Genomic DNA, 144,179 nt, shown 5'->3' on the forward strand with positions numbered 1-144,179 from the left:
TTGTTCAGGCTGCTTAACAGGTCAAGGCTGCTGGGTTGCGGCAGCAAGCTCTGACCTTTGTTTGACCAACCAGACAGACAGTGCTAAAATACAGAAGAAGAACCAGTTACTCAACAAAGTCAAACACTGAGGTTTTGAGAGTACAGTGTGGAGTATTAAACAGCATTTAGCAATTAAATATGTATACATGTATAATCAGCTTGCACCGCCATGTTTCTACTGTATCACAGAATGGACAAACTAGCAACGGCTTTCAGCGTGTTTGTATTTAATGAACGTCTGTCTGAAATGCATTGATTGGAAGACAAAGAAGAAGTAGGAAGCACTTGACAAATGGAGGATCATTTATCATGAATCATGGTAGCTTCTTGTCCTCAGAGGCCACCATGCTACACCAACAGGTTAGGTGAGCAAGGGAGCATTTCAATCTAGAACCGGACCACTAGATATCGCTAAATATTCCCATTTCTACACACTGTACCTTTAATGTGAGTAGTAAAGATCAAAGAGTGAAAAACAACAATTTAATAATCATGAATTGTCTCAGTGTAATGGCTTACTCACCGATGGCAACCCTAAGCTGTCAGAAGGGTCAAAACTGCATCGGCGATGAGCTTTGTGTTTGTAAGGAGGCAAGAGGGTGGAGCGAGGGATGCTGACCCTTCAAAACAAAACAAAAAATAAAAAGGAGAGAGACTTCATGAAACAGTTTACATGCTTCTTCAAATGCTGGGATTGGAAATAAACAACTGATTATTGATTTTATGAATTGACATGACAAAAGCAAAATTCCCCCTAACTGTGACTCCTGGTTCTCACTGAAATACTCCATAACAACAGAAATATATCTGTTTTCTTACACTTTTTAATCTGCTATTATGAGTTCTGAGTAACACACTATTACTGTAGACAGCAGTATTTATCAGCAACATTCACAGACAAAAGTGGAAAGCCACAAACAAGACCACTTTGAACAAGGAAAAATAGCTCAGCACAAAACACACACCTTCTGTGCTGATCAAACTGACAGAATACATCAAATTAAAAACGTCTAAAAATATCTGAGGCTAGTCTATGGCTCGGTTGGCCTTTGGTATCTGTGGTTGTGAGAGGAACTCAAAGTGCACATCATTATTACCTAACGAGAGCTGGTTCTGCACCAGTGTGAGGGTGGGATGACTTGTGCTTTTTACACACTGGGCAGCACTCTTCAGTGTGAAGTGGGACAGGGAACAACCTGCTGTTTATCCTGTAAGAGAACGTACCTGAACATAAAGTGAGAGACAACGTGTGAGAATTACTTCAGCTATGAGGAAAAGAAAAAATTACAGAAGCCTGTTAGAATAAACAATCCCTCTTACACTGATGAGTATCTGTGATAGCCTCTGGGTCATCTCTGTCTGTTAGCAGTGGCAGGACTGGATAGTTCTCCTTAGGAAATCTATGTGAATAAAATACCTTTCATCAATCACCGGTAAATGACACACACATTCAGTCACTAGTGCAATTAAGTGTGAAGCTCTCACTCTGCTTGTGTGCTGGTGATACACTCTTCTTTATTGAGTGATCGGAATGTGCGCAGATCATTGAAGAACTCGTCAGAGCGCTCGATCAAAGAGTCCTCAGTATCCAGGACTCCTTTGAGGAAGCAAACATCGCCTGTTAGAGTTCCATGAGATGATCATGTTTAGAAAAAAGAAACAATAAGACAGAGAGCAACACGGCATACCTGCAATCCAGTCGTACCCCAGTAAGGGCTGCAGACGATGTCTCCCTGAGTCTGACATCTCTTCACTTTCATCACACTGAAAAGAGACTCGACTCTGCTCCTCCCTCTAAAAAAGCATGAGGTGCATCATATTAGTGACCAGCTTTTTTCCTGCAAGTTTACTGCAAAAAACATCTTCACTGTATTGTTGATTCCAAGCTTATATGCAGAGAAAAGAGGAATTCAAGTGATATTATTATGCAGTTGCATTTATTTTATTCATCTTGCAACACACTTTCTAGGAATTAAACTAAAAAAACACTACTGTAAGGGCAAATTTCCTCAAAAGGCACATGACATAAAAAGTGAAGTCACAGGGTGAAATCTGTGATTAGCTTGAGTCCTGAAATACAGTTGAGACAAATCAAGACAAATGTGCTTGTTATGTTTGTGCAGCTTAAATCACATTTTTTAGATACCTCTCCTGATATATAAGCACTTATTTTATCAGGCTTACAAAGTGTTTTACAAAAACAAAATGAGTAACATTTACAAAATAAAATTCTCAAAAAATAATTTATTTGATGAATTGGACATCAAATTTCCATAAATGCTTCTAACCAAATACATTAATGTTATACATTTTAATTACAGCCCTTTAGCCCCCTCTGGGGTCCGCTTTGAGAAACTGTGGGTACAATCATCTGCAGTTACACACACACACAGCAGGACTCCTGATCTCTTATAAAGGATGATCAGTTCAGTCCTCATTTCGTTTACCATGCAGTTCATTTGAAGCTGTATTGGTAGCAGTGAATGTGTTTTTTTGATGTTGTAAACAGAAAGGGATGTCCATATATGGCATAATGTGGATCAGAAATGACAATGTGTTTGATTTCTCATTTGTATTGTGGTCTTGTTGAATTGTGCCCAAAGTAGAATTTCTACATAAATTACTGTTTGTAAATGGTAAATGGACTTCTATTGCGCGTTTCTAGATTTTCTGACCACTCAACGCGCTTTTACACTATGCAACGACTAGAGCTTTTGGTGGTGCGATTATTGTGAGAGAAATAATCACAGTTTCCCGATTATCCTGATTATTATGTGTTCAAATTGGGGGGGCAGAATATGAATATGGAGTTGCTCTGTAAAACTATTTATAACTTTATAACTAAAACAATCAGTGTATGAAATAAACTTCAGTATGAAGTCTTTGTCAGCAGACACAAACAGTGACAGCTGACTCGTATCATCCATTCCTCCACAGGTTGAGCGTGCACTCAGAGATCAGCGTTTTGTTTTTTCATTTTCAGACACGGGTGTTGTAGGGACGGCCTCACCTGTAGAGAATAAAAGAGACGCACTCCACAGAATGTTAATTTTGTCCCTTTTTCTTCTCTGGCAGTTTTGGCAGCGCCTTTTCTGCTGCACTGGACAGATTATGATAAAATGCCACCAACACGTCGTTGTAACGTTGCAGTTAAAAAAAAACATTGTTCTTCATGAAAGCACAATTGACTCTGACGGGACGTGGGGCGTTACAGAAATGGGCGGAGGACGCTACCTTGCACTTTTAAATGATGGAGAAACTCTGCACAGGTGTCACTCATATATAGTTTACAAGTTGCGCCGGTCCCTTTTCCGACAGAGACATTAGAAAAACTCGGGGTACAGAATCCTTCACAATTAGATTAACCGTGACACTTTTAAGCCTGGTTAATAATGAAACTGGTTAATCCTGACATCCCTACTTGCCACATTCACCCATTCACTCACTGATGGCAGAGGCTGCTGTATACTAAGGACCATCAGTATTAGCTAATCTCATTTGTACATATTCACACAACAGCGGGAGGAATTTGGGGTTCAGAGCCACCCCATTTGTCTTAAACAGTTCTCAGTTCAACTTTTTTCTAGTTGATACAAAGTATTCTTTTCTATGTCTAATTAGTGTCCCTGTTTAATAAACTGCTACCCCTGTTTATTCTTTCAGAGGTTCAAACTTTAGGATACCCACCCCTCTTCTTTCTTAGCATCCCACAGAGCCACATTGTAGTTTTGTATAGACATGTATGTACACAATGACACCAAATTATCCCCTTTTTCTCACTGGGTGTATTACTCCCTTAAATTCCAGGTATACAATTGGAGTGATAAACAATTTTAGAACCAGATCCTGTGAGTTTACAGCTTCAATAAGTTATTCCTTTGACTCGAATAGTTTGGACTGTTATGAATGTGAGATAACAAAGTCATGTGGTGCTGATGTTTAACTCCTAAATAAAATCAGAGACAAACTTGTTTCATCTGTTTTTTGCTCTTACCTGTTCCTTGCTTTGACTCGCTAGACAGGACTTGGGTCTACTTGGCCTTGAATCCTGCAGCCTGTTGTGGACTTTAGTAAGTCTGTCACTTTCTTTGAAATGGTCTGATGGTGTTGTATGGTTAGTGGTCCCTCCAGTTAAGGATGGGGTTGAAATGTTGTGCTGTCCCTCACATTCATCTGATGGTGACATAGAAAAAGATTTGTCTATCAATAGTTACAAAAGTTTTTACACCACATGCAGTGAAAATGTGTTGAGCAGCTCAAAACAACTAAAAATATATATATGTGTAACATGAGAAAACCTCAAAATGTGTAACTGGTCAGAAAGTGTATTTCAAAACTTTTTCCAGCACTCTTGGCTGCATCTGCAATCTTAAACTTCCCCACGCCATTTAATCTCTATGACAAATGCACTACCAGTCAAACGTTTGGACACACCTTCTCATTCAATGTTTTTTATTTATTTTAATTATTTTCAACATTGTAGATTAATACTGAAGAAATCAAAACTATGAAATAATCTGGTTTTGCTATAAAATGGATTACAACCATAGACTGTGATTACAACAGTAGTCAAATAGGGCTATCCATTGTGTACTAACCCTACCTTTGAACAACACAACTGATGGTCTCAAACACATTAAGAAGGCAAGTAATTCTACAAATGAACTCTTGACATGGCTCAAGTTAATTAGAAACCATTCCAGGAGACCACTTAATGAAGCAGACTGAGAGAATACCAAGAGTGTGCAAAGCTGTCATGAAGGAAAAAGGGGGCTACTTTACAGAATCTGAAACATAAAACCAATTCTGATTTGTTTCATACGGCAGCGTATTAGGGCCATTATGAAAAAAAGAGTAAATTTTCGAGTTTATAAAGTCGCAAATCTATGAGGAATCAAACTCAAAATTTTCGAGTTTTTAAAGAAACGCCAGCAGAGAAAATAAGTCATATTTTTGTAAATAATGAATCCACGGAGTCCAAAATATCAGCTGACAGCAGGTTGTGACTCTACAAAACATCAGACACTAACTTTATGGGTGGATGCATAGTTCGGCAATACTGATTTGTCTGCCGAAATATGCATCCACCTGGTATTCAGCCATAGAGACAGAGTTTTAAACTGTACATTGCCATGGCCAGCTCTACCATGATCGGTGCGCGTTCCCGCGAGGTGCATGCAATTCTCGGCGTGCAGGCGTTTCTCGGCCTCTATGTTCTCGGCACAACACCTGCAATGTCTTTTCAAAGTCCTGATGCTTATAATAATGTGACGACTGTGGGCTAGAATCAGATGTATCTCGTTATTGCTGAGTCCAAGTAGGAAGTACAATTTAACGAGGCTGTCAAGTAGGTCCATGATGCAGTGAAATGGCCAAAGGGCTGCTTGAGTTTGATCTCAATCACAGATTTATGTCTTTAAAAACTCGATTTTTTTTTAGAATTTTCTCGAAAATCTACGACTTTATAATCTCAGAATTTTTGAGTTTTTTCTCGAAAATTTACGACTTTAAAAACTCGAAAATTTCGAGTTTGATTTTTCACAAGTTTTTTTTCTCTAAAATGTACTCTTTTTTTATAGTGGCCCTAATACGCCGTCGTAGTTTCACACTTTTTTGTGAATTAAATAATTCCATATGTTCTTTCATAGTTTTGATGTCTTTGTTATTAATCTAAAGTGTTACAAATAATTAAAATAAATACAAACCCTCGAATGAAAAGGTGTTTCCAAACTTTTGACTGGTAATGTATGTAATACTCTTCCTGAGATGTAGTTAAAGGCTCTGGAAGGGCATTTGGTGAGTAAAAACATAATAATGATCAAATTATTTATTATACAATTTGAGTGCAGAGAATATAAAAGGGCGTGAAGGACCGCACTTTACGTCGTCTACTACCAAACTTAGCTAACTAGAAGACGTATCTCGTGTATTTGGCTGTATGTTGAGTACTGAGTTCCTTACCCGCAAACCTCACAGTGGGTTTGGCGAGGGCAGCCCTAGTAGTTCCGCGGTCTCCCCAGAACACGGTCAGGACCACTGCGGGGTCTCTCGTCCCCTCAGCCTCGCCCTCTCTCCCCCTCTTGCGGCTGTGACTGTAGCCACTCAGTCGCTCCAGTTCCTCTCTCTGCTGCTTCAACTGGCTGAATAAATCTTTGTTGAGCTCCCTCAAAGCGTCCAGTCGGTCTAAAGATGACATTTCAATAATTTATTTTACATTCCGAAAAACAGAGACGAAAGAAAGAGGCGGAAGTGTTTGATTGTTTTGCGATTCAAACAGGATTCAAACCAGACTCCACCAGCTCCATAACAACGCGTTGACAACAATGATTTGATTGGCTGTGAGGAAGCTACCCGTCATGCCTTGCGACCGTCTGAGATTTTTCTTAAAGGAACAGGCACACGTTTGATTTAAGCTGCACGACGTGAACAGCAGAGGTCGCTATTTACCTAATTAGTTGCTTTGTAAGTAAGGCAAGGTCAGTGCAGATAGTGATACTGAGTTTGGGAATGAGTACCCAACATATCCTTAATATATATTTGGTTAGGTCCTTTATTTTTTAATCTTTTGATGATAGATATTTCCATTATAATTCTCACATGTTGTAAATATACATCTGCATTCAAACAACAGTATCAGGTACATATTGTGAAACCAGCCAAAATGTTTTTCTTAATTTTTTCCTAATGTTGGCTGCAATTGCTAAAAGTAAAATTTCATAAACATACCTATTATTCTTGGAGACAGAATCTGTAATTCCTCTACACTCTCCAATTAGTAACACAAGTGACAACTGACATAAGTCAAGCCTACTTTTCATTGCTCTGGACAGCCCTCTCAGTGGCGGAGCCAGGCAGTTTTGACTTGGGTGGCCAAACTGGGACACTGACTGTTGAAGGTTTGGCCAGGCGTGGAAAACATTAGGGGCTTACCCCAAACCTAAGAGGATTACCTCCAATAATCACATCTACTTTAACTTCTAAAAATATTACATTTTTGTGTATTCCTAACGTTAAAATTAAAAATGTAACTCGACAGAGTGTCAACATTTAAATCTGCTGAGCTCTTTAAGGAATCAAAATGAAGATAATTGTCTAAAGTCAAAGCATCAACAAAATCAATATTCAAATGCAAAGAAACTACTGTCTCTGCAGCTTGTTGAAACACAACAACACAATAGCTGATATTCAATATAAGTAATGCCTCTGACATGGCAAATAGCCAAACATGTTTAAGAATTTCAGGGTGGCCACAGGGGTGGCCAATCAGTTTTCAGAGGTGGCCCTGGCCACCCCCTGGCTCCACGACTGAGCCCTCTTATGGGACTGTGATCAATTGAGCAGAATACTGTACTTTCACTGTCTGCATCTGAGTGTCTTGTTTAGTTTTGTTCTTTTGTTTACTGTTTTTTGACTATCTGTATTATCTCAATTGACTCCCAGAAATGTAATTTATGTTGTTATAATTCATTCTTATTTAAGTACTTACTTATTAATTCTTCCAAAATGTCTTATAAACTGCAATGAATCAGGCACTCTTGTTAAAGGAACTAGGGACCAGACCTGAACAGGGTGGGTTGGGGAGGGTGGTGGGTGGTGGATGGGTCGGGGGCTGTCTTTTTGTATCAATGTACCGTATTTTTCTACATTAATTTTGATTCTGCACTCTGTTAAAAACAAAACCCAATAAAAAGATTGTTAAAAAAAAAAACCATACTTATTATGATCAACTGTCCTGTTAGTTAGTTAGTTATGTCATGCTGTATTATTACCGATTTGTTCCAGTACGAAAAGGGTTAAAATATGTATCCCTGTAAAGGTAGACAAAATGGAATTGATTTCAAAATGTTTCTGTTTTTCAGATGATCTTATTTTGGGATTAAAATGTGTATCTGCAGAGCAAACTTCAGCTTTTAAAGAAATGTAGTGGGGTAAAAAGAAGGCTTGCAGTAGAAGTAGGATCAAGTATCCAAAAATTGCTCTTATGTTAAGTTGTGATTGGTCCAACTTTACTCAGATATTTGATATCTTTCCCCCTAATGACAAACTAAATCTCAACCTGATGTTATCTATTAATTGACTGAGGCAAAGCAGTTTTCTTCTTTAAATAGTTCAAGGAAATAAAACCGAGAACAGGGCAGTGTGTGGAAGAAACAGCCAACCTTCAAAGCTTTGTTTTGGCTTACTCAGTAGAACCAGCCCCAGAGACGAGACAAATTCCAATAAAACTATTTTTGTACTAAGAAGAAATGAACTTAAGGCCAAGTCTGTCAAAGAGTAACCTCCTCCACAACGACAGCTGCAAGAGGTGAAAGGAAAAATAATGGACCTGGGAGAAACATGAAAGAAGGAACAGATGGTTTATAAAAACAACCTTTATGATATATACTAACAATTAAAACTCTTTCATTCTATGAAGTTACATCTAAATCATGCGAGCAGTAGCTTTGAAATCTATTGGGACAAAGGGGATGGTTTTGAAAACTTGTGAACTCAACTGAAATCAACTCTAGGATCTGGCATCTTCCATATCAGGACGAAAGGAAAGTTAGAAATAATTGAAAATTGACAACAAATCTGACAATTTTCATATGATGAGGTCTGAATTAATAAAAATCACCATCACTAACTACAACCTCAGACATAAACAGTCGGTCAAACTAACACAGATATTGTCGCTCTTGGGCAGAAACCTTGTATCTCCATACTTGATCATTTTGCGTTAATCAGTGCTGTTGCTCTCATTTTATGCCTGTCAGAAAGCTCTCAATCATTTAACAGATGATTAAAAGAGCTTGAATTTGAATCTCTTGCGGTGTTAAGTTATGTGAAAAACATAGGTTTTTTTTTTTTTACTTCGTGGAAAGTCATGGTTTTGGAGATTATCAAACATTTCACAAAAAAATTCCATTATAAGCTTTGGAAGTGTAACAGGTGATCAAGCTGCTCTATTGGGTTGTATTAGTTTATGCAAAATTGCCACTGATGTGTGTATCACATCTCAAATTAGATATTTTTAACAGATATAAAAGAAGTTCAGTGTTTTAGGCCATGTCTGCTGTGGATGTGTAAGCAGAAAATAGGCTGTTTGACTGCAGGCCATCTTTCAGTTGGAGGACACTGATGTTTGTAAGACAAATATTCACTCACCTTTTAGCTCTTGTCTGGTTTCCACCTACTCTTGAAGGAATAACTGACTCTGTAGCTGCCAGATGCTCCACTATGTTTACTATCTTACACGAGCTGTTTAGTTTTGTTGTGTGCTGCCTGGAAGTTGATGCACCGGGGTTTATTCCAGAGATTTCGCTCTCAGTGAAAACAGTTACCGCTCCTGAAAAAGAGTTCAAGGAGAGGCCCAAACGGTGAACACAGTCTGCAGAGCTCAAGTGAACAACAAAGTCAGGCATTATTTTTTGTGCGACCTTCACTTTGAGCATAATTCAGCTTGAACATTACACACCACTGCTAAAATATTGGTAGCTATAGCTGTGAAACGCAAGTAATGTACCAATGGCTGAAAATGAAAACCCCCATACATCCCTTACTGAAATAGATGACTATTTCTGTAATGCAAATTGGCTTCAACATGCATTCTTACAACCGTTTATACACACTCCTTAATGTTTGGGTTTGTTTCTCAAGGGAAAAATCATGTGATATCTCCATCTAAACATTTATATTAGATTATAGTAAAACCTATGAGGCATAAACCTGGATCTGTCAACATCTCGATGCTAACATCAGATCATGTTAGGTGTCGTAGCTTTTTATCTGATTTCCTGTGTCAAACATCTTGCTTTTTGACTGATATTTGAAACACTTGTTTTTTTTTCATCCCTTGGCTTCTAAAGGACAGCCCCCTTCTTTGTAGCTTGATGACATGAGTTTATTTACACTAAACCTGTCCATCCGTGGTGGCTGTAATGACAGTATTGCAGGTGGTGCAGGGTCACAGGCGTAATCATGTGCCTGATCCCCCGTGGAGCGAATGGTGTGGAACTGCGTGGGCGAGCTGCTGTTCAGTATTCCAGTCATGGCTCGTTTGCATCGAGAGCCGTCCAGGCCAGTCCAGTATGATTAGTTGACCACAGTGGTGTGGAGTTGCACCCCATTATCATTAAACGGTGCCAGTCATGAAGTCATACACTCCTCCCTGTCTCTCTAATTACACCCCCACTGCTGGGCGCACAGCAATTACGGCCGGCCGCCAGAAGGCTTCATCGTTCATTAGGCACAGATAACGGACACATCGACAACAACAACAGAGGAAGAGCAGAATTATTCATATTTCGGCCAAACAAGAACATTTCCCCTTAGAACATTTATTTTTATGTCATTACCTGGAGTAAACCAAAGGTGTTTTTAAGAGTATGGTGGTAACAGCAACAGGAAATGAATCACAAAAGCAAGAGATACATTATGATATGTCTTCATATGTTGAGAAAGCAGGTGTCTTGTTTTAGTATAAAACAGTTTCATGTCTTCTTTAATAACCTTATATTGCATATTTTTGCATGTGAATTAGAAAAGTATGACATTTTAAACATACATTGTGACAAGCTTGGTTTGTTGTACAGGTAAGGACCTATGACTGACCTTTAACACTGCACCCTGACTAAACAACCGATTGATAGTTTTGATCCATAGCGTATTCAGTCACTGTTTTGATGAGCACACTGGTTTAATTTATAAGACAAGACAATTAATTGTCATAGCAGAGCTATTAGTTGGGCTATTGCTTTTATTTACATAAAGCTTGCCAGCTGCCAGATTTAATCAGCAGAATCCATCTGAATAAACATTGTTATATAAAGTTAAAAGCCCTCTGAGATTCATTGTATATGTGGTTCAAAAAGTAAAAGCTGACATGACGTTCAAAAGCCTGTTCATGTTCAGACATTATCACTTATCTGGAGGTTGTCAGAGGAAACTAGAGGTTTTGGTTATACAAACCACACTGTGTGAGGCCTTTGTCAAAAGAAAAGTTGCTCTTACGACATGGTCTGCTGCTCGTGGCAAGCCCTGCTTTTTTATCTGATCTGAAAGGTTTCTCTTGACTCCCTTGCTGCAGAGCGGACATCGTCATGGTGGGAATAAGAGGAGGCAAAGAAAATAACCTCGAGCCAAGACATACACTCACACCCTGTTTACTTTGTGTGCACATGAGGGAGCTTGAGGTTTCGTGGAAAGAATTTGTCCTTTTTTCAACAAGGTCTCCCAACAAGCTTTTTCTGTTTTCCTGGAAACAGGTATCTCCAAATAATCACTTGTTATATATGAGACGGTGAGATGAGGTAATATCAGACAGTGAAAGAGCAGCTGAGGAGCGTGTTGGAGTTGGTGGGGGTCTGACAGAGGAGGGTGACTAACAGGATGGCGAGGGAGGTGGTTTTTGCTGATAAAGAAAGGAAAGGGGTCGATTGTCCCCAGAGCCCTGGCTCTGATAGTGCTGGATGCCATTAAGATAAGGAGGATTAGACCTGCCACACGGCTGTCCGAGCAACTACAACCTGAGGGACAGGTGGAGGGGGGGCTCACCACATCCAAGAGCGTTTGCTGTCACTTCACCTTTCAGAGACCAAAGGGACTGACTCATGTGAGATTGATGATTTAATCAGATATTGTTTGGATTAAAAGCAATCAAAGCAGCATTTCTACCACATGGGCAGTTCTGTCACAAGCTCTGTAAGCAGAGAAAACTCTAACATTTCAGGTGGAGGTGGATGTTCATAATAATAATAATAATAATAATAATAATAATAATAATAATAACTAGTTCAAGTGGCATTTCAACAATGCAATAGTAGTTCATCACAAGTAAAAACCCAATGATCAAATTTGTATTTATTACTGGAGGAAAAGCGTATAAACTTAGAAAAATGTACTCGAAGCAGAATTTAAAGTAAAAAAAAAAGTAAAATTGAAATAAAGGATAAAGAAATAAAATAACTAATTGCAGAAAAATGATACCTCTGAGGGTTACATTCATATCTCAAACATTCATATTTGTAATAAAGATGATTCATGTGTAAGTATTGTACAAATAACAAAACATATTAAAATGCAACATGTGACATTTTATTCTGAAAGGAACCTGGTGACAAAAGTGAGTTTGGTAGATTAAAGAAATACAGACAGTATTAACCATGGAAGTAGTCTCTTTAATATTACTCACTGGCTTCTGAAGAGATGTTTTAGAGCCAAACAATGTTTGAAACCGGACTCAACCTAGCTTTCAATCAACCTAAAAAAGGCAGAGCATAGGAGACGAGGCAGGCTTTCAGCCTCCTAGCAAACAGCTACATCATCCCTAACTATGCAAATCTATGCATAACTCTTACTCTTTATATTATCTTAATGGACGGGTAGGCATTTTAACATGGGGCCATATGGGGATTCATCAGCTTCTGCAGCAAGCCTCCAGAAGACACTCAGGAACGGCAGGGTTTTTGAACTTCTGCTCCGTTTTCCCACAGAAAGAGGTGGCTCGGAAAAAAATTTAATAAACAAAACTTTATTTATGTAGCACCTTTTGAACAATAACGATTACAAGTAGATTAAATAGTTAAGGGGCGTTGGTTTAGCTCAGTTGCTGGAGCAGGTGCCCCATGTACAGAGGCTGTAGTCATCCTCGACAGCTCACTTTCTTTCAACTCTTACATCAATAGCATAACCCGGTCTGCATATTTCCATCTCCGCAACATCAACCGTCTCCACTCCTCTCTCACCCCTCACACCACTGCTATCCTGGTCCACAGTCTTGTCACCTCCCGTATCGATTATTGTAATTCACTCCTCTTCGGTGTCCCTCACAAATCCCTCCATAAACTTCAACTGGTCCAAAACTCTGCAGCCCGCATCATCCCCCTCCTTTCACCACATCACCCCTTTCCTCCAGCAACTCCACTGGCTACCGGTCAAACTCAGAATCTATTTCAAAATCCTCCTTTACACATTCAAGGTATTCACAACCTTTCCCCCCCGTATCTGTCTGATCTCCTCCACATTGTCACCCCCTCTCGCTCCCTCAGGTCTTCCTACTCTCTCCACCTCTTTGTGCCCCCTGCCCGTCTCAGCACCATGGGTAGCAGAGCTTTCAGTCGCTCTGCTCCCCAACTCTGGAACTCACTCCCACCAGACATCCGAAACTCTGATTCACTACCCCTCTTCAAATCAAAACTCAAAACCCATCTGTTTATAACTGCATTCCCTGTTTAATTTCCACTGCTTCATTTTTAACTTGGTGTTACTTTGCTTGTTGTTATTATTTATTTTATTGTGTTGTTTTATTTATTGTGTTTTAATCTGTCTGTAAAGCGACCTTGAGTGCTTTGAAAGGCGCTTCTGAATAAAATGTATTGTTATTGTTATTATTGTAGTCCTCGATCCACAGGTCATAGGATTCATTCCTGGTCCCAACAGGATTTGTTGCATGTCATCCCCCTCCCACTTCCCACATCTTCTGTCTCTCTCAATCTGTCCTTTCTAATAAAGTCAAGAAGTCCAAAAAAGAATCGTCAAAAAGATGAAATAGTTAGAGCAGCTACCAAAAAAAACACCAGTTAAGAAGAATCAGGTAGCAAAATCAGTCCTGAGAGGAGATTTAAGAAACGACAAAAAGTTTGTCATAGCCTCACAGTCTCCTGTCTTGTGCACAGCTGAAGGGCCCAGACAGCAGAGGTGTGGTCAAGTCAAGACTTCGACTCCATTAGAAGGGTCTGCAGGAAGATCTCTAGCATTGATCAGGATCAAAGGAGGTCAGCGGATTACAGGTATAGACTAGAGCCTGAAAACACAAGGCTTAAAGAAAGGAGCAGTGTAATCAATGCTAAAGCTCACAGGTAACCAAGCCGCAACAATTAGTTCCTAAAGGAAAGTGTTCAAAGCCTGGCAGGAGTGTTCTGGAAAAAGTTTCAGCATCTGTGTGCCTGCTGATACCAAAGAGAAAGTGTTATGCAATAGTTGAGTCTGGAGGAGATAAAAGCATGGATGACCTTTTAAAACATGCAGAAAAGAGCAGTACCAGGCTTTAAAGGACCTACCTCATTGATGCTATTTCTAAACATGTTTCCCCTCAAGCTAATCGAGCATTACCCAGTATGAAATCTAAAGTACGTCAAATTTGTGTCTAAATCCAGCACTAAAGTAGATGATCTTCAATAAATTCCACACTTGTTTTTTTATGGGAACTGTTCCCATGGAGGATGAGATGGATTTTTGTTTATTGCAGTTTGTTTTTAAAACATTTTATTGAGCTTTTTTGAAATGCCAGGTACAAAACTGATTGCTTTGATACACATCTTTATCAGTTTGGCAAGATAATTAAAGCAAATACACAAAATCTATTCCAATAGATGATATCAGAGGATGCTGCATCAACATTATGCTTGTTATATTGTTTCAAAAGGCATATTTAAAGGGGTAAGAACAACACAAGTGCATCCAACAAAAATATGCAGAAAAACAGACTCTAACGCACACATTTTCTGCCTTTTGTGTCTCCTTCAAAGACCTCTTTTTCCACTTATTTTACAGAGAATTATGCTCAGCCATGCGCTGGTTTTGCTTCAGTAAGAGTGGGAAGAGAAGCTCTGTTTAAAATCCCTCCAGCGACCCCAGAAGCGGTCACCTGTATTCAACCTTTACACCTGGAAAGAGTGATCTAATGGACGCTGATTTACAAGACAAGGACGAACACCATGAGGATTGCTTCAGGCTCGGTTCCTGTGAGTTAGTCAGCAGTGGGACCTCATATTGTGGCTTTAATGTCACTGCTGTGCTTAATGACCTGTGTGCTGCTCTGAGGCCTATTAAACACATGCAGTAAATCAGCAGAGGGAGAACATACCAGTTAATCACAGGCTTTGTTTCAGGCGGAGGGGAGACAATGAATCTTGCTGAACGCCACCGAGCTGACGGAAAGTGTGTTAGGACAACTTGCACCGTCACGTAAGACAGCGTTTAACAACAATCAATGCCACTATTTCATCCCGGCTCTGCTGCAGGCTTATATAACCACGACTGTTGCATTGTTAGTGTTTGCAAAGAGTGACAAATGTAAGATAGTATCACCTCGTCACAAAAGTCACAATAAATAGCTTCTTGCTCAAAAGCATTGCAATTAAAAACGGAAATATTCTGCTCTGGTTAAGCTGACTGCTGGTTTAATCCGACAGCATTTCACATGCTTCATAATTAAAACGGAGAGGGGATTGTAAAGCAGTGATTAGGACTTTTGGCAAGCTGCAAGTTAGACAAGAATGATTTCAGGAATAACCTGAAAAAGAAGAAATGACAAACTATGGATTGAATACAGATTAATTAATCCAGCAGGAAATAAGAGCATGATGTTGTACTGTCTTCTGTTGAAACCAAAGAAAACAACACATTATGCAACCACTCATTTGATAACATTTTCTTATGAGAGCCTTTTCTTTCCTTATGAAATACATAAACCATCACCCTGCAAAAAAAACCCCAACCTTCTCTCCTCTTTCTGTTTTCTCTGAGAGTTTCCAAGCGTACATCTCATCTTCTGACACAGGCTTTTAGCAATGTTGAGCAGCCAACTCCATCAAATACGTACAGTAGCATTCATCATCAAAAGCCTAATTAAAAAGCTTTCAAGCTTGTTTTTCAGATCAAGTAATCACAGGGACATAACCGTATTTGTTTACAGCCTGTGCTAGAGCAAGAATACACTGCCTTACAGCGAAACACATCAGAAATAATCAAATTTGAGGTCCCCTGCTTAAAATATAATTACTTGCAAAAATCTGAGACATCTGCAATTGAGTCTATAACATGCAGTATTCAGACGGCAAGGAAGTAAAGATGTGATGAGCTCAAACAGCTTGCTTAACATTATGTAATGGTCATGGCAAATGAAAAAAGCTACCCATTAGCTGACGATGCTGCGACAGTGAGCAGAAAGGAAAATGACAAGAAAATCTACGAAAGGCAACGATCAACCGAAAGCAAGGAACACTGTAAAAGCTGTGATGTCCGTTTTCTTGGTAAGAAAGCTTAAATGATCAGAAATACATTAGTCGGAAGAGATGCCCCTCTGCAAAAGATAAAGCAGCTTTTTGTCATGAAAGCAGAAGCATACATTTTACTTTCCTTTTGATTTCATGGCTCTTAGCAGCATTCAGTCACATGCACAAATGTATGAGTCTCCTGTTTGTAGAGAACCTACCTCCACTATGCTCGCATGATGATGTCATAGTTCAGACCAAGAGAAGAAACACTTTTATCCCCGATTACATCTTGTCTCTTTTTGGCCTTTTCTGATATCTGAGAGTAAGATGCTGTACTTTCCTTCTCCAGGAAAAACCTACAACAGTCCCTGAAGTCAGCGAACACTTGGGCCTTACTGTTGAAATAAGACTCCAAATCATAAAGAATGAAGGGTAAGATGGGCACTGATTTCTGATTAATGTTGTTATTGATTGTTAATGTTAATTAATGTTGATCTGAAAAAAAGGGCTCATATGATGGTTGTCTTTGGTTGAAGGTTAAAATCTTAACATTGTATGTGATATTAAAACATTTGTATCGTCCTAATTTTGAATCTGTCCAGCTAGCTATTAGGCACGCCATCATCTTCTCCCATTTAATGTTTTACAGGCTGGTCACAAGCAAGCATGACAACTCTGAAATTAATGGAGACCTTTGGCTGACACTCAAAAAATAATCATCAATAGCTAGATAGCTGTCACGATCGCAAAATTGAAAGACATTAAAAAACAACAACTTGTGATGCAGAAGACAGGGCCGCAGCTCTTAGAAGTTCAACTATCAAAGGACTCAGTTGAGTCACAGGATGTACCAAGTCTGGACAAACTGTCTCCTTGGCTAGAAAGACAATCTACTGAAACAGGCGACTGAGGCAAGAGAAAACACAGATTACCCTTAACAAGAAGTTGAGTTATGGCTTAAATTTGACCAAAGTCACAAAGCATGACTAGTCTCGCTAGCACAACTGTCTTTAAACCGTTAAGATGTATAGTATTAATGTGTTGTATTCTTTTGCGTTCTTGTTTAAGTGCTGTATATTGGACATAAACAGTTAACAGGAAGAAAATTAGCAAATGACAGTGTTATGATTTCACTTAGCTGACACTTTTGTCTAAAGCTATATCCACCTCAGAGTAACGATAGTACGAGAAAGCAAGTAGAAGGAAGGAATCAACTAGACTTATAGTTTTTTTAAATTTCATCATCATCATCATCATCATCATCATCATCATCATCATCATCATCATTATCAATATCATCAATATTATCATCAGCATTATCATCATCGTCTTAGCAAATATCTTCATGATCAACAACAACATCATCATCCTAATCAATGTCATCATAATCATGATCATCACCTTCATCTTCATCATCATCAGTATTGTCATTATCATCAACATCATCATTATCATTTTCATCATTATCATTTTCATCATTATCAGCATCATCGTCTTCTTCATCAACATTGTCATCATCATCAATATCATCATTATCATCCTAATCAATAACATCATCATGATCATCACCTTCATCATCAATATCACCATCATAATTATCTTCATCATTATAATTTTCATCATCACCTTCATCATCATTACTATCATCATCATCATAAACAATATCATCATCATCACTTTAATCATGATCATCGTTATCATCATAATCATCATCATCACTATCATCACCATCATCATCAATATCATCTTAATAACAATAAATGTCATCATTATCATTATCATAACCAATATCATCATCATCACTATCATTATCATCGTTATCATCATTATAATCATCATCATCATCATCATCATCATCATCATCATCATCATCATTATCATCATCAATATCATCAAAACAATAAATATCATCACTATCTTTAATATCATTATCGTCAGTTTCATCATCAAAATGTCATCATCATTATCATCATCATCATCATCATTATAATCAAAACAATAAATATCATCACTATCATTAATATCATCATCATCATCATCATCATCATCATCATCATCAATATCATCATAATAACAATAAATGTCATCATCATCATCATCATCATCATCATCATCATCATCATCATCATCATCATCAATATCATCAAAATAACAATAAATGTCATCATCATCATCATCATCATCATCATCATTATCATCATCAATATCATCATAATAACAATAAATGTCATCATCATCATCATCATCATCATCATCATCATCATCATCATCATCATCATCATCATCATAATAACAATAAATGTCATCATTATCATCATCATCATCAATATTATCATAATAACAATAAACGTCATCATCATCATCATCATCATCATCATCATCATCATCATCATAATAACAATAAATGTCATCATCATCATCATCATCATCATCATCAATATCATCATAATAACAATAAATGTCATCATTATCATCATCATCATCAATATCATCATAATAACAATAAATGTCATCATCATCATCATCATCATCATCATCATCATAATAACAATAAATGTCATCATCATAATAACAATAAATGTCATCATTATCATCATCATCATCAATATCATCATAATAACAATAAATGTCATCATTATCATCATCATCATCATCATCAATATTATCATAATAACAATAAATTCATCATCATAACCAATATCATCATCATCATAACCAATATCATCATCATCATTAATATCATTGTCATCACTTTCATCATCAATATTGTCATCATCATTATCACCATCATCATAACTTATATCACCACCTTCATCATCAATTTCATCATCTTCATCATCATACTCATCATCATCAGTACTATCATCATTATCATCATCATCATCATCATCATCATCATCATCATCATTTTCATCATCATCAGTGTTATCAGTATTATCATCACCACTTTCACTATCACTATCATCATCATTGTCAGCCACATCATCATCATAATCATTAACAACAATTATATCAACATCACTATTATTAGTGTCTTTATTATCTTATCTCACTAAACAAATTAATTAACCGGCACATTAACATTGTTGCTCAAAGCTGTATGGTCAGTGACTTAAGAATTTTTAACTTGGTGTGTAACTAACTGTACTTGATTCAGATGCCCCTAAGTGTCATTCAAAAGCAAAGAAGACTAACTGAGGCAAATTAATCTTGAAGTAATTTTTGTGCCAATCATGGCTGCCACTGGGCCATTTTTCTGCGGGGGGATTTACAGTAAGCAAGCTTGTGGTACCTAAGTTTTTGAATGAGTCAAAAGGAAGCAAGAAGATTTGTTATAATACTAATACATATGTATGTAGAGGATAAATCATCCAAGGCATAAGATATAATAATGTCCTCTACATATTATGTAGAGGGCTTTGTCCAGAGGGGCTGCAAAAATAGACACAAAAGAGAGATCTTCAGAATCGGATATGTACTGCTCATGGTGAGAGGATTATAAATTCAATCATGAAGTACTGTAAGATTAGAAAACTGCTTTAATTGTAAGTGATAACATTTTTATTGGTGTAGGCCTTAATCTCTCTTGTCTCAGCAGGTTGACTGCTCCTGTAGTGTGAGGCTTGAACTGAAAAGACGATTTGTCCAAACTTGATACGTCTGAAAAACACAACACAGTGTCCTTTAGTTGCTCAAGTTGTTGTCCTGCTGCTAATAAAGATTTGTTTTTTAAATATATTACTTTTTCAGTGATGGAGACAGCCATTTCGCTTTAGTGTCTATCTGTGAAGGGACTCAATTAGTTTCAGAGCTGTCATGCTTGCTTGTGACCAGTCTCTAAAGAACTCAGTGTGAAAAGATGATAGCACACATAAAGAGGTTGGCTCCCTGTTTTTTGTAATGTGTTATACACCTCAAAATCAGCTGGTTGACTAATTCTTGCACAGCTTGTATCCATGAGTCAGAACATTCTCCCAGAATATCAGTCTTAAGAACTACAATAAATCTTAATATCTGTGACCCTTAATGCCAAATTCAATTTTCAGATATCATAGAAATAAATGATATCACACCAATATATATATCTGGTGATATCACCAGATGCTTACCACACTTGGTATTTGAGAGGAACCTTCGCCTCTGCTAAATAAAATCTATGAATAAATGATTAACTCAGTAGCAAACCTCGACCCCCTGCTGTGATGCACTCTGTCATTCATGTTGTTGATAAATGACAGCAGGCTTCCTCACTCAGAAACATCTCTGCCAGATTCCCCTTCGTTAAGTTTAAATGATGTCACACAGAGGATCTTTAATGTGTCAGTAAATCTTACATACATTATCAATTCTGGGTTTGATCTGCAGTTTTTGTTTAACATCAACTTATCTCTGAGCAACAACGCCACCTGAGGAGCAGGGCGTCTGCGAGTAGCAGCCAAACACACTGTGGCCCCACTTCCTCTTTATTAGTAGCTAATTAGTGTGGTTAATCAGGCTGATAATGAGCCTGGGCGCCATGCCATTTCAATCTGACACCAGGCCAGGGTTCAGATCCACAGCGGGTGAGCACACTGTGGGCACCTGAGATCTCCCTGAAGGTGAGTCCTCCAGGTCACAGGAGCGGAGAGGGAAGACAGCTGTAATGTGTGGGGATAAATCTTGTACCTTTGTGGCTGCAATGATGATAAGAACAGCTTAAAGAGGTTCAGAAACTCTGTTATCAGTCTGCAGAGAAGTTTGAAAACATGTTTGCTTTTATCACTGCAAGCTTTCCTGATTTTTCTACCCTTTTCACCTCGATGAAAAGAGATGAATGCTCATTGCAACACATCCCTTTGACCCCTTCAGCCACATATCATAACCCAAATCACCGCCTCATAACACAAACTACCCTGACATTTTTTCTTATCACACTGCTGTAATCGAAAACAATCCAGTGCTATCACCTCCCATCTGCCTCCCCTCTTCTCTCCTCTCCCCCCTCCCTCCATCTCTCTCTCTCCCTCTCTCTCTCTCTCTCTTGCTGCCTCACTCATTCCCCGAGCAGCACAGCGAGCTGGATAAACGTCTCCTTCAGCCCCGCAGCACACAGACTCATTTCTCCTCACACCAGCTCTGAGTGGATGCTCAGCAGGGGTGTGTGAGATATTAGCGCGCTGTGGGAGGGGGGGAACTCCTCAGGGACTTCTACCATCCACATACAGAACGAAGGTAAGCCTGTGGATTTCTTTCAGATAAGATGCCTGTTTGCTGCAAAGTACCAAAGTGAAGTTGAAACTGCAGCCTTTGGGTATCACACGTGTCAGATTGTCAGGAGGCCCAGGATAGATTTGTAAAAGTGCTTCATGATGATATTTGCTAAAATGTTGAGCTGTTTGGACATTTTTGCTGGTGGATATTGAATGCTCATGTCAACAGCAAGTGCGCAGATTGTTGTCCGCATGACCTGCGTGTGTTTAATCCTTGTTTGTGTGCAAGTTTAGAGAAGAACAGTACCGGTTAGTGTGCACAGCATGTAATCCTAATGTGCTTAAATTAAGAAGACCTCAAAATATTCAGCACAGATTAGTCTCACTTACAGAAAAGGTGTTTTTTGTTTGACACATTGACCTGTTCGATTGTTTAAACTTTGTTTCATACATCATTTGAAATGCACTCTCACACATTTGTCCTGTTTAAACAAAAAATGGTTGAAAAATATTTTTTTTTAAATATGATTAAAAGTCATTCCATAGCCGAGCATTCATAATCTAACACCAAATCCAACCAGGATAAGTGGCTTTATGGCATTACATGTGAAAAATAAAGATTCAACTTCCATCCTTTCTTTGTTTTACATGTCAGCTCGAGTTTAGCTGAAGTTGGGCATGAAAAAAAGCTTTAAGCATGTCCCCCATTTCTCCTGAAAATTAGGACTTGAAGGTTTAAGGGCTGATTCCTGCTGGTAGACAGAAGTCATATTAAAAAGTGCCTTTGCTTAATGTACTTGCAGTTGAATTTGTTTAGTTTTTTGGGGAGATGCATCTTAGCTGCTGTGACGACTGTCTCTGTAAGCTCTTGTTGTTTGTATTTATAATTATAGTAATGTTTTAATGCAGCCAGATTTCTATCTGTGTAAGTATCATCTGCAGGGGCCTGCTGAGCCGCACTGAGATGCTGTTAGAAAGAAGCACATTTTCTCTATCACTGCAGCTTATTATTCTATGGCCTCTTAGTTCATAAAAATGGAAATAGACTTCTGAGGCTGACTGGCACCTCATATTGAGATGTTTCTTTGGACTTTTTTGTCCCTGGAATTCTTTTCTCTAACTGTCTGGTCGATGCTGTCCTGCAGGGAAATCTCCAAACAACGCTAAGCTTCCACTCTAATCAAAAATATCTGCATTTATTCAGTGATTTCTGGCTGGTCATGTGCAAAAAGGCTGTTTTTATTATCAGAAAATTGAATTAGAGCAAATCTAATTGAACTTGTAATGTTCCTGAATTAATGCTACCACAGTTCATGTCCCCTCATCATACATTTCTCACTTGTATTGAAAACAGGACTTAATGTAACTGGAAAGAAGACACATTTAAGATCCATGATTTCTTCATCTGTGGTGATGAATCCCAAATACTTCAAATATTAATTTCACATTTTTGTGGAGTCAGCAAATCTCACTACATTTATCTATTTTGTTTCCTCCATATATAAAAGAGTGAAATATATGCCAAATTTACTGAAAGAGCACCAGATTTTAAACAGAAGTTCAAATTAAAAGTAAATGCTCAAATGTGTTTTGATGATACAGCGACAAAGCTTTTGAAGTTATGGGTTAGTATTATATCCATATTTTTCTTTGTTGTTCACTGCTTGTTTCAAACCAGGCATCAAAACACAATAACATCAATTACTTAAACTCTAGGACCGACTTTTTGTCTATGTAAACATTAAAACTGTCATCATATACGTCCTTCATGCTCTGATTCTTTATGATTTCAGTCAAAGTGATAGGGGTTCACCTCAACCACTGATTTAAATGTGTCTTCAAATATGTTGAAAAGCTTTGTACAGTTTGCTGATATAATGTGATGAAACTTTTAGTGGCGGCAAACCTAACTTATTACTCAGATTATCATATATGTAACATGGGCCTAAAACATTCCAATTATAATAGTATGTTTTTTACTTATGTGTAGCGTATGAAAATGAAAATAATACTAAATTCTAATTTTTTTCCTTGTCCTTAAAACAAGAAATTATAAAACACAACTGCATTGCAACAATCTGCAGACATTTAAAGATGCAAATAAATCTTCCTATTAGATAACTAATCTTGTACTGACACAGCCGACTGCACATTATTGCAGAGTTTTCCATAATGTCAGGCCTGTCGTTAATACAGTTGAATAGGATTTGGCCTCACAGCCAGTTCCTGTGCAGTCTGAAGCTCTAACAAGCCCCTGCCTGCTCCGCACCACTGTAGAGCCAGATATGTACCCATGAGTATTCATCATGCAGGGCTAATGGGGCACAGCAGTGTGAGCCTCTGATTTACAGCGCGGGTCCTGTCAGACCTAATGATAGGGCAATGGGGCTAGTTATGGAGAAACAGGTGCTGCACAATGAATAGATGCAAAGCAATGCTGCTGAAAGCCACGGGTGATTGTCGTTTTGTCCCCTGCACAAATGCTCATTTGCAATATTGTGTTCACACATACATAATTATTGTGCATATAATTGCATAGTTTTCTGGAAGTACGGCTAGAGGCCTGGTGTGTGTGTGCGTGCATGTGTGTGGTTGTGTTGATGGGGTAGATATTTCAACCTACAACAGTCAGTGAGGGTAATTTTAATGGTTCATTTTTAACACCACAGATTGTTCAAGTGTAAATGTCACATCTAATAAACTCTCTGTCCAGGACTTCATTAACAACAGATGGAGCTTAGTGATATTTAATATCATAGATAAACTCATTCACATAACAAAATGTTTTGAAGATTTTCAGGTAATTATAACAGGTGGTTTGAGCCCTGGAGAATCATCATAATTATAGTGAACTAATCATTTTAACAACCAAAGCATCATATGGTGTTAGGACTGGACCATATGGATGGAGAGGAAACATCAGTGGGAGAACGATTGCCGAATTAAGTGTGTGCCAAAAAAAAAGGAAAGACATAGAGCAGTGTAGTAGAACTATTTGATAATGTAACACCAGATACACTGGATTCTTAGATAAATAGATTATGCATGCTTACTTAAAAATGTCAAATAACCTCTACAAAGTGAGCAAAGAAAAATGTTTATTAAGGTCACCCTTCGCTACAGGTTTCCTTACAGTTATTGTATTCTAAAATAAAAGGCCATTGCAACATAAAAAACACTACAACTGGTTTGCAGCCTGAAAAAATAAGGCGCCATATTTCCTGCTTTGAGCAAAGTGTGGACATGGGTAGCTTTTTTTGGGTGCTCTAATCGTAAAGTCTTTGGGACTTAGAGAGAGACAAAAAGCTTAAAATACCCCAAAATCCAAATGGAAAAGTGGGAAATATTATAAAATCAAGCTAAGGAAATACACATGTTTATGATGTAAATATTGGTCTATTGACTGCGTGATGGATCAGTGGGTAGTGCTGTCTCCTAAAGCAAGAGGGTTCTTGGTTTGAATCCCTGGCCAGGCATGAGCATCTCTGAATGGAGTTTGCAAGAAAAAATGGATGATGAATGGATGGATGGATGGACGGATGGACGGATGGATGGATGGATGGATGAATGGATGATCTCTTTAATCATCTCATATGAAAAGTTAGCGTGAAACCTCTACTTAGGGATCTAACCCCACTTTGGTCTCTCTGCTTGCAATTGACTTGATGTTACTTTTTATTAACACAAGCAAAAACATGCTGCTGAATCTCCAAATGTATTCTCTTTTTAAAGTCCTCTCAAATCAAGATCAATAGTGATTACTCAGAAGGAACTAATTTCAAGCTGCTAACTTTAAATCAAGATTTTGAAAAGTGAGAAAGAGTCACCCCAAAGACCAGTTTTGTGGAAGCAGTAGGCTCAAAAACTAAAGTGATGTGCAGGCTATAGAAATGAAAAACTGTGCAGAAACATTGTATATTACTCCAGAAAAGTACAGCATGCAGAGTGACAGACTGTGCTCATGCAACGAGACACACAGTTCCACAACTCCTGTCAGTGAAGTTGTTGTAGGTGTTCAGCAGTTGAAGCTCACTCACTGCAGGTCAGCTGGCAGGGTTTACCGATGGATCAGTGCACAGCCCACACATACACACACATAAATACGCACACTGGTAGCTCCCTGCCTGGACCATCCCACACTCACACGGTGTCTTTCCCACAGATCCAGCAGTCAGGAGGAATATGGGCAAATCCGAAAGCCAAATGGATATCATGGAGAAATCAAGTAAACCTGGCAAGCGTCGTTGGACCGTTGCAGAGATCGGTCTGTCTGTGCTGCTGATGCTGGTCAGCTGTGCCTTGGCTGGGCTGGTGGTCCTCTACACGTCAGTTTTGAAAGGTAATGTCTCTGTCAGGCTCACTGTGGAGAAATCTAGAAACTACAGATGGCAGCAGTAATGACAAGTGTCTCTCTGCTTGGTTTTTGTGTTGGGAAAAGATCCTAACTCTGGAGTAGCTTTCAGACAAGTGTATGCAAAAGTGATGCATAAATGTCATCAGAGATAAATATTTAAAGGTTAATTTTACCTGTAAGAATTAAAAAGATAGAGAGTCTGGCTTATAGACGCATGAGCCTAACCTTTATGTAGGGAGGTGCATCTTCTTAGAGTTCTACTTAAATAATAAATGAGCTATTGTGAACTTGCAAATACAATGCACCACAAAGACAGCGAAATGACCATACTAACTTAGAATTAAGTCCTCTTGAATGTATCATATGTTGTCTAAACTCTTATCTTTCATCCGCTTCAGAACAATATACCAGGACGAGTGTGTCAAAGAGCTCAACAAGTGAAGGTGATTGTTGGTTGATTTAATCCTTTAAACTGAACTCAGGACACTGTGAGGATAAGTGGGTTGGCATGTGTCATATTGGAGGCTGCATTTCTGATAGTCACCCAGTAATACTGTAATTCCCTTTCCTGCCTCATCAGCAGAGCCACACAAAAGTGAGCAGAGTCACTGCTGACATAGACATTGCTTGCCTCTCTCATTCACACAGTCTGTGCCATGGATCAAAGCTTTTTAGAATTGAGTCTATATATCCCCCAAAACATCCCACTTATCTAAGAGTGGGTGTAATTTCTCAAAAAGACTTTCTCATAAGCAGAGGTTCTGTTTTTTAACAGGCCAGCAGTTTCGCGCCAACCCTCCAGATGTGTGCACAACTGCAGACTGTGTCACTGCAGGTGAGGGGGACCGTTTTTTCTTTGTTCTCCTTTCCTTTTGCAAAGTTAACCCCACTTTCATGCAAAAACAAACAAACTGATGCACCTCTTCTTTTTTTCCCCCCTCTCGTCCCTGAAAACCTTGAAGCCGCTCGCCTCCTGCAGAACATGGACAAGTCTGCAAAGCCTTGTGATAACTTCTACCAGTACGCCTGTGGGGGATGGCTGGAGCAACATGTCATCCCGGAGACGAGCTCCCGTCACAGTGTCTTTGACATTCTGAGGGACAAACTGGAGATTGTCCTCAAAGGTCAGCTGGAAGTTCATTGGTCAGTGGGCGGCAGAGTTTGGAGCTGTGCGTGGGGGGTTCATTCAGAAAGGAAATGTTTGTTTGTGTTTTTTGTTGCTGCAGGTGTTCTAGAGACGGAGAAAGAGCAGGACAGGGAAGCCATCAAGAAGGCCAAAGTCCTGTACAGCTCCTGCATGAATGACAGTAAGGATCTCTTTATGTATCATGCATACGTTCACCTGTATCTTTATATTTACACAAAACCTCACCTGGTGATTGTCTTTGTGTGTCTGGGTGGACCTTCGTAATTGGCTGTGACTCACAGCCCCGACTTTCCCCTCCTATTTTTCTTCTTCTATGGTTGTCTCCATTTCTCTTGTCCCCTTTCTGTGTCTTCATCAGATTGAATATTGGTCCACAGTTCAGAGAATCTCAGTGTCACATCATTCATCCTCTTCCAACTTAACGCAGAAGCTTCGGATACATTTACAAAGTTGAAAAATGTCTGTTTTTCCTTTCAGAGCAACGCAATTTGTCAGCACAATAAATGACATGGAGTATTTCTGGATCTTTTTAGGATCTGTTGACCTTCCTTAGTCATATGGAATTCAAATTTCTGTCTATGTCTGACTATTTCCTAACTACACAGACCAAATGAAATCGCCTAGACCTATTTACAGTTTATTTAGACTGTTTGTTATAAGTTATAATAACATCTGATGACATTATTTATTCATTTTATGCTCCGAAAATAGAAAGTGGAAAGAGCTTGTCTTAGTTCTGATGCTGCTGCCTCAAACTCTACAATAAAGACGGAGCAGCCTTCTTCGACTTCCCAAAACACTTTAATTTATGTATGTACTATCTCAGAAATTCAACAATCTTACACAACAAAATGTAAAGACTAACATCCCTGCCTACAATACAATAAAAGCAAGACAATACAAGATTTTAGTTAAATTAATATTGCAGCTGTCGAGCAAAAACCTTGTATCTCCATATTTCATCTAAAATGATTTATTCTAAAATAAAACAGATGAAATCATCAAAGAAAAGGCTTATATACATTCAAGAAAGTAGTGGTTTTGGAAGGTTTCTTCCTGACGGTGTCAATATAAAACTTTTGAATACATTCCAGGGTCTCTTTTGAGGAAATGGATTTAATTGATTTTGTAGACTTTGCAAACTCGACCCATTTGATTGTCAAAGAAATGTGGGAGTGAAAATTGTAAACACAAAAATGCATTCTTATTGTCTTTGTAATGAATGCTTTGTAATCTTTTTATATTGCAACAATGCATTTTATGTCAAATTTTACATTTTACTTTGCACATTGTGCGAAATACATGATGCCATAAGTAAACTCTGTTTTACAACGAAATAAATCACATGGAAGCTCTGGCCCAAAAACATTTTAAGATTTCTCATCCATGTCCACTTGGAAGTTGAGTGTTCATTCCTGTGGTTGAAGTGTTTTTGTGAACCCCTCTCCAAAGTGAAAACAAAAAAAGGAACTATCAATCAAAATGAAGCAGAGGGTCTTACAGAATGAGTAGTAAAGTGACTACAGTGTTGTTGTATTTCATAAGTTGTGGTATTTCCCCTTAAGGTCTCATCGAGCTGCATGACTCCCAGCCCCTCCTGAAGCTCATCGACAGTATCGGAGACTGGCCTGTGGCGTCAGATGACTGGAACACCACATCAGGTAGAAACACCTCTAAACCCCCCTCTGATTAATGTTTACACTGTGCACATGCAACATATCCACGCAAACAATCCTACTCAAATACATGTGCTCACACAGAGCTTGTGAGGTTATATTTGTTGTCAGTTGAAATGCTGAGTATTAGCTTTGTCGGCGGGATTGAGAAGCCGGCTGAGGCTCTTCAGTCAGGTGGGGAGGTTGGGAGCGTGATGAGTGGGCAGAGGAGCAGGGCCTCACTCAGGACTGTGCAGGAGAAGGCTTTAAATAGTCTACTCTGCTCTTCCCAAAGCTCCTGGCTCTTGCCACTTCAATTACATGTAATCATGGATGGTGGCTCAAACTGAATTGACCAAACAGAGCTGCATGTGTGCTCACAGGTTTACACAGAGAGCCATATTTGATGAGCAACAGAGGCAGAGATGGGGCTGTTTTTTGCAGCCTGTCATATTAAAAAGCTCTTTACAGCTCAAGTGTGTTTAAATTAAGGACCAGATTTTTTCCCTCTTGCTGTAGAGGAAGCTTGGAGCCTGGAGGACACACTGGCAGTCCTCACCGGTCGTTTCCACAAGAGGGTTTTGCTGGACATGTATGTGTGGACGGACGACCGTGACTCTCGGCGCCATATAATTTATGTGAGATCACCGTCTACAAGAGCACCAATAAAAATGTGCAGCCATAATGTCCTTTTACAGAAATGAACTGATTTTTGTTCGATATTTTTATCCTTGGAAACAAATCCCATGACAAGACAAAGAGCAATAATGAGCTCATCTTCCCCCTCTGTACTTGTGATAATCCCTTGTTTGTCTGTTGAACAAATTTCAAGCCCAATGGTTTCAATTAAAGATATGAATCTAAAATTAATGATTAAGGCCCGGTAATTTTGTAGTAGTAGCAGTTTTAAGCCAAAATATAAAAGATGAAGAAAAAGTGTGTATATGTTTGGGTTTAATTGCAACAGGAATAATATACATTTGAGGTGCACAAGACTTACTTGACTGTGCATATGGCATAACTGAATATTGACCGCAGGGCCCATGTTCATAATAATAAAGGAACATGTGACTCTGTGCAACTTTAAATGATATGTTTTCAGTATTTTTTCAAGGTCTGTTGCATATCGGTATAAGTTATAGCAAACTGTAGCTACACAAGTAATAAAAGGGTGAAGGATCTATTATTTATTTTCATTGTTTCTTGGGATTTGTTGTCAATAACAAAAATATATCCTGTTCCCAGAATTGTTCCTTAAAATACACTGTTAAAAATCCAAGAAAGGTATGGAAGATTATGGCCACAAACAGCTGATGTTTCCTTCTTGTAATCTCTTTAGATTGACCAGCCAGGCCTTGGAATGCCATCCAGAGACTATTACTTCAACGATGGAAATTACAAAAAGGTGAGATCAGTTCAGTCCAGGTTTCACACTGACCAAAAAATCTTATGGTGCAGCTTATTTTAAACTATAGTTTTTTTAAAAACCTCTCTTTTTGATACCCACCCCTTCATAGTACAATTGAGGTAAATGAGATTTTTTTAGTGGTGTTAATTACAAAAAAAACATTAACTTCTAACTTAGTTTGGAAGTTACTGCTACATCAGAACTACCTACTGCTGAAGAAACTATGAAAACAAGTTATTTAAAAAGAAAGAAAACTTTGAGGCAAGTTTTCTACTGTTAATTTCCTTTCCTTGAGTTTAACTATAATTCCATTTACCTCGATTGTCTTGACACAGCCTTTAATTTGCTTTAGAAACAACTTTTACAGCTTGTGATTGCATCACAGGTTCGAGAGGCCTACCTTCATTTCATGGTTTCTATCGCGAAGATAACCCGAGAGGACAGGAACTTGACTCAGGATGACGACCGTGTGTGGGAGGAAATGATGCAAGTGCTGGAGCTGGAGACAGACATCGCCAACGTGAGTGCCAACCTCAACAGGGAATAAAAGTCTGTGATGAGGGTGAAAGATAATGAATAATGACACGATGAAAAATGAGCACCTCCTCTCTGCTTCCATCAAATGACAAAACTAGGAAGCATTTGGTGTGAACGCAAGAGATCAGCCAAGCTTTTAACCTGTCTTTTTTTTGTGCCTGTCAAGAGCATGACAAATGAGACTTTGCTGACGTAAGGAGAGTGAAATGTTAATATTTATAATACAAAGTATAAGTTTACAGAAAACTTTTCCTTCCTGTTGCTGGATAGGCCACATCACCAGCAGAGGAGCGCCAAGATGTCACCGTCCTCTACAACAAGATGACTTTGGTTGAGCTGCAGAGCACTTTCAGCCTCAATGTAGGTGTTATTCCACTGATTCAAAAACTATTTCACAGTCAGGGAGGAGAAACTACATAAAAAACTTTCCACTTAGGTAAACAAACAAAATTTACCTCAAGCTGTTAAACAGCATCTGACAGCAGAAAGACACCAGCCTGTTAAATTGCATCTAACATTTGCATCTTGGGTCCAAGGGTCCCAGATAGATAAACAACATCAATATATGTATTCACTTTCTTGCAGTCAATTATGTTATACAAATAACAGAAAACGTTTTAATTTCTCTACTGTAAATTTGAAGCTAAACCACATACTTTAGCACATACTGTAGAAAGGCAGAAACAGCTAGCCTAGCTCTGCCTCAAGGTAAAATAACTATTCTAAAAGCACTTTTTCAGTTTTTTTTTAATCCACACAACATGTAGTGATTTTTGTCCAAATAAGAACCCTGAAACATGTCAAGATCACCTGTAGATAATTTTGTTCCATTTTCATCAGGATAGATTTTTTCATTGTTTGCGCGGATTTAAGCTAGTAGCCTGCTGGCTCCTGGTTTGTGGTTAGCTTGCTGTTGGTATACAAAATAACTAACTAACTAACTAACTAACTAACTAACTAACTAACTTTGAATTTCCCTGTTGTGAGACCTATAAAGGAATATCTTGTCTTGTCTAACTAATTAACTAACTAACTAACTAACATGTTAATTTAAGAGCTAAAATTTGCTTGTAGGTACATTTTGATCAGGATAGCCATGACTGTTGTTTTTGTACCTAACAACACCTTGTGTGTTACTGATACATGCTTCATGGTAATGAAAGGTGCTACTTAAGTCAAGTCAAGTCAAGTCAAGTCAAATGTATCTATAAAGCACATTTAAAAACACAGCAGAAGCTGACAAATGTGCTGTACAATACATAAAAAATATCACAATGTGAGACCAAACAAACAATCATTTGAAAAGAGACAAACAAACGACAAGGAAAGCACAGCATTGTAAATGAGAACCTATTCAGGGCTAGAGGACTCAAATGCTAAAGTATAAAAGTGTGCTTTGAGGCGAGTCTTAAAAGAGTCGAAAGAGGGGGCGGTCCTAATTGAGGAGGGGAGGCTGTTCCAAAGATGCGGGGCCTTTACACTAAAAGCACGGTCGCCCTTCAGCTTATATTTTGACCGGGGAACTGCCAGGAGACCCATGTCAGAAGACCTCAGAGGCCTGGAGGTTTTGTAAGGGCTCAGGAGGTCAGTTATATAGGGAGGGGCCAGACCATTCAGAGCTTTAAAAACAAAAAAAGGAAAATCTTAAAATCAATACTTAAACATCTGCTGTACCAACAAGTTAATTATATGTAAGTGTTGCTGAAAAAAAAAACTGTTAAAAATACAGACTAACATTAAAATATCTCCCTTCTTCTGTTTTGCAGGGTTTTAACTGGACACGCTTTCTTCAAGGTGTGCTGTCTGGTGTGTCCATTAAGGTGCAGGTTGATGAGGAGGTGGTAGTTTACAGCTCTCCCTACCTTGAGAAGATGAATGAGGTTCTCTCCAGACACAGCGTCAGGTCAGTCCAAGTGTTTTATCCCAAAAATTACTCCATGAAAATGTTATCTTAAAGGATAGCTTTGACTCAGCTCAACAAATTTAAAACAACTTGTGTTTTTAGAACTATGCAGAACTACCTCACCTGGCAGCTCATCATCGACAGAGTTAACAGCCTGAGCCGCCGTTTCAAAGATGCCAGAGCTCGTTACAGGAAGGTACGATAAGCATGAAGGAACTGAGTAGCTCACATTTAAAGAAGCCTGTTTTAAAAAACTAAATCACTGTGCGCTTCTGTCTGTGTGTGCGTGTGTTATCAGACTCTCTATGGGACCACTGTGGAGGATGCTTGGTGGCGGGAATGTGTCCGATATGTTCAGAGCAGCATGGAGAATGCAGTGGGAGCTCTGTATGTGAGAGAGAGCTTCGCTGGAGAGAGCAAGCAAATGGTGAGTCTTTCTTGGTATGGTAGCCTGCTTGGGCAAATTGTTTCCGTGAGTGGAAAAAAAAAAGCTACAAATTTAGAAATTATGCAAACTTAAAGACAAATACAAAATTCCTAAAGGAAGAGTAACAATAGAAACCTGTTGCAAAACACTTGCCTAAAATACTTGAATAATTTATGGATTTGCAGACAGGCCAAGCGGCGACCTCCGGTCCCAAAATATGAAGCACATGCTGAAGTGTTATAAACTGCAGTTTATTGAGCGTCCACTTGAGGCTGGCTGCAGAAACACCTGAAACCAAATACACATAAATTCAAAAAAGACGATATTTGAAGCAATAATAAACATGTTTACAGCCTGGTTTAAAAAAAATAAAGCTATCTTGAGGTCCCAAATTTTAAACTCTGCTGTATAAAAACTGTAAACACAAAAATACATTCTTATTGTTTTGAAATGAATGCTTTTTGATCTTTTTATATTGCAACAATGCATTTTATGTCAAATTTTACATTTTACTTTGCACATTGTGCGAAATACATGATGCCATAGGTAAACTCTATTTTACAACAAAGTAAATCACATGGAAGCTCTGGCCCCATTATGATGAGAGATTTTATTTACTCTATTGACAGGTCAGTAATCTCATCAGTAAGATCCAGCAGGCGTATGTGGAAACACTGGAGGAGTTAAACTGGATGGATGCTCCCTCAAAGGAGAAGGCTAGAGAGAAGGTAAATCACACAAACAAACTCTGAAAATAGGTGTGTTTTCTCTAGATGTTACACTAATGATTCTGCTTCACTTGTAGGCCATGGCAATCAAGGAGCACATTGGCTATCCGGATCACATCCTGCAGGAGAGCAACCAGAAGCTCGACCAGGAGTATGCTCATGTAAGTAACAACAAGTCTGTTTCCAAGCCAACCAACCGTCTGATGCTCCCATGTCACTGATTTGTCCTGTTTCTACTTTCAGCTTAATTTCAGTGAAGAGCATTATTTTGAGAACATCCTGGAGAATCTGAAGTCAGAGGCACAGAAGAGCCTGAAGAAGCTCAGAGAGCCAGTTGACCCTGACCTGTAAGCACTTGATACACCACACCTATAATTACAAGCTTTCTTCTCTAAATAAACCACTCAGGCGGTCACATTGTTTCAAGTGTGTGAAATAAACATGATTAAGAATCAAAACAGAAACCCGAGATTACATAAAATCATGTACATATGCCCCTGCTTGATAAGATAGGTAACAATCAATCAATCAATCAATCAGACTTTATTTATAAAGCGCTTTTCATACAATGACATTGTAACACAAAGTGCTGTACAAGAAAAACAGCTTAAAATAGAATAAATTAAGATCCCAGCCCCAGCCCCGACCCCGAACCCACCCCATAATCCTAAGGCTAACAACACAATATGCAACAATAGTAATAAAAACACTAAAATAAATAAAATAAAAATAAATAAATAAATAAATAAAAATAAAAATAAAAATTTGCTGAACAAGTGAGCTATCATCCAAATGGTATATGAAAACCTAATACTAGCTTGGTGCTCTTATTATCTTGTTCCTAATGTTTCAGACTGAAGAAGAAACAGTCATAATTTAGTTCCAAAAGAAGATTTAAAGAGGAACGCCATTTTTTGAAATGCTAGATAATGTTCTCTATGGTGTCTTTTTTAAATATAAAGCCTTTACTAATCACTTCTCAGGTGGATCATCGGTGCTGCTGTAGTGAATGCATTCTACTCACCAAACAGAAACCAGATAGGTGAGAGCTTTATGAGAATATATGAGGCCAAACTAGAAATGTTTTCTTTGTTTTATAAATGCTATAATTCCTCCCTTTCCACTATTTCACTGTTTCTGTTTTTGTCTGTCTCAGTGTTTCCTGCAGGAATCCTGCAGCCGCCTTTCTTCAGTAAACAACAGCACCAGGCCCTAAACTTTGGAGGAATAGGAATGGTTATCGGCCATGAGATCACACATGGTTTTGATGATAACGGTAAGACATGAGTGATTCATCATGGAGATGTTGTTTAGCCTGAACTGATACATGCAGTTTATCCTTTTCTGTTATTTTAGAATAACAATTGATCTTGAGTTTGCTTGCACCACCAGCTGTAAGAGGTGACATACATCATGTTGGGTGAACTGTGCGTTGCTTTAACAGATAATGTGTTTTTTTTTGCAGGGCGTAATTTTGACAAGGACGGTAACATGCTAAACTGGTGGAGTAATTACTCTGCAGAGCATTTTAAAGAGCAGTCAAAGTGCATGGTACAACAATACGGCAACTTCAACTGGAAGCTAGCAGGTGGACAAAACGTAAGCAAAACAATGGCATGCATGAACTTACATGTTTGTTTTTCCTCTTGGCTCTAATCCTTGATCCATGACAATGTAAACCATGTATTAGTAACCATATGAATGAGTGTTTTCATGCTGATGTGTGTGTTCATGTTATTGCTCTGAATGCAGGTCAGCGGTATCAGCACTCTGGGGGAGAATATAGCAGATAACGGAGGGGTTCGGCAAGCCTATAAGGTTGGATGGCACCTGCATTTATATTAAATCATATGTTTAAAATGATTACATATGATCTTTAAGCAGCACTGACTCCATCCAAATTCTTATAATAAACTTCTTGCAGATAAGAAACCTGTTTTTAAAATGTGTGTGTATTTGTGTGTTTACAGGCTTACTTAAAGTGGGTGGAGATACAGGGTGAAGAGCCTCGTCTACCTGGTCTAGATATGAATCACAAGCAACTTTTCTTTCTCAACTTTGCCCAAGTAAGTCAAACGAAAAAAGGGGAAAACTTGACTTCCTAACGTCCTATTAAAGTAGAAGTGGTGGTTTCTCAGGAGCCAAATCGCAGGAGGTAGAAAGAGAAAGGGTCAGGGGGTGTGATGCTGAAGCAATCCCAGAACAAATCAGTGTTCAGCAATACACAAAGGGGACAAGATGAGCTGCCAAAGTAAAGTGTGTCGGTGCCAGGGAATTTACAGAATAAGCAGAAAACTGTAAGCCACAAAATTACAGGTCGAAACCCCTGAATTTTGAAGAGCTGGTCTCGCTGAGGTGGTCAAGTTTGGTTGTGGTCAGCTTATCAATCAGTGCATTAGAGAGAACTTTGGAAAGCTTGTAATTTGAAAATGGAGGGTGTGTTCAATGGTCAATACAGTTTGTGTTGTATGATGCATTTGTTTCTATTTGTAAAAAATGCTTTTAAGATCTCCACTCATGTTTTTGTTTTATCTATTACAGGTGTGGTGTGGTGCTTATCGGCCTGAGTATGCCAGCCAGTCGATCAAGACTGACTCACACAGTCCCTTAGAATACAGGTAAGATTATGGCTCACACATAGCAGTGCTTCGCTCTGCATTTGAATGAACTAAACCTTTTATCAGCCTATTAATTCGCTGTTTTCCTTTCATCTTTAGGGTGCTTGGATCTCTCCAGAATTTCGAAGCGTTCTCAGAAGCTTTTCAGTGCCAAGAAGGGACTCTAATGAACCCAGAGCAGAAGTGTCGTGTCTGGTAGACAGTTTTACTCTACGTGTATTTATTTCTTGATAAGGACAATTTGAATTAAAAGAATAAGTTGTTCTTGTGAAACTCCACAGAGACATTATACGTATTACAATATATTTGGATATTGGGTATTATAAATGTAAATGGATGACATCCTGGATCACACCTGTAAGCATGTATAATATAAAAAAGAAACTTGCTTGGGTGTCTTCTCAAGCTTAGAGTGTTGTCTCTGGATGAGTTGGTCACTGTTGTTTTTTTCCCGTCGCCCACATCAGATGAGGGATGGGTACAAAGAAACAGAAACATGACTTTGGCACTAAGTTGATTTAATGTTTTACAAACCTGGTGCACTAGAGAAGAAACAATGGTTGAAAAAAATCAAACTTTGACAAGAGAGTATAGAATCATTGAAAGCTGTCGGTTTTGCTGAGGTAATGCTTCAATAGAATTAGTCACACTCTGAGAGTTTTGCTTGTTCACTGTTACATTTAACAAATTATCTAAAGACTTTAAGACTGTTAAATCTTTGCAGCTTTAAACTGAAATTAACATTCTGCTGAAGCTGCTGCTCTTGTTCTTTTTAAATTTACAGAGTGGATAGATATTTAAATTTACAAAGCTGTTTAATACTTTTTGGAGAATTCCTTTTTTTCTAAGTTCCTTTATCAGGTCCTGCAAATAATCGTTGCTGAAAACTCACTGCAGAGCTGTATATTTATGTCATGACTGTTTGCTGTTTAAAAAAATATTCCAGATGTTTTTACAAATATTGGTGGCCTGCTGCTTTGTAGCCTGTGTTAATAAACCTGTAAGTGATAGAGTGATGTGATAATAATGACAAACTATCACTTTACTGCACCATTGTCAGGTTTAGGTGCAGGTTTTCCAGTCTGTATGGCTGTGTTGTGTGTTTAAAGCTCGCTCCTTCTAATTCATTTTACCTTCTCCAAAGCGTTCAAACTGGACTGAATGTTTGGCCATCCAAACTACTTAAATGTCTAATTTGTAAGTTGGAACTTAACTAAACACACAATACAATCTTCACGATCTTCTTGTATGATGAATGTAGGTTTACATTTAATCTGAACACTGATTGATTTGCGGAGGAACTGTTAGGCAACGCGAATACTCAGTGAGTACAAGACATTAAGCCTCTAGGCATAACCAATTACATGCTAAGGGGTCGGGAGAAGAAACCTCCTCATATAGCATCACACATGGACGAGCAGCAGATGAAGTGGCTTGGCCTCTGATCTCACATTGATCAGTGTGGTGCAAGATGAAAGGATGAAGTGCAGCGAGCTGAAGCGTGGTGACCGCCAATAGCCAAAACCACGAGCCTGCAAGCAGAAAAAGCCTAAGAATGAGGCTTGTCATTACAGAGATGGCCAGGGCCAGGACTGTTATTTTCTACCTTCATTAACAAGTAATGACAGAAGAATCAAAGCAAAAAGGATGGAGGTAGTAGCTGCAGGAGGCCACAGGTTGTGTGATGAATAGAGCTTTTATTTAGCTGAAAAAGAAACGGCCTGTTTTGAATGTTTGCTCATTAATGGTCAAATTTAGGATGCCTTGGTAAACTAAACATGACTTTTTGGCCTCAACAGAGGTGGATGAATTGATTGTGTTTTTGAAGCTTTACTCCTTCAGTCTGTCTCCTAGTCTTCACATATCGGCATACACTGTTGCTTAAAGCACTGTTTTACTAAGAATGTAAGTGTTGATAATAAGCAGCCCTGTTAAATTCAAAGCTTGACATTTTTAGAAGTACACTAATTCATTTTCTGGCAGAGCTGGATGAAATACATTACAGCACGTTTCTGTCACTGAAATGTACACTAGAGCTTGCAGATGGTTCCATTAACTTAGCATGGAGTGAGTGAAGATAAGGTCTAACATTGAAAAACTGGTCTGGCTCCTCTAAACCCAACATGTGTTTCTTTTGTTTATTTTTTACAAAAACAAAAGTGTAAGATGTACTTTTATATCAGGGTTCATAGGCTGAACTAGGGCTGTCAGACCTCCCAGTTTATTTTTGGTTTCCAAGGGGAACAGACCAAACTGCTCCTGTACGCTACATAAATCAGAGAAATAAAATCTGTGATGGAGAGGTAGACTAAGAGGCTTAGTAACTTGTTCCAACACCTTATTTACCTCACTTTTTACTGACTAGATATAGTAGCTGATTCTGGACATTCCACACCAACAGAGAGCATCTTGTTTGTTTCTCAAAAACATATCAACTGGGCCGGCCATCATTTGACTAATCCTTGGCACAAACAAGAAGCCCACAGTTAAAATGTATTATTTGGGTTTTGTTACCTTTAAAAAAAGCAAGGCTAGTTGTTTACCACATTTGCAGCCTTTGTGCTAAGCTAAGCTGACCATATTCTAGCTTCATTTTAAACAGCAGACATTACAGAGAAAACAAACCTCTAGTCTCAGTCCTCCCAAAAAGGGAGCAAGTGTAGTTCTTCAAATGTCAAAGTTTTTTTTTTTGAATAACAAGGTTACATTTATCATGTCTGGTTCAAAGACATGCTGGAGGGAAAATCATAAGCTAGGATGCAACATGGGGCTGTTGTTCAATGGAGAACGGCTCAAGCTTGGACTGTTGTTTATTTGTCGTGTTTATTCTCAATGTTAAAAAAATACATTAAAAGTTGTTGAGTGAACACAAAGGGGAACATTACACAAAGTTTTATTGTAGAAACTTGATGTTTCATACTGCAGTATTTACATATAAAGAATCATAACTAGATAAGAGAGAGAGCTTATATTTCTTGCCTTAGTTATAGCTTCACGATGGGTGAGACTGTGTTGTTTAAGAAATGAAAAAGCCAAGAAACAAACACATTTTTTGTAATATATAGACATGTTTATCTGTATACCCATCAGATTATTTTATTTATCTACATAAATATTTATGATATAACATTGTTGCTTTGCAAGAAACAGATGTTTAAGATGTTTTATTAATGTTCCTGCTGCTATGTAATTATCTAGATGCCATTAAAGTGACTGTCTCTACTGGTAGAAACTCAAGTCTTTCTTTCAATGTGTTTATTCAACATTATAATCCTTGTGTAAGGAACACTATATGGTGAGTAGGTTTTTACAGTGGACAGTTCCTCAGACAGGTATGTTTTACTGATACTATTAGCTAATTTTGGCAATTTTCTTATTTCTTTAATTTGCTAGTGAAGGGAAAATATTAGCCAGCATGCTAAATGCACCATTTTGTTTTAGCTAGCTTGCACTAGCATTGGCTAATGCTATCATTTTCCAGCTGCTGAATCATTTAAATCAGTGAAAATCAAATGCAGCTCTAAACAGCCAAATCCAAACTCACCTCTGAAAGTACAACTTCAGTCACAGTTCAGCCTCAATTTGAAAGGAAAAAGCCAGTTGACTTTATTATTGCAGTGCAGTGATAAAAAGGAAAAAAAAAGGGAAAAGAGCAAAAAAGTCCAATAACCAATGAGTGCTGGCTCCACAGGGTTCACCTTTGAATTCATGAATCACAAGAGGGCTGTTGGTATTTGTTGACACATAGAGAAAATGTAAGATGCTTGATGAAAACGATCACAGATTATCATGGGCACCGCACAGAGGTAGTCCACATGCCAATAACACATGTCAGCATGTCACCAATAATAGACTGTAGCCAAGGACTAGTTTAAAATTTTATTAATATAAGATACATACAAAATAGTTAATTTAATGTTAAGACTGTGAGCAAAATCATAAAAAGCCTGTAAAAAACAATCATTGTGATTTATGGCAATTAAAAGGTAATGGTGGTAGTGGAGTGTCTCCGTTGCTTACAAATTACATAATTAAATAACATAATATATAACCATTATAAAGAGATTTCAAGCAATTAGGAGTTTCAGCAGACATTCATAGGTTCACTTTAATTGAAGTTTCCATTTGAGCCTGATGAGGGGTCTGATAGGCAGCTCTGTCTTCATCGAGTACAGACATCATCATTGCACTGCAAGAGAAAGAACAAAGATTCAACCTGAAGTAAGGACCAAACTATATACATTTATTTTTCTTTACATAGAGCTGGAAGGACAAGCGTCATCTTCAGGTTTGACAGTGTGCTAATACAGACACGCCTGACATTAAAGATAAGCAGCTATGTTAATCGATCCCGCTGTCCACACAGTCCACAGAACAGCTCACGTTTAACTCCACTGTATTCTGGTAATTATACTCATCTCCCACAAATCCATACTGATATCTTAATGTCAACACAAAGTTCACACAGCTTATCATGTTCAATGCATTAAATGAAAACAAATATTTATAACTTTATAAGGCAATTTTTGGAAAAGAGTGTTATATGATTAAATTTTCTGTAAATGAACTGCGCCCCCCCACCCTCCTGTCTATTGTTTATTATTGTATGTTGTAGTTTATGTTGTCTTATGTGATGAGTTTGTCGATTCATGTTGTATAAGTGGTGTACCAGTGTATTGTTATTTTGTTTTGAAAAAGAAATAAAAATATTAACTAAAAAACAAAACAAAAAAACCCCTAAATATTTAAAATCAAGGGGAAACATTTCAAACAGACAAAGCCTCAAACCAATTAATGTATCTGCAGAGGGCAGACCAGGGTGCAAAGTGGGGCACAATAACTGACACAATCAAATGTAACTACCAATAAACAGAGCAGTTAATCTCCTGTGTTGTTAAGAGTCCTAAATCTTGAAAATGGCTCGAATACATCCTTGCAGTGTTTTATAATCAGGAGTTTCTACTGTTTTTCCAGTTTTTATCACAACAGCATCTCTGCTACTGACAGGCAGAAGCTGAACAGACTGGTGAAGAAGGCCAGCTCTGTCCTGGGCTGCCCGCTGGACCCTGTGGACAAGTAAAGGACTATCTTATCTTATCTTATCTTATCTTATCTTAACACAGAAAATTAGATTTTCAGTAAAAATTGTAGAATAAGAAACGTGTTACAATTACTCGAATGTCAAAACTCTCAATAGTCATTTCAATTTCCTCTTATTGAGTTAAAGCAAAACAAGATGATCTCATTTGAAAACTGCTCGTGATCTGCTGGAAAGCATCCATAAAAACATTGAAAACAGATGAAAGTGGATCACAGTTAGCAGGCTCATCAGCTGATCTACTCAGTTGCTTTGACATTGGTCATAGAGCTTAAAAGCCCTCAGTGGACTTATAAAGAAGTCTCTCCATTCTGTCTACTTTTTGGTTCCATTAACCTAATATTTTTTAAAGACATTATATAGACTTTTGATAGGACAAAATTAGCATTCTGGGAACCTCTGTCTGGTCTGAGAGGAATTTTCCTAGAGATATTACTGACACTATTGGACCAAAGTATTCATAAGTTAATGGATAAAATTATTAAAAAACAGACAGTCTTAAATTAAATTAAAGTAAATGTTAAATTTATATTAATAAGCATATCTTACAGCATGTTTTATGCATGTGATAAAGCAACTATTCTGCATGTTTGATGATAAATTATGAATGTTGGTCCAAGGATAAAACAGAATACTCTTTATTGAAAATACATTTCATGACTTGATTATAAATTACTTATTAAAAAGCAGCTAAAAGAATGAGAAAAGAGAGATTTCTTATTGTTTCCCTTTGAACAATATTCTAATTTAAATGCTATTTCTAATGTGAGTGAGTTGAACTTTTTTTTCTGATAGATTTTTCCTTTAGTTTCTTTCATTTTGAATTTGTTTCAACACTGGAGTAAAGCGGTCAATAAAGGCTGGTCTGCAACAAGACCGTACAAAGGTTGTGTGTCATTAAGTTTCAATTTCAATTTCTAGGTTTAAGCCCCCTTCTTAGAAAAAATGTGCTTGTATAGATTTATCCCCACACGTGTTGATGAAGCCACGTTGTAGAGACACATGTTGTTTTTCTGGAAAAACTTCTTCAGTATTTTCTATCTATAGACACAGAAAAAACAAGTAAACACAAACTATCGGCTGTTTGATCAGGGTAACGTTTAACCTCCATCAGCGAATGATCTCACTACACGCCTGAACCTTCTCTGGATGTCTTCCAGCATGTCCCAAAGCTTGTGACTTGTGCTTGTTTTCTGCCACATATCAACCCATCAGAAGAAGAAACAAGGTCTATCCTGTTCTTTGACTGCAGAGATGATGGTCTTCAGACAGATCATGGGAAGGCCCTTTATGTATGATGCAATATGTCTGATATGGTACATTTTGTGGGACGTCAGTGACGGAGCTGCAGGGCAAACACGTTTGAGTACACGTGGCAAAGTGAAGCCCTTTGATGCTGATCACAGGATGAAACCCATGATACTCAGGACTCAAGATGTCACGTCACGACCAATGAGGAATCCCACTAAACCTGATTTATGGTGTTACATAGATGTTACATTTTAAGATGTAGTTTCTATTTTATGACATTGAGGTTTTGACATGCACATCCAAAACCAATAATGGATTCATCTATCTCCGAAGCAATAAGAAACTGTGAGTTTATGTTGCATTCAAACTGCAGTGCTACACAGGAGCAACCCATGCAGCCTTCTTGTTTAGTGCATTTTCCATACATGAGTAGACATTTTTTTTAAATTAAAACATGTTTTGTCATAGAATCATACAAGTGAAGTTTGTACACCATATTCATAACAAGGTCCAGAGCTTTCAAACTTTATCACCAAGACTTCAAAGTTACTCATAGGTGAACAATTTCCTCATTTTTTCATCTTTTTTTATTAGCTAAAGACCATAGACTATATAAATAATGGACGTAGTATCCGTGATGTCACCCATATGTTCCTGAGCGCTGTTTTGAAGCCAATCGACGGCGGCAGCCATATTGGAAATGCGGGACTCAACCAGCCCAAGTGTGACGTAAAGAGGCGGAGTTTGAGCCTCCTACCTAAGAGCTATGTGTTCCCGTCCGGGAGTCAAGTCAGTCATGTCCTTATTTGGGCAAAAACTTGCAACCATAATATCTTCTGAACCATCGCGTTAGAAAAACATTCACCCCCAGTACAGTGTGTGCTGATGAGGAATTAGCTATGTAGAGCCAAGCTGTTCTTTAAAACCAGGCTGTAAACATGTTTATTAATGCTGCAAAGGTCGTCTTTTTTGAATTGGGGTCTATGTGGTTTCCGGTGTTTCTGCAGCCAGCCTCAAGCGGATTCTCGATGAACTGCAGTTTATAACGCTTTTGCATGGGCTTCATATTTTGAGACCGGAGGTTGTCGCTTGCTAAAAACCCACAAAACCCCCTGATTATCAACTCACACTGCTTCGTTTCACTAAAGCTTGTCTGAGTAAAACAATGCAACTGCATTTTTTCATGTTCAAAATTGTATGAATAGAATATTTGTGCTGAATGAGCTCCATTTTTACACAAAATACTTGTCACTGACACAATGAAGCTCTAATAACGTAAAATGTGCTGAACAATATGAAGTCATAATGCTCTCTGTAAAAGACGCTATTTCCTTTCTTCACAATAGTTTGATGAGATGTTAGAAATCACTCTAATATCAGTCTGTCCAATGGAAGACAAAAGCCTGCAGCTAGCTATATTAGGTTAGCATACAGATAAACAGGGAGAACCAGCTAGCACCGCCTCTCTAACTGTTACAAAATTCTCCCCCTGGCACAGCTTAAGCCCAAAATAAACACAGTTACAGTAACATTGATTTTGTCTGTATATACGCCAGAGGGGTACGTTTTCAAGGTGTTAAACAAACAAATTACAGTACTTCAATGTGTGAGTGTTAACGGTGCAGTTGGGCTGAATTTTTAAGCTGTTTAATTTTTATGCTGTTTTCTGTTTTTTTGTGTTAATCTATGCTCACAGTAACGTGGCATTAGCTACAAACTCTTGTCGAAAAGTTTTCCTCAAAATCCTGGCAAATAAATCATAACGTGTAATTTTAGAATCTTGAACCAAATCCTTTATTCTTTAAAAATAGCTGAATTTTCCGACCTAATTACATTTCAGACTTTAATGCTTTTTTATGAGCCTTAGTTTCGGTTATCCCCCTTTTTTCTTTCATGACCAGTTTCTCTATTTTTTTTAGACTCCCATTTTTTAACATTGTCATTGTAACACTCACTCTTCCTTTTATCGATACTACTGTGCATATTAAAGTTGTAAAGGGAGAAATGTTTTTTTTAAGTGCACGATATGATAGAAATACATGTAGAAATGTGTGCATGGTTTTGGGGGCTGGGGGGTTATAAAACTATTAGCAACAACATTGTAAATCCAAAACGGTGACTTTAATGCCTTTAATGCCTGGCCAGTCTTTGTTACCAACTAAGTCTTTCCATTGGTTTGTAAGCAGAGAAATTAATAAGATCCAGTAAAAGCTGCAGTATTAATTTCTCATTGATTAACTTTAAACTTTATCCCGTAAAGAACCCTTTAAGCTACGTTAAATCTTCTGTGAGAGAATTACACAAACATTTCATAAATTTTGTGAGAGGCTGCCAATATTTTCCCAAGCTATACCTCAATGAGTCAAACTTCATTCACATAGCCCTAAATCATAAATCCCAATTTCCCTCTGAGGAATTTCTTCTCTGTTTGTGTTTGCTGAGCATTTTAAATACAATTATTTACAGACCGAGATCACTGCTCAAGTTAAAAATGTTTCGGGGGCTGTGACACGAACACTAACAGACCATGAAGATGGAGTAATAAGTGTGAAATTGTCTTTGAAGGGACCGCTCTGATGTGTGTTGCTGCTGACGTAAAACAATATTTACTGGAAAAACATCAGCCGAGTGTGCTTCAGTAAACCCAATAAAACCATTTATTCTCCACTATTCATCTTTTTGTGACAATGTACCTATAAAGAAATTAGTTGAAGGGGGAGAGTTAATAGACTGGTGTTTGAAAAAGAAAAGTCAAATAGGGAAATAGTGTGTATAGTAAGCATTATTTTTATCTACTATTAGGAGATGTCTTACCACTGGCCTTTCTCCTGCTTTTACTTCGGTGGAGATGTCCAAAATCTTGGAAATATCCTCTAGTGGTACATGGTCTCCTGGTGAATCCTGGACGAAGTGCAGCAGGACCTTCTCTCCACCTTTAAAGAGCAAAATACATGTGAGATCCCAGAGTAAGGACCTTTTCAACTTAATACATTTCATTCAAAGATTTTTCAGACTGTTAGAAAATACTACACAGAGTTGAATTAAGTATTTGAATATCCAGGTAAATGTGCTCCAGAAAATACCAAAGAAAAAGTACAATGTGAGATTTAACACAAGGTTTGTGCTCTTCAACTTAACTGCTTCCAAAGTGATATATATATATAACTAAACTTGCTTCAAGTGGGTGCTAAATGAGGAGCAACTGATTTTTCCTTTAAAACTGAGGGGTTAGAGACCACAGATCTAATCTGCTGCAGTGATCTATGTCCTCAAGCTGTTTCCTTCAATAATGAGAAGATACCCTGACCTCACTTCAAAAGACAGCATCAGAAGTGTTCCTCTCTCATTTGGATGATTGGACCTAAAACCCTGATTCAGAAACACGTGAGACACTGTGAAAATGTTGATTTTGATGGTTTGCAAATCATTAAACACTATATTTCATTTAAATGCTGCAAAGACAACACATCAAATGTTGAAACTGAAGATTAAAAAATCTGGAGAAATCTCTGTACAAAAGGGACAAGGCCAAAAAACAATACTGGATGGCCGGGATCTTTGGGCCCTCAGGTGGCACTGTGGTAAAAACAGACATGACTCTGCAGTGGAAATCACTGCATGGGCTGAAAAAACCCCCAGAACATTCTCTGTAAACAAGGTGCAGGTGAGATAAGGAGGAAAACTTTCCTGCAGGTCAGACAAATCAAAATGTGACAGTCTTTTTGGAAATCATGAAGGCCTCGTCCTCTGCTCTAGAGAAGAAAGGGACCACACTGCTCATTACCACAGCACACTTAAAAACCAGCATCCATGTTGGTGTGGGGATGCATAATTGTCCATGGCATGGCTAGCTTACACATGTGGGAAGGAACCAATAATGCTGAATGATAAACACAGGCCCAGGGGCAAAAATGCCTTTTCTTTCAGCAAGACATGGCTCAACATTTGTTTTGTTTTCTTTGCAATATTTTGTGATTAAAGAAAGGATGTAATGATTTGAAAACCATCAAATTCTATTGTTTTTAACATTTTACACAGAGAATTACATTTCTTGTTGAATCAGTGTTTTACTTTTTACATATAAAATGCTGTAAAAAATGTCTTTAGAGTGCTAATTTTTGTGCCCTTTTTGCATCAATGTGACAGTCTTTGGCTCATCTGCAAATCATATAATTCATGTGGGTTGAGTGTTTGAAAGACTGACCCAATGGAAAACAAAGGATATGTTCAGCTAAGAGCACAACGTGGCCCCAAGAAGCCACAGCATACCAGTTCTTGTGCTCACCTGTTATATAGGTTTCAATGGATCCTTGCTGTTGATGGCCTGCTGCCGTGAACCTGTCTGAATCTAACTATCAATAGCTGTAGTTAAAACTGTCAGTCCTCATCTATTATTATTATTGTAGTTGTTATTAGTCATATTATTGCTGTTGACTTCAACATTTATACTCATATTAATTAAGTCGATTGTCATTACTTGGTTATTTTTGCTCATACTAACCAACTTTTAAAATTATTATTGGCGTTGTAACCACTTAAAAATGTTGATTGATTTATTAGTTCTATAATACTGTGCGTTACATGTTCATGTTGAACTATTTTTGTCTACTGTGTCAAAAATGTCAATCACATGTGTGTATTTATATCCAAGAATTATAAACTCAACAGAAAATGTGAAAATCTGACAATTTCACATTTATGTAGTAGGACATGGTATCACTGTGAAATACTGAAACTGACAGTGGAAAGTTTGGACAGCACTTCAGTGATGCGATGCAGCACTGCCCTCTAGAGGAAAAACTGCAAAAAAAAAAAAAACAGGGCTTCCTGACCCTTGATTAAAATGACTTGAAAAACTTCATCCTTATTAATACCACACTAGAAGATAATTGACACATGTAACAGCCCCTAAGGTATAAGTCTCTGATCTATTGCCCTCTAATGAATATTGTTTGTACCTTTAGCCACAATGAGCAGGCCTCCACTCTGGAGTAAGTCTCCGGAGAAGTTTCCCTGGATGCCAGCAGCTTTGGCCTGAAAACATTGAAGGAAACATACAGTCAGAAGTCAGTGTGTCAATCTGCATCTCAGCAACTGAACCCCACAATCCTATGGCTAAATGTAAAACATAAGCATAAAGTTATCTACCTTTCCAGCTGCTTCTCGTACTTTCTTCGCCATGGCTGCAGGAACCACACTAATGGCTGTGTACCTGAGTTTGAAAAAAAAAACCCACAGTTGTTCAACCAGAGATCATTTAAGGGCACCTACTCAGTTACAATGGAAAGAGATTAGCATAAGTGGACAAATCCTAATTAAAAGTGAGAAAAGTTGTATTTTTGATTCCTTGTTTTGTTAAAACAATGTTATAAAACCTGTAGATGATCAGTTTTTTGTCATCCAAGACAAAGATAATGATCTTATCCTCACATTCAAAAAAGCTGTAACCAGACAAAGTATTTCTTATATGCTTTGAAAGTGATGAAAGTATTTCCTCCATTATCTAATAGACTTGCAGACATATTTCTGAGAAACTCTTTCTCAACTGAGAAATTAAATAACTAATCTTTGCAGGTGTACAGGGTAAAGCAAAAGTGTCAACATATCTTTGGATTTGCTGCACTCACCTTTTGAAGCCCAAATCCTTGTAAGTTTTCTTTTGTTCATCGATGTAAATTGCTGAAAGAGGAGTTGATTTTTGATCATTAATAATCTTACAAAAGAACAGACCAGTAACAAGAAAGGCAGCAAGTTGTATTTTAGTTCCAGTGTAACATAAATAAACTTTCTTTTCCGGGGTTAGTATAAAAGGCAAACAGCATATTTTCATATTATTATTGCAAAACCTGTCTCCAGTGACCAGAAGAAAGCAATCTGAACTGCAATGTCAGAAACAATTTCTCTGGATAAGGTATTTGGTTCAGTTTTTGTGACACAGTTTATTAAACTCATTACAATTGAGTAAATCTAGGTCCATTGTTGTTTACAAGCTGTTTGGCTATTTACTGTTATTAAAAAAAACTGCTCATATTCAGTAATGAGGGGCTATACAGAAAGAAAAATGGCCAATTAAGGCTGTAGAGTAACAGTAGGTTTAGTTTATCCGATTAAAGACTTTTGCAATTAAGCCCTGTGTACAGATTTGGTTTTTTTTTTTCATAATTGTGAAAGCAACACATATTGTTCAATTTAGAGTGTTATGTCAGTGCAACACAAATAAAGAAAAAGACCTCCAATTGTATAAGATGAGTGAAAACAGCTTACAGCCTTTGAAAAACCCTCCTTCCTTAAATTCCTTCAACCCCAACTCTTCCGGTCCAACTCCTACCAGGGCCACCCCACTGGCTCTTAAGTCCGGCTCCAGTTTGCTGACCTCTGATGCCATCCATCGACACACCTGACAGCCAAACCTGCGCAAGAAGAACAGGACTGCGGGCTGGTACTGCCACAGAGACTGCATCTCCACATTCTGAAGGGGGAAAGGGAAAAACTCACCATGAAACCATAAAAAAGGTAAAGATCAGATAACATAATAGTTGGTAGATTATACTACATTTGAACGTTATCTTTGAAATCACATATAAGAGCATATGACACTATGATTTATAGTCACATGTACTCCCTTGACATTACCTAATGCTGACATGGAAGCATAATTTGACAGCACTTAACATCCATACTGTGAGCTAATGGCAGGTTAAATGCAGTAGTTAGCTCTCAGCAGGAAACATACACCTCTCAGGGGAATATGTCAATTTAACAGCAGGGCTCATTATCAGAAGAGTGCGACTTAAACAACAAACCGTATACATAAAGCAAAGACAAGGAAGCTGAACATATGCTGCAAACCTTCTTAGTAAACACTGTAAATATCTTTGATTATTACCTCTCCAGTTTCACCGCTCTTCAATAAGTTCTTTCCAACTTTAGCGAGGTCGATGTTTGCCATTTTTCTACTCCGGCGCTTCACGGACTGTACACTGCCAAGAAAGCTACAAGTGACTTTGAGTTTGTACAATATATAATCTTATAGTAATGTAATGTTTGAGGAACGCCCGCTTAACAGTTGCAAAACAAGAATATCCGGATACGCCCACTGAAAGCTGCCGTCCAATCAGATTCTGCCAATGCGATACAATCCTCCAATCACAGTACACGCAGTTCGGAAGGAGGCGGGACTCCGTTAGAGCAACTCCAAGCACGTGCACCTCTAACATAGTGATCTGTAGTTAATAACCTCTGTACTACACTGCAAAAACTCAAAGTCTTCCCAAGTGAAATGGTCTCATTTTTATTCAAAATGTCTTATCCCACTTGATTTAAGATTCATTTACTTAACAAGTAACATTTGAGCAAGATGGAGGGACTTGTTTTAAGACAATGCATCTTAAATATCTTGTTAAGTCATCTTGAAAGGATCTTGTTTTGAATTGTACTTTAGAAGAAGAAGTAAGGTTTGTTTTACATTTCATACATTTTTCAGGCTGAGATCTTATGTGTAGAGGACGGATAATCTTGATTTAAGTAATCAGAAAACAGCTCCATTGACAAAACAAAGAAAGAAAGAAAAGTTGTTGTTTTTTTAAGGGTGGGTTACAGTTTTCAGGCACTGTTTCTTCTAAATCAGATAAAAATATACATCCTCAAACTACATGCACACAATAAAACACCTACTTTCGAGCATAGCTGGCTTATCCTAAAAAGCAACATGACTGAATATTATTATATCCAGTGGATATCCAGCGGATATAATGTCTATGGGGAGACATTATATATCAAAATGCTCAAATTAAACTTTGTAATCTTATTCCCTCTACTAGATGGTCTTAAACCTAGAGAAGGGCCGCTATTATACAACTCAAATCAAGGTGAATGTATCTCAAATAAAGATGTTGACATGAAATTTATTAGTGAAAAATCCTTTTTGAGTGAAAAAATACTAATTGTTAGCATTCCTGGCTTATTCTGAGATACTAAGCTTTAAAATACTACTTAAAATAAGCTTTCCCTGCTTATTTTAAGATCACAGTTTTCTAAATATTACGTCTTATTTTAACCAATCTTACCAAGCAAATTTTCACTTGTTCTATTGACAGATTTTTTTGCTTATTTCAAGGTAAAAGTACCTTGAAATAAGTTTTTTTTCTCTTGTTTTTGGAGGGGCATTTTTTCCAGTGTACTAAAAGCGACCAACTCTGCCTTGTTTTATGTTTGTCAGTTTTAATGTCAAAATTTGAAATACATGTATAACACATCCTCACCATTTTTTTTGTTTTTTTTTTTTGTATACAAACTTAGAGTAGTGACTGCAGATTTGAAATTATTAGGCTAAGTTTTGATCATAACAAAGCTTTAGATTGCATAAGAGTTGCGTAAGGTGTGTCACTTGAGCTCAAAGGTAATGCGGTTTATTGCCTGGCCTTTGTTTGCTTTCATAGGTTGCTTTGATTTGTTTTGTATAGCTGTTAACTTTATCCAATCTGTGGGTTTTCTACTAACCTCTGGACAACCTTGCTAACTGTTTGGCAGCCAATATGAGGGAAACTCATTCAGCCACTGTACTTTATTACAAATATAAGGAGCTTTGTTTTCACCTTGCACCTCTCAGAATACAAATTTTCGGGTACTCTGTTGATCACGTTTTGTAAGGATCATGATAAAAGCCTGTATTAAAAACCTCCCAATATTAAAATTTACTCATTTCCTGAAACTGAAATTTTAAGGTCACAAAAACACCTTGGTTGGGTGAAAATGAATACATTCCATCAGTGGGTAAGAGGTTGTCCCAGTCAGACAAATATAAATCTGAACAATATGTAGAGGAGGAAGATACTTTTAAAACACAGTTAGTATTAAACTGTTACTTACTGTGCCCTTAAAAATCTGTATGTCTATGATCAGTAGTTCCTTCTGTAGTTCATGAAATAAACTTCAACAAATCATTCTTTGAACTAACTGTATCATGTGCATTCATAATTCCATAACTGACATGAGCCTAATCATGCTCTGTTTTCACTTTGACTGATCGAGCAAAGGTTCTGCTGCAACCATTTCAGGGGTAACACAGATCCCCACAGCACACCTTTGACCACAAGTACTCTAAAATTACATTAAGCATTTACTATTGATGTGCATATCTATTTGTCTTCATATCGTTACCTTGAATCCTGAATTTAGTTTTATTGCTGTGGTGCCACTTTGAAGTCTCGGGAGGGATCATTTAGATTTCAGAATTGTTACATGGCACGTTATTAGTTCATTCATACATTAACACTCCTTTAATGTTAATCATTTAAATCAAGATTTAGTCCATTGGTGTTCTCACAGATCATGGTTTAATGAGGATAACTCGTTTTTCATTCAAATTAATGTTACATTTTTTTTAAAGTACATTGGACAGCCCTAAATATAAATACAGTAGTTTTAAGCGACATCGATTTTTGTTAATTTTATTTTACATTTGGAATTTTTGTTGATAAATGAACACGACACCTCTTCTGTCACATACTGCCCAGATTTTTATGCTGCATTTAGCTGGTTTAGAAGGCAAATATTGCCTAAAATAGACTTTAAAAGGGGCCAATTTGACCCGCATCATAACAGCAGGGTTAAGAATTTATCTTGCATGACATTCTTTTATTCATGTATTTCCTGTGGGAATTGTGTAAAAAGAATTCTACCTGTAATTCACAGCCATCCCCCAGAATTTGCGGCACTGAATTGTTTAAGATAATTGAAAAGATAATAGAAGAGTTATAGTATAGCTTGTAACCACACCTGTAAACATTTGGGGCCTGAGGAGACCAGTTTGTGGAGTTTTGATAGTGAAATGTTATCCTATATTCTTGCCTGATTTCTGCTGCTCAACGGTTCAGGGTCTCCTTTGTCGTATTTGATGATGCATCAAATATTTTAAAAAGGCGACAAGCAGGGTCCAGTTAAGCAACTCATCTACTAAAAAAAACATTGTCTGGTTGGCAGCATGTGGCTCCACAACTTGATTGTTCAGTATTAATCATGCTTTTCCAAAATGCATAGGGTACCCATGCCACGGGCACTTGTGCATCTCTGTACCATCACAGATGCTGGCCTTTGGACTACCCTAATGATTAGCCAGGTGGTCCCTCTCATCTTTAGAATGGAGAACCTGGTGTCGGTGATTTCCAAAAAGAATGTCAAATTTAGATTCTTCAGATGACAGGGAAGTTTCCCACTTCACCTGGAATGAAACAAATGTTACATCGCTCAACACGCTTTCTCAGGTTGGACAATGAATTTTTGTATGTTTGGGCAGAGTGGGAAACAGGGAGAACATTTCAAAGATACGTATCATTCTTCATTTGAAAAACATCTAACACGGGCTGAAGATATGGCCATGGGTGCTCAGGTGGAGAATTAAAGCCATCATTACCACCTCTAAATTAATTGCCTGATCTGAGTGAAATCTGCTCTGTGTTTGGTCCACGTTCAACCATGGAGACACAAGATATACAGGTATGACTAAACCACTGAGACAAACAGAACTACACAAACACATTTTACTGTCTTAGGGATCAGATTTCAGAAAAGTGAAGGAAATTCATGAGCTGATGTCAAAGCAAAAGTAGTGAGTAACTAGAGCATTGATAGAAAGGTAGTGGAGTAAAAAGAACAATAATTGTCTCCTAAATGTAGTGGAGTAAAAGTAATCAGATTCCCCAAAAAATAATACTCAAGTAAAGTACAGATACTCAAATTTTTTTACTTAAGTACAGTACTCAAGTAAATTACTGTTACTGTCCACCACTGCATATAATTGACTGACTGTTATCTTCTACCCGCAGTTTTGACCCTCAAGAATACTGTATACAGCCTATAGGAGTAGAGGATGTATGCTGTATGTAGGTAGACAGTCTGCGGTGCTGATGTTGCAGGGAGGGGCGTGACGTCACGGGAGAGACCGGGAGGATCAGGCGAAGGGGGGAGACGAGAAGAGGGGGAAGGAGAAGGGACAGAGGAGAGAGCGGGGGGATGACTGCATGAAAAGGAAAAAATAAATAAACAACAACCATGACTCCTGTAAATCGTCCTCCGTTTATATTCAAACCGGTAAATCAAAACGCTCGGTCTGTTTACCTACACAGTATGCCGCAATAAATGACGAGCCTTCCCAATAAGGTAATTATCATCTTTCACGTTTCCATTTGCACGCCTTCGTCTTCTTAAATCGATTGAGTGGTCTTCTCCTTTGGAACCAAAATGCGAGTCATGGAAGTATTGATAATGAGCCAATTTGTCGAGTAGACCTTTACTAATGCAGTCAATCGTCTACGTGGCTTCATAAAGAGTCTATTTTAGTCAAATGCTTCTAGCGATAATGATACGTTCGCCCTGTCACTGCCTCAAAAGACACCATCATCACCTCCCGAGGCTCCATTGTGTCCGATTTGATCTTCCTCCATAAAAAATTAAAATGGAAACAGGCTACATGAGAGTGGTGCCGCATCCTACACTGCTGTAGTCAGCCACGCCGAGCACATGGGCTTTGCGCACAACACTAACATGCGCATTAGTTGCAGTGCGTCGTGCCCATCACTGCTGATGACTGCAGTGTCCTCTTAGTAACACCACGTAACCATTAACGGCACTAAGTTACCCACATGACTTCGATGATTTACAGTGATTATCCTAAATGACCTCTAATGTGTGAGAAACTTAATCCAGAACAAGTCTTAGCATATGTTTCAACCTTTCATTTTCTGCAGTGTAAACTGGCTTGAAAGACATGTCATCTCCGGGCATGGGTACCCCAAGTGACCCCCTTCTCATCAGCTCAGGAGAGGGGGCATCATCCACATCTCAGGAAAGTAGCTGGAGGAACTCCCTAACCAAAACTTCCAGCTTCCCAACATCCTCAACTCGGCATCTCAGTCACCGAGCCAACAACTTTCAGAGACAGCCAAAGCGCCAGAAGCTGATAAGACCTTCACCACCTCCTCCACCTAACACACCCTGCCCCCTGGACCAGCTGGACCTCAGTGAGCTTCCCCCAAGACGCACCCTCCGAGAGCTGCTCTTCAATGGCAGCATCATGTTTGGTATTGAGTTTAGCTATGCCATGGAGACGGCTTATGTTACCCCTGTGCTCTTACAGATGGGCTTGCCAGATCAGTTCTACAGCTTGGTGTGGTTTATCAGCCCCATACTGGGTAAGTCAAGGGCAAAGTGAGATTGATCAGTTATATCTTTTGCATTACTGGCTTCATGTGATCTTACTTTTGATCCCTGTCTTTGGCTTCAAGGATTTGTCGTTCAGCCTCTCATAGGAGCATGGAGTGATCGTTGTACATCCCGGTTTGGGCGAAGGAGACCCTTTATTTTAGCCTTGGCTATAGGTAAGAAATACATACAAGAAGTGTGTACTTTACATGATCAAAGTATGATGTACCTTATTCATACAGTCTGTGGCAGGGGTTCAGACTTGCCCGCGACCCCCAAAATATAGGTGCCAAAGACTCGCAACCCCCACTGTCCCTCAAAGTGATTTAATGTGGCTTCGTGCAGCTGGTCTGCAGAAGATGACCTTACCTATATGAGCATGTGGCTGTGTTTCCTGTGCCGTAGTGAATGCCGTAATGAGTGCTGTTTTAGATAACTACAAAAAAAACCATTCTGGAGGACATTTCACGACCCCCCATTTGTGTCTCGCGACCCCCAAGGGGGTCCCAACCCACACTTTGGGAACCCCTGGTCTGTTGTACTCACACACTGCCTGCAAAATTTGAATAAGTGATCCAAAAATGATGCTCCAAAGGCTGAAATATATTTGTCTTGTTGTTTAATTTTTTACTATATCATTCAAAACACTGGTTTACACACTTCCTATAATTCCACAGTGAAAGTTGTCCTGTTGTACTGATACTTAGCATTGGCTGAGATTTGGTTATAAGAACCAAGCTACAAACAGACAGGTGAGCTGATATTCAGCAGCACAACTTCCAGTGTGAAATGACATCTGTACAACAGTTTTGAAAGCTGCATATTAGTAAACAGCATTAAGCACTAAGAGATTCTAATATTTTATGTAATCATTTGATTTTCTTGGCCAACACAACTAATTCCACATCTTGACTGGAACTGGATTGTTGACAAGCAGAACAAACATTTCCTGCACTCTTACTTTGTGTTTGTGTACATGTTCATGCAGACCAGCTCCAGTAGTGTTGATTAGACATAGTTTGTTGTAACATTAGTAGTATTCAGAGCACCTTCAGTGGAGTGACACACAGATCCAGTGCTGATGTACTCTATATTATGCCACCTGCCCAATCAAATGACTCTGTCTTACTAACTGCTGTATAATCATATTTAAGTCCACAGCCAAGTCTGCTTCCATCTCCAAGCCCAAATAAACACACCTTATTGATGGCCTTGTATATTTTCATCACATATAGTAGACCTCTGCTAGATCAACAGACAACACTTTACAGCTGTTTTGATTGGCTTGCACTACTCTCTATGTCCAGTGAATTTATTTGGCATATTAATTTGGCATATTCTCCACTCTAGTGATAGACACTTGTATAATCTTTTCCCCCCACTAAGACACCAGCCTATACACCTCAGAAGTAATGTCAGAAACTCTGCTGCTTCTGTCCTCCAAAGGGGCATTGATGGGTCTAACCCTGGTGCTGAATGGACGGGACATTGGAAGTGCGATGGCAGACACAGCAACAAATCACAGGTGGGGGATTTTCCTGACAGTGTGCGGTGTGGTTCTGATGGACTTCAGTGCTGATTCATCTGACAATCCAAGCCATGCCTACATGATGGATGTGTGTAGCCCAGAAGACCAAGATCGGGGTTTGAACATCCATGCCCTACTGGCAGGTAAGAGAGAAGAGACAAACCAACAGTAAATCTTTTCCACAGTTACAGTCATCCCAGAGGGTAATTCTTTTGTTTGTTTCCCATTCTTGCTCTGCAGGATTAGGAGGTGGATTTGGCTACATCGTGGGTGGCATCAACTGGGACCAGACAAAATTTGGACAGTCACTGGGGGGTCAACTACGGGTCATATTCATGTTCACAAGTATCACTTTAGTATTTGCCACACTCATGACTCTGTTCAGTATCCCCGAAAGGCCACTACCGAAGTGCCATTCAAACAAGATCCCCAGCAAAACTCATTTAAAAAGCCCCAGCCTCCCTCTACCTCTATCTCCTCCTGTTCATGGATCAGCCTTTGGACTGGATGAGGAAGATGAGGAAGGTCTTTACAGCTATGATTACTCAAAGCCATGTCATTTTGATCCTATGGCCCATTCTTGCAGTGCCAGTGCACGCCTTTGTGCTGGCCTTACAAGCCCAATATCCCCACTGAGCCCCCTCACTCCAAAATATGGCAGCTTTATTAGCAGGGACGGCTCGATCAATGGCATCAATGAGTTTGCCTCTTCATTAGGAACCTCTTACATAGACAGTGTGCTCATAAACTGCTACACAGGTCCACAGACACCACAGGGCTGTGTCCACAACTCAACCACTGCACCCCTGCCTCCTGGTGATTCCCCTCCCCCTGGCGAGCACAGACAGAGTTCAGGGAGTTATTCTGCCCAGACAGATGTGGCATCTAATCCAGCAGGGGAAGCTCGAGATCCAGAAGAGCCACAGCCTGAGGGAGATGCACCATCTCATGGAGCATCTCAGGTCACAGTTCAATCACATTCGGGGTCACAGCGGCGCTCTTCCTCTGGTATCCTGAAGCGACCCCAGAGCCTTGCACTACTAGAAGACTCCTCCACAAGCCAGATTATTGGGTTGGAGAGTGGACACAGGAGAACCGTTACCTTCAGCCAGCAGGTCAGACCTTTATTCTGAAAATTTCAAAAGCTTTTTCTCAGTATCCAGCAAAGCAGTTTTAAATTCAAAGTATGTTGTTTTTCTCTTTTCTCCTGATTAAGGTTGCAAACATTCTGCTGAATGGGGTGCGATATGATAGTGGTCTGACTGAGAGTGTGGAGACAGGAGAATGCCAAATGTCGTTGAAGCTTCTGTGTATAGCCATCTACAGGATGCCGCCCTCTCTGCGGAGTTTATGCACTAATCATTTTTTGGGTGAGAATACTCAAAAACAAAAACATTGCAACACCTTTAAAACAGCAGTTTTTTAAAATAGTTTCTAAGTTTGTACGTATTGCCTCTCTCCAGGCTGGCTGTCCTTTGAAGGAATGCTGCTCTTCTACACTGACTTCATGGGGGAAGTTGTATTTAAAGGAGACCCCAAGGCGCCCCATGACTCTGAGGCTTACGAACGCTACAATGCTGGTGTTAGCATGGGCTGCTGGGGCATGTGCATCTATGCATTCAGTGCTGCTTTCTACTCAGGTAAGCTTCTTTTATAATCACAACACACTAAGGATATTCTAGTCAGGGTAAAGAAATTAAACAATCCCTTCCTGTATTTGTCGAGTGTCACATGTGTACCTCTCTTTTCTCTCTGGGTTTCTTCTTCAACCTTCAGCCATATTGGAGAAACTCGAGGAGCGTTTCTCTCTCCGCACGCTGTATTTTTTTGCCTACCTGGCGTTTGGTTTGGGCACTGGCCTAACCACACTATCCACCAACCTCTATGTGGTTCTGTCTCTGTGTGTCACCTACGGGGTGCTCTTCTCCTCTCTATGCACGCTGCCTTACTCTCTGCTGTGTGAATACTACCAGAGTCCTCAGGTCAGTACCTAGATATGAAACTAACTCATTTATAATGTCATTCATTGTTTCCTAACATTTTCCATGATCAACCAAAAAGAAAGTTAAACATTCTGGGAAATATATTCAATTATTTTTCTTCATATCTACATCATAGGATTTATTGGAATGCCACAGCTGTACACTAACTTGTAGCCACAGCCAGGCTAGCTTTGCACAGAGACTGGAACAGGGTAACATAATCCACAAAATCACCACTTCTTAATCTCCAATTAGCAAGTTTTATCTATTTTTTTTCCCTTTGTACCAACCGAAAAGTAAAAAAAACAATACTTTGTGGCTTCAAGGGGCTTATATGGCTGACTACTTTGAGAGCTTTAGAGATGCTGAAACCTTGAATAACCTTGGAATAACAAGCAAGCTGTTTATAGCTATGTTCATAGCTTTTTCTAAATCAGTTAATTGGATTTTTTTTTTACAAAAAACATCCATGCAGTTATTGTCCTTGTTAATTGTATTGTTATATCCAAGATGGAAGTCTTCATCTTAATCATAAAGTCATGACTGATGTTAATGTCTCGTTATTTCGCTTCCAGAAAGCAAATGAGCTAATTGTAAAAGTATTTCAATCAGGGAAGTGGCCATACATGATACTATAGCTATAGATGCAATAAACCGTAAGAAGAGTTGGAAGTGGCAGTCGTATGTGACTTTACTGATTGGTTTGTGAACTACTATTGTGCAGCCTCAAGTTTGACATTCTACCTGTCACCACATTCATAATAAGGCCATGACGGATATTCATTACTATGTGTTGTTTTCTATATATCAAAGTTCAAAGTCTTCTTTATTGTCAAAAACTGTAGTATGCACCAGACATCCAGAGGATTTGATATTATGTTTCTCTCTCAGACCCTAGCAACGACAACAACAGATAAACATAGGAAATAGCTAGAAAAAGATAAGCTAAAATTAAAAAGAGTAAGCTAATAAAAATAATAAAATATAGTTTTGAAGGGGGGGAGGTCGGTTAAGTCTGTGAAGGGGGCACTATGGGAAGAGGGGGCAAAACAGGGAGAGAGTTCAGGTGGTTATATGGTGGTAACTAGTCACTCATGGCCAGAAAACCCAAAGCAAACCATCTAACACCATTTTGAAATGAACAACAGGCTGCATTCAACATATATGTATAGCAGCCGTTCTCCTCTGACTTCATGTGCATGTTGGGGGAAGGTAACTTGCTTTCATATATTGCCAAACTGTGTTCCAGGTTTTATATTATTTAAATCATCTGAGAAATTATACTCGTTGTCTTATTTCCTTGTTTTTTATAGGAACCCAAAAACAAGGAAAGCTAATCTGATGGGAAAATTGCCAAATTGTATAATCCTCTTAATAGTCCGTTAGCTATGCTTGACTAAAGCTAATGCTAGCATTGAGCCACTTACTAAATAATAATAAGCATTACAAATCTAATATTACATTATGGTGGGTAACACACTTGAATGTAATAGCTTTAAATGCCCACAGCTACCATAATGTAGGCTAGGGAGGGGTTGAATGCCAATGTTAGCTGGTTCCTAATTACAACTTGTGTGTTGTCAAATCAAGTTTGGCAAGATTTCACTGTTCATTTTGTACAATTGCTCATTCACTGAGAAATTTGGGAATGAAAATGGTTGCTATTCTCTAAAGTTCAAGACTCACAAATTGGAACATGTGATGTGACATTTAACCTCATTTAAGTTTAGCATTCTGTTTGTAAACTTTGAGGAAGCTGATTAGTCCAGGATAATTTTAGACTAGTTATTAACCTTATGAGTCATTTGGAAAAAGTGTACTAAGGTCACAAAGCAACTCAGAGAAGAGTCATTTTCTCTTTTGCTTACATACATTCAGACTTTTAATTGCAAATACTTTAGCACCATCTGCTGGCCATTAGAGAGAATGCACGTTTAATACATGTCAGGATATATCCACTTCTTACATGCAGAATATGGATCCAACATAGAATTCTATAACATAATAACTTACTTTCATTGTCCTCAGTTTTGTGGCTCATCAGAGGACGGGACCAAACGAGGCATGGGGGTGGACATCTCTCTGCTCAGCTGCCAGTACTTCCTGGCTCAGATCCTGGTCTCTGTGGCGATGGGACCTCTGACCTCACTGGTGGGTGGGGCCCAGGGAGTGATGTATTTTTCAAGCCTGATGTCATTCGTTGGCTGCCTGTACTCCTCCCTCTGCGTGGTGTACCAGCTGCCCCCCCCTGAGGGTGAGCTCACCGAAAGCGAGACCCAGCCACTATTGGTGAACACGTAGTAAAGCCTATAAATTTAGTTTACCTCTCACACACATACACTCATATTAAACAGCATTCACGCTCTCACTCTGTTGCAAAGCGTCTGAGAGTGATGACCTTTAAAGCACTGACAGGACAGACACACTGTAGACAGACACATCCTGCTGCACACTGTATAGCACAACGACATATATTGTTTCACACTTATCAGCAGTGTTCTCCTCAGAGCTTGACAGACAGACAGACAGACAGACATTGGCCACTGCTCTAGTATGTGTATACCTGACCAGTGTGTTCATATAGTGTGTGTGTGTGCCTATATGCATTTTTTCCTAACTTTTGCACATTCATTTGTGTGACTTTTTTGAATGCACTGAGTGACAGATGGATTTGTGCGTGAGTGAGTGACTGTGACCTCTTTGTATAGTATATAGTATAGGTTTGCCTAAACTGTTTTTGTGTCTAATTTTTTGCTGTGAAGTCTTGCATCTAGTGTCTAAATTAGAAATGTCAATCTCTGCGTGCAGGCTAACCACAGCTTTCCCCTCTTTTCCTTCCTCTTATCAGTTGCCTAACGTCTGCATGAGCTGCAATGTAATCTCTCAAAAGCCTTGTGTTCATGTTTTGTTTTGGTCACATGGCCAAGAGGATGTCTACCTGCCTGTTTCTCTGAGTTAGCATAGTAGCATCACACCTTAGGTGGGATTTATCTGACTAAATGAATGTGCTGCCAGTGAACACTCACGCTCACTCACTCCTTCATTTAGTCAAGAGCACTTCTGACATATTTTGGCAGAAATGTAGTTCAAATTCATATTAAGCTGAAAAAGCTTAATCACAGTTAGTCTCAAAGGGCTTCACATTTATCACATTTTATAAGCTAATAGAATCAACACTTTCCACGCAGTCCGTTAATTATGAGGCTTAGCTGCTCAGTATCCTCGAATTACAGTTTGGTGCTTCGTGAATCCTAATAAAGTCCAAAATATGAGTAGAGCTTAGCATAGATTCATGTCTATCATAAACACACATATACACACACACGCACTTTAAATCACCAACACCAACTTCCAAAATCGAACAAAAAATTACACTGGTGGCGAATTGTGTCTGGGTCGTCACTAAGCCATGGATAGCTGCGAGCTGTCATCCTTCTCCTGGCCATGCGATTGTAATAATGACAGTGATTCTTGTCATTATCAGGAAGAGGAGAAGTTGAAACTGGGGTGTGAATCGGCATACAGTCGGAAACCGAACAAAACAGAAGAACAGCAAACAGGGAGAAGACTCATGTGCACTATGGGTAGCCCTGAAGGTGGACAACAAAGAAAGGACTGGGGTTCACAGAGCCTGCAGCAAGTGCTTATTTTCATCTTTAGGGCGCATGCTTAAAGTAGGCTTTGGCTCCACCATGCTCCCAGCCCATCAAGTCAGTATAGTGATGACCTGTGTTAGCCATATTCCTCACAGGATGCTCAAACTCAATTAACTTTCCATCTCGAAAGACCCATTTTCATCAGCAAAGTGGTAAAAAATGTTTTCGTTTGACATCTATTCTACCTTTGCAAGCAGTATGCTTTATGTTTGGCCTCAACACAGGCACCCAGCCTGACACCAGGGCCTTAACACAAGGTTAAATTCAGTACGTCCCATCGTGTTGGTTTCATTGACTGACTCACACAGTGAATATCTCAACATCATGGTGCTGGTTGTAAATGCTGCCTCAGCAGAATGTCAATAACCGCCTACTGTTAAAGACTCTCGGACTGACTGGATGCACACCATGCTAATGTTTCTGAGGAAACAGGTACTGTATGGATCATGCTGTTGCAGCTTGCTTGAGATAATAAAAACTGTTTTGTGTTGGTACCACCTATCGCTCAATCTTAGCAGTGTAACTGTAAAAGCTTTCATTCAGGGTTCAGTTTAAACTAAAATAACCATTTTGCCATTTTTGACTATTGTCATTTGTTGTATTAATGTTTTGACTGATAATGTAATCCTTTGATAGTCGTCACCTAAGTTGACTTCAGCATAATGAATATGCAATATTCAAGTACACCACACGAGGGAGCCAGGACACAACAGCATCCACTGATTCTGTGCTCTTTTCCATTACCAAGTGAGGTATTCCTTTTCCTTCCTACATCTTAGCCAGCCAGTTTCCATGTAAGAAAAATTAGGTCAAGTGACATCATCTGCTTATTAAAACATGGTTCCAAGAAAGAGTAATGATATGTGAACATGTAGGATACACACAAAATAGATATACCAAGTAAAAAGACAACTTTTTATTTGTTAATCAGAATATACAAAGCAGTGGCTGAAGTAACCCAATGCCATTCTGTTTCTGAAAAAGGCAGTCTTGGACACAAAACTAGGCTACCCAGCCATAACATAAAACTCATTGAAAACATAAGAAAAACAAAGTATAAATGGTACAAACTTGCGTGGAATGCATACAGAACAATGACCAAAGCTTTAAGATTTAAGAGGGGTTAATTAACATAGCAAAATCAAGTTATCTCATCGTGGAGGTGCAAGAGAGAGCCCCTTTATTCATTTGCACCTTCTGTTATAGCAACACAGGGCAGCCAAGCCAAGGATTAAGTAGCAGCTCAACACAAATATTTTTGCCTCAACTAATAATGCTAACAACTGTCTATTAGCCCCTGCTTAAAACTTATCTTTGGTCCTTTAAGTGAATCTGAGAGGTCAACATGAGCCTTTGAGGGAGTGAGCAGCTGCCTGTATGAATGAATCATCTGGTCAGCACTGACAATAGAGATTGTGCTTCAAACATACTGATATAAAACCTCAAGAAATGAAAACTAACCGATCTCATGGTGTGGCCCTTTTTGTACAAGTAAAAAAAAGCTCATTTTAAAGACCAATAAATAACATTTCATAAAAAAGGATGCGGGGCCACTATGTTTCAGGACTCCAGTGCAATGTGATAACATGGGAGCAAACAAAAGAAAGACTTCTCAAAAGGAACAGAAAGCACAAGCTCTATAACAAAATGTTGACCAGGCTGGTTGAACAGTGCTGCAGAAGAGTAGTAAGGCAGAGACTTGACCTAAGCCTTTACTTCTGCCTCTTTTGAGTCTCCATTTTCCTCTTTCTTCTGCTTTTTTGTCTCAACCTTCTCCTGATAAAAAAGAAACACATGTCATGAGTTAGCTTATGTGAAAATATACCAGATTAGTCATATATTTTATTTAGTAGATGTATATCTCATTCTGGGGAAAAACCCACCTCCTCCTCTTCAGCTGCACGCTTCACTGGCTGTGCATCAGTCTCCTCAGCAGGGGGCGCCTCCTCTGCTTTCTCTGCAAGAACATTTCAGATCATACATCCTTTAATTTTGTGTAAATAAAACCTGCAGGAGCTAAATTCTTAACTCAAGTTCTGTAAGGCACAGAATCAGAAACAAAACGAGGAAAAAAATGTAGAGACAATGGACAAAGCTGCCTACAATTTTACTAACACAGTAAAGCTCTTGTTAATGAACATACCATCTCCATTCTTGTGTTTCTCTTCTCCATTCTTCTCCACTTTGTCACTGTGATCAGCACCATTCTGAATGAAGAAAGGACAATGGGAATGTGGTAGCACCATATTTAGTAAACCTTGTATTTGTATTAAGGAAATATTATTTTAAGGTTTAGGACTATATTACAAAGAGTAACAAAAAATAAACAAAAACTAAATCCCCCCCAAAGCATTTTTCAAACAATTCTCCCACAGTCCTGCATGTTTAGATTCCTCATGGGACACTTTTAAAAAAAGGCATGTGTGAAGCTCTCATCACTCCCTGGGGGATTAGCTAGCAAGATAGACAAGAGAACCAATGGAGACGTCCTCAGATTTGCTCACTGACATCTGTGCCATTTCAAAACCCAAACAAAGCAGTGAGAGCAGCTGAACAGGAGGGGGAGGCGGGCGCAGCGACACCTGCATGAGGAGGGGTGCTAAGACAAAGGCCATGAGGCTGCTGGTCCTCGTCTCCAACTTACTGTGCCATTGGCAGGTGCGTCTCCGTTGTCTTTCTTCTTCTCCTCCTCCACCACTTCCACCTCTTTCACCTCTTTCACCTCTTTCACCTCTTTCACCTCTTTCTTCTCTTTCAGCTCCTGTAAGTAAAAACAAGACATTGGCTTATAGTTTACTGTCATGTCTGGGTTTTTTAATGACAGAAAAGTTGTTTGCAATAACTGAATAAAAAGGTCTAAATCAATACTAACTATGTTTTAAAAAAATAAAATACCCCTAAGCTTTAGTGTTCACCGTTTTCATTGAAGCCGGTAACGTTACTGAGGCTTCCCGCCCACAGCAGCGCTTCACCAGCTGGATCATTTCTGCCGCTTTGTTTGCTTCAACAACACATTTTTTGCTAACCACACTTCATCATTTTAAGTTTCCAGATGCAATATGTAGCTACCGACGCTTGAAGTAACACATGCATCCCCTCTGTGGTGAATGTCTGTCGGAAAAGTGACATTTAAAGAACACTTTTAACAATTTCCCCCAAATTAGTATTTTAACAAGGATGAACTGTCCTTTAACGGTATCGGTCAATGTATAACTAACGTTGTTTAACCCAAGTCTACCTCGACCTACACACGCAACATGTACAACAACTTGAAATAAATAAGTTTTACTAAATCTTTTCACTCGACACCTCAAGCATTAAAATTGAATGAAACCCACCTTGGCTGTAACCTCTGCAGTTGCGGTTTTGTCAACAGCTGTGTCCGCCATGGTTGATATCGGTAAATTAATGTACAAATTATATTCCCTTTCAGAAAATATTTAATTTCTTGGCACTTTGCCTTCGAGTGGTTTAGTCCAAAGAGACGCTGAAAGAGAAATGATGTCTGCTCGTCTGCGCTTTTCTCTCGAGCTCGGTGAAACTCTACTCTCGTTGGATACAGCGGGTGAAGGCAACACATGATTGGACGATGTCGACCACCGAATTGTTCTATTGGAGGAACAGCTTGTCAATCATGACGAGATGTCCCGCCCACTGTACAACTCATCGCTGATTGGTCGATTTCTTTTTAAAGCGCTGCACTGTGACACCAGAGTTCTCTTTACTACCATCCGTCAGTTAACGTTTGATTTGTCACCTAAAACCTGAACAATGGCGCTGAGGGGCTTATTCTTAAAGTTATTCACATTCAAAGTCTCATGATTTAATATTGTTCAGGTTATCGTGATGTAAAGGTAGGAAAAAAAGCACACAGGCGGCATCTTTTGTCTTAGCGCCCTTTCTCTGCAGTGATGGAGGTGTCAAATTACATGCCGAAAGGAATAATGTGACGATGTGAAAATCATGCAGCCACTCCTCCTTTCTATATTTAACACTTGTAACGGTATGGGTTCCTGTCTAAGTTTGCTGATACTTTCAGTGTTCTACTTAACAAAGGGAGGCAATCACTAACACTACTGTTTGTTCATTTAACTCACAATTCATAAGCATTCATTACTTTGCTTTAAAAGTGAGGACACTATCAATCAATCAATCAGACTTTATTTATAAAGCACTTTTCATACAATGGCATTTTAACACAACAAAAACAACCTAAAATAGAATAAATTAAGAAAAAGATCTCACCCCCAGCCCTGACCCCAAACCCACCCTACAGTCCTAAGGTTAAGAACACAATATATGCAACATAATAAAAACAATAAAAAACAAATAAATAAACAAAAAACAAGTTGCTGAACGAACTAAGGAAACGCTCTCATGATATCTTAATGAGGAAACACTGGAGGTAAAATAAGATGTTAAAACTCAACGCAGGAAATTAAAATCACCAAAATAAAATAAATTTCTAAGATAATAAAACACTGAAATATTAAACCATTAAAAGAAATTAAGATGCTATACTTAAAATACATAAATAAATAAATAAATAAATAAATAAAGTAGAATAAAAGTGACTAAAATGTAAACTAGTTGATAAATAAATCAATGAAACTGTTAAGAATAAAACTCAGTTAAAAGCAAGACTAAAAAGGTAAGTCTTGAGTTTGCTTTTAAAAATATGTATGCTCTGTGCAGCCCTCGGCTACTACATACCTGCACAACCCAGACTGAAACAGACAATTAAAAAAATTGAAAACGTTGGCTATTCAGTGATTGTTTAATAATGGGCACAATGAAGTATATGCAGTGATTAATGTAATGAAATGTGTATGTTGCTGAAGTATCAGAGTAGCTATTTGATGACTAACAGTGGGCCAAACTAGTTGTCTGTTGCTGTAAGTAACCTATTTGATAAAAAGGAAAAGGAAACAAACATGGTTCACAAGAAGAGGAAAGTGAAGAAAGGGCTTCACACATCTACTTCAAGGGACAGGTGCGTAGGAGAGGAGTGAGAAGTTCATAAAATTACAAAAATCCTGCACACTGTCTAACTTGCAAAAAATATTTCTTTAAGTGACACGAGGAGAGTGACACTAAGAAATCGATGTGTGACTTTATGATTAGTAAGTCCATCTGAGACAGCACTGGGTGTGGTACAGTAAGCATGTGCAAATACAGTTGCGAGTGAAACTTGAACAGCGTGCATTGATTGCAGCTGTTGTCTAAGATTAAGCACATTTTTAATTTCCTGAGGAGAACAGTTTTTCAAAGATGATGAAAGGCTGGACTGAAGTCAGGTCTAAAATGCACATCATAACGGTACCCTTGCTATAAAAACTAATCCATTTAACAGTCATAAAATCTAAATTATAGTGTGCCCTCATGTATATGATGTGTCTGGTGATATGTGCCAGACCCCAAAGACAGCAAAACAACAGCACTGTTAATTCATATTCCATGTTTAACTGTAAATGAAATGTTAAATGATTACATTTTTTATTTCTCCTGAAGTGTCCTCTTTCCCTAACAATTAGGAGCTCTTTAATCTCTTTCTTACAGAGTGTTGTGTGATATGCCAAACTGGCTGTAGAAGTTCTTTCACATTATTTTCTTCTCTCTTTTTTTTTTATAGCAGCCATTGACTCCAACTGTAAAACCAAAGGAAGTGGTAAGAAACAGTTTTTGGGCCTTGAACTTTGTAATTCATGCCTAAATATGGCCAGGGCCTCACTGTTTGTTAAAAAAATTAGTTAAATATTGTTTTTATCACAGCTTTTTTGCCGGTGTGACCAACAATTGCATACCTGAAGTTTCAACAAAATCATTTCACCTTAAAAAACCTCATTTGCCACGCCTGTCATTTTTTCCCGCGCACACACTGCTATCACTCATTTTCATAAAACATTTACCTGCAGTTATCAGCTGTCAGAGAAGCAGAGTAACTTCCACTTGCTTTAAAAAAATGTGTGTACTCCACATACTATGACACACTGCTTCAACCTGGACTTCAAACAGTTGTAGACAGCCTTATTAATGTTTGTGTCCTGAACTTGCCCTGACATGAAGTATGGCTTCGAGCTCTAATTTAGGGGCGTCCTGTGAGCTAATCCCATGCTTCCTCAGTTATCTTCTCCCTGCCATGCCTGTATTCAAAGAACTGATTTTGAAGAAACCTTCAGGCACTATTTAGTCATTCACCTCACATTCAGCTGAAATATAATTATAAAGACTGTAATTACATGCAGAGATCAAAGGGTCGTGTCAGTGTGCTAGCTGGTTACTTTAAGATTTATTTTATGTCTCATATAAGAGTGTTTTTCTATTAAGCTGAGACTCTTGTTGAACCATTACTCAACTACACTGAGAAAATGTTTGCTTTACAATTACTGATTATAATTTTATAATTCTTTTGGTTAAAATAAGTTCAAAGAATGGCAATAAAGAACATTCTCAAGTCTCATCTATCTTTTTCCAGAAGTGTGGTACCATTTCAACAGGGAAATGAAGACCATGTGGAGACTGCAGGGCATTAGAGCAGATATCCACAATGCTGTGTTATGTTGTCAGTGTGTGTAGAGACCTAAGTAGATCCATGCCATGGGAGAAACAGAGAACAGAGGAGCAGCCTAAAGAGCAGCAGAAAGCATTACTCACTCTTTTTCTGTAACTGGAAAATGGGAGCAATCAGAGAGGAGGGGGAGTGTTTGTGAGATCATTTCCTGTCTCTTTTTTTCTTATTTGCCTAACTCAACATGTTTCCATGCGCCACCAATCTGTTACAGAGTAAAAAAAAAAATCCATGGGCCGCCTGTTCATTCTGCAGGTAGAGATGTGAAGCAGAAAGTAGGGCAGTCGGGGGAAAGTTGAAACAGGGATAGAGTTTATGTCGGGATTTTTATTAAACCTCTCATATGCCAACAGCTGGAGTGTTTACCACACTTTCCCCATGTAGAAACTGGAAAACATTTTTTATGCCATTGAAAGCAATACAGTATGAAAGAAAAGCTTCTTTGTGTGCACAATGAATGTTTGAAAGCTAATTAAATGTTTGCATCAGCTCCTGCAGCCCGAGGGAAACAGTTCCTTGAAAGTTAAGCTGCTCTCTATCATGCTAACAGCTCAGAGAATATCGGATGGGAAGTGCAGCACCTTAATTGCACCTTAATTTCTTGAGGACAAAAGACGGACCTGACTTGAGGAATGTCAGGGCTGCAGGGGGAGAGCAAAGTGGGGCCCATCAAAGAGCAGAGGTCAGGATTAGGTGGGGGAAGGGTCCTGATAATTGGAGGAATCAGGGGGGAGCAAACTTAGCTCTTTTGTTTTGAACAGCAGTGTCCTGCATGGTCCGCCTGGCTTTCTGTGCTGCTCAGACAAATCCTGCAGAGGAGAAGGACAACATTAAGTTGACTTCTCACTGGGACTCTACAGTCCAATGCACAGTAAGGGCAAAAGTGTGATCATATTATTGATCTTTAATTAACACAATTAAGTGCAGTCATTACTGATGACAATGGACGGCACTTATTGGGCCGCCATGAGGGCTCCAGACGCTCCTGGCGTATTATTGAGCAAAAATTGTAAAGCCGTTAGTGTAAAGTTACAGTAAATACCATAAAGAAAAACTTACATCAAGCATATATAAATGCATATATGTCAATGTAGAAATAGTGAATTGTTTCTGTGCAAAAATAATGCTGATGATTTATTTTTTGTGATTTGAACCTGGTCTTGGAAGATTGTTATCCTTATTTGCAAAAAGGAATGCATTATTTTTCTTTGAAGAAGTTATTCTGATGTTATAATAGACATTATAATACATATTGTCAAAAAAATGGCATTAACTGCATTTCTATCAAATACTATATATAATACAACAAAATGTGAAAATTTTAAACTCCACCTATTGTTGCAGACTAACAAGCGAAGGCAAATAGACACTTTAAACATTAAAGACTATAATCAATGAAATGGTGTTATATTATATTGTATTATATTAGTATTTATATCTATGTTCTGATTCCTTTGGGACTATTAGGTCTCTGCAGCAGTAAATTAAAGTAAACAGACTTAAAAAAGAAAAATGATAAAAGCGTGCACAGAAACTTTAGATGCATATAACATGTTTTGAATTGAAAACTGAAATCAGTCTATGTAACAGTTGTAGAAAAAGCGGTAGGCAGAGGTGAAGTCAGGAAACACAATTTGAATTCATATGCAGCATGAAAGAGTAGTATGAAAATCTGTATCTGAGTTTACAGACACTCACATAATGTAAATCAGGCCCCTCTGTGGCAGGTTGCCAACAGATCCTGGTATCCTGCGGCTCTGGATATTGTTGGATATTGTTTGGGGTGTTGTGGCTGACATGTCTCCTCAGTGTTGCATGGATTAGTCTGTAGGTGCTTTGAGGATTTGGAAAATGCCACTGCTCATGTTTTCCATGTCTGCAAGTCTTTTAGTTCCTGTACCCTCGGATTTAGAGGAGTGTTTGTCACTATCTCTAGCCAGTTCAAAATGTGTGTTGGATTTACTCGAGGATGTGCGTTGTCTCTTCCCTTGTTTGTGATAATCAGGGGCAGTATATCAAAGTGCAGCAGAGCTCTAGAGAATGTTGTTCCTGTTATGCTGTTTCTGGCTGTGTTTCTGATGCACAGGAGCCAACTGCTGCTGGGTGTAAAGTAAATAGGATGGGGTATAATATCTCTGAAGCTAAAAGTCTCCATTAAAGGTGTCTTAAACACATCCGAGTGAGGGTAAAGGAGGTGAAGTTATTCAGATATTTTAGGGTAGCATTGTGAATGAATGTGGGTAGATGGGCATAGAGTAGACTTTGAGATGAATGAGAGTAAAATGCTGGAGAGGACAAACATTTAAAAAGTGCAGCTACAAACCCTCTAAAAACCTCAGAGGCCACACAGGGTGGGCTGCCCGTGGGAGCCTGCACCTGAAGGCTTTGGAAAAGAACCCAGAACAGACCTGAGACATACTGCAGGGACTATTTTGCCCAGCTGGCATGGAAGCCCGTGTTGGAGGTGTTGAAGGAAACTGATGAGGGAAAAAGTCACCTTGGATACAGGATACAGAGTTTCCACAGCGACCTTGACTCTAGAAAGCTACAAAAAGGACAGATTGACAAATAAACATGTGGATATTGAATGTTTCAGCTACAAAATGATCCACTTGTGGATGCTAATGATTCAAAGTCAGTGATATTTAGATGTGATTATAAGTGGATGTGTTTATAATATGCTGTTTTAATGTTAAAACATCAATATGTTAAAGCTGGAGCTGCAATTGCAATTTCATCCTAATAAAAATAAACCCATGCAAAATTCTGAATTTAGATCAACAAATTAAAGTTTTATTTTCTCTAAATGAACAATGCTTTCTCACTCAGCCTGTGTATATTATACCTATTTGATGGAGGCCTAAGTGCAAAGGCCATGCTTTTACACAATTTTGATGCAGTCACATGAAGCTCAAGCTAGCTATCAGCTACACTCTGATTAATTGGTGCCAAAAAACCTACTTTTTCGATTTATTTTGGATTAGGGTAGGAGAAAATCAGGTGTTGTTTATCACACTTTATATCGTTATTGCAATATTGAAGAATGTAATCCCACAATGCATGTTTTTCTTGTAGCATGCAGGCCTAATGAAAACATAATTTAGACCTTGATTCTAGTGTGTTACTGCGGTGGGAGGAAGTGCAAATTGTACTGTCTCAGCTAGAAATGTCCTCCTCTGAGGAATGCTGTGATAAATAGTTTGCAGTATATGACCATATAAAATCCCATCTTTATACAAATCCATATATCCAACCATTAATGTTTGAATTGGGGTATTAGTTCATACATGAATTTTCATTGTTTCTACCACATCACTTTCTCACCACAGATCATCTCAGTCTGTCATATTTCTCAACATCTGAAAATGAAAAAAAATCTGTAGTAATCTGGCATATGTTTAAAACTACACAAACACACTGGAAGCTGAAAAAACTCTTTACTGGAAGACTTATCAGAAATTGAGTAAACAAAATGTTTAACATGTTTTAGCTGCACAATTTCAAAATAAAGGAATAGTGAAGGGTCCATAATCAAATGACACTGCAACACTTAAAAGAGACCCAGGAAGTGATCAATGTTCTGGGGTGGGTGGGATCTCAGTAGTGTTTTTTTGTAATGTGTTTTGTAACATCAGTCACAGAACTCTGTTTCTACTGTTAAATTTCACAAAACCTACTTTGCATTTTTCTGTGCATTAAAAAAACTATAAAGAAACTTTGGAATAAAAGAGACCCAGTAATGAGTGATCAGATGTGTATGAGAGAAGAATTCATGCACATTTTAACATGTAAAAAATCAATAAAAAGTAAAAGCAACTGAGCACACTCATATTTCAGTTTATCTCCCAATATAATTAGGCCTGATATGAATAAAGCCAATGACAAACAAATGTGCTTAAAAGAGAAGTAGAACTTTCCCTCTTTCTTGCAAAGGTTGGACATCAGCTGTACCACCTAAATTTGCTTCACCTCTTGGCTCCGCCCCTGTGGCTGCTTTTCCAGAGAAAAGTGGAAATTTCCAGTAATTCCTACTGCTCCTCCTTCTTCTAGTTTCCCGCCTTTCACTCTTTACCTGCTCTCTCTCTCTCTCTCTCTCTCTCTCTCTCTCTCTCTCTCTCTCTCTCTCTCTCTCTCTCTCTCCCTCTCTCCCTCTCTCTCTCTCTCTCTCTCTCTCTCTCTCTCTCTCTCTCTCTCTCTCTCTCTCTCTCTCTATCCTGCTGTTGCCAACAGTCTTGAGGACCTCATGGCCCTCTGCTGCTGCAGAAAATTGGACTGTAACAAAAAGAAAGCAAGCATGCATTTACACGTAGAAAATAAATATTTTTTTCATGTTTCTGGCTTCACCATGGCTCTTAAATCTTTAAGTAATTAATTGCTGTCACTAAATTATGATGCTTGCATTACAGATGTTACAGATTAAGGTGTTAAATCCCTGCTTGTTTTGGGTTGCAGTCGGATTAATAATTACATATTATTAAATGTAATTTGCACAGATCACTAGAGAGGGCCTTACCAACTGTTTCTCTGTGTATTGTTTTGAAAGCTTAGCATATCTGAATATCTATTAGGCGTTAAACTATGTGTAGCTATAACGTTAGCTCTTCAATGATGAACAAGCGTTGGTTTGGGATCACAGAACAGATGGTGGATTTGCATTTCTATTTCTCTAGCTGATCTGATATTCTGGTGAGTGGTTGCTTTCAGAGATATCAAAGCTTGTCGACTACTGACACATCAGAGAATCAAAAAAATATGAGGAGAGCTTTCAGAGATTACAAAGAAGGCCTAGGTGTGGCTCAGATAAAGAAACAAGATGATTTCTGTTATCATGTTTACTGGCTCAGAGGTACTGGCTATCTCTTAGCTGCATCTGTGGTTTTACTACTTCCTCTTAATTCAAGAGCACAATATAACCGTGTGCACATGTGCAGCCCTCATACTTGATGGACAAACTACAAATAAAGCCACAAGACAGCTGGAGAGACGAAGTTTGAGTTTGCGTGAGGCACACTGACCTTAGACTCATTGTGAAGCACCAACAAAGAGCCATCTGCACAGCAACCACAGCTGAGATGAGGGACTCACACAGGGGGACGACGGGGGTGGGGGGTGGGGGGGACGACACAGAGACCTGGAGAGTGTAAAAACAAGACAATAAATACATGTTAAAGAAATGAATGGGATTTTGTGTCTGATACATTGGGGCAGTGGTGTGGATATCTCAGAGGTCTATCCTCTAAGAAAACAAGAAACTGTGCTGTGCATTGATCTCTCTACTGCTGGTTAAGTGGTAGACAAGAGCTGCTGGCCTAATCACTCAAGAGCACATTTCCTGCCTCCTGCATGGTAAGATTAAGCCGACCGGAGCTGTTCAAGGCTAATATGTAACCGTGCATCAGAAACATGTGGGATATCTCAAACATTCAGCCAGCAGAATCATGCATGCTCTGTTCCTGCATTGGTGCAAACTGTTATAATATACTACTCAAACAAATGTTTGGTGGAAGGTGGAAAGATGTCTTTAGTGCAACACAGATTCTGTTTTCTCCACATGGAATATGGTGCATTGCAATGTGGTGAAAACAAAGACAAAATGGTGTCAGAGACATCTGTAAAAATCACAAATGTTTCACAGGTAAGACATGAGAGTTAGGATTGCTTAGCAACAGCAGTGAAAAATTCTTGCAGCCTGTGTGGTAACAGAGAAACCGCTCCTGCTGCCACCATGTGGAGGACTGCCTGAACAAACTAAAGGTTAAACCGAGCACTAATAAAGATCACAGGCTCACTTCTCTAAAGCAGTACGATGAATTAATCCTGATCAGGTACAAGGTGTAAACCCAGTCATTAAAGAGGAACTTCATTATATGAAAAAAGGAAATCCTCCTCTCTGTCTCAACCCTGTTTGAAAATATGTCCAGAAATTTGATTGGCTGGAAAATGCACCAGCTCTCATGGCAGGTGGTTGCTTAGCAACACTCATGGGAGGGAGAGCTGGATGGGTGGGAGGGCGAGTGTTAGGGGGAGGAGGTGGGACTCCTCGTCAAGGGGATGGAGCATTCTGGGTGCAGACAGACTGACTGGGGAAATACCTGGCACCATTCCCGAATAAACAAACACTACGGGAGGGGACAGACAGACAGACAGAGATATTTTCGAGATAACTAACTTGCGTTGAGATAAAGGGAACAAGGCATTTTACAATTGCTAACAGTTCTCTTTTCCAAAGGCAGAACCAGACATGGGAAAGTAGACAGAATTTCAATGGAAACTTTGACAGGACTTTTGCTTCATTTGAGCTTAAACAGAACTGATTCCAACATTAGTTTTCTGGAGGAAGTGATAAAGAACTGGGGAGAAACATGCAGGGTATAGCAGGGGAGGGGCTCCTGCAGTGATTAAGGTCTAACAGTCTGAACTCTACCTGTGCTAGCATGTTTCTGCTTACACAGCCAGGCACGTAGGTATTTCCAAGTAACTGTTTGGGTTTGTTTCTTTCCAATAGGAAGAGTCTAATGCAACAACCCCAAACAGCTTGTAATGAAAAGGATGAGAGCTTATGAGGTGTGAGGCAGAAAGTGAACTTTAAAACAGGGAACTGTTCAGCCAAAGGAGGAGAAAAGAGGGAAAATGTTCTTATATGGAGAGGAGGAAATAAGAACGGGGTTGGGTTGGGTGGGTAGGTGCAGCCTGCCGAAGGAGGTGGGTCTTGGAAATGGCTGATGCGGGCGGTCTCTACAGGCAATGAGGCCTCTTTGTCAGGAGTAGGAAATGAGGTTTGTGTTGTGATTAAAAGGAGGGTTTCTATGGCGATGCGGAGAGCCGTGTGCACAGAGAATTTGTTGGGAGTGGAGGGGGCTAAAGTGAGAGTAGAATTTCAAAGAAAGCAGCCTCCTCCATCTCATCTCCCTCCACTACCAACCCCTCTGCTTTTCCACAGTGCCCTTTTATCTGTGGTAATCTGTTTTCATAGTCACACAGTTGAGACTGGAGCAGGGATTATCCTGAGCAGAGCGAGTCACTGGTCGATCAGTCGTAAATGTTTACAGAGTAGCACTTTCACTTCCTGAAATCTCTGTTGTCAGAACCTCAAAACCTTTAACAGCTTATTAAAATAACACACCTCAAGCTACATAATTAACATAATGACCTAAATGTGTCTATGTATTAGGCAAGACAGGTACACTCAGCCCTCTTTTCTGTACAGTCTATGATAAAAAATTAAGTATGATGGCATCAGTGGGACTGCCTAAATTTAGAAACAGGCTTTGTTAATTGTTTCACTGAGAAAAAATGTGTTTCTTAAAATAAGTTCCCCACCCAGGAGTTCTCTTTTGTGCAGAGGAAGTTGCTGTCTGCAGCAAAGAGACTACCATCTTTACCCCGACACAGGCTCACTCAAGGACGTTTAGATAAGATGACATATGAAACTCCCAGGAACCAAAGGACAGTTACAAAAAAGAAACAGAATCTGCACACTGACAAAATATAATAATCCATATCATAACTAGGGGCTAATGTAAATGACAGGGGAGCATATTAAAAGAGAAGTGGTTGAATGGAAAGGCCATTAACAGGACAGTAAATATAAAATACAGATTTTTGTGACAAAAACTCAAACAAATTAGTCTGATTCTCTAATTACATTCAAAATATCATTATAATTCCACCCACAAATATGTGTTGAAAATCATTGGTTACAGTGCAGCACTGAAGCCTCTCACCTCCTTTTTGGAACACAGTATCAAGGTCTCAGCATGCCAATTACAATTACAAAAGCTTCTGCTGCCCCCAACCTTTCCTATTGAGCATAGCAGCAAGTATCATGTAATGAAGCACTGCCAGAGAGGGGCGGCTGCACTCAGACCAGACTGTGTAGTTAAAGCCAGATGGCAAATCACACTTCAAAAGGACAGCTGGTTACCAGAGTCTGAAAAAGCATCTTTATAGCTCCAAACCTAATTAGTTCAGACTAAAGTAATCAAACCAAGATACAATATACAAGCAGTGCCAATGACTCATCATACAAGGGACAACATAATTAAGCTTTAAATGTGTGCATGTGCAGGCTGCAACATTTGAAAGTTGTAGATCAATGTAGTTTCATAAGCAGTCATGGCCTCCATATTCTAGTAATCAATGACATCAGTTAACTCCATCACAGTTTATTGGTTTGGATCATCCAGAGAGCGTAATCTGCCATCAAATCTTTGCAGCCTTCGATGCTGCCTGCTGGCGTGAACCGTCTTTCTGCTGAACCTGTAAATCAGATCAAGGGAAAGAAATCAAGTCTAAACAGTTGATCATGGATGTATTTGGTAGAAATCAAAAATAAGTACTTAAGTAATGAACTACACTAACGCCTTTCATAATCCGTCTGCGAAGTTCCCCCTGTGAAAGCGGTCGCTCTTCCTCATCAGTGACAGGAGACTCCTCATACTCCAAACTGAGGAGTACAAACAATACAAACAAATCAGTGCTGTGGTGGAAGAAGGGTTTGAATGTAAGTATAGATTACCATTATTCAACAAGTAGGTGTCAAAATGAACAAATAAAAGTCCCACCTGTCAATCGCAGGTTGAATGGTGATGGTTTGCTGAAGCAGCTCTGGGTTTTGACCCAAAAGAAATTTAGCCAGGTCTTTAGGACTATAGTCTTTCTCCAGATCCTAAGAGTTGCAAAGAGACATACCGTTTATTATGGGGGAGGAATAAAGAAAATACAGCATTGGGTTGCACCATCTATGCATAAGATCAAGCGTTGCACAGTTTGAACATAACTTCAAATTTCGGATGTTTACACTCTGCTAATGTTTAGGGGTTGCACCAGCTGAGATGATTCCAATGTGCCTGAGTAGGTGTAAAGTACCCCCTCAAACACAGATTGTCATGTCACATTGTTTTGAAAGATGGGACAGCTTGGAGGAGAAGCAGAGGGTTTTACCAGCTGTTTCGTGTCTGCAACGTGTTCTTCATGATAGATTACATCAATTAGAAAGGTAAGACGACATAAATCTGAACTCCTGCTGTCGTTTACACAAGCAGAGATCATTTCATATGTACAATAATAGAGTATCATAATGTTAACGTATGTTGACGATTCCACCACATGATGTCAATGTTGTAATTTTACACAATAGATTAATTATCGTCTAATCATCATGCTTTGTCATATGTCAGTGTAATTCGATTAACTAGAGCAGTTATTGTTATCTGTTGGTCTGTTAAAGAGGCAATCAGGCATTGAAGTCAGCACTTACAAACACCCCATTAAGAAAAAGCTTGTCACTGATTGGCCAAATGGAGTAAAAACGTAATGTCTGCGACAATATTTCCGTTAGTTTGGACATTACTAGTTACTAGTTCAGATGAACCTCCCGCCCTCAACTTAAGTTACAAACTAACTAGTTTCAACATAAGGTTCTGTCTGGACTTATCAGCCCAACTTAAGATTCAACTTATATAGAGATTATGCAACAGTCCACAGAAATGTACAGTATGTAATATATTTCAATGTAGAACAGAAGCACTGGTTACTTTAGAGTTGAGGAAAGCTTGTATGGTGAGCAGCTCATTGGCCTTCTGCTCCACCAAACCCAGGTAGGACATGATGTTGTTCTCACTGATCCCTGCAGAGGAGCCCAGTTTATCCTCGATCACTGAGCAGTCACACTCTATTTTAGACACTATGCTGTTCACTTCTGTAAGAAATAAAAGTCAGGAGTTACTTAAATGTGTTTTTTATGATACATTTCTAGCTGAAGCTGCAGTATGTAAAAAAATAAAATATATAGTTTATTTGGTGCCTGTGCTGATGCAGACTAACATAAATGGAAGAAAATCCATTCTCACAGGTCTGTTATTTTTTCGTTTATTTCATGAGGCATTTTCTTGGAAATGTAATTTGATACAAATCACAGCCAAACCTGTTTTAATCTGGTCCAGGATTTTGCTGTTGATGCTGGCTCGCTGTTCACAGTCCTCAGCTTGATACTCAATCTCTTTTTGTTTCTCATCAAATTCTCTCATCAGGGAGCGATGATCCTGCTCCTGTTGCAAAGCGATTTCTCCAAACTGCTCAATCTCTGATTGTATCTGCAGATTAACAAATTACAGTGTCAACAAATCAATACAGTGAGAATTAAATCAAATGTAACAACATTTACCTTAATACTTGAATTTGATCATTCTAACTGCACTGTACTTTCAAAAAATTTCCTCCATCAAGAAGTAACTACACATTTCTGAGAACCTGAGATGTTTTAATACTTGTTGCTTATTATCATTACCCACATAAATCCAGTGCATTCTACCCTTGTAATGAGTAGGAGTAAGTGCAAATATTTAGTTATAAATGGAAGGGATAAATGTCCAGTGCATCCACAGCACAACATTTCAAACAGGAAAACAAACTCACCTGGCTGATTTGATCCCTCAGAACCTCAGCCTCATTGTTTTGCTCATTCACGAAATTAAAGAGCGCAAAGTTCCGGTCTTCAACTACACAGCAACACACGAAGGAGACACACTGATTTCTTCGAACTGATTTTTCCTCATTGTCAATGAATAATAACTTAAATATGAGTTACATTGTTAGCACATGCTCAAACAGATCCTGTCAAATGTTAAGGAGTTAATTCTCCAAACAGAAGGACTGTAAGATGCATTATCTTTGTGTAAGGACAAGTGTGTTTGTAAGACTCACCCTGGATGAATCTGGTAACCAGCAGGTCCAGGTTGTCCTCCCCCGTCACAGTCTGGATCTTCTCAAACACCTCCTCCAGAGTATCCAGAGATTCTTCTCCTGAATCCATCCTCCTGTGCTCCTTCAGCACTGACACCGAGGGAAATATGCAACATCACAAACAGATCAGTATCATCACGACAGACACTTCTCTTCTTTCCTTGTTATTTCTTTTTTTGAGGGCCTATACTTGAAAAATGTAGTTTTATACAGAGTTTCACATGTATGTTATTCCTATACAATGTCATCTTTTTCCACGGTGTTGATACAGTGGCTGAAACACAACAATACACACTGTGAAAAGGATTTTGTCATTTCTATAATCATATTAATACATTCACTGAGATGTTTGAGTGTGCTACTTCACTTGTCTTCGGTTTTAAAGACAAAGACAATTTTTTTCTAACTTGACGGTTCAGAAGATATTAGGATTACAAGTTTTTGCTCAAATAAGGACATGACTGTCTGGACTCCCTGAGGGGAACACATAGCTGTTGGCGAGGAGGCTCAAACCCGCCTCTTTACGTCACATTCTGCCTGTTTGAGTTCCGCATTTCCAATCTGGCTGCCGCCGTCAATTGGCTTCAAAACAGCGCTCAGGAACAGATGGGTGACGTCATGGATACTACGTCCATATTTTATACAGTCTATGATTACAACCCAACTTAAAAAATCCCAACAATCCCTTTAATATGGCTACAGAAGGCTTTTCTTAATTTCCAAATCATTCCATAAGGAACTTTACGTTTGTGCTGCATTCAGAGCTAATGGTACTCTTTGTTCTGGGCTGTCCTCATTTGTATGATTGTAGGATATTGTGCATGTAAATTAATAGCCAATAATAAATAAATGAACAAATAACATTCATTTCATTTCAGAGATTCTCCAATATAAAGATATAGATTTGTGCTCACTGGTAGGTTTAGCAACGCTTTTGGAATGAATATGAATATGAATGTAAGTTGGTGACATTAAGTGTCATCCAGCATCTCTGCTAGGAATCTAGGAGTCCTATTTGATCAAGATTTATCCTTCAACTCTCAAATTCAGCAAATCTCAAGGTCAGCCTATTTTCACTTGCGCAATATTTCTAAAATTAGACACTTCCTATCTCAGAGCGACGCAGAAAAACTAGTCCATACATTTGTTACCTCCAGGTTAGATTACTGTGACTCCCTCTTATCAGGCTGCCCCAATACGTCTCTAAAGACTCTTCAGCTAGTTCAAAACGCCGCAGCTTGAGTATTGACTAGAACTAGGAAGAGAGAGCACATCTCTCCAGTGTTAGCTTCTCTTGACTGGCTCCCAATATAATGTAGAATATAATTTAAAATCCTTCTTTTAACCTACAAAGCCCTTAAAAATCAGGCACCCGCGCATCTTAAAGAGCTCATAATGCCCTATTGCCCCTCTAGAACTCTATGCTCCCAACATGCAGGCTTGCTAGTTGTACCTAAAATCTCTAAAAGTAGTATGGGAGGTAGAACCTTCAGTTACCAGGCCCCTCTCCTTTGGAATCATCTACCAGTCAGGGTCTGGGAGGCAGACACCCTCTCCACTTTTAAGAGTAGGCTTAAAACTTTCCTTTTTGATAAAGCTTATAGTTAGAGCTGGATCAGGCTTGAACCAGCTTTTGTTATGCTGCTATAGGCCTAGACTGCCGGGGGAACTGGCGCACTGACACACTGGGATCCTAGCTCACCCCCTTCCCCCCAACCCCTTCATCACTTACTTTAAGTCTGCCTGTCCCATTTAAGTTACTAACCATAGACCTTTCTGGAGTCCCTGAGCTCCATTGTCTCGTAGATTCCTCTGAGACGTCCTCCTGCTGCAGACGTTCTGGACTCCAGCGGCAACAGCTTCTACTACTCGTCTCATCACTATCACCTCTCTCTCTTACTCCCCTCTATCTGTCTTTCCAGACCCAACTCGGTCGAGGCATGATGGCTGTCTAACACAAGTCTGGTTCTGCCTGTTAAAAGGAAGTTTTTCCTCGCCACTGTAACTAGCTAAATACTGCGATGTGCAATGCTCATGATGGATGGAGGTGGGGTCAGACTGAGTCTTACCCTGTCTTGAAGTTGGGTCCTGGTCATAATTTGACATAGAGTGGTCTAGACCTCCTATGTTTGTAAAAGCGTCTTGAGATAAAGTTTGTTGTGATTTGGCGCTATACAAATAAAGATTGATTGATTGATTGATTGAAGTGGCAATACAATTTCCAACATAATTGGTCTTACATTGTCTGTGTCCTGCCTCATGGCCGCCATCCTCTCCTCTCTTCTCGCTGCACTTTGTGGTCATAAACTCTTTCAGGCTACACTCGTGTGCGATAACCCTCTCCAGTTCCTTCATCTCAACATTGTACTGGGCGAGGTCCTTCTCTGCCTTCTCCTTCATCATGGTCATCTTGGACTGAGCCTCCGCCCTGGAGTAAAATATTTAATACTCAAGATATTTAACGAGAAAGATCACGAGAGGAAAACTGCTCTTGAAAATTGTCTCAACCTGGCATCGTAAGCAGCAGTGGACTGGATGACAACTTCCCCGATCTTCTTGCGTATATCGTAAAGTTCCTACAACACAAGAATCAGTAAAGAGAGCAGTGAGCAGTGAAACCACTTTAGAAATGTATTAACACACAAATATACAATCTATTATATGACCGTTGACCTTTTCTAGGCGGTTTTTAAGTTGCTGGAAACGGACACGCTCGATTTGAAGAGTCTGCAGCTCCTCCCGCAGGTGGCTGTTGTTGTTCAGCTGCTCATTGAAGCGTGTTAAGGCCTAGATGGTAAACAAAAGACAAAGACTTTAGATGTAAACCATGTACTACATGATTCTGTTTCAATCTGATCTGTAGGTTTCACCACTCACCCTGTCCAGTCTGTATTCCAAAGTGTGAATAGATTTTTCAGATTTTCTAACCTCATTCCTCTGTGTAGTACTAGCATTGACCTTGCATTTTCTCTGTTCTGCAATCTTCAACTCCATGCTTGATATCTGCCCACATAACCGACACAACATGTGACATATAGCTTGGTTGATGACAAAAACATTAGTAGATATGGAGTGAATCTTGAATTAATAGGATTTTATTGACCTCTTTCTCAATCTCTTTTTGACACTGCCTCTCCTTCTTCAACTCCTCCTCCATCACATCTTTCTGCTCCAGCAGAGCTCGAAGACTCTGGGCATCCTCACCGTCCTGTTGTTGGCGTGATGAGCTCTTACACACTCCAAGGTTTCGATGCACCTCCTCCTGCTCCTTCCGCAGCTTCTCTATCTCCTGCCTTCATCCACATCACATAAACACCCAAACAGGCAAATTAAAAACACATTGATTTTTGACTTTGTGGTCTACTTTATTGTGCATACTCACTCTTGTTTGCGTATCTGCTCCCGGGCCTGAAGATTGTATGCCTGCCGATCTCCTTCCATAATTTTGAACTGTCTCTGCAGCTTGGCCATCTCAGATTCTACAGAAAAGAAAAACATCATTTGAGCATCAAAGCTGTCCCACTCCTGCTACTTGCTAAATAAGATTTCCTATTGAGCTTTAAGATTCTACAGTTTATAAATGCAACACGGCCTACATTACCTGTGCCATCAATATCCATTTCACTGGTGTCTGAGCGAGCACTTACAGCAGATCTTCCCCGTGGCATTGCTCCAATGGTCTTTAATGGACTAAAATGGAATAAAAAGTAAATAAATGCTGTTTACAGAAAATATTAAACCTTGAAATTTAGTCTCATATTATTCTACCCAACCTGAGAATAAATTAAACATTTTTAAGACTTTAAAAAATTAAATGTATTTTCCATGGGTATTTTCTCAAATGTTTGAGATAAAAGTCTACAGAAACAGGTGTCTTTCAGTTCCTATTCACATGCTTGACATTTACCTTTCCAGTTTAATTTTTTCTTTTTTCAAGTTGAATTGTGTATCTGATATTTTACATGACAGATACTCACTCATCATCACAGCAGGCAGCTTTTATCATACATGACAGATACTCACTCATCATCACAGCAGGCAGCTTTTATCATACATACACACACACACACACACACACACACACACACACACACACACACACACACACACACACACACACACACACACACACACACACACACACACACACACACACACACACACACACACACACACACACACACACACACACACACACCATTTTTATTCCATACATGAACAGGAGATAAATCTTAAACATACATTACGTACATACATTACCTACAATATATACAGTGGGGCAAAAAAGTATTTAGTCAGCCACTGATTTTGCAAGTTCTACCACTTAGAAAGATGAGAGAGGTCTGTAATTTTTATCAGAGGTACACTTCAACTATGAGAGACAAAATGAGAAAAAATCCAGGAAATCACATTGTAGGATTTTTAAAGAATTTATTTGTAAATTATAGTGGAAAAAAAGTATTTGGTCAATAACAAAAGTTCGACTCAATACTTTGTAACATAACCTTTGTTGGCAATGACAGAGGTCAAACGTTTCCTCTAAGTCTTCACCAGGTTTGCACACACTGTAGCTGATATTTTGGCCCATTCCTCCATGCAGATCTCCTCTAGAGCAGTGATGTTTTGGGGCTGTCACTGGGCAACACAGACTTTCAACTCCCTCCACAAATTTTCTATGGGGTTGAGGTCTGGACACTGGCTAGGCCACTCCAGGACCTTGAAATGCCTTTTACGGAGCCACTTCCTCGTTGCCCGAGCGGAGTGTTTGGGATCATTGTCAGGCTGGAAGACCCAGCCACGTTCCATCTTCAATGCTCTCACTGATGAAAGGAGGTTTTGGCTTAAAATCTCATGATACATGGCCCCGTTCATTCTTCCCTTAACACGGATCAGTCGTCCTGTCCCCTTTGCAGAAAAACAGCCCCAAAGCATGAGGTTTCCACCCCCATGCTTCACAGTAGGTATGGTGTTCTTGGGATGCAACTCAGCATTCTTCTTCTTCCAAACACGACGAGTTGAGTTTTTACCAAAAAGTTCTATTTTGGTTTCATCTGACCACATGATATTCTCCCAATCCTCTTCTGGATCATCCATATGCTCTCTGGCAAACTTCAGACGGGCCTGGACATGTACTGGCTTAAGCAGGGGGACACGCCTGGCGCTGCAGGCTTTGAGTCCCTCTCGGCGTAGTGTGTTATTGATGGTAGCCTTTGTTACTTTGGTCCCAGCTCTCTGCAGGTCATTCATCAGGTCCCTCCGTGTATTTCTGGGATTTTTGCTCACCGTTCTCATGATCATTTTGATCCCACGGGATGAGATATTGCGTGGGGCCCCAGATCGAGGGAGATTATCAATGGTCTTGTATGTCTTCCATTTTCTTACAATTACTCCCACAATTGATTTATTCACACCAACCTGCTTGCCTATTGTACATTCACTCTTCCCAGCCTGGTGCAGGTCCACAATTCTCTTCCTGGTGTCCTTCGACAGCTCTTTGGTCTTTGCCATGGTTGAGTTTGGAGTCTGACTGTTTGAGGCTGTGGACAGGTGTCTTTTATACAGATAACGAGTTCAAACAGGTGCCATTAATACAGGTAACGAGTGGAGGACAGAAGAGCTTCTTAAAGAAGTTACAGGTCTGTGAGAGCCAGAAATCTTGCTTGTTTGTGAGTGACCAAATACTTATTTTCCACCATAATTTACAAATAAATTCTTCAAAAATCTTACAATGTGATTTCCTGGATTTTTTTTCTCATTTTGTCTCTCATAGTTGAAGTGTACCTCTGATGAAAATTACAGACCTCTCTCATCTTTCTAAGTAGGAGAACTTGCAAAATCAGTAGCTGACTAAATACTTTTTTGCCCCACTGTATATACACACACACAGACACACAAAATAAATTAAAGAAAGAAGACTACCACAAACAAAAACAGAAGGACGACAGAGGTTGGGAGCATCAATAATACTTAAAGCTTGAAGTTCATGTAAAGTGTAAGTTTGTGTTAATATTGCTGATTATAAAAATAATCCATCCCGATTAGGTCTACAAACTCTTCTAACCAGCTGCACACACTTTAGCAGCTAGACAACCCAATGTTACAAATATCATATGTGTCATAGATAACCCCTCTGTTCTGTCAGCTAATATACATTATGAAAAAGCTTTTGGAACAACAACATGAAGGATCTCTGTGAGGGCATTTGTCTCATCTTCTGGAGGTATTCCATATTCTTTGCCAGCTACTTGTGGAAAGAGAACCCCCTATATCCTTCTCCCACCAAAGTTGTGTGGGTGAGTTACTCTGAGTTATGGAGAGGCTCACTAGTTTATATATATTTGAGACCAATCCTCTTTTAGCAACAACTTCCCTCAGCTTATCATCAATACCTCTCTCTGTAGCCAGTGGCACTCCTTTATGTAACTTAGATTTAATTATAGAATTTATTTGTTGGTAATGCATGAAGGATGTATCGCTAAGATTATATTGTTCTTTTAGATGTTATATGAAATTATATTTCCATCCCTGATTATATCTCTCAGGCAATTGATATTAGACTGCTGCCACCTGTGGTTGACTAATTGTTTTCCACCTGCTTCAGAAAGAGGGTTATGCCATATATGGCAAGATGGGAGAGAACTTCAGTAATTTTTTAAGCCTATTATGAATTAATTTGGCAATTTTGCAAGAGAAAATAATAACTGGATTGTCAAGTTCTGCAGGAGGATATGGATAATACCACAAATAAGCCAATGATATTTTGTTGTTGATATTAGCAATAATTTCTGTCAAATTAGTATTGCCATAACCCCATGTATGGTGTAGTCATAGACTCAGACCTTAATTTCAGCAGCTACATTAAGACCATTCCAAAGTCAGCCTATTATCACCTTAAGAATATATCAAGAATTAAAGGACTTATATCTCAGCAGGATGCAGAAAAACTCGTCCATGCATTTATCTTTAGCAGACTAGACTACTGTAACGGGGTCTTTACAGGACTCCCTAAAAAGTCCATCAGACAACTGCAGCTCATACAGAATGCTGCTGCTCAAGTCCTAACAAGGACCAAAAAAGTAGACCACATCACTCCAGTTCTTAGATCTCTACACTGGCTTCCTGTCTTAGCTCACTTTAAATTAGAATTTTAATGTAATTTTTAATATATTCTAATTTTCCTTTTCTTTTCTGTTTTATTATATTTGTCATTTTAATTGTGCTCTTTTGTGCTTGTCTGAATGTTTCCAATGCTTTTAATGTTTTAATGTAAAGCACATTGAGTTGCCCTCGTGTATGAAATGCGCTATACAAATAAAGCTGCCTTGCTTTGCCCTGCCCATGTGATGGTAGCATTATAAGATAAATACTATTGGTAAATGTCTGGCACTGCCAATCCACCTTTATTTCATGGTAAACAAAGTTTAGCTTTTATCATTCTTGATTACTGAAACACAAATGTTAAATCTGAGTCTTATCATTACGTCAGCAGAATAGTGAAGGCCTTGTAATGCATGTGAGGTCATACAAACTGCCTATAGTGCACAAAGCTAATTTGGTACCTAGCCTAACCAAACAAATTAGCAATGATTACTAGCTAGCTGTTACAGAAGAATTAACTTATTTGACTTGTAAGTTGTTAGTTAACATTCTAAAGGGTTGAAGGTTTCGAAAAGGTGTAAGCTGTTTAAGAAAAATAAGTTAGGGACTCACCAGCTGAAAGTTCAAAGTGAAAACACGGTGGAGTCTCTGAGGACGCACAGCTGACAAACTACAACATTAATTGTTGTTAGCAACCGTTGCTAGGTATTAGGGTCTCCATGTCCCTGAGTAAAGCCTGACAGGCTACATTCAGGTGTATGGAGTTCTGTATTCACGATGATGTTTAGTGGACAATGTTGGCTTTACCGTGGTTGAGCCACCTGTAACATTACAAGATTTTTTAAAACCACTATCACTGGGGAGGATGAGCTGCCTGGCATCCCTGAAGGCATCCCTGAAGGCCTTTAGCTCTTGGTCAAACCCGGAAGACATCACATGGGCATGTTGCTACCTTGGCTGACACACTAGCAAAAAGAAAATCTGAGTAAATTGAGAAACTGTTGAAAACTGTCCCGTATTAGCCAGGACATCCCGTATATTGAGACTTTTAAACGTAAACTAAAAACACATTTATTCAGTCTGGCTTTTATGTAGGGTTTAACAATTTTGTTACTTACCTTTTATTGTAATATTGATTTAAATGCTGCTTTATTATTTTAGCAATTATAACTGTTATCTTATTCCATTTTTATTTACCTATTCATTCATTTATTTATTTTATTTATCTACTCAGTTTCTATTAATATTTTTAGCCTTAGTTTTATTTTCAACTCTTATCCTTACCTTTTTAAAAACTTATTAAATATTTGTATTCTTAATTAATTTTGATGCTTTAACTTATTTTAATAACACATATTTTATTGTTGGTGTGCATTGGTCTCTATTTTAGTCTCTATTTTAATCTATTTTTATTTTTATTTTTTATTAGTACTATTTTTATTATTATCATTATTATTATTTTCCCTTAATATGTCTTGCCATTGTTTTACTTTTGCTTCTTTCTTGTTTTTCAATCGCTGTAAAGCACTTTGGGTTGCATTTGATTTGTATGAAATGTGCTATATAAATAAAGCTTGATTGATTGATTGATTGATTGATTGATTGATTGATTGATTGATTGATTGATATATTGGGCTAAATTGGTATGTTTTATACGGGACCTCAATTGTCCCATATATTGACTATTAACTCTTGTAAATACAGCAGACTGCAGTCTACAGATTCTAGATCAGATAAAACGGCAGTGGCAGATCAAGTGCCAATCACACTGCCTGTCATACAATCACAGGACCCCTCACCCGCATCAGTTCTATACCTGCAAAAAAAGTGAGGAGAGGATTTTCTCTCTGATGGCCATTAAATGGTCAGACTCAAGAAACAGATGCAGCGCAGAGCTGATCAAAAATGAACTTCAAATATCTGTAAACTGTGACTTGTCATGTAAGGACTTCTCTCTGGTTGTGCAAAAGGACAAAAGACTGCTTGAGTCAGTCAAGAGCGTTTTTATTTACAGTCTACGGTCAAGAGCAGCAAAAAGTATCCATGGAAAAAGTACATTTGGCGAGTCATACTCCTCTGTTGCATTTTATTTATATTTTGCCTGATTTTTTATGTAAAGAGATAAATTGTGGTTTCTTTGAGGTTTATTCATATGAGGTTACATAATGATACAGTAAGGATTAAAGTGAATATACACACTTTCTGCATTTCCAGTTGAATCAGAATATGAATATACGCTGAATTAACACATCATGCTCACACACCACCATGGCACTGTGCACCTGTCCCTTATTTAGTAGTGAGAAAGTTGGCAACCCTAGACAAATGTGTGTACAGTACAGTGTACAGTGTGTATGTAAATGGTGAAAGTGTTTCTTGCATTAATATTAACTGTTTTGAGAAGCAGTGTTAAGATGCTGGAAGTGTACTTGCGTCTTTTCATTTATTCGACCTTGCAGCTTGTACAACACCACACGTTTGTAAAGAAATGTTGTATATTTTCTTACCTCGTTTCTTTGACAACTTTGAACTTACAGAATTAATTCATAAATGTATCAGGTTTATAAGGCCTCATCAGCCCTCAACATTAGCTGTCTTCCAAAAGGGACTCAATTGTTCTCTAAAACCAAAACTACAAGAATCATCCAGTTATAGACTTTATTATAGTGAATATAAACAAATGTTATTCTGCTTTTTGAATACTTGGTACATGATTGAGGCTATGTAGGCATCTTGTTTTTACAACTACAGATTCATATCACATTATAGGTCATGGTATTCATCAGTACAGTTTGTTTTCTTACCTAGTAGGCCAAAGCTAGTTAATTCATAAATTCAAAACAAATGCAAATTTATTTTTCTCAAGAATAATGATACAAATTCTAACTTATTGCCAGAAATTAATCTGTGCAATTTTGCTATAGTTTATTGTGCTGGTTCTGGTTCTGGGTTTGGCTGTGGTTCTTCCTGGGCAGGTATTGGTGGGACACCCTCTAGAAAGGTACAGAAGTGTTCTTTGGTATTGAGTTCAGGTTTTCTCAGCAGGAAGTGGCATTTTGGGAAGAAGTAGACTGCCATCAGTCCGAAGTTGCTTGCCAGAGTGAAAGACACATTCACAATCGACTTGCTCTTTGTATCCAAGCCTATGTAGATTGGAATAAAGGTCACCCAAAACACACAGTAGATCAGGGAGGAAAAAGTGATGTCTCTGGCAAGGTTATACTGGTGAGGAGGCTTTGCTGCCATGAAGGTGCACATGAAAGATGCCAGGGCCATTGCACAGTTTAAACCTTGCATTAATGCAAACCCACCCAAGGATTCCACTGGACATGCTAGAAAATCTCTAACAAAGTTTATTGTCATATTTGCTCGATATTCTGACAGAGAGGGCCCAGCCTGGACATACCAGCCACAGATACCAGCCTGCACAGCACAGCAGGCCAGCAAAAACAGCCAGCTTCCATAGCACCTTAGTACATGCAGGTGGGAGGCAGCCATCTCTGGGAACTCTGACACGTAGACTATCTGTTTTGAAAAAAGGGTTGATTACAACATGCTCTATTTGACTTGTCCCCTATTTAAGCTATATCCCTTCAGAGGGAGTGCTGCTGTTCTGATTCCTTTCAGAAGATAGTCACAGCTGTGCTGATATTCAGCACAACAGCACCACCCTGAGTGTGATTGAAATATTTAATGACTTTTAAACAACAGCTTTTTTAGCTGCAGACAGGAGTGAACAGTGGTGGGTGTTTTCAAACATTGATTCTGCAACTACACAGGAACTTTATTGTTGCCAAATAATCCAAATATTGTCAAGGACAATTGCTGTTTTGTCTACTCACTATGTCACGCCTGTCATGCCTGTATCCTGCACATTCATGTGTGTTTTCATATGTGACCTGTGTGACTCAGGTAACAGTTAAATAAATCCATACAAAAGATTTCCTGTAATGTGAATTAACTATTTTTAGAACACCTGAGGCAGGGCGATACCAGTAAAAGTCACTGTGATGTTGTAATGTATATGAGCACTCATGGAATGCCTCTTGTCCAATCAAATCTCTTGGTCTGAACAACAGCAAATAATTCTTTTAACTTGTATCCTCACCTGCAGAGAGATGAACATGATAATGGAGAAGGCAACTGTTTGGAAAATGCTGATGAGGGGCAGCTGAAGATGACACACCACATCCCCTGGCTGCCCCAGGAAGAGCAGCAGACAAAGGCAAGCTCCCATCAGGCTTAGCAGGGCCACAAAACTCAGGACACCCCCTGAGGCCTTCACCATAAGGGTTCCACGGTACTTCAGGAACACTACTACCACTGAACCTTGACATATCAGCAGCAGCACAACAGCCAGGATGATCAGCAGAGCCTCAGTGGAGTCCCAAGACAAAACATCAAAGGTGGGTTCAGTGCAGTTAGTGCTGCGGATCAGAGACCATTCACCCTTTGGGCACTTAGTGCACTGGATGTCCTCTGTTAGTCAGAAAGCACAAGAGGAAATTTGGTTTGGTTAACAAGCAGACGGCCAAATCAAATCAAACCATTACTGCAAGTGATGTAGCGTTTGATTTTATCACTACTCACCCTCATTCTACCAGAATATCTGACATACGCACAAAGCTTACCCAGCTAGAATGAACTACTGTAACAACAACAGTTGTCAAACAATCGTATCATGAACTATAGAATTGATGTATTTAAAAAAGAGAAAGAAAAACTGTTTTGTTGTTGGAAAGTTGGGTTAATCTGACAGTTTGTGACAATTCAAATATGAATTGATGGCAAATAGGAATAAAATAAATAGTTTGAACTATAAAATCAAAGCACACAGGCCACCTTTTTTATTTTGAAAAGTTCTTCTTATGAAACAGATTTTAAAACACATTTTTCCCCCAAAATGTTGCACCTTTCTCTTAAATAATAGTTAAATAATAATGCAATGATTAATTAAATAATACCAAAGTCGTGAGACATTTCGGGAAACATATTACCCTCATTTGCCTGGTAGGTGCCTGGCTGACAGTCAATGCAATCAAAACAGCAGGAGTGGAAGCCCTTCACTCTGCGGACCTGTCCTTTCGCACATGCTGCTGAACAGGTGGACTTAGGAACCTGCAAATGTTGTGACATCGCAGTTACATATCCACAATTCAACTCTATTCAACTCTCCAGGAACAGTACTGGATTATGATAAGTGGTAATTTAACAACATATTATCAAAAGGGAATATGTCAGAAATTTCACATCAAATATCTATAAACATTAGATTTTACCTCAGAGTTTGAAGTGTGCCAAATGAACTGGGACTTGTTGATGGTCAGTGTTTGATAAAAGCTTCCAACTGGCCTAAATTTTAAAATAGTGTCTTCCCACTCCCACTGGATCATATTGTAACCAATGTTTGGGTTGCCATCACTGTCAAACACCACATTTGTGCCATTTATTTCTACTGATGTATTTCTTAAAACCTCCAATAGCTGTAAAGAAGATTAATACACAATGCAATTAAGGTGCTGTGTTATAAATAATATCCTTTAAAACATAGAAAACAAAGCAATAGATCAAAAAATTACCTTCCAAGGATAGATTTTGGTTTCTGGTCCCCTTATGCAGGCAGTGGCATTGCATTCCAGCAGATTGTGCAGTGCCTGTGCTGCACTGTAGACGGCAGCATACACACCGAAAGCTAAGCGCTTCACTACAGGGTCCTCCACCAGGCTGATATTAGCAGGTGACAAGCCCCAACAGTGTGGGCAGGGATTGTCAGGATTTCCATACTTTGGTGGTGGTGTTTGTTGAGGCGTCCTCGCCCTCTCCTCACTCAGTTTAGTTAAGAGTTCCAGTGTGTAGGGACTCAGCAGATCCAGGGTCTGCATGTTGTCAGTGAATCCAATTATTGTGCCGACTGACTGGATGTTTGGGAGAGAGGTCAGTTGGTAGTGGATTGACCAGCTTGTGCTTGCGATCCATACACCTGTCATGTTCCTTCTGATCACCTAGAAAAGATTGGATTGATTGAACTGTTAATTTTTCTATAACATCTTTTTTTACGTCTTCAAAGTTCTGTTAGATAATTCTCTGCGCTACTAACCTCTTTAAAAAAGATCTCAGCAGACGTTGGGAGAGAAAACAGCACCACCACACCAACATTAGCTGTTTTAATGTTGTCAATGATGGTCTTGACAACTGGTTCAGGGTCCGTGTACACAGGAATCAGGCCCTGATAGGCCACACAGACAGACTTATTTTCTGCTATTTTGGAGAATTCCTGCACCCCTCCTTGTCCGTACTCCTCTTCACTGCCCACAATGGCCACCCAGTTCCACTGGAACTCATTCAGCAGCAGCACTATGGCTTCCACCTGCCATTTGTCACTGGGCACAGTGCGGAAGAAGGACGGGTAGAGGAGCTTGTTGCTAAATTTGTCACTGGTGGCGCCATAGCTAATCTGTAGTGAGAAGAGTCATATTTTACAACACCACTAGCTCTGCGCATCATTGACTGAATGACAGAATGTGCATTTACTGTTTCTGAGTTAGCTCCATTAGGAACACTGTAGATGGAGATGTTGAGCTGAACATTTAAAATTTAGAATACAGTAGAAGAGAAAGTCTTTATTATCCGTACACAATGATGATAATAAAGAGCATGAGATTTAGACATCCACTGTGACATGGTGAACATTTACTCCATATATTGCATACTGCTAATAAAAAATGTATCGTGCACAGTAGATAATATATATTGCATGGTGAGAAATGTATATTGCATGTTGGAGAAAGTACATTGCACAGCAAAAAAAGGAGTGTCTCTCAAGGGATACTTGTAGGGGAGCAGGGGGGTTGATGCAAAAATGAATTTACTTTGATCTTTATTTATGTTTTTGTGACATTTCAAATAAGTCTTAAATATTTTTTTTAATCAAACCTGTGGCATCAGAAAGAATCCCAGCAGTTTTCCTATTACAGACACCATCTCTGAGCTGTAAGGACCAATCACGGCTGACATGCTGGTCTCGTAGTCGGTGTAGTTACACTCCACAGACAATGCATTGGTTGATTTTCCAGTGAGGAAAGAGAGAGTTGGTTTCACTACGACGGCGGATTGTCTGCATGTGTCATAGATTTTAAACCCTAATTTCCGACCAGGGAGTAGAATTTGATTTGCGTTGATCTCATCCACTGCATATTTCATGACTAGAGCAAGACCCAGTCCAAAATTATTCACACTGGGGACAACAGGCAGAGAAAACAAGAGACAAGCCCTTTAAGTGAGGTAATGCATACATTTTGGCAATATATAGTCCTACTAAGTGCTCAGTGTCAAAAATACAATATTTTATTACCTTTCACAACTGATGTTGTTCGGCTCTCTCCTCTGTGTCAGGTTGCTGGTGAGATCGTTGATTGAGAATAGCCCTCCAAGCATGATGTCCCCAGGCAAATCAAAGAGACTGGTAGATATGTTATTGAACCATTCAGGTGAAGTCACACTGTGACTCAATCTGAAGGTAAGGCATAAAATCAGCAGAGGGAAAGGAGCAGCCATGCTGCTGAAAAGCTGCAGAAGAAAGCTAGAATAAAGAGGACAGCATTGGTATGTGTCAGTTCAGACACAACAAACAAAATTGTTGCATGCAAAGTCACTCAAAGTATGTTGGTACGATTGGCCCCTCCTCTCTTCGGCCACCTGAAAGTGTAATACCAATTTACTGCAAATCAAGTGAAATTGTCCTTGTAATATTGACCTGCATTTACATTTGTGGTATAAAAAAAATATGTATTATTTACACTATTTTTGTGACTTGGACTAGTTTGAAAGAACCTTTATTTTGAAGGAATTATAATAGGGGCATTGCATTGGATGGCATGGGCATGAAAGGAAAAACCCACTTTGTGCTCTCTGTCTGTGTGTGTGTGTGTGTGTGTGTGTGTGTGTGTGTGTGTGTGCGCGCGCGCGCGCGTGTGCGTGTGTGTGTGGTTCATCTTTCCGGGCCATTTTCCTGATATTTGCTTGTGGTTTGCTCTTTGATTCTCTTTGGTGTTGCTTTCTGAGGTCATGAGCACACAAGCAGTGCAGATGTCTGGTTGCTGCTTGTCCTGAGTTGTTCTAAGTAAAACCACGCATGTATTACTTTGCAAATGTTTGTTGTTGTTCTTTTGTGAGTGGCTCTTCATGTCATCTTGGTGAAAAGGACACTACATTAACCCTGTCACTGCAACCCACGCACTATTTAAACAGTGGTCACACTATATACTGCTAATGTTATCACTATGCTATATGCCCGGTAAAAACTATGGGCTTTTAATTAATGCCAATCTAATACAATACTTTGTCTTCACCTCAGTGTTGGTGTCTATGTAAATCTGCATGCAAAACTATCCTGGCTGTTTGTCATCCATACAAGCTAATTGACATATTTCCTCCCAATACATTTGCATAAACCTGCTGTAAACATTTAAACTTCCTCATAGATTTTTAAAGATCTTTGAATACAAGCAAAAGCATTAATACTTAGACATGTTGTTTAAGTGTATGTCATAACTTTCATTGCTGCTACAGGTAAACTATTGTTTTCAGTGTTTTATGGTTTTATTATCCCCTACAGCACTTTGTTTGAAATGACCCCCCACATATAATCAGATACTTTATTAAAGCTGAACTCCCCTGAAAGAGGACAAACACCATAGGCATGATATTTACAAATATTGAGGCCAGTGAAACCCTTATTGGCAGTGTAAGAGCCTTCTTTCTACTTAATGCGCAAGTCTTGACTGTACACCCTGACAAAAGAGGTACCACTGTTGAAAACAAGTGAAATTAAATGACTGCACTAAGGGCCAAACCACAATTGTGTATTGCAACTATCTTTGCAAACAAGTGCAAAAGTTAACTGGCTTGAAAAAAAAAACTTCTCCACATTTTTTCTCCATTGAGTTCTACTGAATGAATGCAATAAACCCGCCCTGATTTAAACGTTGAATTGTTTCAAATGTTGTTCCGCAGATATCTTGTCTGCATGTTTCATCAAAAAGAAAAAACCAAAGTGAATCATTTCTGTTGCATGTGTCACAGGCTTCAGGAAGCACTTAAGGGTAGAAATGTCACACAACCATCCAGGTGAGGTGAGTCGCAGTACTAATCACTGACAAAACAGGCGGAAATTAAAAAACAAAAAGGAAACCCTTTTAACGTTTGTAACACAAGGGAGAGCTATGCTTTATCTCTTTGATGTCTGCTTGCTCACTGACGTACAAATTCCCAGACAGAATCAATGGATGTCCCAACCTGGGCGGGAACACCAGATTCTACTTTGATTAATAAGTAAAGAATTAGTTGCAAAACAAGGCAGAGGAAGCGACAGTGCAAAGCAATTATAACACACACCTTACAACCACCTGAGAAAACTTCAGTGTATGTGAGATGCTGCTGGTTCTTGTAACCAACGTGATTGAAGCTATTTTGTACTAGTATTTTTTTTTTTTTGTGCTCTTATCTTTTCATGCATACAGCTTTGATTTGAGGACTTGTCAGGTACATCGAGGGATTGTTCAGGGACATAAAGGAGGTATTCTGTTGCCTATCTTGTTCGTCATCTTGACGTCAGAAGCCTGGTGATGAAATTCAGTGTTATTCTTTGGTACAGACTGCATGCTAGGTCCACCTACTGTTCATGTTTCTAACACAAGCGAGCATTCATGGTTTTATCCTCTTTGTACACAGTAAAAATTACTTTATTTGCAGAGAAATTTAAAATTGCTTACATGCCTGTGGCTGGATCTTGTGTATGAATGGTGTAGTGCTTTTGCCCTGTGATCAAATGCAGACAGTGGATTCAGATTAACATCTTGTTTATGTTTGAGCAGCTTTCTTCCTCGAGCATGAGTTCACCTTTTACCTTGTTTTGTGCTGCAGCTGAAAAAGGTTGTCACTAGCACTGCACATATAAACACATCATTTATTCAGGTATAAATTAACTATTTCAATGGTTTAACACAAAGTTTTGTGGCTCATGGAGAATATTTGATGGTACTGTAACCTTCCCCTGGATTGTTCAGGCATGATAATTGTTTAAATTTACAGCTTGTATGATGCATGGATGGTAAACCTGTTTTGTCCTCTTGATATTTCACCCATTTTAATACAGACTACCCTTTACTGGGCTAATACATTTCACTGAAAATGTAACACATGGTGTCCTCTGAACACAGTACAACCTGGAAAGGGCCTGCGTGTTGTTTTGATCTAATATGTTCCTACAACATTTAGCCTATGACAATGTGGTTGAAAGATAGTAAGTAAGTAAGTAGTAGGTAAACTTTATTTAGTATAGCACCTTTCACAGACATAGTCACAAAGTGCTTTACAGAGAATCAATGTCGACAAGACAATACAAGGGTGCTTGATGATGGATTGCTTTGTATGTTAATATGAGAATCTTAAACTGTATTCTGAATGTGATTGGTAACCAGTAAGGAGAATAGGATGGGAGTGATGTGGGATGCTTTACTGGACCTGGTTAACAGTCTTGCGGCAGCGTTTTGAATTCATTGTAGTTGGTGAAGAGAGAATTGCAGTAGTCAAGCCGTGAGGAAATAAACGCATGAACAAGCATTTCTAGCTCTGTGTGTGAGACGATGGATTTAATTTTAGCTATGTTTCTAAGGTGGAAGAAGCATGAACGGGTTATTGATTTAATGTGTTGGTCGAAGAGCTGATTTATGATCAAAAGTAACACCAAGATTTCCAAGAGATTTTTTTAAAGCGGTAGAGAGAGAGCCCAAGTAATTGATAACCTTAGCTGCATTGCTGTCAGAGGCAATAATGAGGACCTCATTTTTGTTTGGTGTTTAACTGCAGGAAATTATCCGGAGTGTCCAGAGCTCTTCTATAATGTTGTCTGACACAAAAATGGCAATATGACAGAACCAGAATAATTGTCTTCAATTATACATCCATCTTCCTAAAATCCTGGTGCCTACATTACCCGGAACTGACACTAACCCTCAACTGTTTGATGTGGCTGCATTATGCTAGTAGCGACTAACGTAGCAGGTAGTTGCTACCGTATAGGTCTGTGGCTGCTACCCCTTGGCAGAGATAAGAGGGGCAGGCAACAGACGTTTGGTTAGCTTTTCTCTCATTTTTTTTTAAAGGTTCTACTCTTCAGCTAAAACTAATTCTGACTCAATAAATGATTGGACTTTATACTCCTCCTCTGGAGCCACAAAAGGCCACTAACCCCACTCTGGTCCACATTTTTGAACTCCGCTCTTCATTCATTGGTGTACAGTTTGTAAAACAGTCATTTCATTTACTAGTTTAGCAATTCCAACACTTCCTGAGGGTACAGCTGTGAGCCACTAGATGTCAGTTGTGTGCATTTTATCATCTTCAGCTCCTGGACTCACAGGAGCCTTTTTACTTGTACATGCAGAGGGGGAATATTTTTGCTACTGGTAGTTGCAGGCCTGGGATTAAAAACACAGAACAAGATGTTTTGTGTCCCAGGTGATGGAGCGTAGATGGAGCTTCGTGCAGCTGTGTGGGCAGCAGGTACATTGTGTAGCAAAGGGCTGTTTCAGCAACTGATAACAGAGGGGAGTCAACTTGTGAATGTGCTGAAATGATTTTCTTGCTTCTTGTGTTTTGGTTCACTTTGAATCTGAAGAAACATGTTTTTTCCTGTAATCTTGATACCAGTTTACCTTTGTCTGTCAGTAGATTTCCGTGGGTTAGCCTTATGACCTGCACAGGAGGGAACACTGTTGCACAACACCTCCCGGATTGAGAAAACACTGGTGTTGTTTGCATGAAGAGAACACCATACCTGCGTCTTATTGTGGCGAAATAGATAAATGTGTAGGTTAGGGTGCTTCTTGCCAGCATGAGGGTACTATTTTTTTAGCAAAAATTATACCCCACAAGTGTCACTTGAGTCACGAAGAGACATGACTGTTGCAAAACATAGTGTGAGCTACACTCCCTCTCTGAGAGAGACCCAGGAATACCACCCTCTCTCTCCCCTTGCTTCCTTTTTGCCCTCCTCCCCTCCCCCTTACAGAGTGGCCGGATCAGCCTCAGCTTTCTAATCTCCATCTCTGGCCTTCGAAACACTGGGCTCGTTGTTGACATGCTGGCCTCATACCCCACAGGGGCTGACAAATTATTAGCCAGCCTCTGTGTGCAGAGTGAGGACAGCCAGCTTAGCCAGGCAGCAGAATACTAAAACTGTGCTGCAACGAGATATGAAGCCATCTGTCCTGATCTGCTCTGTGGCAATGATGTGGAGGGAAATAATGTGGGAAAGGCGAGATCCTGTTGCACAGCGGGGCGTGGGCGGCTGGTCAAGGTTGACCCAGCTGTGGTGGTGTAACATTGCTCACTTTACAATACTGTGCAGAAAAGCTTGTGTGCAGCCTGAACATGTGTAGTGTGGAGGTGTTTTAACCTCATCCTAAAGGGTTAAATAAAGGATCCATCCTCCCCCTTCTAGCAGTAAAACTTGTTCGTCTTCGTGTCTTCAGCCTGTGTGTGTGTGTCTCACAAGTGTGTTGCAACTTGTATTCGTACATACATTCTCATGTGCAGGGCTATATAAACAATGGAAGACATTTTTGTGTACTGTTTATTGTACATTTAGTCAGAGGACTTTCCAGGCCATCCCTTTGTTTCACTTCTTCTGATACTTCAATGAAGCCATAGTTCTGTTGAAAAATTAAGTGAGGGAATGGACCAGATTTATTTTGAAAATAAACTTACAAATTCACTCAATTCTTGTGTTTTAGCCCAGACAAGGGACCGGAAAAATTCTGTTTGCACTCTGGATTGACTATCTTGCAGGTCAGCGGGGAAAAGACTTCATTGGTGCTCTGAAAACCATGTGCAGTTCAGATCAGGGACAGCAGTGTTTGGCTCCATCTGGGCCAGTCTGCTCTGCTACTTACACAGCAGTAAATGACTCACAGCCAGCAGACCATGGGTTTATTGAAGCGGGAGGAATTTTATGAGCTGGTTGAATAATCGGAATAAGAGGAGAAAAGTGTTTCACCTTGTGTTGAAAACTTGTTCTGTGTTATGAATGAAATGAAAAAGGGATCGGCACAAGCAGCTGGCTTGCACATTGACACGCAAAAAGTAGTGATCCCATTTTACGTTGGACATGTTTGCGTAATTTATTAGACTATAGGAACAGAAAGCTGTAGAGAGTAAGAATAACGAGGGACCTGGAATTTCTGCCTGTAATAATTGATATGTTTTATCTTTCAGTTTGTGCAAATGCATTCAGGTTGTCACAGCTGTGTAAACTCTATTGACCGTATTGACACCTGAACTGCAGGACAGTAAACGTTCATGTTCATTTTGTATAACCAATGCAAGACCTGCATAAAGATACAACAGAATATAGACACTAGATAAGGGAATTGTAATTAACATTTTTTTTTGCATAAATGCATAAAAATAAACTTAATTTACAATTTGAAAGTGCCCGCCAAGGCGATGAAATAAAACAGAAACATCCCAAAATCCACAGGTATCAAGACAGGTGACAATACAGTTTTTGAAAAAAGATTTACATTGTATTTAGAAGAATAATTTTTCTAATGCCACAAAAGCATCAATAGTTATTTGGTAGTACACAGAATTATACAAATGTATATTATTTAAGCTTCTACAGATAAAGCAATATTTTTCATTATTTTTTTTCAGTATTACCTTGTCACCAGCTAACACTGTGTGTGAATTTCATCACTATGTGAGCTGGTCTATTTTATTGATGTACCACTCTGTGCACTTATGAATTTCAAATGAACGTGAGTAATTCACCATAGAACTCTATATGTGAGTTTATATTGGTCATGGTGGACTGTGTGAGTGTTAAAATTGTGTGTGTGGGTGTGCGTGTGTGTGTGTGGTGTCATGTTACATCCCACAGTTAACTGATAGCTCTCATCTGTCATCCTCCGGTCTGTGACTCATCAGACGAGTTATCTGTGATCTCTGAGTTCGTCTGCTCTACTGCTGCGGTTTTTGCCTTCTGGCAGATGGTTGTATGAGCCATTTCCGACAGCAAAAATAAAGTTAAATCTGTACAGCAAAAACAGAAGATGTGGTGCACTGGGGTTAGGACAGACCAATAAAAATCGCAAACCATTAAAGCACTTTCAATCAATATTCTACCTCGTAAATGTATCAAATGATACAGCGGAAAAACCTTAAAACATGAGAGGGTATTTTTCACCTGAATCTGTTTCTGTACTTAGCTTTAGAGAGCTACATTACATGTTTCAGCTCGTCTTTTAGCACTCACCTGGTCCTTTGTGTAAAAATAATTCTACTACAATCTACTATATCCTCCCCGCTGAGATCCAGACAGCAGACAGACACAGACAGCGACTAGCAGTTGATTGAAGTGCAGCATTTAGAAGTTAAAAGTGGACAAATAAAGTCCAAGCTCATAGACAACTAAAAGTTTGCTAACAAGTTTGTGATATCCACTCTTTCAAAGGCAATATGAAATATTTTGTCTTTTCAGCATATTAAGGTTAAATTTTCTGTCATGTTGAGCATCCGTTTAACAAAAAAACAATAATAGTGATGATTTATTTTTTGTCTCATAACAACTGCAGTCATATTTCCTCTGAAACCAAATATGCTTAGCCAGTTATCCAATAAAAAAATGTCATCTTCAACTTTGAGCAGCACAGGGCTATGGTTCATTAGCAACTAGCTGGTTAGCAAGCAACAGTACAGCACAGTACAGTAGTGTGTCTGCAGCTTTTTGCCACCTCACACCTTGTACTGTTTCATCAAAAATAAAAATTCTGTTTAAAGCTCAAGAATCAATTAAATTTGAGGAATATGTCATCAGTTAGAGCTTTCTATTATTCACAAGATATTTAAGTGGACAGCTCCAGCACAATTGGCATCATCTTTTGCTTTTTGCCAGGGTCCTGAAAACGAGGCATTTTTGATGAAACTGTGAGAGGTGTGAAGTCATAAACACTTGTAGATACACTAATGTACTGTGCTGCTGCTAGCTAGCTAGCTTACAAATTAATCTTAGTGATGTTGAAAGCTTCAGCACCTTCCTGTAGTATGTGACTGGCATTGTCTTTCTCTTCTTGCCAATACTGCTATTCTGTTTGTGTACTTTGAAGGACTTGACTGCTCAAAGCACTGTAATTACATTGTATGTACATTTTTTTCAAACAAATAAATCTCTTCCAATACGTCCCCAAATTCTCTCATGTCAAGGCAAGTGTGTCACTACGGAAACTCTGATTGCTATTTTTGATTTGTAGATGCTTAAATTTGTGAGTGTTGTGTGTTCACATAACTTTATTATAACTTTATTCCAAGTAGACAAAAATCCTGTTCATATTTGTACAGCAACCTTCAAATAAAATGTTAAATTAAATAGGGCTATAGCAAAATGAAAAAAACCCCAACTTATTTCCCTGTTTGCAGACTTCACCAAATGTGATTCAGATATCCGGAGAAGTCAAATTTCTGTAGAAATTCTTTCTTGTCAGTGGCAGCCAAAGCCTCCACAATGTACTTGAACAGCTTCTTGAGACTCATGGGAACAAGGCGAGACCACTCACAACAATGACTCACAGTGTTGTCAGAGGATGGACTCTCTTTAAAGTTGAGCCTTTTCCCTATTCAGGCTTCATTTGAAGTGAGGTAGCCTGTTTGTGAGCAGCTGGAAAAACATCCTACGAGTGGGCAACTGGATCCGAACAGTAACAAATTGTTGTCACTACGGGCTGAAACACTTGGAAGTTGGACGAGCAGAGAGCAGTGAGTTCTGTGGAATTTTACCAGGTCAAGCATATGTAAGAAGCCGAGCTGACATGGGACAGAGTCATACAGTCAGACAGAGAGGCATACAGCCAGGTTACACTGCTCCTGAGGAGGAGAGACAAGCTGTTTATGAGGAGACAGATGAATGGAGATGAAAGCTTTGATAGTCTGCTGCCTGGAGCTTCGTCCTGACTCTGCATGACTCTGCCTCCCTTAAGTCCTTTTATTCAGTTCTGCTCTCTCTCTCATTGTTGAACCTTTTCACTCTCCACCTCCGTCCAAAGCCTGAGTCACACTCTGAGGCTGTCAGTCACCGGATGATTTGATGTGGGTTTATTAAAAGGAGGTGCGTCTCTCCCTCTGACTCAGTAAGACAGATGGGGATCAGCATCTGCTGTATCTGAAGAACGGAGGAGGTGAGGGAGGAGGGGGTGCTTGCTTGTTTTTAGAAACATGCCAGCTGCCACAGTCTGACCCTTGGGTTGTCTGGCCTCCTCGGCACAGGTTCAGAGTTGCCCCATTTGCCAGGTCATTTCAGGCAACATGACTGTCTCCAGCTATCACCTTTTTATGCTTCAAATCACAAATATAAAGGTGCTTTCTTTGCTTATATCATCATTATTCATCTTCATCATTGTTGAATAAGTATGGTAAGGCTTTTTCTTTCAGGTAGATTATCTCAGTAAATCACAGTTTTTATGTTTGGATCAACGTTTGGAATACTTTTGAAAAAATAGTGCATAAAAATGATTGAAAAAAATCTGTGTTTTTCAATTTTTTCACACTGTTCCTCAGTGAAGTTGTCAGTAAAAAACATGTTTTATCGCTCAAGTAATTTTATTAATCATACGTGTTATACATCATTGTCTTATTACCTTTTAGCAAAATTGTAAAGAAAATCTTTCATTTATAAAGCAGAAACATTGGAGACAACCAGACTAATCAGAATTTTTGGGAATTTTCGCACATTTAAAGTGCAGATTTACAGTTTTTGTCAACAAATAGAATAATATCTGAATATGTTATGTTATGCGTCTTTTGGTACATTGTCAGTCATTATCTGTTCTAACCAAGCAGCAACCCCTGGCCGTGAGAATTGAAGCCAATGCGGAAGTGTTAAAAACTGCAGTTTCTCAAATGTCCACTTGAGACTGGCTCCGGAAGTATAGGAAACCACATACACACCCATTGAAAAAAGCTGATCTTTACAGCAGAAATAAACATGTTTACAGCCAGCTAAAAGAAACGAATGTAGTCTGGATAGCTCATTTCTTGGTCGACACACTCTGTACGGGGATTAATTTCTTCATAACATGGCAATGTCTAAGATATTAAGATTACAAGTATTCCATTACGAGAGGCACAGCTGACTTGATTGACAGGCTGTAGCTGTTGGCTAGGAGGCTCAAAGCCTGTTTCTTTACCTCACATTAGCTCGACAGAAGTTAGGTTGAGTTCAGTATTTCCAATATGGCTCCCATCGATGATTGGCTTCAAAACAGCACTTCAGAAACAGATGGGTGACGTCACAGATACTACGTCCATTATTTATATAGTCTCTGGTTCTAACATCAGATTCCAGGTGTTGTCAAAGACATGAAAACTGCATTGAACCATGTAGTTGTGTATGACAAATTATGTCATGATAAAAACATACAATCTATCAAAGCTACAGTGTTAGAAATCACAGTTATGGTGTAAAGAAGAATATTTCACTTTAAAAAATGTAATTATCTACTTTTTTCTCCCGCCTCTTTCCACATGTCATGGAAACCCTGGCTGTTCGTTACCTGCTCATTAGCTAGCGAGGCTGTGAACCCTGAACATCCTTTAACCAGAGCAACCTTCACTTTACTGCTATCGCTCCATCACTGGCCCACATTTTCCAGCCATCACTGATGAGTTGCAGATGAATGCTCAACCTCTGCAGTTTCCAGCTGCTCATTAAGGCTGCTTAACAGTGTGTCACTATTCCAATTATTTTTAGAGCCGCCAGCCCAAGGGTAGCCATGGTAGGGGTGGGAGGGAAGAGGGAGAGACAGGAGACATAGAGAGAGATATTAGAGGGAAATGTGTTCAATAAGGAAAAGAAAATAGGACGATTGTATTGTTTCAGGAGGGAGGGGTTCAGGCTGATATGTATCAACAACTCATCTCAGCATAGTAATATAAGTTAGAAAGCAGGTCAATAGCAAAGGCGCCGCAGAGATGAGTTTGCTCATTCATAAAATGACAGATTGAGTGGGAGCAGAGTCATCTTGTTGAACATGTGTGGACGTATCTTGGTGTCTTTTTTTTTTTTTTTTTTTTTACAATAGATCAGATATGTGTTTTGTAAAAACTATCCAAGTATAATCAACTCTCTTTAACAACCAGTATCAGAAGATTTTCAAAAACTTAATTGATAATAATTCAAAAATGGATTCAAGTTTAATTAATTTTTTTTTCTGATATATAATATTATGTACATATAATGATATAATAATTTGTTTATAGACTGCTTTCAATCAAAGTGCTTTACAAATATAAAAAGCAGATAATATAATAGCCAGGAAGTTTTGTAGATTTGGGTTACTTGAGGATTTAAAACCTGCAATAACCAGTTTTTAGCTGCTTTGTTGCAGTGCAAACAAGCTGTAAATAGACACTGATATATTATCTACTGTGAACTGATATGGGGATACTGTTAGCAAACAGTTGCGAATTACGCATTGAGCAGATAAAGACAACATTTGCATTAATTTAGAGTTATGTTTCTGTCCACCTGGCAAATATACTAATGTATAATTTGAAATATATTTTAGGTCTGCTTCTTCCACTTACCTTTGTGGGAATATCTGTCTCTCTAGTGTCTGTTTGTTTGATGTTTCGTACTGGGCAGGTATTGCAGTAGGTTTTTTGAGGTGATCACACATCTTATGGCAAAACAGCTCTCAAAAATAATACTATGATTCAAAGTAAACAGTTTGAACATCACATAATGAGGATAGTAAGCTAGGAAGAACCTCAAAATCTCCCTATTTCTTAAGAAAACATACAATGAGTGAAATTGCATAAAATTTAAGAGTTTTACTGTAATCGTTTTAGCTGTCTTTGGCTGTGAAATAAGAGTTGGGAGACACATCTTTAGTCAGTGTTACTTCGTAACATGCATTTAAGTTCAGTTTAAAGTGGAGACTTCTAAAGTTAATCTAAAACTCAAAAGTATTTTTGAGTAAACAAGCATCGCAGGACTTATCGTTTAGCTTTTGGCTAGGTTTGGCTCACACAACTCCACCAACTCAAACTGGCTAACTTAAACAAAAATCCAAATGTTTTCATTTTTACACAGAATTTAGACAGTGGACTGTGTCTCACATAAATGGCTCAATTAATAGCCGGTGTATAAACAGGTAAGACCATTTACTCTGTCATACAACTTGTGTTTTTCCATATATTTGTCTTATGTGGATATAATATTGCAGTACAATAAAAAAAAAGACTGTATTTTGAAAATAGCCCTGGCTTCATGTCAGTTTGTCAGGGATTAGTGTGTTTAAAAAATAAGTCAAAAAAATGTGTGTGAAATCTAATCAGCAACAAATATATTACACCTAGTCAGATCAAAATAACTTTCTGGATTGTAGATGTTTAAAATGATAGATTTTTATAGAAGTGTATCACCTACTAGTCTTTGATCTTTAAGAATATTTTTGGGGTCTTGAGCCTGGCAGTTCATCTGTCCCCGTCTTGGTCTTTTGAGTTAGAAACGACCGTATTTTGAGGATAGGGTGGGTATCAATTCATCTCTGTACTGGCTGAAAGGTCACCACAGTAATAACTTGACAATCATATGTAGACACACCCTAAAGTTTGTCCTGCTCTAGAATCTAAATCTCATCATTACTTATAAAATAACCATTACGCTGCATTGAAGAAGAGTTGAAATGTGTGGTTGTGGCCATAAAGTAATAAAGAGATGTTTACTAAGACAAGTGAGAAGAAGGGTCATTTCACTCCCACACAATCAGGCCTCATATCGCAATCAGTATATTTTTACCCTGCTGAACATTTGCACCGGCCTCACTTTTGAAACAAAGGCAATGTGTCCATTACACATTACATTTACAGCCTTTGTCTCAAATTAGCCATCCGGTATGCCTGCAAAAAAAAAAAATGCATGACCTCAATCAGGTCACCTATTCCTGTAGACAACCAGGTAACAGCCAACTGCTGTCTACTTGGACTACTTGATGTATACCCGCACAAAGCTTCAACACAAGCTAACAGATATCTGACAGTGCTGTACTTACAGCAGGTATATTGCATTTTATTTGGATAGATGACTCAGTTTGTGCTCTTGAGACAGGGTTTTGCGTCACTCTGGTCACCTTTCAGGAAAATCCACATTGCATTACTCCCTGCAAGTGACAATACCAGTCATCACCATTATAATACATTGGTAATAGCCCTCACGAGGACAAGCTAGTTCTGTGATGGAGGGTAGGACTCTGGATTGGATGGAGGAACCCAGGCTCTGTGCAAACCCCCTTAAAATTAATCAGAAATATTCTAATATTGGTGCCACAGATTGCCTGTAGAAAACATTAAAGCTCTTTTATTCAGTGTGCATGTATCTTATCTACAACCAAGATTGAACTCTGTTTTTCACCGTCATGGTGCTTATAATTCTTTATCTTAACAACTTCAGAACTCTACCTGCCCTGTTATCAGTGTTCTTCCCTAGAGAGGAATCAGTCATATGTATCTAAGCTTGGTCTAAATCTGTCAACGTGTAAACACAGACACCCCAGCCGCAAACCCCCCAACTGTCTCCAGTGTGATGAAAGATAACCTGTGAGTGACTGACAGCTGAGCTCGCGTGTGAAGATGCAGGCTGTCTCACAACCATAAACCTTAAAAACCTGGGGAAGGGGGCGGTGTTAGAGGCCTCCCTCCAATTGCAAAACACCTGTATGTGACTCACTCAGAGTTAATCACACACCTTGACAGCACAGCAGAAAAAAACCCTACACTATTCTTAACAGAGGGAGAAGAAAACGAAAGAGGATGTGTTTGATCTACAACCCAATTCTATAGGACTTGGGACGCTGTAAAAAATCTAAATAAGAACAGAATCTGATGGTTTGTAAAACCATTTAAAACCTGAATTTGACAGTAATAGCAAAGACAAATGTTAAAACTGAGAAATGTCCTTGTTTAATGAAAAATATATCCTTATTTTAAATTTGATGACAGCAACACATTTGAAAGTTGGGACTGGGGCATGTTTATCATTGTGTTCTATCACCTCGTCTTTTAAAATCAATCTGTAAATGTTTGGGAACCCAGGAGAAGTTTTGAAAGTGAAATATCCCATTCTTGCCTGATAGGATTTCAGCTGCTCAACAGTTTAGGTCTCCATTGTCAATTTTTTTGTGTAATTATGCACCAAATGTTTTTAACAGGCTGACCAGTTTAGCACCAGGACTCTTCTACTACAGTGCCATGCTGTTGAAACACAAAATGCAAAGTGAAAAAGGCATTGTCTGGATGGCAGCATATGTTGTGCCAGATCCTGTATGTATCATTCAACATTAATGATACCTTCCCAGCTGTAGCCATGCCAATGGCACCTTTGCATTCCCATACCATGCTGACTTTTGAAGTGTGCGCTGAAAACAAGCCATGTGGTCCCTCCCTCCTTTAAAATGGCTGTGGCTCAGTGGGTAGAGTTGGTAGTCTATCAATCAGAAAGTTGGCAGTTCGATCCCAGCTCTGGCAGTCACATGCCGCAGTGTCCTTGAGCAAGACACTGCACCCCGAATTGCTCCCTCTGTGTTCCGAGGTGTGTGAATGTGAACAAATGAGACTAGCTAATACTGATGGTCCCTTACTGCAGCAGCCTCTACCATCAGTGAGTGAATGGGTATGAATGGGTGAATGTTACGAGTAGTGTAAAAGCGCTTTGAGTGGTCAGAAAGACTAGAAAAGCGCTATATAAGTACAAGTCCAAGTCCAGTCCAAAAGATGCGGCATCCATGATTTCCAAAAAGAATGTCATGTTTTCATTTTTCAGACCACAGGAAAGATTCCCGCTTTGCCTCAGTCCATCTCAAATGGGCTCGGGTCCAGGGAAGTTGCCAGCATTTCTGGATCATGAACAAAAACTATACATGTTATGCTGCTCATACCTGGTCTTATGGATAATATTGTGACCCAACTTTGTTGCGGCAAGCTAAGAATAAAGTAAGTTCCATTACATTTAGTGTGGAAAAATGTAACTGGCCTGAACAGAACTCTGCCTTAACCCCATCCAATGGGCAACTAATTTATATACCAAAAGAACACACTGTTCCTCAAACATCTGTCACTGACCCGGCTAAAGTTCCCCCTCCTGGAAACAGGAACTAAGCCCCAAAGCTAGACTTTAAAATCCTATGTAAAGCCTTAATAGCAGAGAGAAGGCTGTCATGGAAACAATGGTCAACATTCACATCAACAGCGTAAAACAGTCATATGGGCCTAACGTTAAGGTGTCTACATTCATTATATTCTCACAGCAGCCATTATACTTCTGAAAACAAGCTTTGGGTGGGTTGCTTGAATACTTTCTTAACATTTCATAATATGTTCTTAACATAAACAGCTGTAAGTCAATAAAATGATGTACACCTGATAATAATTGCTGTTTCATCACCACCAGATAAACAAAAAATTGAGCACACCACTGACTGTGAAAATTTGGAGGGAAATCTGGCAACAGTATTATAACAGCTAATGCTAGCACTCAAAAACTCCTTTAGAAAGCATGTCACTTAGCGTGAAAGTATAGTTAGCTGGTCATTTGTTCCAATCTAACATGGTGTTACCTAGAATCTTGAACCATTCTTAAAGTGTGGTATACAAAATATAATAATTATAATAAACTTTATATATGGCACTTTTCTAAACAGTTACAAAGTGCTTCACAGAAATTAAACAATAATAATAATAAATAGAAACATAATGATTAAATAGAAAAATATATATATATACATGTACATACATAGACATACAATATATATACACACATACAATATATACACACTTATACATATGTACACACATACACACACACACACACACACATATATATATATATATATATATATATACATACACACATACATCCATACATCCATCCATACATCCATCCATACATACATACATACATACATACATACATACATACATACATACATACATACATACATACATACATACATACATACATACATACATAAACCATACATACATACATACATACATACATACATACATACATACATACATACATACATACATACATACATACATACATACATACATACATACATACATATGAGTAAATAAAGGAACTCCAAAGTACGAGAAAACATAACAAGACGTCTAGGGCATAATAACATATGACAAAATTATGAAGGCCTTTTGGGAAAAAAAAGTTTTAAGAAGTGATTTAAAATTAAAAACAGAAGTAGCATACCTTATTTCAGCTGGTAGGTCGTTCCATAGTTTAGGAGCCCGGACTGAAAAATCCCTAAAGCCCTTGGACTTAAAATGGGCACTAGGAACAACCAATAAGCCCATGTCGGCTGATCTGAGAGGGCGGGCAGGCTTGTACCGGATGAGTAGGTCTGTGATGTACTGGGGAGCCTGATTGTGTAGAGCTTTGTAAGTCAGTGGTAGTATTTTGAAATCAATTTGGAATTGAACAGTTATATAACCTGTAAATAACTTCCTAGCTAACGGTAGTATTAGCAGGTGGCGGGTTGCTAACATTTACCTACAGAATTGCTTATCAATGTGGTTAAACTGATAAAAAGTGTCAGAAAACCTATACAACTAAAACCTTGAATGATACAGTTGGATATAACAAGCTAACTTTACAGCAGAGAAAAATGCCTCCTGTGTGAATATGGTCAACAGTATAATCAGGTTTCCTCTTTTGGGGCATGTGGTGTACATAAGATTAAGAATGCTGTATGCAAATATAGACAGCTGTTTTAGCAGGAACTTACATTTTGGGGTGCCAATTTGGCCTAGCAGTTAAATTGCGCTCCCCATTAACAGAGGCTTTAGTCCTTTGAGTGGGCAGCCCAGGTTCCTTTCCAACCTGCTGCCACACGTCATTCGCTTCTCCCTCTCCCAATTCCCTATGCCATCCACTGTCTTGTTCTCTCAGTAAAGTAAACTTAAAAAAACCTGTAACTTACATGTTTTCCCTGTAAACCAGGGGTTCCCAAAGTGGGGGCCGCCAGACACTAAAGGGAGGGGGTCACGAGAAGTCTTCCAGAATTTTTTATTATCTAAAATTGCATATTTTACCCATTGTAAATATATCAACAAAAGCATCAGTAGCAGCAGGTTAATTCATAACAGCACAGGAAACACAGTCACATGTGCTTATAACTAGGCTAATTTTCTGCAAACTAGCTAAATGAAGAATGAAGCAACATTCAATTACATCAAGGGACAGCAGGGGTCGTGAGTCTTTGGCACCTACATTTTGGGGGTCATGGCCTGGAAAGTTTGGGAACCCATGCTGTAAAGCACTGACTGAACTGTGATTACGGTAAACTTGCCTGTGAGCAGATGAACCAGGAGAGCATTCAGATATACATTAGCAGCTATTTGGGATGTACTGTATCACTCTATCAGGTCCACAGAGAGATAATATACATCATATCACATCTGGTGAGAGTCCTCTGCCTATTACTGATATATAGCTAATATTGGTTAGCGTGCAAGGGGGATACTATGCAGCTATATCCACTAACCACCAGACCATATGATGTGGCATCTCATGCATTTGAGCAATGTGTATGCGTATGTGTGTGAGACCTGGCAGAGGGACCAAACCAATGGGCGAAAAAATGGACAAGCTAATCTTCATATCTGACAGATCTCAGAGCTCGTATGTTTACATTTGGATTGAGCAACAAGGTTGAGGCAGTTATTAAAAGAGAGTGTGAACCAGGCATACAGTTGGTGTGTGTGCACATGAGTAAGACAGACTGTGGTATGTGGTTTGGATTTGTGCAAAGTGGAAAAGTTTTGTCAGAGTAAAGTGGATGGTAAATCTAGTGCACCTGTAGAGAGTATAGTATGACTGAGCGAGCGAGAGGAAAAGAGGATAAGGAGGCGATGCGTTTGTGTGTCTGCGTGTGTGTGTGTGGTGTATGTGTAGAGGGGTGCGTGTGTTGAGGGTAAAGTGGATGGTTGACTCCACTGGAATGTGGCGCTGACTCAGTCTGTCTGTCAGCCATGGCCATGCTCGCTCTGTGGACTTATTCACACTCTGCGACCCCTTCAGGGGGGCTGCCTGTTGCCTCATGTTGGATTTCCGGCACGACTCTTGGAATTTCAGGGAACAGAAATCCAGGAAGCTCGGGAATATGACCTTGCTTGGGTTCAGGCTCCATTGCCCTGTTGTAAATAAATCTTATCTTGTGTATTTATTTAGCATTTGGGCGTATTCAACCGGCATACATACTTAAATAGAACATGTACATTTTGGGCTTGAACCATAGGTATTAAAAGTAGACTTAAGTTCAGATCAAACACTCATATTTTAACCAATGGCTTTTCTGAAGAAAGCATCAGAAAAAACCTTTCCCAAGTATATTCCCTCATACATTAATATGGACATTGTACCACATTCTTCTCCCATTGTGAGAAATGAAGCCTAAATACCCCATCGATGGGCGCTGACGTATTCAGTGGTGGAGCCGTGGGACTGACGTTACACGCCTTCCACAAACTAATGCCCATATTAAACTTAAAACAGCAAAGAGCTTTCAAGTTGCTATAGTCCAACACAATAATCAATTCTTGTGTTGATCTGACAGAATGATGGAAATTTGACTCTTTAGTTGGTATTTGTTATATTTTCTTGTCCTTCCTTGTCTTCTCTGCTAGTCTGGTAAAGAACACTACTGAAGCTAAATTTGACAAAAGAGTTGTCAAACATCTTTTTAAACATCAAATAACTAATTAAAACTAAAAGTATGTTTCATGTGTATTTAAATTTACTCATTTTCCATCTGTTATAATGGAGGAGGCAGGCTTTGAGACCTATATTTGCAGCCAGTCACCAGGCAGAGTTCTTAAAATGTTTGCTTCACTCTGGGTAGCTATTGTGCTGTCTATGATTTTATACAGTTTATGCTACAAAGAGATTAGAATATCCACTCATCCAACTATCAAGTTTATGACAACATACCCATACTTACGAATACATCCCTACAGCCTCAGCGCTTCTTTAAAATGTATACCATAGTATGTCTGTCTGCTGAAGTCAGTACTGTACACTAACATGCTAGCTGTTTGCACTTCATCATACCTACATTGAAAATATACTAAATGTAGTAAAAAAATAAGTGTTTGTTACACGTTAGCAGTAAGTGTATAATCACGCTAAACCTCAGCTAACATGTTAGGTAACTTTAACATACATGCTAATACTTGTGTTAACTCTAACTGTCAACATGCAAGTTCACATACCAACTGAAGGTACGCAGCATAGACCAGGTCTTAAAAAAGGGCTGAGTCTGACACGTCCCAAAAAGTAAGCCTCCTTTTTTTTATTCATGTCATAATCTGCACTTCCCTTTGGCATCTATCTAAACCAAATGTTGCAGTTCAGTCCCCACGAGAGGCACAGATGTAAAAGCATAGATCATGTTTGAATCAATCCAATAAAGTTTTTATATGCAATCATTTTGAAGTTAATAATCATTTCAGCATCATAGCACTGAAGGAAGCACATAGACTTTGTCTTTTGTCTTTTAAACGACACAGTTTTATAGTGTGCCTGAACCTAAAGACCTACCCATGAATTAAAGACCAAGTTGTTCCTCTCATAGCTAATTATACACCTCACAGCGCTGATTGTATTAAGTCATCTGCAGCAATCAGACGTGTCTCATGTTCATGATTGACTGGTGTCGTCATGTAATCACAGTTGTTGCAGGAAAAAAGTCTTTGTCTTGTCTTTGCCTCCCACACGCCCTGTCCTACCCTCTCCAGATAGATGGAGATCTGCTGTACAATACGTGTATGTGCATTTGTGTGTGTGTCTTCCTCTGTGGGCTCATCATATTGGCTCCTCCCTCTCCAGATGCTGGCCAAGGGAGAAAACAAGAGCAGGACAGGGTGTCTGTCAACTTGGGATTAACCGGGCCTCCTCAACCTCAGGGGTGCTATCAAAACAAATGTGTCAGTTGAGATACTGTATGTGTGTGTTTGTTGGGTTAGAGCTGTAGCTGTTGGAGAAATTTAGTAAGACTTGCATGTTATTCAGTATTATTGCACATGGGTTAGATTCCCCTGTCCAGCTAGTGGTGGGATGAAAATAAGGAATTTTACTGTTTTGAAGAACACTTTGATAGCAGTGTTTCTATTTCCAACTTCTTTGTAGTTTTAATTCAGATTACATTTGTTCCCCACATTTAAATTCTTCTTCTTCTGCATTGAGCCCTTTATTATTATTTTTTTTTTTTTTGTGATATTTAAACTTTTTGTAATGCTGCAGTGTTTGAATCTAAAACTCAAGAACTCTCGAATAGTCATGCACTATACATAAAACATGCATATTTCTTAATTCTTTGTCTCTGGAGGAACTCTATGACTGAATTTTTTAGCTTCCAAACTGCGTTGAATTTCTCACACTGTTGTGTTGCACTGACTCCCTTTACTTCCGTTGCTGTGTTCAAGTGTCAAGTACACAGAGTCTAAATCAACCAGAAAGACTTAAAATATGTCTGTCCGCAATTGATCCTGGAGGATCAGAGTCCAACCTCGAGCAAACAGCAGTTTCTTATAGCACTCGCCTCTGAGCCAACCAGAGCTGCTGAAAGTATGTGTGGAGACAGCCATATTAATCACACTCCTGTATAACATGTCCTTTTAAAGCTCTATATTTCAAATACAACCTCAGTGTGTGTTTATGTGTGTGTATGTGTGTGTATGCGTGCACTTCTCCCTTCTCTGTCACCACTGCAGAACTCTCCTGCAATGCTTCTCATCTAACAGCATGAAGTTTGTGGCATGAAAGACAAACAACTCATGCACACACACTGCACAAACACACACACTTCCACACTACTTGAACCCTGGGGCAGAATGCCAAAGAGCTGGAGGAATGTGACCCGCTGACCTCGGCTTGCAGACTTCCACATGGAGACCGGACACTGGGATGGTGTGCATCGGAAGAGGAGGCCAGAATAGCTTGGGTGTCCGGTAACGAGAGACAGACTGTGTTTGTAAACTGTGGCCATATGACACACTAGGAGCCTGCAGTGCACATGTTCAAGCACAGACCTACAGGTGATGGGAACACATGTACTCATGTCCAGAGGTGAAGGGGGGTGGGCGATAAGGGGTGACATGAAAGCGAGGTGCTTGCTTTGAGCTCTGCGCATTTTCTTCTTTACAACACTGGGTTAACCTTGCAGCCACACATTTTTCTGCTTTCATAAATCCTGACTTTCCTGTTTGACGCTTCAACTTTTTTTCTTTTTCTTTAAATACATGCTTAGTACAGAGAGAGGCCAAGGTAGACTCATTCATCAGCACTTCAATCTGCAAAATCTGTCAGGATAAAAACAAGTTTTGCAGTGTTCCAGCAAGAGAAAAATAAAACACCTACATGTGGGTAGACACACAATCGGTAGTGCACATGTGTGCACACTTTTTGCATATGTTTCTGCACACATTTACTTGCATGACCTGACACACAACCATCTCAGTGCCAAATGGTTGCACAATGTGCTGACCTGTTTTTTTTTCTCCTTCAGTCAGTGCATGCAGTGAGGATACAAGTCATGCATCAGAGATGGTGAAGATAAGGTGTACTGCAGCTGCTAGCAATATATGTTACACTTTTTTTTAAACTGCAAACCTGTGCGTGAGGTCCAGGCAGCCTTCCTTTTTTAAAGGCAGGTTGATATAAAGGGTTAAATATATTTTATTTTACTAGTTACATAATTTGCACATTTAGCTTCATCTAAATTATTGAATCAGAAAAGCCCTTAATTATTTGTCACATATACTCTGGGTCAGTAGTACTCTGGGTCAGAGAGGAGACATGATGTTTTTCAAGACAGATAAAATGCAGACCTTTCTGGACAGAAAGTAAATCATTTTTTTTACTTCACTGCACAGACAGGCCAGGAGTAAACCCCACCCTCTGTGCTCAGCAAGAGGACACAGACACATGTGACAGATCAGGTCCAACCAGTCACAGATGACAAACCTTTAGTGTTGCCCCACGATTATCTAGACAAACATTTTGAGGCCTCTGCAAGAGGCTTTCTTAGAAAAAGTTTGATTTTCTTGATTAAGCAACAGAAATTGTTAAGTTCAAAAGTTCTTACTGAGTGCATTTCCTGTATTAACCTGTAAACTATCACAGATCATTCATTGTTAAAAGCGTGGCTCAGTTCAGTACATTAATGGTCTCCCTAAAGTTGTTGTTTCTGTAATAATTCATATTCTTTTTGTCACACAGACTTGACAGTTTTGTACAGATCCATCTGATTTTGCACAATACAATCACTCATTATGTTTCTGACCTGTCTCTGATTCAGGAGACAGTTAACTTGAAGCCTCAGGATTCTGTCTCCAGACCTGTGTGTAGTTTGTGAGTCCTATCAGTTTTGCTGAGCACACAGGTGCAGATCCTACCTGAGGCAGACGGTCTGGTGCCAACAGGTTGTAAAGCAATCAGACAGCAGTTATATATCCCTCTGCCTATCAAATAACTAACAGGGCAAGAAAGGGACAGCCTGTTGATGCAGAAACAAACTGCATATGACCCCGAGCCTTCTCCACTTGGCCCTGTAGGATTTGTTTTGGTCTCTGTCACTGTAAGTCCAGAAACTGCTCATAATGCCACATACAGAGACTCAAAACTTTTTGTCACTTCATACTGACTATATTCACATGGTGGCCATTTTCCTCTGATGTCATGCTCAGCCTGGGAAAATCTAAAGCTTTAATATTGTCACACTGGCTAAGTTTACATGAGACTTTTTATTCCTCTTTAATTCAGAATAAAAATTAAATCCTCTTTAAAAAGATTAAAAATGACCCTGTAAACTCCTAATTCCGAATGAAAATGACCATTCCAAATTAAACTTAAATTCGAAGTAAGTGGCTGGTTTATTCTGATTTTAAATCCAAAATTGAATAATTCCTCGATCATGTATACGTTCATTCCGCTTTAAATTAATTCCAGTCATTCTGCGCATGCTCGTTCCCTCGTCCTGTTGCAATGACGCTGATACTCCGCGCTGGCGGGCACATATTCCAGGATGGCTGCCCGAGGCAAGCGTTGGACTCGAGCCGAGACTATTTATTTAATAGGAGCCTTAGAAGAAATGGATATCATGAAAAGAGTTGATGGACGGAAACATACAAATGTGGACCTTTTTAAAGCTGTAGCGTCCAAGTTAATCGAGGGCCTTGTCACTTGTGTGGTCTTCCATGTTGTAACCAAAAATAAAAGAAGCAGGAAGTGGAGTCTGTTTTCTTCCAGTAGACGTAAATACGTTACGCCCGCCCCTGTCCAATCAGAACCCTTCCCAACCCCCAGACGCAAAGGAGAATACTTTAATTCCAATTTATTTAATTCTGAATAATTAAATCCAAATTAAAAAACATAATGTAACCGTGGCCAATGATATATTCCCGTTTTGCACAAAGTGACAACAAAAATTTGACAAGTCATTATAAGTAAACTACTTTGACAACAAAGCTAGGCCACAGCCCAGAGCTAGACCATTAGCAGTGGTCCACCTTGTTGCTAACATTATAGCAAGTGTGACAGGTCCAGAGAGGAAAAATGTTACTTAGCAAACATAGCTAACATTACCATTAGTGAGGCACTTAGGCCTTTACTCTAATGTTAGCTAGTAAGTTACACTTTTCTCATTACTGAGGCTTTTTGCTAAATATTCTACCTAGTTAGGAAGTCTATATGCAAGCCCTGCTCTAGCTAAAAAAAGAAAGCTAGGCACTTATGCCTTTTTTAATGTATGATATATCACTGTCAGAGGGTAATGTTGGCTATGAAGTGGTTAAATGCTAATGTTAGCTGATGTCTTACGGTAGCTAATTGGTTTCAAAAATGTTGTTTTACAGTGAAACATGGCCCAATGTCTCTCCTGATTGTCAGTGTCCATTGCATTTTAAGTTGGGAGAAGTGAGAAGAAAAAAAGCACATTGTGTACAACCTCCACTGATTGCAGCAGATTTTACATATGTCAACAAAGCTGTCAATCAACCATATTTTTAAAATCAAATAATTAGTTTAAACAAATCTTCTCAGAAAAATGAACACTTAGACAAAATAAGCATGATGAGAAATGGAGAAACTATAATGACAGAAACATGTTTGAGGTTTTTCATTTGAAATTGAGTTACCACGTATTGAGAATTGTTGTTGGTTTGAGTGATTTGATTTAACCATACTTCCCAAAGAATGTTAATAAGAATAACCAATATTGAGTTGTTGACACTTCTCTGCTTTGTGTTAAGTCATTTATGACGGTTCATGATGATTTGACGAGTAGAAGAGAAATAGAAAAATGTATTTGACCTGTATTTTCATTTATAGTTTGACCTCCTTTCCATCTGTTAACATGGGGGAGGCAGAGTTTATGGCCTGTACTGCAGTCAGTCAGTAGGGGGAGCTCTATGTCTTTTGACTTCACTGTCAGTGAACACTTATGGCATCCATTTTGATATACAGTAATTGCTCCACTGTAAATATGTCATCAGAGGACAACAGTCGTCATGGGAATTGAGTGAATTGTTACCAATAATAGTCTCAGAGTTGAAAGAAAAGTCTTAAGACAAAGCTGTGGCGTCTATCAGTAACTGGAAGTACATCTTCACACAGAGGACACAGTAAACTCAATGTAACTAAGAGTATGTTGCTGGGGTGGATTTCCATTATGTTAGACTGTAGTTTGTCTGGTCTGCCTCTATTCTCATGAGTGAAGTGGAAGCAAAACAAATTAAGCTATGCCCGACGCAACCCCCACGCCATCAAGCTATTCAGGTCAACTATTGAGAGATGCCACTATCACCAGGGCAACCAGTAAAACAAACAATGTGTGGGTTCTGTATGTGTATGAAACTCTAGACTCAAATCAGTCAGCCACACAAAATGCAGTCAGTGGGAACAGAAGGAGGTCTGCGCCCAGTACATGTTGTATTTGCTACCACGTCCTGCCTTTAGAGATGGAGTAGGTGGTGGGAGTTTAAAAGCTGTCAGAGTTTTTTTTTTAATCCATGTTTACCACATTGGGAAGCTCTGTAAACACAAGGGTTTGCCACAACATTATTCCAACAAGCTGGCGTGCTTGGATCAAGAGCTCACTGAGGTCTTTGACTCCAGGATGAGCTGGCTCTCAACTGTTTAACTTTTCCCAGGCTTTTAGTAACAGTGTGGCATGGAACAAAGACGAGTCAGGATAACTTTGAGAAGCTAGTTCAGTAATCTGAATACTGAAGTCATCCTACCAACATATCAAATGTACTAAAACTATTGTTAACTTGTTTATTCCAAAAACATTGGTAACTCTGTTATTAAACAAGTAGTTCAGTCTTCCGAGGTGGGGTGGGTTAAAGACATGGTCCCAAAGGACAAGGCTGCTATCCAAAAATATAGTGTACACTTAAACAAAAGTTATATTTTTACATGTCAGACTTTTTTTTAGTGACTTAAGTATGTGTTTCTGGTGACCTCATCTGCATTGGTACATAGCTAAGCTTCTATGTCTCCTGACAGCTTCTCACAGGGACTATGCTATGAGTGTTATCTACTGTATGAAGTACTGTACACTTACTATTAGTAAGTACACCACTTACCAAAACTTGAACTATCCCTTTAATGTCATACAAGACGCTAAAGATTTAATTTTCTTGTCACTACAAACAAAATTCAGCAATAATGAAAATGAGGACCGGCTTACATGAACTCAGTAAATAGTCCCATATTTTAAAACTGTATAGGTAGAACTTTGCGCATCATTTCTATATACCTTGGTGTACAGAAGCGAGTCAACCTGAAGTTCATCCATTCCTATGGGAATCTACGTGATACCCGACGTGCCTGCGAAACTCCTCCCCTCCATCCAGAATCTGCCTTGTATGTTCAAAGAATTAAACTTTGGAGTGGAATTTCAGAGAGACCGTATGAGTGTGCTTGCTTAACTAACAGGAAGCTAACCAGCTGGAAGGCTATTTTCTTCAATTCAGTTGTTTAGGTTGTTCTCAAGTGAGTTCGTATGGTTAAAAAAACTTGTGTTTTTAGGTTTACAGGTCACAATATGGCCCAGACTGATGTCTCCTTTTGATTACTATTTTACAATTCAATACTATCAGTTTGGAGGGGTGAGAGGGTGCTTGGGCAACATGCATTGCAGTGCATTGACTGTAAATTGTACTGTTTAATGCATATGCCAGATAAATTGAGTTGAATTGAGTTGAAACCATAGACTGTATAAAATATGGACATAGTATCCGTGACGTCACCCATTTGTTCCTGAACGCTGTTTTGTAGCCAATCGACGGTGGCAGCCATATTGGAAATGTGGAACTCAACCAGGCAGACTGTGACGTAAAGGGGCGGAGTTTGAGCCTCCTAGCCAACAGCTACGTATGTGTTCCTGTCCGGGAGTCAAGTCAGTCATGTTCTTATTTGGGCAAAAACTCGTAATCTTAATATCTTCTGAACCGTCGCATTAGAAAAAATCCCCCCCCCTGTACAGTGTGTGCTGATAGAGAGATAAGTGACATAGAGCCAAGCAGTTTTTTTTAACCAGGCTGTAAACATGTTTATTAATGCTGCAAAGATTGTCTTTTTTGAATTGGGGTCTATGTGGTTTCGGGTGTTTCTGCAGCCAGCCTCAAGCAGATTCTCAATGAATAGCAGTTTATAACACTTCTGCATGGGCTTCATCGTTTGAGACCGGAGGTTGCCGCTTGGTTGAAACACATGGTAGATTTGAGTGATGTTATTCGGCTAAAACAGGGTTATATCCTATAGACATTCAGGTTGTCTGTCATTTGATTTTAATACATATTTAATTTATCAGTTATGAGACAAAATAAGCCTCTACCGATGGCTACTGGCAGCTTCTATCAGGTTTCTATGGATCCATAAAGAAATGCACTGCCTTGCATTGAACACTGGAGGTATCATCAGTTTATTTAAGGATCTACACACCAGTCCCACACATCAGTGGAAATAGGGCATTCTGCTCTGGACTTGGGTTCCCTAATACTTCTAATACGTTGCTTGTTTGTTTTTCAAAATGCACTTTAAAAAGAACAAGAAAAAAAACAGAATTGAGTCACTGACGCCAAACTGATGTACAGCCATGAAGTTTGCACAAGTAGAAACAGAAAACCCTAAAGATGTCAAGATGATCAAGTTTAAGCCATGCACACTCTGAACCCTTTCACGCTTACTAAATGTAAGGGCTCTTGGCCCACAGTGCTGTACAGTTCCTGACCAGTTATTCATCTGCAACTAGTTTTCTGCATCTGGATTCACTGCTCTTAATTTGATAAAGTCATGACGAACACAATGCGGCCCCCGGGTTGTTGGGTAACAAACACAGCTTGCTCTCCAGGAAAGTTTTTGCATCGTGTGTCAGTGTGTGGCTTCCGTAGGCAGAGCACATTTCAACATATCCAACAAGGGAACACTCCTCAGCCCTAGGAGAGCTGCTGGAGAGCTGTAAGAGCAGATTTATGCGCACCACATGTGTTTTGCACCCTCGCATGAGCAAACACTAACTGTCCTGCATGTCGTAATCACTCGCTCTTATCTTAGTGACCATAGCAGGGAGGGTTTTATCAGCTCTGCTGCGAGACCAGGGACACTGAGATGAAAACAGGAAGGAGAGGCCCGGTGCTGAGATAAACAAAACATTGGGTGTTACATATGATCATAACACTTATGATGAATGATAACTTAGGACAAGAACAATAAATGCACAAAACATGTTGCTCAATGCCATGAAGAGCAACAATATCCCTCTGAGTGAGTAAGCTTGTCCCACTTTTCTGAGATTGTGGAAAAAGCATTATTATAGTGTCATTATAAAAAGCACAGAATTTGCCCAACAGTCTATTCCCAACAATGTTTACAACCATTGTCCAAACACAGGAGAAAACGTCTATTTTCACATGAAGCCAGTCTTTGAAATGTGGAAAATGAAATCATCATACAAACAGAAGAAAACAGTTATTCACCGCTTAAACATGCTACACACCCGCACTGACTGACACTTATGACAACATGCATGACTACAGGCCCCGACAGCGTGTTCTCCGCAGGGTTGTCTGTCATGATTTAGATAATTGTGCGTCTACTCTAATCAGTCACCAGCCACTCCGGCTCCAGTTGTAAAAGCTGTTGTCAGTGACTTGTGCTCTCGGCAGCACATCCTGGAGAGAAGACCCGGTGTAATGTCCCCGTCCCACAACCACCACCATGTGCCAACTAAACTGTATGAGTCAAGCCTCTGTGGTAAGAGTGGGTGGCTTCTTTTCTGTGACTACTCCCTGACCCATCTCTCTCAAACCCCCTCACACTCTTCCCTCTCGAGCTCCTTCTTTCCATGTGAATCATCTGGCAGATTTAGGGGATGAATGTTTATCCCCAGAAATTCATCTCAACTGTAAATATTACCAATACTACACTGGCTGTGTTTGCCAAGCCAGAGCTGTGTCACATGAGAGATCTAAATTACGTCAGGTGGACACGTGCCTTTGCAAACACAATGGGCCAGTAGAAAGAAGGGAGTGGTGCTCATAATCTTCTACAAGTGAGGTGTTTTGTGCAGGCTAGCATGTCCATCAGGCTTGTCATTGCATTTGAATCAATTCTGTTTTTATTAGTAACTGGGGGCTAAAGCTTTTTAAAACATGCACAAAGTTCCTGAAAGTTTCCCAAAATTACCCAGGTGAGCTGCATGTGTGAACACAAACAGCCAAATAGGCCTACCTCACCTGGATAATTTCCTACTAGCTCCTTAGTATTACTTCAAGGTAAAGTCTGGTTGAGCTCATGTGAGAATGCAACAGGAAATCTCTGTGAGCGAGCAGGTGAGCAGGTGGGGAGTGTTAATGTTTATATTATGCGACTGGTGTTCTTTTGCCTAGTTTAGCTGCATGGTTTTAAAAAAAGCTACTGTAGTGCAGATCAGTAGCAGAGGAGGTCAGTTTGCACTATTTAATAATGTTCTCAGGTCATAAAAAGAGGTTAGAGTACTCTAAAAGTATGCAAGCATGTGCTGGTACTCTAATTTGAAACTTTTACACTCCTAAACTTTGCTCCCAATACAGAATCACTTTACATTACATCACTACTCTCTTCATTTGCATTGTCCAAGTAGTAGGAGCATGTTTTGACACTTGTACAAAATCTGTCATTAAGATTTCAGGAGAAACGTACATTGATAGACTGATGTCCTTTATCAGATAATAAATCCACTGGGTTTATGTGATACACATTGGCCATATGTAATACCAGCTCCCATTGACAGTCTTCTGACAGTGATTTAGCACCCATGAATCTCTATAAACCGATAGTGAGTGCAGCAAACAATCCACTCTTGGATGAGGTCTGTCAAACCAAATGTTTTTCTCCTCTGAATTTGCTCATTTGACTAAATAATGGCGGAGTGCGGAAAAGGAAGTCTTGTAGGAAGTCTCTCTAACTACCTGCTACAAAAACATCCCTTGAAAGTTATTCATCATTTCCAGAGTGACATCGCCTTCAGACAATAGCCAGTGCGTTATGAAACAGACAACATGCTGACATATTCCCATCAAGTGCACCCTGTGCCCGAAGCTCTGCTGTCCATGTTTCTTGCCCTAGCGTCACTTATCCTGATGTTACACTTGCAATGACACAGCCATGAGTACATTTGGACATACAATACATGCATGTGAACCCTCATAAACACTAACCTAGCACATTCCACTTTCCAATATCCTTTATCTACTTCCTATTAGCTCAGCTTCCCCAAGCAGGGAGAAGCCAGAGGAAGCAGAGCTGTTGTAGTATCTCCCGGCTGGGTGCTTCCTGTCCTGATAGAGGGCCAAGTCGAGATATCCCTGAAAGGAGCTGTTGGAAAAGGAGGGAGGGAAGAGCTGGGTGTTTTGGACCCCGTTCAATAACTCGCAATCTTATCAGGCCAGAGTGTGGTATGCATCCACTAGTTGGGCACAGCTTGGGAGAATAGAGCTCCCTGCTTCCCCCTCTCAAGTACTTTTAGTAAACAGTTTGAAAGCCATGCAGCGGTGGACTTTAATACAAACACATGCCTTTAAATCCTGAGTTCTATCATTTTTTCTCACCATACAGAGAATTCATTCTCATTTCAACCAATGGCTGCCCTTTAGTGGTCTAAAAAGACATAGACTGGAGGGTTTTATAGCGATTTGATGTTTGCAGCATTCCAGAGGGTGTTCAAAGCAGCTACTTTCAGCACTTTAATGAGCATGAACTTAATTAGTGGGTCCTGGAGGGAACACTTTGCAACCTCACTTCAAAACAGAGAGCAGCCTTGCAGAAGAAGCTTGAAGTACTCACTGTTCCATATAAACAGAGATGAGTCTTAAATATTCTATTGTTATTTGCAAAGTAGTGTTTCTGATACAGTTTTAAGATGCTTCAGATGTTAGTTATGTTCCCACTCTTTTTTTGACTAAATGGTGGCCTGCGAAGCTCAATCCATGGGAAAACACAATCGTGTGCTTGTGGTGGAGCTAGTGTAAAAATTAGCCTCCTCTTCCTCCGCTCTTCTCATCCTGTCGGCAGATAAGACTCACGGAAATTGATGTGATTAAATCATGAAGTGAGGAGCAGATGCGTCGATATTATCATCAGTAGACGGGACAGCCGAGCTTAACCTTGTCATAGAAACTTGGTTGGTAATTGGACGGCCCGCCATTGTCGCCTACAAACGAAGGACACAGATACAGATGTCTCAGGCGTCAGAGACACACACGCTCATGGAAAACTACACACACTTAAATCTGGAGCTTTGTACTCAAGTGAATTCAGCGCAGAGGTTTTACAGGGTATTATGGAAGCCTTTTAATTAGACAAGGCTAATTATCTGACTGTATTTAGTCAGGGAGAGACGTGCTTAAAGGCTGAATTGTTTGATGTCTATGTTTCTGATCTCCCAGCAAACTCAAAGTGGACACTTTCCATGAGCTGAGGACGATTTAACAGCATTATCTCTGATATCTGAGAAAGCAGTGTTACTACATGAATGAACTTTACTTCCTGGTTTATATCAGAGAAACTGTCCATGCCTTTTTGATTTTAAAACGCTGCGTGAAGTGAGACAGGTTCAAAGCCTGGTTAGGGTCATCATGAGAGCTCTTTAACACAAGCATAGTATCAAATGTAATGTCTCACTTGGAGATGAGCCCCTATTTAAAGCCAGTCCTCCAACAAAGGCAGTGTGAGGTCAGCGTGACATGTGTGTGATATCCCGTCAGCGGTCACGTATAAGTGTGTAAAATGACACTGTTTTCCTTTGTAGTAGGTATCTCAGGACATTTTTGGGTAAAGTGGATTAAGTGAAGGTTCCAAATGATGGAGTAAACATTTATGTTAGGAACTTGACACTGCTTCAGCTGAAGATTGTTTGGCAACTTGCAATAAGTGCAGGCGTCAGCGTGTGCAATATGAGTTTATCTGCTTGTCTGTGTGTACACCAAAGTCTGTTTTTTGACTCTACGAGGAAGTAACCAACACATTATGCCCTGTGAGCTCAGTGCACACCTCCCACACGCCTGCAGGCTCCAGAGGCCCTCGCAGTGTTTGGTCTGGGGCGGCTCCCCGGCTGGTTTACTTCCTGCCAGGGACCACAGCCCTGCACAGAGGACAGTGACTGCAAAGTCGGAAAGACAGCCAGGATAAACTGAAACTTTGTTAAATTTACATGCCGTGACAACCGCTAATTCAACAGTCATCGCCTCTTCAAACAGAAGCTGTCCATCTTGGTGACCCTGCTGGTTAAGAAACTCTTAGTGCACTGTACCTACAGGAGAGAACATGACAGCTACATCAGAATAATAGCCTTGTACCCGAGTGTTCAGACCTTGAGAACCATCAGCTTCCCTTGATTTAAAAATAGGATGCGGAGCAGTGATAACCCATTATTTCCTGCAGAGCTGAGAATAATCTGCTGGCTCTGAGATAATTACAGTCCTCATTTAAACTTGACTTTGAATGTTCTTTCCACCCAGAGCTAAATTTACAAAGCTGTGAAGGTGGCTCCTGTGAACCCTCTACTTTGCCTTCTCTGACATAGTTGGAAGTAACACCCTCTCTTTAACTTTTTAGATGTTTCGAAGCACATACACAACCAGTGTGGTGACATGGATGTCAATACAAAGGTTACTGTCTTGGGTAAAATATAGCCTTCAGCCTCAGTCATCAGAATATCAACTGAAAAATTACAAAACCTAAAGGGGCTATTACATGTATATTACTTAATTAATTTAAGAAGAATATTTTTCATTTCAACATTGAATTTTTTAGGCTTTTATTTTAATCATTAGTAAGCAAAATTATTTTGTATCTCTCCCTATATTTTTTTGTTTTCACAACAACCCTTTAAACTTTTTTTTGAGCTGATTTATTATATTTAACATTTCTTTATACAATCAATAAATAACTTGAAGGCACCTTCAACAAACACTATGATAAATGTATATTTGTTCAGGATTCAGTGTTCTCCAACATAATCCCATAGTTTGGTGAGAAATTACGAAAACAAATTGTGTTGGAAGTTAGAGCGAATCGCAGTTTGCTTATTCATCAAGCTTTCAGCATGTAGCCCCAAGGCCATTAAAGTCCAGGTGCCCTTGAGTTCAGGACAGGACTGCATGTACACCCACGCTCTGTTCCCCCCCTCGAGCGCCACATTTTGCCCCAAACATATGCGTCTGCACAACCGAGCAGCCCGTAAGAGATGGAAAATGTGAACTGGACCTCATCTGCATTCTCCTGGACCCTTAAATCTCGCTTGTTAAGAGGCTTGTGTGAGCAATGATCCAGAGAGTGTCTGTTGAGAGGAATTAATGTGGCTGCTGCCCAGTAGCTGGATCAGGTAGTCTGGCTGACTTCATTTAGGGCTCTGAATCCATGTGTGAATGGAACAAAAGGCACTCTTACAAAGCACATACTCTGCCCTGAATGAGTCAGTCTCTGTCATCAGGCCCCACTGCATGCACTCACTCAAACATACACACACAGACACACACATGAGGAAACAGGACTATTTCAGCTCACTGACTGTACCTCATCTGTAGGCTGCATCCTTCATTACACATGTGTTTTTCCAACCTGTCGTAAGAGTTATACCTTCTAAACCTTGTGGCCATTGATTTATACCTTACTCCCCCTAAAAGTGCCCCCCTTTGATGGCAGGCCTGCTGATCTCTTTGGTAGACAACATCTGAAATCTTTATCAGAAGAGCTGGGTGCTTTATGTCCTGCTGTGTGCTTGGTTTCTAATATCCCCCATGAGTCAAGCTAAACCAGGAAACCAGGGAAAGAACAAACTCCCAAAGCAATCAGTTGTTACTTAAGATTAATAGATTGCTACATTAAGCAAAGTCTAAATCTTCTCCTCTCCAGGCTGACATCAGGAACACCGGAAACCTGGGATACTCATTGGCCAAATGCCATAAACTCCTGTTTTGGATGTTGAAATACTATAGGGACAATATGTTACGAGAAACTGGCAGAGTTATTCTTCATGAATCCTGTAAAGAGTCAAGATATTTGCTTTAAAGGAACAGTGTAGTCGTTTTTTTTTGGGCTATTTTACGCCTTTATTTACATTGGAAACAGTGAACTGGGATGAGAAAGTTGGGAATGACAAGCAGCAAATGACCACAAGTCTGAATTTAACCCCTTGCCGTCTGCTTTGAGAACTGTTGCCTCTGTGCATGGGGTGCATGATTCAACAACTAAGCCAAACCCTAAGCCCTTTCTTTAAGGATATATCAACATTTACTATCTAGTCCAAAGTTAGATGAGAAGTTTGATACCATGTTTTTATGTCAGGTTTTTGCTCATTAGCCTAGCTGAACATAAAGACAGGAAACTCTGTCCGATGTCAATCATACCAGTTTATTAGTATCTCTAAAGTTTGCCAATAACTACTGTTAACCTTCATGTGTTGGGATATTTCTTGGGACTTGTCATCACTATAACTTCAAAAAGTTAGTGGACTAAGCTTGCACCTGCCTTAAAGGTGATATATCATGCAAAATCGATTTTTTAATAGTTCTCTAGCTGAAATATGTGTCCCTGGCATGTCTACAAACCCCCCGAAAATGAAAAAATCCATTCTGCCCCTGTTCTGATTTCTCCACCTTTCTGTAAATGTGTGCTGAAACGAGCCGTTTCAGTTTTCTGTTTTTCATACGTCACAACAACATCCGGTCTGTAACGGAAGTCAGAGCTCGGAGCTTGTTCAGCCCATAGACTGTATAAAACACAACTCAACCCCTCCTCCATGTTTCATTCCCTGCACACACGTGTGCTAACACGGAGCTTAGGAGGGAGGCATGCTAGTTGTAGGCTGTCTTAATAAACACAAAGGTTGACTTTAATCCCCACGTCTGCAGATTTGAAGATCTAGTGAATGATTTTTATTTTTCATGGAATAGTGATAGTGCTAGTTAGCATAACCAAATAGCTACATGTTCGTTGCTGTGTACCAAGACACACGTCGACATTATGACAAATAAAACAACAAGAAACACAAAATCCGTGACCAATGGTTCAGGAAGGTCCTGCTACAGGCGCCTCTCCGTCAGGATCAGATTTTGGATCAGATTAAGAGGGTTGAAGTAACGCAGGTCTGTGAGCAGCCGTGTATATTCAGCCAACATGTAAACATTAGATCAACGTGCTGGACAGCCGAGGGCACATCCATTTCCGGAGGGGGCGTGGTCAGACAGCCCATTCTCATTTAAAGGCACAGACACAGAAAACAGCCTGTTCTGAGCAGGGCTGAAAAAGAGGGGTTTGCAGGCATGCCAAAATCTGATTTCAAGGTGTTTTTTTAAACAATAAACTTATAGACATGTTTTGGGAACCTCTCAGACAAATATATTTTGATGAAAAAGAGCATAATATGTCACATTTAATCAAAGCTAACTGGCTAGAGTCAATAACTTGTAATCTATGACAGACCTCAGCATTAAGTAATGAAAATAGACCTGAGCAATGTTTTGAGTTTTAGCTTTAGATCTTGGCAAAAGCTTTTATTCTCATTAAAGCGACAACTTTTGGGTTAACTTTCAGGAAGCCACATCTTACATTAGACCCCCAGCTTTGACTACCTAGTATGGCACCATGATATCGGAGCACTGAGATAGTAAAGTGTAATTTCTAATAAAATTGTGTATAACACGCATGTTTTAAAATATGTTTTCAGCAGTTTGTTTGCACATCAAATTGATAAAAAATAATTTGAAATGATGTTACAAAAGTTCATTTAAATTCTATGCTGGATTAGTTTACGGTGAGCAGATTTTATTTCATTGTCAAAGACAACTTATCCCAGCAAGGCCTGTGGGTTATCTTGAATAAGGAATATATTGTTTTTGTAAAGCCAGATGAGTAAACTAATAACCACTCTCATTTATGTAGAATTGTGATTAGGCTAGCTGTTTTTCGCTAATTAGCGTCTTGAAAGAGCTAGCCTGGCACTGTTCAAAGTCAATGAAACCAGCCTGAGAGAAACCTAGCACCTCTAAAGTTAACTAATCAGTGTGTCTTAAACTGTATTAAACAACACTTCTTTTGGTACCAGGCAGTAAACATGTTTATTTCTGCAGTACAGAATGGGCATTTTAACATGGTTGTCAATGGGACTTCCAGGGCCTTTGGAGCCAGCCTCAAGTGGAGACTCAAGGAACTGCAGTTTTCTGAACCTCTGCATTGGCTTTATATACTAATACTGCAGGTTCCCGCTTGGTCTTAGCTACAAAAATATTCTTATATAAGAAAATGTAACCTATATTACTTTGTCTCTAAAGGGTCCCTGTACCCAATCATTAAATAATCCAGTGGTTCCCAAAGTGTGGGTCAGGACCCCCTGGGGGGGTCCCGAGACACAAATGGGGGGTCGTGAGATGTCCTCCAAATTATTCTTATTATTTTTTAAGTTATCTAAAAATAGTATGTCAACCATTATAGTAAAATATCCAAAAAATAGTAGCCAAATTACCTAAATTTGAAATAAAACCTTGAAATAGAAAATATAATGAAGTTTCTGTCTTTCTTTTTGCCAGATGACTCCTAAGTTTAGGGTTATTGAACAGTTAACTATCAAAAGCATCAGTAGCAGTAGGCATATTCATAACAGAACAGGAAACACAGCCACGTGCTCATATAGGTAGGGTAATTTTCTCCAGACCAGCTAAATGAAGCCATATGAAATCAATTCGAGGGACAGTTGGGGTCGAGAGTCTTTGGCACCTATGTTTGGGGGGTCGCAGGCTGAAAAGTCTGGGAACCCCTGAAGTAATCCACCATCCTAGCTAAACTAAGCTAACAGGCTGTATTGTATTGGCATCACAGAATCAAGAGCTAAGCAAAAGAACATGCAGCTAGAGCAGAAGATGAAGCTGTAGGCAAAAAGATATGATAATCTGTACACTGAGTATTAGTTGTGAGACCGGAAACAAGGCATATTAGGAACCGGTTTCCATCTGTGTCAGTCAATCCTGCGGAGCTCCAGTGGTGCAGCCTGCGCTCAGAGTTGGCTCTGAACCAGCAGCTGTAAGAAAGTCGAACCAGCATGACGTTCTCCATCTCACCACAGCTGTCGTTTTCACAGCTTCTCCAGACACCAAAGAGCATGTTATGTGGGTGTAAGGGGGTATGTATGTGTGACTGTGAATACAGTCTGCAGTATGTTCAGATTTTTTTTTTTACTACTTCCCAGAATCCAAAAATGGAGAATTATTACCGGCCCCACTAATATTCAGCCATCATAATTACTAACACGTCTTTGATTCAGTCTCAGTCATAGGATGAGCTCGCCAATAACTCCCCCGGTCTGTCTCAAGTGATCCTCAGGTCATGGAGACTAAACACACCCTGTCATCATCAAGGAGGCGGACTAGCTCGCTCCACCCATTACTAACTGCAGGCTGTGGCTGCACTTGAACCACTCAACATAACAATGCAGAGGAGTGATGCAATGATGACTCCCTATTGCTGCTGCTTTTGATTATGCTGCACTCAAAAAGAGAAAATACCTGCGTGCAATGCCATTTACCCTATAATCCCTCCATTTCCCAGAAGTCTTTGTAGCAATACAGGAAGTGATTAATAACTGAAGAAGCCGGAGGACTCAGGAGTTTGGTATGGTTAACGAAGTAGCAGTGCTTTAATATGGTAGTATTTACATTGTAGTGAGAGATGACAGCCCGTTGCCTGGGGATTTCTGTTTTGTTTCCAACGATAGGGCCAAGCGTGTGTGGGTCTGCCAGATGAAACCACGATCCAGTATTAATACACAGCCATGTGTCAGTCTGAGCCTCCGCTGTGGTGATCACAGCTGCATTGGCTTGGCTCACAGATCATCAGTAGTGTGAACCATGAGAGCTGGACACAGTTGTACTAAAATTAAAAATGTGTTAATTTTCTGAACTATTGTTTTGGATATCTGTGGATGTTTTTGAATTATTTGACACTTAAGATTCAAAACACAAGTCATCATTCTACCCAAGTAACAAATGGAAATGTTTTCTTTTTAACCTTAGCCACTATATGTGCAAATGCTTTTAGACTTAACTTCTGCTACAGCTCAAAAGCGATGGAAGTGAACAGAATTTTGTTTTCAAAAAGCTTGAGTATTTGCTTTTTAAAGAAACAGCAGGACATTTTGGGGTACTATACTGTACATATTTGCTTTTATAGGAAAGTCAGATGTTGACTGATATCACTCTTATTTTAGTAGAGTTTATATTAAAATACAGTTGTCAACCAACTAGGTTAGCTTAGCATTAAAAAATTGGAAACACCTTGACATTGGGAGACTGCAATCTTCTGCTCCTGCACTTTACAAGTAAAGGTTCATATATGCCCTCGACTGATACGCATATGGACTGGGATAGAACCTTCTGACTGTACTCTGTGTACATTTCGTCTGTATTTCTGCAAGTTTTCCGAGAGCACACGTATGCAGACCAAAAGTTACAGTACCATCGGAAAAATACTAAAAGACTTGTGTAAAAAAAAAATTCATTATAACTATATTATCCCGATATTTATAGAAAACTGAGGAAAAGAAAAAAACACAATCAGTCAAATTAAGGAAAGGCAAGGCAAGAGTGGAGCGACAGATTACTTCTCAAACTCAGAAACGCAACTGACTTACATGCCATCTTTGTAAAATGTCTTGAGATAACATCTGTCATGAATTGGTGTAATATCTTCAATGATTGATTAATTGATTTATCATCCATTTCTAATTACTTTAAATGTCATTAGAAATGAATGATAAATCAAATAATCAATCATTGAAGATAATACACCGATAACTTATCCCTGTCACAAGCCACGTGACAGAGACTTCTAATTACACAAAAAATCACTGTATTCATCTGTGTGTGATACTGCGTTACACATTGTCCTCTTTTTGTAAAAAAACTTCCAAACTAGCAAGGAAACTTTTTGAGTACAGGTAAAGTACCTTCGCTGTTATCTATCATCTCCAGCAACATGATTTCTGCTGCGGTAAAAGCTAGCTAGCCAGCTGGTTACTTGCTCTTCTTCTGCTGCCCCTTAAGGCTCATTTATACTTCTGCGTCTCCCCTACGCAGCAGGGGCTGACGCAGACATGAGCATCACATACTTGTGCGTCGATGTGTCCGTATCACGCAGCAATTCTCCGCCGAAACGCTTGAGGGCAGTGCAGTCTCTCTGATAGCTGGGCGCCTGCTTCCGGCCCTGTTACGTTCTCTGTTTACTTTTCCACAGAGATTCAGAGCGTGTTATGTTAATCTACAGCTGATACATGTTGCTGTTTATCATCAGACATGATTACAGGGAAGAATAGAGAGGAGGAGATGAAATACACTGCAAATGAGCGGCCGATGACCGGGATCCCGGAAGTGATATAAATGCGGGAAACACAATGCCGCTGAGCAGTCCAATCACAGGGCTAGCGGTCCGCGTCGAATCTACACGTAGTTACATTTTGGAGGAGGTGCACATCAGCTACGTGCGTAGGCCTCCGCGTAGGTACGGGAGCTAATCGGACCCCTGGCATAGGCTACGCGGTCGATTCGACGCAGAAGTATAAATCAGCCTTCAGTCTTTGTTTATAGCGGGTGTGAAGACTACTACTCCCCCTTACTATGAGCCAGCTAATACACAATATTACTCTATGCCTATTTCTAGCACAATATCAACAGTTCATATTTTAGAAAGACTGTTATTGCCAATACTGGTGTGGTGTGACAACCCTAATATGGAGTAACTGACCCTTTAAGCTTTTCAAAGGTGTCAACAGTGTACCTTACTTCCAAAGTTAGAAAGCTCCAGACTTTTCTGGCTCTAATTTTGTTCAATGATCTTTTATTTTACAGGAAAGAAGGCAGACCTTGGTTGAGACCAGTCTTTTGTTGTAGATACAAAACATGTAAACAGACAAAAACAAACACAAGTCTATCACTGATTCACTCTCTTACAGACCAACAGGCGTTGACGTCACCTCACAAGGGACCTTTTTGCTGCTGCTGTGTTTATATCAGTGTGGACTTTGGACTCAGGCTAAATATGCATGTAATTTAATTACCACAGCAGGCAGAGGCAATCAATGCTGTGACCTCCACAGTGAATTAATCATTAAACACTGATGGCACAGGGTATTTTTTGCCTCTTTTTCAGCCTAACTCCACCCTTCCTGCTAGTGAGGGATTCATAGTGATAAGCTGAAAGACTGACGAGTCACATCATAACTTCAACGTCGTGTTGAAGTGTGAGCCACAAAGGGAAATTCCTTACTGCCTCAAGTCCAGCTAAAAGGAAAATGGGTCCAAGGTGTCATTTTATTTTGTAGGAGGGTCGGGGGATGCAGGGTGAGTCATAAAAGCATAAAGCAGAACCAAAACGAAATCAAAGTGATTTTATTTCCTGGGAAGGATATCCTCTTTGACGTGGGTTATTTCATCTGTCATCTCAAACTCTCATCGGAGCTGCCTGTGGCTGTGGGTGCTTATCTCCCTCCCTGGCTAACTTTATAAGGAACTTCCTGTGAGTGGGGACGTCACAGCGTGGTTCACAAGCAGGGAGGGGAGGGGGAGATTAAGTGGGAGGGGAGAGAGTTTGGACATGAAGTCTTTAATCCCAGTAAATGTCTGTTTGGAGGAACATGGAAAAACAGTTAGTGACAGATTCATGGCTTTAAAGCAGAAATACACTTTGATAAATGCTTTATTAAACTATTTTGTATTAGGTTTCATAAAAGTTTATTTTGTTATAAGGGGGTATAATCAATCACATTCAACCTGTAAACTTATATTTATTCCAAATTCACATGTTCATGTCATTCAAATCAACAACAGGGGGACTTCAATTTCATCAAGAAAAACATTCACCCTTTACTCTTCTGTTCACAACCAGCACGAGGGAATCCCAAAAATGTGCCTGAAATTATAAAGGGGGATTAGTGAGAGCCTGGTCCATGTAGGGGCCAAATATGTAATGATAAGCCTGTGGGGTTAGGGGAGACCTCGAGCCCAAGCTGTAAAGGATTAACAAACTCCAGCACAAGAACACTCTGTTCTCTCCACACACACCTCAGCTTTCTGACACTATTTGAATCAACAGAAGAGTTGTTTGTAGCTTTTGTATCGCTGTGTGTGGTTAGAGTGCATGTCAGTGTTGGGTTTGTTTAGCCTGGGTAGGTGACACCACTTAAGGCCAAAGTAGGCTAAGCATTACAGTGACTGGAAATGTAGGGTGTGAGGGATTGCACGTCCAGGATTACTCATATATAACCCTGAACTGTAACAAAGAAAAAAAACTGTGTATATTAATCCTGTAGCCCAGAAGGTTATCCAATTACACTGTGTCAGGTGAACAGAGAACAGGTCCAGCTAAAAGAAAATGTGATCTGATAAGCCAGCAGCTCAACAATCCTTGCTCTGTTCAGTTGGCAGCAGAATACAGTGCAGATAAAAGTGTTTCTCTGCCTGCTGCCTGTATTATCTTCCCTGGAGCCATTCCCTCCATACTTCCTCTGCCTTTCTGCAGATTTGTACAGTTCACTTCTGACAGCAGCATGCTTGTTGTTTATGCATACGAACAGAAGATACAAGTATAATGTAGGTCAAAAGGTTTTATAAGGCTACACAAGAAAATTTCACTCTGTAAAATTCACTTTTGTGGGAAATCTGCAAAAACAGCTCCAAAAGACAACAACAACTATGATAATATTACTGCGCTGCATAACCTAAACTACTTGAGTTGCACAAAAAGTTATTCACAGAACAGCTGCCTGCCTAATTATCTAGGTGTTAACTGTAAGGGCTATTGCATGTCCTCCATGACCCCGATGGAACAATGTATTAGCTGGCTGTATCCTTGTGTTCACACCTGCTCCGTCCTCCAAATACAAAGGAAAAAAAGCACAGCACTTCATCACATACAGTTCACTTATCCTTAAATAAGTCCTTTCATCATATTCACAAAGCAGTCCTTTTTTGTCCAACAATCATACTCACAATTTATCTAAAACTTTGTAATGCTGTAACTGAATCATGGGCTATAAGTTGTTTGTAAAGGTAAGGAATCTGACGACTGTTTAATTTACCATTCCTCCTGGTATGAGCAAGTGAAAAACAATGTACCATTAGGATTTAATGGGGGTGCATTCAAAGGCAACTACAAATCTGATGAACCATTAGCTTAAGTACGACTAAAGCTAATGTTAACATTCAGACCTTGACTAGCAAAAGTGATGTTAGCTAATAAGTAAATTCCTAGGAAAGAGGTAAAGTCCTAGGGAACATTATGATAGCTAGGTAGGCCAACACACCTTTCCTACTGTGTCAAGTAACCCTTCCAAACAGTCATATTAACTTTCAGTGACTTCCTAACTAACTGTAATATAAGCTGGCAAGAGGCTGAATTCATACATTAGCTATCTGACAGTAGCTAATGGCTTATCGAATGTGATGTTTCAACTTTATATTTCAAATTTCTCTTCAGGTATAGATAAGTTGTGAAGCAGTGAAATGACAAACTGTCAGTCTAAATATTTAGGTCTATGTCTTACAATGTGAAACACAGCACTGTGGCGTTACATTGGCCACGGTTACATGATGTTTTTTAATTCAGAATTAATTCTTCAGAATTAAATAATTTGAAATTAAAGTATTCTCCTTCGTGTTTACATGGAAATAGTAATTCCGAACTGAGGTTTACATGGAAAACACGTTTAATCGTCTTTATTCAATTCCGCTTAAGGTCTGGTGGTTGGGAAGGGTTCTGATTGGACAGGGGTGGGCGTGACGTATTTACGATTACCGGAAGAAAACAGACTCCAGTTCCTGCTTCTTTTATTTTCAGTTACAACATGGAAGACCATACAATAAGTACAATTTTCGCTTTGATTTTGATTATAGTTTTGAATAAGCAGCTCGACACAAACATACTGCTTCACTTTCGTCAGCTGAGGAGGAGAAGAAAGATAGAGCACCGGAGAAGGGAAGCGGAAGACCATACTTCGGCGAATCAAAGCCGGTTAGTGCAACAGCTGCTCTACCTCTGCCTGAAATATGTGCCCGCCAGCACGGAATATGTGCGTCATCGCGACAGGACAAGGTAACGAGCATGCGCAGACCGACCGGAATTAATTTAAAGCGGATTGAACGTATACATGATTATTCAATTCGGATTTAAAATCAGAATAAACCAGACACTTACTTCGGATTTAAGTTTAATTCGGAATGGTCATTTTCATTTGGAATTAGGTGTTTAAATGGTCATTTTAAATCTTTTTAAAGAAGATTTAATTTTAATTCTGAATTAAAGAGGAATTGAAAGTCTCATGTAAACGTAGCCATTGAGCTTCCAATTCTGAGCTTGTCATTATAGGGAAATAGTCAGTGTGTAAATCATGGACTGTATAAAATATGGACATAGGATCTGTTTCTGAAGTGCTGTTTTGAGGCCAATTTTCGGCGGGAGCCATATTGCTTCTGTCGAGCGATTGTGACGTAAAGAGGTGGGCTTTGAGCCTCCTAGCCAACAGCTACTGTGTTCCTGCTTGTCAATCAAGTCAGCTGTGCCTCTCATTGGAAGACTTGTAATCTCAATATCTACGAAATTGCAGCGTTAGAAAAAAAATTCAGTGTGTACAATCGATTGAGAAATGAGCTATCCAGACTACACTCGTCTTTTGTACCAGGCTGTAAACATGTTTATTTCTGCTGTAAAGATCTGCTTTTTTGAATTGTTTGTGTATGTGGTTTCCAGTACTTCTACTACCTGAGGCAGCCTCAAGCGGGTCCTTGATGAACTGCAGTTTTTAGCACTTCGGCATTGGGCTCATATTTTTAGACCGGAGGTTGCCGCTTGGTGTAGATATATTAGATTTTCTGTATATTCAAAGGTTATTCTGAAAACAATACAGACTCATAACCATGTCCTGCTGCACATACATCTGTGTGAAAACGGACACTGTAGCTTTAAGAGCAAGTGTGCATGGGCGGGGCCAGCGCGTCTCTCGTGTGGTGGAGCTTATAAAACATTGCTCACTACAACGCGAGACCTATCCAAAAAGTGTCACATTGTAAAGCCGGAGCGTCACCAACGCGCTGGCGTCCTGTTCCTGACGCAATAGGAATCTGAAGATAACACTCAAGGAAGAAATCAAGGAGCTTTATTTTCTCCAAAGAAGAGTCTCCAGGAGTCAGACAGCAGAGGAGAACTACCAAGTTATTTAGGTGAGTTCAGAAAAGTGCTCTTAATGTCTTGTGTAGGCTGCTGTGAGAAGAACTGGAATCTCTTCTGGCTTTTGTTTTGTATGTTGGTGCCAGCACGGCAGACAGCACTGCTTGGTGCAACTTCTGGTCTGATTGTGATTTTTGTTTTTACGCTGTTGATTTCTCGTTACCTTTTTAAATGTCTGACTTTTAAGAGGAGCAACCTCACTGTTTGATTTTGAAATGTATAAGTTCTGACAAAAATAGACCAGACAGTGTGAAAACATTTGTCAACAGAGCCCATAGTCTCTCGTGTGTGTTTAATTTGAAGTTGAAGGACTTTCTGATCCCTAAAACAACACAATTTTCCTCCCATGACAAAATAATAATCTGATTGAAGTATTTTATGTTGTGTATGTGTATCTCCTCATATCCCACAAATGGGGGAATAACTGTTAATTTTCTGCCATTATTACGTGGCTTTGTCAGATAGCTGTCCTGTGTGTTGTGAGTCACCTGCCTGCTAGAGGGCTTTTAACCATTATTATCTTCAATCCTGCTAAGTGAGGGGGTGTGCGCGCTGTTTGCTTGCCGCACAGGTAGAGCGGGTATGGTTGCTCGGAAACCGCTGCAGGGGTGTCATGAGCGGGGTGTGAACTCCTTCTTTCAAGGTCTGCGTTTGAGTGTGTGACTACTACAATCCTGAATCAAAGGAGAGCTGCCTGCTGATGTTTTACATCCTTGCCAACCCCATCAGACCTCCCTCTGTCCTGTACTGTGTTAGCCTAACTCACACTAAGCCTGTCCATATTTTGAAGGCCAGACCTGACCATAAAAGACCCACATTCTCCAATCAAAGTATGTGAATTAAGAGACTCCAGTAATTCTTCCTCAAGAGGGTTAATGCTCTGCATGACTGCACATCATTTGTTTAATCCTGTTGCCTGTAAATGCTGCTATGGTTAACTGCCAGGATGAACTGTCTTTGCACCTGTTGCAAGAGGAAGCACAAGTCCCTGGGGGTTCATTATCGGGGATCATGTTGCTTCCCATCCCCGCCGAACCGAATCGAAGGTCCTGGGCAGGGAGATTGCATGCCTTGTTGGGCAGTTTGGCTCAAGCTGATGCCCCGGGCTTCCTGTTGTTTTAGAGCTTTGTTTCTCACCAGCTGTCAGGGCTTCACATAAATATGGCTCATTGGAGACCGGGAATGAGGGGGCCTTGTACTTCTCAGTCATCACTCCTACATTATAAGGAAGACAGCGTGTCTCTGAGTGTGTGCACGCACCTCATTTAAGGGCTCCAGAAGAGATGACCACCAGGGTTGCGTATGCACCTGTTTTCCTGCATTCTGAAAACTAGGATTAATGCTTAAGCCTTCTGATGGATTAATCTGGAGATTTGCTGTAACAATGCATGACTTGTGAGCAACAAAGACACCTATAGTTTCCCAGGAAGACATTGCAGGAAAACACAAAGATCTTGCACACTAAAACATAACATTTGGTGACTTTCTACATGCACTGCACCAGAGATTGGGAAATACTGAACAGGTTAGTCCGGTGTGAGGCAAGAAAAATCAGATTCTGCTTCCAGTGTATCACTGACCCCTGGAATATCAATATGCTGCCGGGTCTCTGCCCCTCTGAATATTGTATTCATTGTTTACTCAGCCCTGACACATACTTGACATGACACGAACATTCAGGTCATTTTACTTGAGGAGTTCTTGCAACACCAGGTATATCTGTGGTAACAGGAGGAGCCCCTTCCTGTGCTGTTCAGGACGAGGCAGATTGCAGAAGCGGAGCACAGCAGAGTCGGGTTTTAAAATAAACTGTATTGACATAGGAAGTACTGTAGAAGTATGAGTCTGAAAGTTGGTTGTTAAAGCTAAGGTAGCTAAAGCTTTTAAATAATGTAAAGAAAATGTAAAGAAAGTAAACAGTTAGATTTCTTCAAGACTCTTCACATTTTAAGTACACTGTTACATAAGTCACACACCCATTGCTCCAAGCTGTTTCAACTGTACATTAAAACTATGCTCTCTAAGAAGTTTAGAAAGCTAGTCCTCATGTCTGCAGTCATGACACCTAAGAGAAGTCTCCGCAGGTGATTTACTCCAGCTCAGTTTTGAATAACGCAGACCTGAAGAACAACAACATTTTTAGGACAAATACTCAGTCCAGAGCTTTACAAATGACAGAATGCTCCTCTATCATTTTTTCAGGTAAACAAGTCATATAATCTACCCAGACTCTGTGCCTTTATCATTCCTCTGTCACAGGAGATCAGTTTTAAGTCTTCTACAAGGTTTAAAAGAGGAGCAGACCACAGCTGAATATTTATCTTGGTGGCCAGCAGACAAGAGAAGATTTGTGTATTCTGTCCTCTGTTCTATATCAGGATTCTGTTTCTCTCTTGGCTACACAAGAGGATGTTGACTGAGCTCTCAGCGAGTACTTTTCAATGTGCTACCACATATTCTGTTTCTCTGCATCTGCTTTTTCCTTCAATCTTCTTTCATCGTCATTCATGGCTGTGTCTTGGCTGTGTTACAGGTACACCAGAAGCAGGGGCAGCTAGCCGGGTGATCTGAGTGTTTCCAGGCTTTGATGCGACCCGATTGTGCCTGGAGCATGTCCACAGTGGGCCTGACTGCCCAGGAGATCTCTTTTCCCATAGAAAACCCCTTCCTGAGGGGCAGCTACTGTCACAGCATGGCTGGATCCAAATCCTCTTGGAGCTATCCCCATGAGCTGGACAAGTGAGTGTTCAAGTGCCAGGACAAGCAGTCCATACAGGGGGAATTTGTAGAAAAGAAGGGGGTTTTAAAATCGGCATGAAATGTGAAAGTTTTATGATTCAGGTTAGTTTTAGACTTCTTTTACATTACAATGGAATGTTATGAGGGTTTTTTGAACTGGTACCAATCAAGTATTTCTTTTTTCACAGCTTCTATTTCAGTATGGATACTGCACACACACATCACAGCCCTCGTGCCCAGCAAAAGGGGATCTCTCAATCAGCTTTAAGTCATGAAAGTAAGTGCATGATCTGCCATCTGCACAGTCTTTTCATGCGCTGTGCCTGTGATGCTAGAAACAGTAACACTGGACAAGCTGGTGGTCAATTATATCCTATTTTTACAGGAAAGAAGGAAGTGATTTTTATGTGATGGTAATATGTTGATGTCTCCTCTCTGACAGGACATAAACACAGTCCCACCTCACAAAGATTACCTCCAAAGAAGTCCCGGCCCTCCCATCTCCCCCTGTCCTGCAGCGCTGAACCTTCCACCCCAAGTCCAGCTGATGACGACCAGGTGGTCCCCTCCTTCCAGAGGCTCTCCGTGTACGAGTGCAACAGTCCCCCACAGACACCTGGCAGATGCTCCAAGCCTCTGCCCCCCATCCCTCTACAGACGGACATCTCCCCTGAGCAGGCCATTGACAATGAGGTAGAATTTTTCACAAGTTCGGATGACAGCTGTTGCCTGGTGTCCGATCAGTGTCACAAACCATCTTCATTTCGATACGGGATCCCCAGTCGACGGAGTTTCAGGGACTGTGGGCAGATCAACTATGCTTATTACGATGGTCCACTAGGGCCCAAGAGCACGAGGCAGTCCAAAAAGCAGCCTCAGGTGCATCCTCCACCGGAAGTGAGGGAACAGTATGAGCAGCGACAGGAACCACCTGCGCCAGTGGTCTGTCAGAGACAGCAGGAAAAAGCTCAGAGGAGGCTACGTCGCTCACACTCAGGCCCAGCTGGATCCTTTAACAAGCCCTCCCTGCTGCGCCTCACATGCCACAAACGCCACACAAATAGTACAGAAAAAACAGAGATACCGCCCCCTATTCCCCCAAGAACAATCAAGACAGGAGACTATCGCCGCTGGTCAGCAGAGGTCTCGTCTGGGGCTTACAGTGATGATGACAAACCACCCAAGGTGCCTCCAAGGGATCATTTATCCAGAGGCAGCTCCCGCACCCCCAGCCCTAAGAGCCTCCCAACATACATAAACGGGGTGATGCCCCCAACCCAAAGCTTTGCACCGGATCCAAAGTATGTCAGCTTTCGGGGTCTACAGAGACAGAACAGCGAGGGCTCCCCTTGCATCCTCCCTGTTATGGAAAACGGCAAAAAGGCCAGCACCACACATTACTATCTCTTGCCTGAGCGGCCTGCTTTTGTGGACTCGCCTTGTGTAGAGAAATTCCTCCGGGTCATGGAAAGCCCCGCAGCTCGCAATACTGGTGCATCAGACTCAGACTGGGACTGCCACACCAGGCGGAAAGCCCATGTGGATTTGGTTTGAAAAGTTGAAGTGGAAGTAGCAGAGGACTCTTCTGTACATGAGCACAAACCACTTTGAAAAAAAAATGGTGAAACTGGACGCTAACAACCCTCAAACTGCTGCTTTGACTGTTTTTAGCCCCTATGTATTCTGAACACACAGGGTATGTGCACACTGTATTCAGTTACTGGTAATGATTGAATAGCTATCATCGCTGAGATACTTCATATAGAAATGTATCTCTGACTATAGCTTGTGGGCAAAATGACATTGTAGAGCTTATTTTTGATATGATTTCTATTTCATGACATTCAATGTTGTGCTGTTTTTTTCTGATGTGGTACAGTGAGAAGGTACAAGCTGGCCTTGAACCTCATGTGTTCAGTGTTTTCTGTGTCTGGAAGGTTTAGGATGAGTTTTGAGATGCATTGATGCTGCTCTTGTATCTCACATGGGACAAAAGGTCAGTAATGTAACCATGTATCACTTAATATATGAAGTCTAAATGCAAGGCCAATTACTTTTTTTAACGGAAATGAAGGATGCTATCACACGAATCTCCATTCTGTTTGCTGTTATTTATCAAAACTGATACGGTTTCCCTGCCTTGATGAAGTTTAGGTCTTACTCAGGCCGATGTATGTGTGTGTAAATTCCCACATGGCACAAAGTCGTGGTACATTTAGTACTAAGAGGTGGGTACATTACTGGTAGCTAAGCATGTTTCTGTTGGAATGTCTAGTGCAGCTTTTACGGTGTAGTTGTCTGTGATGAGTGTGTCTGTGTTTGTATAGTTGTGGATGTGTTTGTGCATGTGAACAGCAGTTGGAAAAGTGTTCTGGTGATACTTTATAAAATGACTTTCTACAAGTGGTAGAAAAACTGTCAACCATACATGTTACTGTGCTCTGCTTTATTGCGGCGCCTGCTTTTTGAGTTCAGCCCAGTGTCCAGGTCTGTTTCGTTGCACAGAAAACAGCCTGTTGAATGAAGTGAATGTATGCTATTCTTACTGAAATTCCATCAAACAGTGGGAGGAGCTTATTTTTGGTCAAGCTGTGAGTCATTGCTTGGAACTAATTTGCTTCAAGTACTACCTCCCTGTGATATTAAACGTTTATTTCACATATCCCCCATTTAAATACACAGAAAATGTGTTATCTACGATAGACGAGATAACCAGCTCTAAAAGTGACCTGACACAAAGTTTAAATTCAGTTACACTTCAGTAAGAGTAACACAAAGTAAATTTCAACAGGATGTCCTTAAGTAGAGATTTTAAATCACTCCCATCTGAGATCACAGAGATGTGAGGCTAACCTATTAATACAGCTGCATTACAAAGACAGCGCAGGGTTTACCTGCTTGACACAGACTTTCCTGTTCTGCTCATGCATTCCTGCCTTACATGATTGCAGTGGGTGTGGTCTGAGAGACTTTGGCTGCTGGCAGCCCAGAAAATATATGAATTTTATTGTCATAGATTATTCAAGAAGCATCAGGATGGTATAGTAAATGTAGCACATGTATTGAAGTAACCCTTGGTATCGAACACGGTGTTCAGTTTGGGAAACAGATAACTCCTGAGGTCATTGAAATACACTCTCTCTCCCTTCTGCTCACAAACCCTTGCCAACACATTGTTGCTTTTGACTTAAATGTCAGAAAAATGTTTACATCATACACTGATACTATTTAATCTTAAGGTATTTTATGTCTTATTAGAAAATATAAAACTGAATGAAGACTAGTTTATCAAGAAATAACTTCTCTGCTGTGGTGAAGACATGCACTGGGAGAGTACAGTATGCTGTGTACAGTATTTAACAATTCCATTTGTTGTTATGAATCGATGTTGAGTATATAGTCTTTAAAAAGAAAGCAAAATAAAATGACTTATTTATGAGCCTGCTTCATTCTGTCTCTTGAATCTGTCAAGCCTGAACTCTTAACTCAGCTGTTTGGCCTGTTTTATCGCCCACACACCCTCATGCTGTGCTTTATTGTGACTGGCCTCTATCCAGAGAGCGAGAGGAGTCACTTACAATGGTCGACTGACAGGTGTACACTGTGTTGCCTTCCCCTTCCTGGTTATATCACCGTCTCTTCCTGCATGACTGCTTAGATGCTCTGTGACAGACAGTTTTGCGCCCACAGGTTTTTAAGCCCTTAACAATGTTGCAAGTGTTTTACTCTTGACTGTAGTCCATGTGGTTAGGCACCGAGCCATACAGAGCATCACAGGTCAAACCATTACCAAAAAAGATGCAGAAACAATATTCACCATAACCTCCAAGCAAGGCAGCGACTATGCTGTGCACTCTTAGAAATTCCCCTTGTTAAAAAACGGTAAACAACTGGCAGTAGGGTTGCCAGGAAGTTACTGTAAAATTCACGGTATATTGCTGTAGCTGAAATTTACAGTTTGTTAATGTTTTTATAAATACTGCAAAAAGCTGTTATTTTAAACCTTAACAGGAAAATACTGTTGAAAAGTTTAGCAGCTTCTTAACGTATATTTACACTTTTTCTTAAGAGGTATATTTGCAGATTTTTATTCTCCTTGCATGTCATGTTATAAACAACATGTTTTAATGTGATAAACAGCCTTTGAAACTGCAACTTAAAATGTCAACACAAATAATCAAATTTCAAGGTGTCTTTTCAAACCATGTCTGTCTTTATTGAAATTGAACATTCATACAGGTATGTACTGTATTAGGTATCGCTGTGTGTGTCTGCATGTGTGTGTGTTTGTGTCTGTGCGCGTTTGTGTCTGTGCGTGTGCGTGTGCGTGTGTGTGTGTGTGTGTGTGTGTGTCTGCATGTATGTGTCACTGACTACACAAAGTCCCACTCGAAGTCCATTACTCTTTTTAGGAGACTTGAGACCGGAGATCTGCCAGAGCTCTTTTTCACCTTCT

General features: G+C 39.5%; 8 protein-coding genes and 2 long non-coding RNA genes across 16 annotated transcripts in view; 3 read left to right on the plus strand and 7 right to left on the minus strand.

Annotated features, from left to right (window-relative positions):
• Positions 1-6,374, minus strand: part of LOC117815752 — a 17,437-nt gene extending 11,063 nt beyond the window's left edge. Inside the window, 8 exon segments of the mRNA XM_034687653.1 lie at positions 1-83; positions 565-661; positions 1,139-1,265; positions 1,362-1,441; positions 1,527-1,638; positions 1,730-1,835; positions 4,036-4,214; positions 6,003-6,374. The exon segment at positions 1-83 is cut by the window's left edge and continues 16 nt beyond it. Of these exon segments, the coding sequence (XP_034543544.1) occupies positions 1-83; positions 565-661; positions 1,139-1,265; positions 1,362-1,441; positions 1,527-1,638; positions 1,730-1,835; positions 4,036-4,214; positions 6,003-6,237 (1,019 nt within the window). The 5' untranslated portion in view covers positions 6,238-6,374.
• Positions 6,375-20,990: 14,616 nt separating this feature from the next.
• Positions 20,991-36,994, plus strand: mmel1 (membrane metallo-endopeptidase-like 1). Its single transcript, XM_034709540.1, has 24 exons — positions 20,991-21,229; positions 25,370-25,546; positions 25,960-26,004; positions 26,337-26,396; positions 26,524-26,685; positions 26,788-26,868; positions 28,274-28,369; positions 28,883-29,001; positions 29,703-29,768; positions 30,157-30,291; positions 30,579-30,668; positions 32,075-32,211; positions 32,314-32,407; positions 32,510-32,638; positions 33,268-33,366; positions 33,444-33,527; positions 33,610-33,713; positions 34,350-34,408; positions 34,523-34,642; positions 34,832-34,965; positions 35,119-35,184; positions 35,337-35,432; positions 35,908-35,984; positions 36,084-36,994. The coding sequence occupies exons 2-24, from the start codon at positions 25,390-25,392 to the stop codon at positions 36,181-36,183; spliced, it is 2,310 nt and encodes a 769-aa protein (XP_034565431.1). The 5' UTR covers positions 20,991-21,229; positions 25,370-25,389; the 3' UTR covers positions 36,184-36,994.
• A 2,856-nt stretch (positions 36,995-39,850) lies between these two features.
• Positions 39,851-49,443, minus strand: prxl2b (peroxiredoxin like 2B). Its single transcript, XM_034709656.1, has 7 exons — positions 49,220-49,443; positions 48,598-48,802; positions 47,961-48,012; positions 47,482-47,545; positions 47,292-47,367; positions 45,148-45,266; positions 39,851-40,173 (listed from the first exon to the last, which is right to left on the minus strand). Exons 1-7 carry the CDS (start codon positions 49,280-49,282, stop codon positions 40,147-40,149), a joined length of 606 nt encoding a protein of 201 aa, XP_034565547.1. The 5' UTR covers positions 49,283-49,443; the 3' UTR covers positions 39,851-40,146.
• A 3,852-nt stretch (positions 49,444-53,295) lies between these two features.
• On the plus strand, positions 53,296-62,273 carry slc45a1 (solute carrier family 45 member 1). Of its 5 annotated transcripts, none has more exons than XM_034709248.1 (10): positions 53,303-53,490; positions 54,078-54,521; positions 54,615-54,707; positions 55,978-56,202; positions 56,300-57,174; positions 57,276-57,429; positions 57,523-57,699; positions 57,836-58,041; positions 60,070-60,295; positions 61,526-62,273. In XM_034709248.1, the coding sequence occupies exons 2-10, from the start codon at positions 54,098-54,100 to the stop codon at positions 61,552-61,554; spliced, it is 2,409 nt and encodes an 802-aa protein (XP_034565139.1). In that variant the 5' UTR covers positions 53,303-53,490; positions 54,078-54,097; the 3' UTR covers positions 61,555-62,273. The 5 variants fall into 5 exon arrangements, with proteins under 5 accessions (XP_034565062.1, XP_034565139.1, XP_034564980.1 ...); XM_034709089.1 differs by having other exon boundaries at positions 53,314-53,490; positions 60,070-60,330; XM_034709408.1 differs by having other exon boundaries at positions 53,314-53,490; positions 54,078-54,350; positions 54,467-54,521; positions 60,070-62,273.
• A 325-nt stretch (positions 62,274-62,598) lies between these two features.
• si:ch211-222l21.1 (parathymosin) lies at positions 62,599-65,238 on the minus strand. The gene is made up of 5 exons (XM_034709770.1): positions 65,036-65,238; positions 64,342-64,458; positions 63,841-63,904; positions 63,581-63,654; positions 62,599-63,473 (listed from the first exon to the last, which is right to left on the minus strand). Exons 1-5 carry the CDS (start codon positions 65,084-65,086, stop codon positions 63,402-63,404), a joined length of 378 nt encoding a protein of 125 aa, XP_034565661.1. The 5' UTR covers positions 65,087-65,238; the 3' UTR covers positions 62,599-63,401.
• Positions 65,239-66,360: 1,122 nt separating this feature from the next.
• Positions 66,361-73,373, minus strand: LOC117831247. 2 transcript variants are annotated; one of them, XR_004634965.1, is made up of 3 exons: positions 73,281-73,373; positions 70,674-70,810; positions 66,361-69,074 (listed from the first exon to the last, which is right to left on the minus strand). It is a non-coding gene; the product is annotated as an uncharacterized LOC117831247 (long non-coding RNA). The 2 variants fall into 2 exon arrangements; XR_004634968.1 differs by having other exon boundaries at positions 69,964-70,810.
• Positions 73,374-76,410: 3,037 nt separating this feature from the next.
• Positions 76,411-86,850, minus strand: ccdc114 (coiled-coil domain containing 114). Of its 2 annotated transcripts, none has more exons than XM_034691421.1 (15): positions 86,719-86,850; positions 82,610-82,698; positions 82,391-82,487; positions 82,112-82,301; positions 81,886-82,011; positions 81,682-81,795; positions 81,517-81,584; positions 81,249-81,436; positions 78,970-79,098; positions 78,682-78,764; positions 78,191-78,359; positions 77,802-77,965; positions 76,830-76,933; positions 76,627-76,711; positions 76,411-76,524 (listed from the first exon to the last, which is right to left on the minus strand). In XM_034691421.1, exons 2-15 carry the CDS (start codon positions 82,674-82,676, stop codon positions 76,468-76,470), a joined length of 1,641 nt encoding a protein of 546 aa, XP_034547312.1. In that variant the 5' UTR covers positions 82,677-82,698; positions 86,719-86,850; the 3' UTR covers positions 76,411-76,467. The 2 variants fall into 2 exon arrangements, with proteins under 2 accessions (XP_034547312.1, XP_034547321.1); XM_034691430.1 differs by lacking the exon at positions 86,719-86,850 and adding an exon at positions 84,424-84,464.
• Positions 86,851-89,031: 2,181 nt separating this feature from the next.
• On the minus strand, positions 89,032-93,660 carry LOC117815793 (taste receptor type 1 member 3). The gene is made up of 8 exons (XM_034687716.1): positions 93,458-93,660; positions 93,040-93,340; positions 92,204-92,560; positions 91,686-92,108; positions 91,386-91,589; positions 91,104-91,224; positions 90,215-90,585; positions 89,032-89,631 (listed from the first exon to the last, which is right to left on the minus strand). Exons 1-8 carry the CDS (start codon positions 93,658-93,660, stop codon positions 89,032-89,034), a joined length of 2,580 nt encoding a protein of 859 aa, XP_034543607.1.
• A 43,120-nt stretch (positions 93,661-136,780) lies between these two features.
• On the plus strand, positions 136,781-143,162 carry errfi1a (ERBB receptor feedback inhibitor 1a). Its single transcript, XM_034688795.1, has 4 exons — positions 136,781-136,977; positions 139,518-139,723; positions 139,912-140,000; positions 140,166-143,162. The coding sequence occupies exons 2-4, from the start codon at positions 139,572-139,574 to the stop codon at positions 141,275-141,277; spliced, it is 1,353 nt and encodes a 450-aa protein (XP_034544686.1). The 5' UTR covers positions 136,781-136,977; positions 139,518-139,571; the 3' UTR covers positions 141,278-143,162.
• Positions 143,163-143,917: 755 nt separating this feature from the next.
• Positions 143,918-144,179, minus strand: part of LOC117818985 — a 1,664-nt gene continuing 1,402 nt past the window's right edge. The window contains exon 4 of the long non-coding RNA XR_004632419.1: positions 143,918-144,179. This exon is cut by the window's right edge and continues 53 nt beyond it. This is a non-coding gene — a long non-coding RNA (uncharacterized LOC117818985).

Source organism: Notolabrus celidotus, chromosome 1 (assembly GCF_009762535.1).
Source record: "Notolabrus celidotus isolate fNotCel1 chromosome 1, fNotCel1.pri, whole genome shotgun sequence".
NCBI lineage: Eukaryota > Metazoa > Chordata > Actinopteri > Labriformes > Labridae > Notolabrus > Notolabrus celidotus.

Coding starts and splice junctions, on each gene's coding strand:
- mmel1 (XM_034709540.1), top strand. CDS start 25,390: ATGGGCAAATCCGAAAGCCAAATGGATATCATGGAGAAATCAAGTAAA. Junction 29,002..29,702: donor CTCGGCGCCATATAATTTAT/GTGAGATCACCG, acceptor TAATCTCTTTAG/ATTGACCAGCCAGGCCTTGG. Junction 33,714..34,349: donor GAGCCAGTTGACCCTGACCT/GTAAGCACTTGA, acceptor ATCACTTCTCAG/GTGGATCATCGGTGCTGCTG.
- LOC117815793 (XM_034687716.1), bottom strand. CDS start 93,660: ATGGCTGCTCCTTTCCCTCTGCTGATTTTATGCCTTACCTTCAGATTG. Junction 92,109..92,203: donor CTGAGATCTTTTTTAAAGAG/GTTAGTAGCGCA, acceptor AATCTTTTCTAG/GTGATCAGAAGGAACATGAC. Junction 91,590..91,685: donor CCAAAATCTATCCTTGGAAG/GTAATTTTTTGA, acceptor TCTTCTTTACAG/CTATTGGAGGTTTTAAGAAA.
- prxl2b (XM_034709656.1), bottom strand. CDS start 49,282: ATGGCAAACATCGACCTCGCTAAAGTTGGAAAGAACTTATTGAAGAGC. Junction 47,546..47,960: donor AAGGATTTGGGCTTCAAAAG/GTGAGTGCAGCA, acceptor TTTCAAACTCAG/GTACACAGCCATTAGTGTGG. Junction 45,267..47,291: donor CCTGCTCATTGTGGCTAAAG/GTACAAACAATA, acceptor TGCTCTTTAAAG/GTGGAGAGAAGGTCCTGCTG.
- si:ch211-222l21.1 (XM_034709770.1), bottom strand. CDS start 65,086: ATGGCGGACACAGCTGTTGACAAAACCGCAACTGCAGAGGTTACAGCC. Junction 63,905..64,341: donor ACGCACCTGCCAATGGCACA/GTAAGTTGGAGA, acceptor TTCTTCATTCAG/AATGGTGCTGATCACAGTGA. Junction 63,474..63,580: donor GTGCAGCTGAAGAGGAGGAG/GTGGGTTTTTCC, acceptor CTTTTTTATCAG/GAGAAGGTTGAGACAAAAAA.
- ccdc114 (XM_034691421.1), bottom strand. CDS start 82,676: ATGCCACGGGGAAGATCTGCTGTAAGTGCTCGCTCAGACACCAGTGAA. Junction 82,488..82,609: donor AATGGATATTGATGGCACAG/GTAATGTAGGCC, acceptor TCTTTTCTGTAG/AATCTGAGATGGCCAAGCTG. Junction 76,934..77,801: donor AAGCTTTCCTCAACTCTAAA/GTAACCAGTGCT, acceptor TGCAACTCTTAG/GATCTGGAGAAAGACTATAG.
- slc45a1 (XM_034709089.1), top strand. CDS start 54,098: ATGTCATCTCCGGGCATGGGTACCCCAAGTGACCCCCTTCTCATCAGC. Junction 54,522..54,614: donor GTTTATCAGCCCCATACTGG/GTAAGTCAAGGG, acceptor TTTGGCTTCAAG/GATTTGTCGTTCAGCCTCTC. Junction 54,708..55,977: donor TATTTTAGCCTTGGCTATAG/GTAAGAAATACA, acceptor TGTCCTCCAAAG/GGGCATTGATGGGTCTAACC.
- errfi1a (XM_034688795.1), top strand. CDS start 139,572: ATGCGACCCGATTGTGCCTGGAGCATGTCCACAGTGGGCCTGACTGCC. Junction 139,724..139,911: donor TATCCCCATGAGCTGGACAA/GTGAGTGTTCAA, acceptor CTTTTTTCACAG/CTTCTATTTCAGTATGGATA. Junction 140,001..140,165: donor ATCAGCTTTAAGTCATGAAA/GTAAGTGCATGA, acceptor CCTCTCTGACAG/GACATAAACACAGTCCCACC.